At 37.3% G+C, this 127082-nt stretch overlaps 7 protein-coding genes and 1 long non-coding RNA gene across 13 annotated transcripts; 4 read left to right on the top strand and 4 right to left on the bottom strand.

Annotated features, from left to right (window-relative positions):
• The first annotated feature begins 29541 nt into the window (after window positions 1-29541).
• Window positions 29542-32746, top strand: LOC130727682 (E3 ubiquitin-protein ligase WAV3). Of its 2 annotated transcripts, XM_057578885.1 has the most exons (3): window positions 29544-29706; window positions 29840-30345; window positions 30423-32746. In XM_057578885.1, the coding sequence occupies exons 2-3, from the start codon at window positions 29980-29982 to the stop codon at window positions 32367-32369; spliced, it is 2313 nt and encodes a 770-aa protein (XP_057434868.1). In that variant the 5' UTR covers window positions 29544-29706; window positions 29840-29979; the 3' UTR covers window positions 32370-32746. The 2 variants fall into 2 exon arrangements, with proteins under 2 accessions (XP_057434867.1, XP_057434868.1); XM_057578884.1 differs by having other exon boundaries at window positions 29542-30345.
• Window positions 32747-41422: 8676 nt separating this feature from the next.
• On the bottom strand, window positions 41423-44596 carry LOC130727681 (glutamyl-tRNA reductase 1, chloroplastic-like). Its single transcript, XM_057578883.1, has 3 exons — window positions 44127-44596; window positions 43015-43256; window positions 41423-42935 (listed from the first exon to the last, which is right to left on the bottom strand). The coding sequence occupies exons 1-3, from the start codon at window positions 44377-44379 to the stop codon at window positions 41808-41810; spliced, it is 1623 nt and encodes a 540-aa protein (XP_057434866.1). The 5' UTR covers window positions 44380-44596; the 3' UTR covers window positions 41423-41807.
• Window positions 44597-47321: 2725 nt separating this feature from the next.
• LOC130711619 (uncharacterized) lies at window positions 47322-51200 on the top strand. The gene has a single exon (XM_057561318.1). The coding sequence runs from the start codon at window positions 47322-47324 to the stop codon at window positions 51198-51200; it is 3879 nt and encodes a 1292-aa protein (XP_057417301.1).
• A 13277-nt stretch (window positions 51201-64477) lies between these two features.
• On the top strand, window positions 64478-70624 carry LOC130727679 (phosphoenolpyruvate carboxykinase (ATP) 1-like). Its single transcript, XM_057578882.1, has 12 exons — window positions 64478-64879; window positions 64980-65161; window positions 65700-65853; window positions 66025-66109; window positions 67729-67829; window positions 68018-68316; window positions 68402-68575; window positions 68659-68724; window positions 69126-69304; window positions 69424-69593; window positions 69847-70015; window positions 70117-70624. The coding sequence occupies exons 1-12, from the start codon at window positions 64554-64556 to the stop codon at window positions 70258-70260; spliced, it is 2049 nt and encodes a 682-aa protein (XP_057434865.1). The 5' UTR covers window positions 64478-64553; the 3' UTR covers window positions 70261-70624.
• Window positions 70625-75866: 5242 nt separating this feature from the next.
• On the bottom strand, window positions 75867-77717 carry LOC130727678 (ubiquitin-fold modifier-conjugating enzyme 1). Its single transcript, XM_057578881.1, has 3 exons — window positions 77299-77717; window positions 77157-77218; window positions 75867-76164 (listed from the first exon to the last, which is right to left on the bottom strand). The coding sequence occupies exons 1-3, from the start codon at window positions 77629-77631 to the stop codon at window positions 76035-76037; spliced, it is 525 nt and encodes a 174-aa protein (XP_057434864.1). The 5' UTR covers window positions 77632-77717; the 3' UTR covers window positions 75867-76034.
• A 24567-nt stretch (window positions 77718-102284) lies between these two features.
• On the bottom strand, window positions 102285-103787 carry LOC130711612 (uncharacterized). Its single transcript, XM_057561306.1, has one exon. The coding sequence runs from the start codon at window positions 103785-103787 to the stop codon at window positions 102285-102287; it is 1503 nt and encodes a 500-aa protein (XP_057417289.1).
• Window positions 103788-111653: 7866 nt separating this feature from the next.
• Window positions 111654-112464, bottom strand: LOC130732211 (uncharacterized). Its single transcript, XM_057584315.1, has 2 exons — window positions 112363-112464; window positions 111654-112174 (listed from the first exon to the last, which is right to left on the bottom strand). The coding sequence occupies exons 1-2, from the start codon at window positions 112430-112432 to the stop codon at window positions 111774-111776; spliced, it is 471 nt and encodes a 156-aa protein (XP_057440298.1). The 5' UTR covers window positions 112433-112464; the 3' UTR covers window positions 111654-111773.
• A 9051-nt stretch (window positions 112465-121515) lies between these two features.
• On the top strand, window positions 121516-126885 carry LOC130727677 (uncharacterized). 5 transcript variants are annotated; one of them, XR_009015420.1, is made up of 4 exons: window positions 121516-121987; window positions 122290-122350; window positions 122568-125454; window positions 125914-126885. It is a non-coding gene; the product is annotated as an uncharacterized LOC130727677 (long non-coding RNA). The 5 variants fall into 5 exon arrangements; XR_009015419.1 differs by having other exon boundaries at window positions 121536-121987; window positions 122568-126111; window positions 126509-126885; XR_009015418.1 differs by having other exon boundaries at window positions 121563-121987; window positions 122568-122735; window positions 125125-126885.
• The last annotated feature ends 197 nt before the right edge of the window (window positions 126886-127082 follow it).

The raw sequence follows: 127082 nt of genomic DNA, 5'->3' as shown, positions 1-127082 counted from the left end.
ATATAAATCATGAGATATTTTTGTGGGACTGAAATAGATGTGAAAAAAAATTAAGGACTAAAGCTTTTGTGTATTTTCGGGTACCATTTTATATTTATGTGTATAAGTCAGGGACCTAAATCATATTTAACCCTAAATAAATTAATAAATAAATTTTAAAAATTCAACTAATTTATCTTAAATGTGATTGGTCCACCTAGATCATGGTTTATTTAACCCAAATTTTACCATGGGTCATTTAGATAACCCCATTAAGTGATTAAACATCTTTCAACAAATCATTGTTCAATTCATTCGTTCCACTCATAACTAATGTTTAAGGAGCTTAGAGCTTGTTGAACCCATAAAGTCTTTTTTCACTAATGTTACCGTGTTATTTATAAATTTGCTCCACATAATTAACTTCATATAAAATTTAATACCTATATATATACAAGCTAAATTAACTATTCAAAATTCTTTTTTTTAAATGAACTATTCAAAATTCAGTGCACATGACAATTTGCATAAACCTTAAATAATAATTATCTCTCCTATTTGATTTGGTATTTTTTATTATACATAACTCATATTCCCAAATAAAAAATACGTGGTTGTTATGGATCCTTCGTAATTAACAAGTTCATGGCATGTGATCCAATAATGACCACATCTCAACAACTAGCCGGAAAGAAAGTTCTTCATTTTGTCCGTTTTTTTTTTCAAACATATTTTCCATTTCTCTTACAATTTTAATATATATTATCATGAATTCGACTTGACCAACCAAATAGTGTCATCAAAAACCAAATAAAATGCATGTTCGTCAAACCACCCTTTGAGCAAGTATTTTAAGAATAAGGTGAGTTAATGTGTCTTAAGGTAGATTCAACACTTCACTTTTTAAGCAAATGGTTTGGGATTTGATTTACAACTCTTAATGTGAAAGAAAAGAAGTATCAACTATGTGGGAGTACTGCTTAAAACTAATTGTTTATGCTGAGTGGTTTAACTATTGTTAAATAACAGGTAGTTAAAACATTGGATAGTTAGCTACAAATTAAGTATTAACCGAGAAAGGTTTTTTTTTTTCTCTTAGAAGGGTGTAAGCCTATTAGTGAACGTCATGGAGGACCTCAGATACTATTATATATAATATGTTATGAAATGCAAAGTACATATAGGTAGCTAACTAGTAACTAGGTGATTGTGTGTGTGAGTAAAAGTATATTATAAAATGACTAATGTAGATAGAGAAACAAATAATAATAATAAATTGTAGGTGCATTAGCTGGGGAAGAGGAATGATGCACCAGAATATTTATGCCGTACATTGGCTGGGAAGAGGAATGATGCACCAGAATATGTATGGACTCTGTAGGTGCATTTTAAGTCATTCAATTTAATTTCTTGTTATTCAGCGGTTTGTACTTGTTAGGGGGATTGATTAATGCAATTTTAGCTGGCTGTAGTGGTTTGTTATTCCATGGACTTGCTAGGTTTATACATATTAGATGCCTTTCTCTTTTCAAAAAATATATATATTAGCTCTCCTATATATTTTGGTCAAGCTTAGCCACTGGCTCGTCTCATTTTGCAAAGGCTCTTTGTTATAGATTGACATTTTCTTTAGCGCAATATTGTTTCTCTCATATCATATGTTGACGAACGATTGTCATATGGTGTTTACTCTCTAGAGAGATAGTGCCTGGAACGACTCTTTGGCATGAAGCATTATTAAGGATTGTCAAACTTTGACCTTGTTTTGTACTTTTGCGGATTTCAATTTTACTACACACAGGGGTAAAAATGCGCTTGATTTTTAGCTAAGCTGGATTTTCCTCCCCCAATTGTACTTGGGTTAAGAAAGGGCCGGTAGGACTTGATCTCATTTTGTCGTCTGATGAATTGAGCTAAGTTTTTTTTTTAAAAAAAAAATTATCTTTCATTTGAAAAAATTATGTTTGTAAAACTTTTATAAAAATCTAACTTCTACCACGATATTTTTACTTTAATATTGTCATAAAAAAATTATGTCTTATTCTTAAATAACATACATTATACATTAAATAAAATAAGGATCTATCAAATTTTATAAGCATCTATAAGTATACAAATTAATATCAAACTTTCACATAAAAATATCATAAGATTCATTTATTTTAATTATTAATAAATATTAACGAGAATTGACACTTGTTAAAGTTCGAACAATACAAAAAATAAAAATATTTAAAAAATAGAACTATTTGAGTTTTGAATATATCAAAAATAAACTTTTACATTTTTATTCTATTAACAAGATCTTATTTTTTCTTTTTTTGAAAGTATTAACAAGATCTTTATAAACCTTTAATTTCTAATTTCAGGTAAATTATTTAATAACCACCTGGCAAAAACTAAAATAAAGTGCGATCGGGAAACTTGGAATTTACAAATGGATGTGATCTCTTCCAATTTGCGTCGATGTGGATTTAAAACTTCAAATTCAGTTTGTAAACACAACTTGCTTCAAATCCAGTTTAATTTGTAGTACTTCTCTGTTAAACACCTGTAAATGGGTCCGATTTCAATAATGCAACCATTAATTATTTAATTAGGACAAACAATTTTTTATATTTAGTGTTTAACCTGCTAATCTTGACTATCGTGCCACATGTCAATGATTGGCACAGAATCACACTCTCTTTAAGTTAAGTCTTTAATTAACTCCAAGAGCATCTCTTATGATTTGGGTTGAAAAAATAATGATAATAATAATAAACTGAAGAAATGTGATTTAAAAATAAAAAACTGAAGAACTGTGTGTTTCTGATCCTATGATATCCAAAATTTAAATATAGCCTTGTGTAAGTCAAAAAGGTTCATGATGGTGATTTTACTCTATCATTTAGTATTAGTAGTTGATATCGTTAATGCCACTTAATACTCTAATAGTTTATTGTGGATTGTTGTACACTTACATGAGAAAAAGCCTTATTCAACTCTATCTTATCATTTGGTAAAGAGCTATAAACAAAAAGTATATGCGCATTTTGTCAATCAAATAATTTGTAAGAAAAATAAAGTATTCATATATACCACTAATATCTTATATATGTCTTTTAAATATGCTTCTTATGTGACTTGTTTATGGAGAAATATTTTTTATTTGTGAATTATATTTTTCTTAATCAACAATAAACAAAAGCGTAAAATAAGTTAATTTGTTCAGGAATGTGGTTAGCGAAGTAGATTGTTCCATTCTTGTGTCTGTGTTGAAGAACCCCACCGCTTGTTAGTTCCATGAACAGGCTTTATTGCTCCAGGGAATCCGTGACATCTTTGATAGGAATTGGCATGTGAAGCTGGCTTGGGTGCACAGAGATGGTAATATTGTTGCAGATTGTATGGCAAAGAAAGCGTCTTCGATGGCTATCCCTAGAGTCCAGATTGTGGAGTGTCCGACGCCGGAGTTAGAAGTCTTGCTCTTGCAAGAATATTTAGCCTTGTAGTTTGTCTTTTGTTTTGTTAATTTTTTGAAGCACCAAAAAAAAGAACCTTTTGCGAATCTTTTTTCCAATCTTTAGTGGTTTGGTGTGTGAGGTCTTCATGGTCTCATTTCCAATATATCTCTCTCTTTCACTAAATAATGTCTCAATTTCAATTTTAACTTCTGTTTACTAATGAAATCTTATCGCATCAATAGAAAAACATGAGTAAGTAGTTATAAACTTAATAACAAAAAAAACTTAATAACTTGTTAATTTTTAATTGACACGTTCATATTATATTCTCAGAAGGAGAGTGGGATATAATTTGGGAATATCAAATTTCAATCCAATGTCACACATGGTATATTTAGGCCAAAGTCGTGGATGTGCATAGCCCACATGATATAGCATAATCGTATTTTAGGGGTGCTTCAGCCAATATCTTGGTAGAAACAACTCCAAGATAAATTTTTTGTTGATTTTATGGGGTCATTATAGCTTTACTTATTCCTTTTACTACTAATTCAGGGATGCAAGAATGCTATCCAAATCTCATGCAACTTTATGCTATGTTGGGTTGGGAAAGAAAGTAAGAGAAAAGAAAAGTGGAAGAAATTAAAGAAAGAGAGGAAGGAGAGAAAATAGAAAGGGAGATAAATTTTTGGGTTGTTTGGGTTTGAGTGAATGTGGAAGGAAAAGTGAGAGGAAAGAAAATGGGTGTTATGTATAATTACTATTTTCTCCTTTTACACATAAATCTTTATAACTGATTAAAATGAATTAGAAATTGTTTTTGATCTCCAATTTTGACTTTTTTGCAACAAACCAATGTTGAGTGGCTAAAAAAGAAAAAAAAAATGAAAGTGGCAAATCCCTGGGTTCTATATAGGGAAGAACACATATATAACTACCTCGGTACTCACAATCACGTGACGTGCATGAATTAAATTTGTTGACCACTACTCCGGGCCGGGCCCCTTCATGATTTGCATATCTTTTCTTTCAATTTAATGCCACACTGTTTTTGCCAATTTGCCATCCGCCATAGTCACTCACACACACTGCTTCTATATCTGTCTCACCAAGCATATGTTCATAAAGCATTAATTACAGGATCTTGTTAGTCATGGGTGTGGATTTATTTTTTACTATAAGAGTATTATCTTCTACTACTGGCACTTATCTAAAAAAAAAATTCTACTACTAGCGCTTTTGAAAATACTAGTATTATTTTGAGGTTATTTATTCTGATTTAATATCAGCATGAATATGCCAACCTGATTAACTTATATGATGCTAAAATTGGGTCCTAAAATTGTCAATAAAACAAAAAGCAAAGCTAAATACAGAGAGTTGAGTGTTGTCTCTCCAAACAAGGGCACCAACAACAACCAAACAAATGGCTTAAAGTTTAAACATTCAGCTTAACCTACCTAACTTTATAGGTAGCCTCATATCCATCTTTTAAAAAAGCCAGGAAATCAGAAAGTAAAATTCTCATTCTGCACGGAACCGTTTACTATCTAGGAGCAATTGAATATCTGGGAAAAAAAGTTTATTCTTTATTCATGATGCTTTTGATCATATTCAGTATTCATTTCTATACTTTTGAAGTTATTTAAAATTAAAATGTGTTGTCTTCATCAAAGTATATTATGAAGAACTGATCCTTATAATTTAAGCTATCTTTTGTTCCACATGATGAAATAGAATCTTAATAGTATGAAGGCTAAAATGCACTTTTGGCCCCTGATGTTTCAAGTTTGTGCAAATTCTGCCCCTACTCTATTTTTGTCGATGTTTCTACCCCTCATGTTTTCAAACAGTGCATCGTCTACCCCTCATGTTTTCAAACAGTGCATCGTCTACCCCTCCGTCAGGGGTAGACGGTGCACTGTTTGAAAACATGAGGGGTAGAAACATCGACAAAAATAAATAGGGGCAGAATTTGCACAAACTTGAAACATCAGGGGCCAAAAATGCTTTTTAGCCTAGTATGAAATCATGTTGTAAAGATCAAAACTCAAACGAGCTATAAGTACTCAAGTCTGCCTCAAACTTTTTCTTTAAAAAAAAAAATTAAGTTGGGAAGTGTAGATGCTCATTAGTTTTCATTTTTTATGCATTGAAATGTGAAATTTGGAATTCAAAATAAGCAGCAAACATAATTTTAATTATATATTTTATGTTTTTATTATAAAATACTTGTTAAAAACTCACGGGGTGGTGTGAGTTGACAAATGACATTTGACAAATAGCAGGTGGTCTACGAGTGGTTTTGTTTTCCCTATGCATTTTGCTTTGCACGAGGAAAGAAAGAGTAGAAGTATACGAAAACGTCATCACCTTCACGGCGTTCAGACTCAGCACCACCGTGCGTGTTGAAATTATTGAGTGTGTGATAACAGACACTCGCTGTCAAATCTCTCTTTTGGGAAGGTACCAACCCTCTCCTTCCCCTTCTGTGACCTCTCCGCCTCGGTTTGCTACCTTCAAGAAATCTACTCCTAGTGGTTGAATACCAACCCTCTCCTTCCCCTTGCATTTGTCTACAATACTCTACCTAACCATTCCTTTTTTCCATATAATTTAATATAATAATAATCATCAAGTTAGATTTTTTTTATAAGCAATCATCAAGTTAGTGTGTATAGAAAATTCAAGTAGAACCACATCTATTAACGCTTTATTTGTTAGCACTTTGTTTAGTAGAGAAGAGAGAGATAGAGAAGAGAGAGTAGAGAAGAGAGAAGTTGAGTAGAGAGAAATATGTGAGAAATATAGTATATTTCATGAGTTGTTTGGTATGATAGAGATAGAGGTGAAAGAGAGAAGAGAGAGTGTCACTTTTCATATCAAAAGACATTTTTACCCATAAGTTTTTTAAATATTTACATAAAAGATCAAAATGGTAAGTGGGGCAAAATTGGAAAGTAAAAAAAATGAAGCAACATGCATCATTTCTTCTCAAAATGGAGAGATTGCTAAAAGGTGGGGTGGCCCACCATAATTCTCTCTCTGCTACAGTATTTTATGAACCAAACAAGGGTGGAAGTACAATCGCACTCTAACTCCATTTATCTTATCTCTCTCTCTCTTCAAACTCTCTCCTACCAAACAAAGTGTAGGTGAGAAATAGGCAAGAGAGAGATGTTGCAGATGGAGTTAGCAAAGAGAAAGTGATTATACCTGCGTTTGGTATCAACAAGAGAGAGTAGAGAGAGATATAAATTGTGGATCCCGCCTACTTTATTTCATCTCTCCAAATTGAGAAGATTTGGGCTGCAGACCATTAATTGCCAAATATACCATTGCATTAAACAATTACACCACTCTAGTCATTTAGTTTTTAATATTTTTAAATTCAGGATAAAATCATAAAAAAGACATTTCATACATTCCACCTTACTCTCTCTTCTCCATCTCTAATCTATTTATATCACACCAAACAACTTATAAATCCACTCTATTTCTTACATATTTCTCTCTACTCATCTTCTCTCTTCTCTACTCTCTCTTCTCTATTTCTCTCTTCTCTACCAAACAGAGCGTAAGAGTTTAGATTTAGTAAAAGCAATGAATAGTTATTTTTAGAAAGATGAATTCATAATCTACTACTTCTTATTCTTTCACTACTGTAGCTATAAAACCGCCAATTATACTTCGACACGTGTCCTTCTTTGACTCAATTCTGTTTTATATTTTTTTTTTCAATTTGCAAAAGCAAAAACGACGCCGTTTTCCTTTCACACTGTTCATCACCGTCTCTGAGTCTATCATCAACCCTAGGTCTCTAATCGCGTGTTCTCTCCCTCTTTACCTACTGATTTCGAGTTTTCGACGGTACCCATCACATCCCGCCAGACTCTTCGCTAGATACAGTTCATCCGCGTACGAGAAACTATTCACTAATCTGCTAGGTTTCCTCTTTCCCATGGTTTTCTTCTCACAAACGGCGTCGTACAACTTTCAAATCAAGAAAGGGTTATTAGGTAAGGATGCAGAAGGATAAGCGAAAATCATGGAAGGAGAAGGAGGAAGCTTGCTTTGTTTGGGTGCGTATGAGAAGGAGAAGCGAAGATCGTGGAACAACAGGTTCGTCTCCTCTATTCATTTCCTCACATCTAGATTAAAATACCATTAATTGATTGTACAAATAGTTACCTAAACCATATGCAAATGATGTGCTACCGGTAGTAGGGTAATGGGTTTCTCCTTTTTGTACTCAAGGTCCTCTATAAATATTGGCATTGTTTAGCTGTTTTACCCATTCTGTTTCTGCGTTTGTATCTATGCTCAATACACCCCCTTTATCTTTGTTGATTTCATCTCATGTCTTTTACCGCTGGACCCTTGAATCCTCTCCGCAGCTTATGATGTCCCGTGAATCCCCTCTAAAATTTACTGATTGAAACAACTGGAATAATGGATGTGTAGCTTTTTAATTTCTCTCTTCTATAGTGTCTTCATTGAGTTTTGTTTTCCATTTTCTTTAATGCTTCAACTGCAGATTCCATTTATGGTCAAGATTACAAGTTAGAGTCATGTGATCTTTAATTAACTTATAATCTTTTCTTCCTTTTCCATTTTTTGTTAGGGTACTCTTGCAGATGAGGCAGAAATTGCTTAGAAAGGCTTGCAGAAACTTGGTGTGTTGCTTTAGAGGTAATCTTTTCTTCCTTTTTCCATTCTGTGTTGTTTTTTGTAATCTTGGTGTGTTGTTAATATGAGGTATTGACATTTTTGTCTGGTGAGGTTTAAATTTTATCCCTTCTCAAGTATATATTAGGAAGTTAAAGGCATATAGAATCCTACTAGGAGCACATGTTAATCATTTATCTTTAATTTTAGGTAGATTTACTTGTTATTTGTTTGCTGTCAAACTGGTTGAAATGAATCTTCGTTCATGTTTCATCTTGATGTTATACTGCAATGAATAAGATTGCAAGAGCTTTTTGCTTATCATTTAATTGGAGAATTATTGCTCTTACATACTATATTTATGCAAACTGTAATATCTGTTGCCAGCTGTGTAATTGTTGAGGATGGGAAGGTTATAACCTAAGGCAGGAATAGAACTACTGAGACACGAAATGTAATATGATTGTAACGCCCCGATTTTCACGAGGGTCACTTTAGTAACATTTCCCAAAACGTGGGTCAATTTTACCGAAATAAAAAAAAACTGACAACTGAAGAAGTAAATGGACTGAATAATTCCATTTTATTAATAAAATCTTGATTACAAATAATTCCTTCAATTTGAAAGACATAAGGGTAAACTAATGCTCGACCACTCCTGAGCCAATACAAAAAGGTCTCTAGGTTAGGTTCGAACGCTACAAGAAAACTCGGCTCACCCCCCAAATACTAACCCAAAACCATAATATCACTAAGACACATACATAGTTCTACGTCTGACATCCGCCTGTCCCTTGAACACTTCCTCAATCATATAGTACTTTCTCAGCGTCGTCTATCATTCTCTGGCGTTAAGCGCCCATGCAGCACACAGTCAAATAAGCAAGGGTCAACTCCCAAACAACACAGATAACATGTAACAGGATTGACATAACATCACAGTAATAAGGTCATAAATTCTAATACATCATTTGCAATCTCAGATTCATGTTATATAGGTAAACAACTAGCATATAGAGTAATAAACCCAAAAGCACAAACAAGTCCACCTAGAGTCCAGTTAGACTACATGCTCATGCATATGCTAATTTTAATGCCAGTAACGACTTATGGGAAGGCGAGACAAAATACGACTCCACAATTGGGGTTAGTCTACACTAACGCACTGTCGTCGAATCACTCGCACGACTCCACAATTGGGGTTAATCGTAATAACGCACCGTCGCTTTCATTTTGCCACTTCTTCGGATATGTCGTTATGCCCTGACAGAATTTTATATCATGGTTCAACCTAACCGGTTCCGAACCACAACAAAACATGCATAATGCCATGCGGTTAGTCAGCACAACATCGAAACTGTCTCCTCACAGTCCGATCTTAAAAAAATAACTCCTTATTGAATATCTGATTGCCCACTAGCAAAGGCATCTCTTGCCAACGCTCGCATCTCAGACTTATCATAAATTACAATTATCAATTCGCCAAAGCATAATACATGATTTCAAGTTCAACACATCATATAGCAATACTTGCATCATCAAGTTTTAACCAACAAGCATTATATAAACAAGAATCATATAGCACAACCACATGCAGACAAGTCTAGACCGAGTACCCTTACCTTAGAAAATTAATTGCTTCCGAAAATACTAAGCTTCAAGATCCTATCTTCCGCTCCAAAACTCAAGAATCTCATCACACTCAAAATAAACACTCAAGATCTTTTACCAAAAGTTAACTCATCACAACTAGAAATCAAAGTTTTTCAAAGCTTTGTTTTTTTCTTTTCTTCTGCCCCCGCCACTTCAATACATGCTTCCTCCCTTTTATAGTGATCCTCTTGCCCCTGGATTGATAGCACGTCCAGCTCCTAGACTTCATACAGTTGCCAACAGAAATCTCTCCTTGCTTACACGTTTTATTTTCCAATCCTTGTCATTCTATCTTATGTTTCAGACCGCCACCTCCTGCTTATAGACTAGTAGCTTGGCCAGCTGAACCTTCTTCTATTAACACGTAAATTTAGTTCATGCTTCAATTCATTTTCTTAATCTTTCCTAGTTCGTTTCTGTTCCAAGCATGTTTTAGTCTCTTGAAACTAAATATATGTATATATATAAAAAGGGTTAGGTATAGATAGTGTAGGATTTAACTCAAAGAGTTAAGAGAAAAATATTAGGAAGATGAATCAATATCCTAAAAATTATTAGGACTCTATAATATAATTTAAGATTACTTTGAGCAAAATTAAGTGACCAAGTGTAGTAGTATTAACATAGTGATTTATATAACATGCCTAATTTTCTTTCACTTTCTTCTCCTTAATATAAAGTCACTCACGTGACTTTTTGTTTCCTTTCGAACTAAAATTTTTAAATTGTTTTCTTCTTTCTCTTTTTTTTTTAAAGAAGAGAATAATAATTTTAATAATACACTCATTTATATAACTCACAAAGTACAGAGAACACATCAACTTAAGTTTAATAGCGCTTTTCGCTCTTAAGCCGATAAGTAATTTATTTAATTAAACGCTTAATCTATCTGGGTCTTACAATGATCCATGAACTCTTTTCTGTTTTCATATAGTTATCTTCTATACTTAGTTTCTGTAAGACCCAGGATTTTAGAATTAAATAAATAATTAATTTCCAACTCACTCATAGGATTTTGTGTAAGCGTGAGGGGAACTTGACTTGTCTTTGATGTTTGGATTAGTATTATGAAGAAGAAAGTTCAGGAAATGACCAATAATAGTACTATAGTCGCTATAGGTTCTAGCACGAGCTTTATTCACTTCCGCCTTAGGGCGAAAGCGTTAGTAAAGGGCTAATCTGCTTTTAAAGCACTGTAGAAACGAAATTCAAAAATCTTCAGAGGAATGTAAGAATTTTCTCTCAGTCCTTTCCATGACAAGTGTTTCGATACGAAACCCTGGACTGTACACACGATAGATTTCATTTCTCGGAAGTTTGCCGAAACTAAGTTCCTGACAACTCAAGAACTTTAAAGTTAACCTTAGATGAAGACTTTTTCTATTCGGAGCTTCAAACGAAGATTCCACACACGTAAACCCATTTCTTTCGATGTTTCCAATTTTTCTTCAGAAGGAAGTTTTCTCATCCGATATCAATTGCAAAAAGTAAATTTTTGGGTTAAATCGATTAATACCGTTATTGGATCGTTTGTTTAAATTCTAAGAAACCTGTTCTGAGTTCTAGAATTTTGTCGCCGGATTCTATCTTACAATTCACAGAGGAATGTGCAGGAAAAATCGGAATCGCGAAATTTTCATTTTCCCGCGTTTTCCATCTCCTATAAATAGAAGAAAAAACAAAAAAAAATCACATTTTCCACCATAGATGGCCGTGGGTTTGAGAGGAAGAAGGGGAGGAGAGCTTTTCGCCATTTCTTAACGGTTCGACGTGCCGTTCGTTGCTACGCGTAGATCTCGAGGTACTGATGCTATTCCTTACCTCAGATCGTAAATTCCGTCGCTTTTTTCTATGTCTTTCTGTGGTCAAAGTTTTGAGCTTTTTGTAAAAGTGTCCAAATAACTTGATTTCTCTGCCTAAACTTATTCCCTACATGCCCAAGAGCATGAATATCCAGTAACTTTCTGCTGAATCTCGCCGAATCGCCTCAGAGATCCAATTATGTAGAAATACCCATTTTTATGAGAAAGCTTCGCTTTTAGGTTCGAAAACTCTCGGCTGAGCTTAGCGCCAGTAGTATTAGTTGTTATAAATGTCGTTAGGATCAAGCTTATCAAATTTATTTTTCGAAATTCCAACTTTGAATTTCCGAGCTAAAAACACTGACCAAAATACCCGCGTTAGTTTTCGACCCGATAATTTTTCTGAGAGTTTCCCTGGCCTAGATATCGCCTAAGAATACCTAGGAATTAAATTAGATCAAAGAAAAAGTTCGGGAAACCCTATTTTTAGAAGTGGCCGAAACTTGTAGGAATTGGACCGTGTCCAAAAATACTTTTTGGGTCTGTATGGTCTGAGCTATGGCGTAGCTCTTTCGATTGTCGAAATTATGGCTTTGGTTTCGTGTCATTTCGAGTTCTGTAGCTCGAGTTAAGCACATTTTAGCGAACAGAGGTCCTGTCGTCTATTCGTGCCTAAATGTCGAACTCCGAAGCTTCGAAAGCTTCTTTTCCGGTTTTGATTAGTGTCATTAGTTTATATTGTTCCTTAGTGACTAAGAAATGATATTTTGCTTAAGGTTTGGAACGAGTTGAGCTGAGGAAAGGGTCTTTGGAGAAAGCAGTGAGGTTTCACAACTGATGAGGACGCCCGGGGACTTTGTTGAGTTCGAAAGCTTTATTTTGGATTGGACTGCGACGTTGAGCTAGGAGGGAGAAATAAAAAGGTAAGTGTAACTCAGTTTTAGAGCGTCTTTGAGTCTTGCATGACTTATTCGCACAGCATGCGTTTGAGATGAAGGTGTTTAATTTGATTGGCTATTGATTGAAATATTGACATGTTTTGCAATGTTGTATGCTTGCTTATGTTGAATGTTTTCTGAGGCTTGTGCCAAATGTTTTCTTGAGACTTCAGCCGAATGAACTTATTGAGACGTGTGTCTCCGTTTTCTGAGAGGCTTCGGCCGTTTACTGGTTTCTTTCATTACTGCTTTCTAGTTGATATGACAGGGTTATGTTTTCCAGCACTGAATTATTGATTCATCGCTCAATAGAGCTTGATGTGTTTGTGCGGATATGGAACTGAATTGACGAATGCTTGTTGATATTAAGAGTAACATAGGGTTACTCTGTCTTGATTATTGGATTTGAAATTGTTGATATTTGTGTGTATGCGTTGTTGGATCGGACTGTGTGGCCTTCGTGGCGTTATTAAGTGGCAGATCAGTGGTTTTCGTTCCACGTGATTGTCTTGTCTTGCGAGACGCTTTTGATTTGACCGACTGTGTGGCCTACGTGGCGTACTGTGTGGCCTTCGTGGCGTTATTAAGCGGCAAATCAATGGTTTTCATTTCAGGTGACTGTCCCGTCTTGCGAGACGTTTTTTATTTGACCTGTCTTGGTAGTAGCACATAGTTGTACTACATGGCACTTATATATTGGATTTGATTTGATTTGATTTATATTGTTAAGGTTGTGGATATCTGATTTGGGGTTATATTGTTGAAGTTGTTGATATCTGAATTGATGTTGTATTGTTGAGGATTGTTTATATCTGATTTGATTTATATTGTTGAGGTTTGGATATCTGGCTTGATTTTATGTTGTTGATTTTGTTGATATCTGATTTAAATCTATGTTGTTGATATCTGAATTAAATTTAGGTTGTTGGATATATGTCGTTATCTATCTTGAATTAAGTTGCTAGCTTATGTGTCATGTTACACACTTAAATTTGAATAGCATGCTTTTCTCTTTTATACGTGGTAATTGCATGGAGTTAACCCTTTCTATTTGTTATTTGTTGTTGGACGCTTAACGCTATTAGGCGATGGAGGACTGTCGATGAAACTTGACCCTTGTACGATTCAGAGATAAGGACTTGAAGAATTGTGGACGACTTGAAGAGTGGAGTCGGGTTTAAGGCTAGAGCCTTGGGTTAGAAAGCTTACCGTTATTGGTTTAAGCTTGCCTACTGATTTTATAGGAATTTACATTTGAGTTTTCCGGTGCTTTGCTTTCCTGCAGTTCTCCGATGAGGAAATCGTAGGGAGTATGTCGGACTTAGGGCATCATTGCATAACAGATTCCTGTTGAATCTGGTACCGCTTGCTAGGTGTCGTAGGTGGTGTTTCTTATGTTCTTACCTTCGGGTATTTGCCTTGTTTAAGGCTCGATGTAGTTAGATTTACAGTTGGGAGTATCCATGACATGTTTTGGAAATACATTTGAAAAGGAAAAAAAATAATACTCGTATTTATATATTCTTTTGGAAAACATTGCATATTTATTTTATTAGGTTGTTACTGTAACCCTTGAAAATCGGGGCGTTACAATTGTGGTATCAGAGCTTTGATTGAGAAACCAGAGCTTGTTGGGGAATAAGTCTTCTGTGCTATGTTGTTTGAACTCTGTAATTGATCGGCTGGGTGTTGATCGATTGACAGAGTGTTACATTATAAATCTATATGAATAATTGTTTATTTTGTCTACTAGACGTTTCTTTCTTGTTGTTGCTGCCATGAACACTAACCACTAACTTTTGACTTGGTGGTTATTACCCCCACCAAAATACTAACTGTAATTGTTGCTTGCCTGCTTTGTTAGATGATATCCCAGGTATAGACTTTATGTGTTGATAGGGAAATGGGTATGCATTAGGCACATTCCTTCGATTGTTGTTCGTGTCTGAAGGTTGTTCGTGAATGAATAACCTTATGCTAGTTAGTATTGAATGATATTGGACTGGGCGAGCCCCTAGAGGGGCAACGCCCAACATGTATCCCGCCCTGAGGCGGGGCCCTGGACTTCAGATGGGCCTTGATCTTGGAGGCCCAATTGGCCCAATAGGTAGTACTCAAGCTCTATAAATAGGAGGTAGTTATCAATTGTAAGGGACTTTTGGCTCATTTGATAAAATAACACATGAAATTCAGCATTCTCTCTCTTACTCTCTCTCCCAAGCACAATCTCTCTACCCTTAGGTACTATACCCTCCCTCAATGTTCATTCCCAGAACATTTGGCGCCGTCTGTGGGGAATGTAAATTTTCTACTCCCATTCACGTGGATTGATTGTGCATGAAGTTACTTCTGATTGTGATTAGGCAACTCTCTGGTTTTCCGATTTTGATTCTGTGACTAGTGTTGGTTTTCCGATCGAGTTTGCATCGTTTCTGGTTTAGATGGAGACTCGACGCAGGAGGCAACATCATTCACCAATGCGACAGCGGATTTCGCCGCCTCGGCGGCCTCATCGTGTGGACCTGGATTCTCCGGTGCGAACGGCAGGAGTACAGTCGCCCTCTCATCCTCCATCACCATCACCTCCTCCATCGCCTTCACAGGTGGGATCTCGGGAGCACTCACCAGGGAATTCACCTGCTCCGGAACAACAACCGGCGGTGACGCAGGAGCAATGGCGCCATTTGATGCGCAGCATTGGCAACATCCAGCAGCGGAATGAGCATCTACAGGCTCAGTTAGATTTCTACCGTCGCGAGCAGCGAGATGATGGAAGCAGAGAAGCAGATTTCGTAGCTGAGTTCCGTCCGTTCTCGGAAGATGTCGAGAGTGTGGCGATTCCGGAGAACATGAAAACGTTAGTTCTGGATTCTTACAGCGGAGATTCCGATCCGAGAGATCATTTACTGTATTTTAATACGAAAATGGTGATAATTGCGGCGTCAGATGCGGTGAAGTGCAGGATGTTTCCATCGACGTTCAAATCGACGGCAATGGCGTGGTTCACAACTTTGCCGCGTGGATCGATTTCAAATTTCAGAGACTTCTCATCCAAGTTTCTAGTGCAATTCTCGGCAAATAAGAATCAGCCGGTGACGATCAATGACCTATACAATATTCGCCAGCAGGAAGGGGAGTCACTGAAAGAGTACATGGCAAGGTATAGCGCGGCGTCGGTAAAGGTAGAGGACGAGGAGCCTCGAGCTTGTGCTTTAGCATTTAAAAACGGTTTGCTGCCGGGAGGGTTGAACAGCAAATTGACACGTAAGCCGGCGCGCTCGATGGGAGAGATGCGTGCTCGTGCCAGCACTTATATTCTTGACGAGGAGGACGACGCTTTCAAAAGAAAGCGCGCGAAGTTGGAAAAGGGCGACACGTCGCCCAAGCGCGTGAAAAAAGATAGGAGCGGCGAAGATAAGGGGGATGGCAAACAGCAGAGGCCAGGTGAGGGGAAGTCGTTATTCAAACCGACCAAGGAACAGTTGTATCCACGGCGCGATGATTATGAACAACGTCGGCCTTGGCAATCTAAGTCTCATCGCCAGCAGGAGGAAACTGATATGGTGATGAACACAGATGTATCGGATATGCTCCGAGGGGCAAGCGACGCAAATCTAGTGGATGAGCCGGAGGCCCCAAAGTATCAGCCACGGGACGCCAATCCCAAGAAGTGGTGCGAGTTCCACCGGTCCGCCGGGCATGATACGGATGACTGTTGGACTTTGCAGCGGGAGATTGATAAGTTGATTCGGGCGGGATATCAAGGAAATCGTCAAGGCCAGTGGCGCAATGGTGGCGATCAAAACAAAGCGCACAAGCGGGAGGAGGAGCGAGAGGACACTAAGGGCAAGAAAAAGCAAGAATCAGCGGCTATCGCCACAAAAGGGGCTGATGACACGTTCGCTCAACACTCAGGACCGCCCGTCGGGACCATCAACACCATCGCCGGGGGATTTGGCGGCGGTGGCGACACTCGTGCAGCGCGTAAGCGCCATGTTCGTGCCGTTAATTCCGTTCATGAGGTCGCTTTTGGATTCGAACACCCTGACATAACAATCTCGATGGCGGACTTTGAGGGGATAAAGCCTCATAAGGACGACCCGATTGTGGTGCAGTTAAGGATGAACAGTTTTAACGTTAGAAGGGTACTCCTGGATCAGGGTAGTTCGGCTGATATTATCTATGGTGATGCATTTGACAAGTTGAGACTAACTAACAATGGTCTAACTCCATACGCGGGAACCTTGGTAGGTTTCGCGGGGGAGCAAGTAATGGTGCGGGGATACATTGATCTAGACACAATATTTGGGGAAGACGAGTGTGCTAGGGTTTTGAAGGTAAGGTATCTGGTTCTCCAGGTGGTAGCATCCTACAATGTCATCATTGGGCGAAATACATTGAATCGCCTTTGTGCTGTAATTTCGACAGCCCACTTAGCGGTCAAGTATCCGCTAAGCAGTGGAAAGGTGGGAAAGCTGAAGGTGGACCAGAAGATGGCGAGGGAGTGTTACAATAATTGCCTTAACTTGTACGGCAAGAAGAGTGCGTTGGTTGGTCATAGATGTTATGAAATCGAAGCTTCGGATGAAAATCTCGATTAGGCGGTGAGCAAATTCTGGCGAGCACGTTTGCTTTGGCGAGCTAGTGTTGTTGGCGATGGAGTTCGACAGCGAGAGAATGTCGTTGGCGTTGGAATCTAGCAAGCGCGTTTTACTCCGGCGCCTGGTGGGCACGTTTTGTTTTGGCCATGGAAGTTTGGCGAGTAAAGCGTTGCTATGGTTAAGATCGCTGGCCAACAAATTTTTCCATTTTTCCAATTCCTTCAAACTTTTCCTTCATCTTTCATTTGATTCCCTTCTCAGTTGTTGTATTTCCTAATTTTCTTATTTTGAAGTTGGTATTAGAAGTTATATTGTCTTTACTGGTTTTGATTCAGACAGAGAGGAGCAAATCGGATCAAAGAGAAAGAGTGGGTGAATTGAGGCACACCATTAAAGTTTTGTGAAACTTGGAAGACTCTTCCATAAGCGGTTTGTTATTGGGTGGGACAAGCTCCTGATGGCGCGATTTAGTTACAAAGTGAAACAAGTTTCACGATGAACTAAATTAGCCCCGGAAAAGCCCACGTAACAACCGGATTCATTGGCGATGTGTGGGGTACAAATTGCCCATTCTACTGAGCACCGTTTTGGTAATCCAACTGGCCATTGGAACCCAAAGCACTTTGAGTCCCGAAATGGGACGATCACACCAAGGGTGGCGACCTACCGCTAGGGTGGTGACCTCATGCCAAAGGGTGGCGACCAAGCGCTATGGGTGGCGACCTGTAAGACTCAGTTTAGACACACAAAAGTCGCCAAAAGGGTGGCGACCTCACGCTAAGGGTGGCGACCTACCGCAAGAGGGTCGCGACCTACCGCAAGAGGATGGCGACCTACCGCTAAAGGGTCGCGACCTACCGCCAAAAATGAGGGTAGCGACCTACCGCAAAATGGTGGCGACCTACCGCAAGAGGGTCGCGACCTACCGCAAGAGGGTTGCGACCTACCGCCAAAAATGAGGGTAGCGACCTACCGCAAAATAGTGGCGAGCAAGTCAAACTAATTTCTTATAAGGCTAAAGCAAGATGGTGATGACGATGCGGCGGCGACTAAAAAATGTATGGCGGAAGCATTCCAACATGATTTACAAAATATCCAACGGCGATATAAAAAGCTATGGCGAAGGGTTGCTTAAACATAGACGAATGGCGGAAAAGTACACTACAAGGTGACAGTAAAAGCTAAAGTAATGTTAAAATTACATTATTCATTGTTTTCTTTCTCCTGTTCTTCTTCTTCCTCTTCTTCTTCAGTCGCTGTCCAGAGGTTTTGGTCAATCAGGGGAGGATCGTCTGGACCAACCAGTCCTGCGGCGGTTATCTCTTTCATTACTCCCATGGCGCTAAAGTCAAAGTTCGGGTACAAATGTTGGGCCTGATCTTTGGCGAGGTAGAAACCGCGCTCGCGGTTGTCAAGGGCGATGTCAGCGGCTTGTTCCCTCGCCTCAATGGCTTTGGCCTTCTCCGTCGCCAGCTCGTCCTCTAGACTTTTGATCTTTGCTAGTTGGGAAGCAATCTCAGCATCTTTCGTGGCGAGGGCCTCGGCGTGGGTTTCGGTCGCTTTCTTGATCTCCTCGGACGTAGCCTGCATCACCGCCTCCATGTCAGATTTCGCCAAGGCCAAGGACTCCGCAGACTTTTTCTCTTGCTCCGCCAACGCTTTTTTCACTAACTCCAGCTCAGCGCACAGAACGGCAAGCTCTGACTCCTTAGCAATCAGCGCCTCGCCTCGGGCGATCAAGTCCTTCTCAGCTTGCTCTTTCTCCTTCTTGCAAGCTTGAAGGCTTGCATCAAGCTCATCTGCTTCTTCCTTCATCAGCGCCAGCTGATCCTCCAGCTCGCCGATTTTAATCCCCGCCGTGCCAATCATCTTGTCGGCATAGACTTTGTCTTTTCCTGCCTGCGTCGCTAGTTTGTCGAAACGCTTTTCCCAAGCAGCGGCGGCTTCTTGATGCTTAGCACTTTCGGCCTTCAACCGCTCAGCTTCAACGTTGGCGGCATTGAACTTCTCAAACGTGTGAGCAAAGATGCACCCAGCGCGTAGGAGGCAAGCAAGAGTCTCCTCCTTGGTATCATTCAGGCCCCGACTCAAAACTTCTTTTTCTATGACGTCACGGTTGAGACCAGCAAGTAAGAATTCTGAGGGTTCAATGGCGTTGGGGAGCATATTATAATAGCTTGAAGAACCGACCTCGGGAGCAGGGGCTTGTTCAATTTGAGCCGCTTCAGAGGTAGTGGCAGCGCCAGGACAGGATTTTTCCCCTTGATGAGGCGGGGAAGGCATGGAGCCCGCATCACGTGTTGGGGGCGGGCTAGGAGGCGCCTCTTGGCGAGGGGGAGACTTTGGGGTTTCATTTTCTTTTTCCTTCTCTCCAATAGGAGTGTCGGAAGACGCAGCAGCTTTTGTGGCGTTAACGCCGGCGGAGGCGGCTGTGGCGCCAACAGAGGACTCAGCGGCAACAGCAGCGGTCGCACCGGCGGAGGCAGGAGTAGAAGCTGGTACGGCGGTTGGCTCGGTAGCTGCGGCGACGGAGGCTTCAGCGACATTTTTGCCTTTAGGCGCAGCAGCAGTGGTGGGCTGAGCGCCAGGGTTGGATGTGCCGGCGCCGGAGGAGGTTTTGGCCAATCTTCTCCTCTTGGGAGCTTTGGTGCTCTCGGCTTGGTTCTCAGCACCGCACCGTTTTTTCGCGTCGCCCTCAGTGTTGAATTTTGGGGAAAAGCGAGCCATTCTCCTCTCGCGGGCCTTCAGGAGCTCGGCGTTCGTGAAATTCATATCTTCTGTAACAATAAAAAAAAACGATCAGTGACAACATAGGAGTCGAGAAAGGAAATGTCAATAATAAAAGTGAGCTATGGGCAACCTAAGTATTTGGGAGTTCTTGAGAGGTCAGCGCCCGCAAGGACTGTTGTGCAGTCAAGGATGGGAAGTGGGGCAAGGAGATCAAGAAAGGCTTTATCGTTGGCGGACAAGGATTCCTCTGAAGGATCGGTGATCCCGTTGGGCTTCTCCGTCCAATAAAGAGGAAAGAGGGCGGTCCCGTCTCTGAGGGTGAATGCCTCTGGGTAGGCGGGATGAACCGCCACACGGAAGTACTTTCGTGCGAAGGAGGACTTCGCGTTACTTTTGTGAGGATGCAAACACTTCCGGCCGGCTCGGGCCTTCAAGGAAATCCATCCTTTGTTTTTGATGGACTTGGAGTCGACGTCGTAAAGGTAGAAGAAACTGGTGGGGGATGGGGCGATGCCGACAGCGGCGCTTAGGATTTCAAAACATCGAATGAAAGCCCAGGCGTTAGGGTGGAGTTGACAGGGAGCCGCGTTGATGTCGCGGAGGACGGTTTGGACAAAGGGCGAGAAAGGAAGCCTGATTCCAAGCTCGCTAAACATGTATTCGTACGCAAAGAAGAAATGGGATCTCTTTACGTCGCCGTCTGGCTTGTGAAGCCAGGGGCGATCCCCGGGACTGCAAACCCAGATCCTGAGTTTGGCGTTAAACTCATCGTCATTGGACAAGCCACCCAGGGAGTTCACGAATTGCACAATGAGATCGCTGTCTTGGAAGATGGAAGGTTGATCTATAGCCTCGTGTTTGGGGGCTACTTGGACTGGAAGGGGCAGAGTGGCGTAGGTTTTTAGTCGGTGAGCTGGGATCTCCGGAACCTCTAAACGGAGGCCGCCGGCAGCGGTGGAGTCAGGGTCGCTTTCGGAGGAGGAAGAAGAGTGATTAGGGGAGGTAGGGTTTGAAGCCATTTTTAGAAGACAGTGAAGTGAAAGAAAGGAAAAGATCAGTATGTGTGCGATGTAAAGATAAGGACAGGGGGACTCACCGGAGTAGGATGTGAAGAGTGGGTAGCGGAAAGGGTGATAAGCGACGGCTCCGGAGCGGAAGTGGGCAGAAGGAGTTTGGTAAGCGATTAGGGAAGTGAGAGGGGTCTCGGAAAGGGATGACAGTGGGGAAGAAGGGTTTTTATAGGAGAAGGGGAGAAGCTGGAAGGGTGACGCGTGTTGGACGCGTGTGGAAGGTTGGAAGTCATGATAGTTTTGGGGAGGTGGGTCGCGTGCAAAGGGGAGTTACTGCGCACGATGGGACGGTTATGAAAGGTGAAGTGACGGTTCCGGAGAAAGAGGGAAATTGATGTAACCAACACATCACGTGGGGCAGCCACGTGAGGCAGATTGAAATTTGAAAGGGTTTTAAAATAAGGGAAAGCGCGGAAAGCCTCGCCACTATAAGGATCAAACGCCATCGCCTGACGATTGACACCAACAACGAAGTTCAGTCGCTCGCCGGGGTCACCGCCAGTCAATGCTTGAATGATCGGCACATGACCCATGCCTGCCACCTTTCCCGCCGGCGAGCGATCATACACCTGCTCCAACTTATCACCAATACAAAGTAGTCATTCTCGCCGCTTGCGGACTTGTGGACTTGCAAGCTCTGTTTGCTCGTCAAGTCAGTGGATTGGGTAACTGAAAATGCTAGTTTCCTTTTGCTCACGCCTTGTTGGCGACAATCTCAGCATCTTTTGTGGGTAGATTCCGGTGTACGATAAGACATGTAACAGCATTTAAAAGACACCCTTAGCTCTCGTACCTCGAGCTCGGTGTCTTGTGGACTAGTGGACTGGGCGAGCCCCTAGAGGGGCAACGCCCAGCATGTATCCCGCCCTGAGGCGGGGCCCTGGCCTTCAGATGGGCCTTGATCTCGGAGGCCCAATTGCATTTAAAAGACACCCTTAGCTCTCGTACCTCGAGCTCGGTGTCTTGTGGACTAGTGGACTGGGCGAGCCCCTAGAGGGGCAACGCCCAGCATGTATCCCGCCCTGAGGCGGGGCCCTGGACTTCAGATGGGCCTTGATCTTGGAGGCCCAATTGGCCCAATAGGTAGTACTCAAGCTCTATAAATAGGAGGTAGTTATCAATTGTAAGGGACTTTTGGCTCATTTGATAAAATAACACATGAAATTCAGCATTCTCTCTCTTACTCTCTCTCCCAAGCACAATCTCTCTACCCTTAGGTACTATACCCTCCCTCAATGTCAGGGTCGCTTTCGGAGGAGGAAGAAGAGTGATTAGGGGAGGTAGGGTTTGAAGCCATTTTTAGAAGACAGTGAAGTGAAAGAAAGGAAAAGATCAGTATGTGTGCGATGTAAAGATAAGGACAGGGGGACTCACCGGAGTAGGATGTGAAGAGTGGGTAGCGGAAAGGGTGATAAGCGACGGCTCCGGAGCGGAAGTGGGCAGAAGGAGTTTGGTAAGCGATTAGGGAAGTGAGAGGGGTCTCGGAAAGGGATGACAGTGGGGAAGAAGGGTTTTTATAGGAGAAGGGGAGAAGCTGGAAGGGTGACGCGTGTTGGACGCGTGTGGAAGGTTGGAAGTCATGATGGTTTTGGGGAGGTGGGTCGCGTGCAAAGGGGAGTTACTGCGCACGATGGGACGGTTATGAAAGGTGAAGTGACGGTTCCGGAGAAAGAGGGAAATTGATGTAACCAACACATCACGTGGGGCAGCCACGTGAGGCAGATTGAAATTTGAAAGGGTTTTAAAATAAGGGAAAGCGCGGAAAGCCTCGCCACTATAAGGATCAAACGCCATCGCCTGACGATTGACACCAACAACGAAGTTCAGTCGCTCGCCGGGGTCACCGCCAGTCAATGCTTGAATGATCGGCACATGACCCATGCCTGCCACCTTTCCCGCCGGCGAGCGATCATACACCTGCTCCAACTTATCACCAATACAAAGTAGTCGTTCTCGCCGCTTGCGGACTTGTGGACTTGCAAGCTCTGTTTGCTCGTCAAGTCAGTGGATTGGGTAACTGAAAATGCTAGTTTCCTTTTGCTCACGCCATGTTGGCGACAATCTCAGCATCTTTTGTGGGTAGATTCCGGTGTACGATAAGACATGTAACAGCATTTAAAAGACACCCTTAGCTCTCGTACCTCGAGCTCGGTGTCTTGTGGACTAGTGGACTGGGCGAGCCCCTAGAGGGGCAACGCCCAGCATGTATCCCGCCCTGAGGCGGGGCCCTGGCCTTCAGATGGGCCTTGATCTCGGAGGCCCAATTGCATTTAAAAGACACCCTTAGCTCTCGTACCTCGAGCTCGGTGTCTTGTGGACTAGTGGACTGGGCGAGCCCCTAGAGGGGCAACGCCCAGCATGTATCCCGCCCTGAGGCGGGGCCCTGGACTTCAGATGGGCCTTGATCTTGGAGGCCCAATTGGCCCAATAGGTAGTACTCAAGCTCTATAAATAGGAGGTAGTTATCAATTGTAAGGGACTTTTGGCTCATTTGATAAAATAACACATGAAATTCAGCATTCTCTCTCTTACTCTCTCTCCCAAGCACAATCTCTCTACCCTTAGGTACTATACCCTCCCTCAATGTTCATTCCCAGAACAGATATATATAGGTATCTATCATAGAACCTCGTGTTGTTCTGACCTGAGTGTCTGTTGTGGTCTTTGACTGTTCATGAAAATAGGAACAGGAGGCTTCCACAACTGAACGAGACTCAAGGTTTAGACAACATGAATCCGATGGAACAAGCTATTGCTAATCTGACTGCCCTTATGGCACAACAAGTTACCAACACTGCTGCAAGGGAGGGAGCTGAAGCTCAACGTGCTGTTGCTGCTGCTATTATGACTGCTCAAGACCGAGCTGAAAAGAATGTTCGCCATGTGCAGCGGGAGGAACGCGAGTTGGCTGCCGCTCAGACTAGGGGTCTGAATGATTTCAAGCGTCAGGATCCTCTGCATTGGCGTCTTGTTTTTATTGACGAAAAGACTATACAAACTCTTTTTCTTTTAAGAAATTGGCTAGGTTTTCACTGAAGATTAAATGAGAGAGATTTTAGAATAGAGTTCTTTAATCTCTGAAATCATCTTTTTCTTCTCATCTTCAAGCTCTCAAGCTTGAGGCTTAAACTCTTAATCTCCTCTGCATGTTGGAGGTATTTGGAGGCGTTCTCATAAAGGTCGCGCTCGAACTAAGGGAGGACCATTTTGTTGAATATAAGAGAAGTAGAAGCAACCCTTAAGGCATTTCCCGATTAAATCTAAAACTGTCGAGCGATTAAACATCTTCAAAGGCTTCCAAGGAAAAAATGGAGAAAAGCTTGAATATGACATTGAGGTCCATAGCTTCACTCGAGATCCCAGAATCCCATACCCTACATTTTTTATGCATGAGACCCTCAGGAGCTTTGGCCTTCTTGCTCGAAGAAGTCTTAGTGGAATCCCTCACCCTCTTCCTGCCTAAAGGAATAAAAGATGATTTTTCATGAACGGCCTTAACGAATATCTTAATGTTGTGGCCGCACTGAAATTAACCTTGCCTTGTCTTTTGTCTTATTAAGGGATGAAGGTCACATCATTCATAGGTTTTTTCTTTTCCGGTGAATGTAAAATTTGCAATAATGGTTTATGGGTTGCTTATATCTTATGTGACATTTTATAAACTCTATGTTACTAGATCATTTGAGCCCTCTCTCACTTCATAAGGGTACTTGGTAATTGGCACCAATGAAAAAGTGTTTGCAAATTGGAAATCTAATATGATTCACATGACCAAATTACAAGTATTATATATACAAAAGAAAGTTGGCAAACTTTTGCATGTTGTTTGGTGAGGGAGAGTTATAATATTGTTTCTCTTACAACCAATAAATGAATGTCAAGTAGATGTTTGCGCCATGTCATTTAAACTTCTAAAATTTTTAAATTGGTCCTCAAACTATTTATATTATAAATTTTACAATATAACAAAAATACATTTATGTTTTCATAAATTTTTTTCTGGTTGGCAAATTGATTTTACCTATATTAAAATTAACTTAAACATTTCATGTCTGATTTTCCCAAAATCTGTTAATCTACTTCTTTCGCCACTCCTCCTTCTCCGTGCTTTTACCCAAAAATCAAAATGAAATGTATATAGTATATAGCTGAGAGAGTTGAACTTGCATGGTTAAAACAACCTGGTTATTAGAAACTGGTTTGTAATACATTTAGTGTTCAGTTGTTTCCTCAGTAGACCTGCAAAAAGCACAAACAACATTCACCCCTCTTCCACCTTTGTCCTCCACTTTCCCCATCATCCATCTCCCTCACGTTCATCCCAAAAACCCAGATAGAGCACTTGCTGCAGCCTTGCACCATAGAGATCCCCGCCGAAAAACGCACCGCCGGAGAAACACGCACATGAACCTAGATCCCAAACCACCGGAAAAACGAACCCAGGTCCTTGCATCAAAACCAAGTCAATCTGCAGAGATTCGTCTGTTTTTTGGGCTCGAAGATCTTGGATCTGGACTTTCTTGCTTGCTTCGATCTTCATCTTCGGTTTGTTCTTGATGATGGTGGCTCGAAGAAGAAGAAGACATGGATTTTTAATAGTTTTCATTCCCATTTCTTCAACCTGGGTTTTGTTTTTTTGGGAACAATAAAGACTGAGGTTGAGTGGCTCTGGTTTTGGAGGAAGGGAGGGACTGAGGGAATTTCTCGGCGGCGACACTGATATTTACCGACGATGAGGGGCGGCACAAGAAGAAGATGAACAAGGGTTATGATATTTACCAGAACTTATCACCAAATGAATTTATCATCATATTATATCAAATTGACAGATTTTGTTTGAGTTTTGTAAATTGTAAAATAAAAGGGGGTATGGCGGTTGTTTAAAACACAACCAACATTTTTAAGTTTGCCAAGAAAGTTTATTTCCTATAATCTGAGTTAATTCAGTTAATTACACATTTGCAGACAATAGATAGCTATGCAATCCTTATCTAATAGTAGTATATAATAAGTATCTGTATAATAGTTGTAATAAGTAATAAAATGTCACATATTTGAACCAGATCAAATTTGTTATTTTATTAGATAGTGATTGCTTAGTTATATACTGCTTGTAAATCTATAATTAGTTGAGTTAGCTCCTAGATTATAGAAAGTAAACTTGTTTTATATCGATCTATATAATACTTGTAACCTGGTCATATGAATCATATCAGTAATTTGCGATTTTCAAAAATGATATATATACACCTTATTTTTTAACACTTCATTTTCACCTCTTTTTATTTCTATCTCTATTCCCTTATCATCAATCATATCTCATATTTTCTCGGAGGAATTTAGCATACACAAATAGAAGCTTGTGTAAGGTTACACAAGTGCCTTTTGACCTATGATAGCAGGTTTAGCAGGTTTTTAAAAAAAAACCAAAAAAACATAAATATTAGTACATTAGTTAATAAAGAATTAGGTTAATTATTCAATAGTTAAAAAAAAGGTTAATTATTCAACATGTTCTTCCTTGCTATCAACATTGCTCTACCGGATCATCCCTATCCAGAAACACAACCCAGAAACATTTAAGTTCTTCTTCCTCCTCCATCACCCCACCACCCCAACCATCACCAATCATCAACATTTTCATCAAAAAATTCATTCTTTCATAATACCCATTTCTCAATTTCTCCCATTTTCATCATAATCATGTCTTAAAATATATGCTTTTAAACAAATTGAGAACATAACAAACAACTGATGTATAAGTATAATATACCCATTTCTCAATTTCAATTGCAGAAGAGGATTGAATACGAAGAGAATTGCAGAAAAGAGAAGATTCTATTCAATTCCAATTCCATTCCTCAAACGTGTACTTCCTCAAGCTTCAATTTACCCTTGATCTCAGCCGTCCACTTGATGTTCTTCGCCGTCAGTGCCACACTCTTCAACTTGCTCCCCAGAAACCCACTCACCTCCAACTACCATCGCAACCCACCCCCACCCCCTCCCAAGAAACCCTACTGCAACCCACCCCACCCTCACCCACAACCCCACCCGGAAACCCAACCGCAACCCATCCACCCTCACCCCCAACCCAAATCAGAGATAAAGGTGGGATCTTTGAACCCCAGAACCCCAAAGCAAACCCCCGAATAAAAGTCCTTACCTTTCTTCAAGATCCATCATTTGGGGTTTAGATCTTTCCCTCTCAACTGGAAAAACCCCAACCCTGAAGATTAGATCACCTCCAACCCATTACCCAGATCTGGGCAAGAAGCATATAAACTCGTTGCTCAGCGTCGACGACGGCGAAGAGGAAGATATCGTAGGATCGGTGGCGAACTCGCCGGATCTGTCTTCTTCCCCAGATCATGAAGCAGGTGTGGCAGCCAAATTGATGAGGAGGAGGCTTCAATTTTGGTGAGGAACGAGAAAACCACAAAGAAAAAAACAATGAATGACTTATGAGAATAAAAGTCCATCTTTATTTTTTAGGATTTTTATCCCTAATAAATGTTGATTTTCACCCCATTTGTTCTTAAAAAAAATCATACCGGTCTTGGAGATTGTAATTTTGATTCTGGAGAAATAATTGACTTAGTATTTTTTAATGTAAATGTTAATTACTGTTTTAATGATTATTAATAAATATGTTTTTTTATTTTTTTTTTAAAACTTATTATAGTGGGTCAAAAGCATGGTGTGTAACTATGCACAAGTTTTTACTTGTGCATAGTAAATTTTTCCTATTTTCTTTCTTTTACTTTTTATTTTCTTTTTATCTCTCTCCTCCTTCCACCTCTCTCCACTTCAAAAAAAAGTGTGAAGATAACATTATTCTTTTTAAACCCATTTTACAAGTAACAATTACCAAGTTGATAATGGTGTATTGTACCAAAAAGAAATGGTTTGCACTTTGCAGGGAGGGGCCTTTGTGGGTAGGTCTCCAAAGAGTAATGATATATACACACCTTATTTTTAAAACACTTTATTTCCACTTCTTTTTGTTTTTATCTCTCTTCTCTTACCATCTATCACATCTCATACTTTCTCTCCCTTACTTTTTCTTTTCTTCCTATCTTTCTCATCATTCCACCTCACACACCTCAAAAGAGAGGTGTGTGAGTAACACTACTCGTCTCCAAACTACTGACAGACCCATAAAGGACGGGTCATGTGGATGTCTGATCAGTGAGTTATTTATATTTTAGTGGTAATTTCTGACTCCTTTTTAAGTATTTATGGCAATTAATACTTTCACCTTTCTGTACTCCAATCTGCGCCATTTTTAATACTGCGGCTGAGACAGCGAGACGTGCATGGAATAGCACTAGTCTAGCCCAGAGCTACGTGACTGACATCTAGTGTTTTACTGTTTATGAAAATTACCTCACTGTAATCCGAGGTTAATGTCAGGGTAAATTTTTGGGGCTGTACATGTAGTTATAGCAAAGTCCACGAGTTCACACTGCACTGCAAAGCATGTATAGTCACATTCAGTAGTGAAAAAATGGGAATTGGTCCCACTTTGTTATGGATGGAGGAAATTCATCACGATCCCGACCAAGATGTGACGAATCAAAGTGGATCAACCGTGGGACTTCAAGTACATTTGAGTGTACACTGTGTTTTCAGTTTCGCCGTGACCCTATGAAATTTTAACCGTGGGGAATGAATTGATAACTCATTTCACAGGGGAATCAAATTGAGAAATCAAACTGTGGTCACATTTCAGAACTGTGAGGCACGTGTCAAACTCAAACCACAACTGACAAAGGTGGTGTCTGGTGTGGTGTGGTGTGGGTGCATGGGGTTTGGCTGTGTGTGCAGAGCAGTCGTTACATGATCTGTTCTGTTATCAAGTTGCAGAATAAGGTCGGTGATGAATGATGAATGATGATCATTGATCAATGTATGGTTAGGGTTAGGGAATAGAAAATTGAGATAGATCAATTAATCATCAGAGGGTGGGCGTTGACCGGTATATTAGAAAAAAGCAACCAACACGTGGCGGTCACCACGGTAATTGGAAAATTTTGATTAGTTTAGACTTTAGGTGAATAATCATTCTGTTACATGTAAATCATTGGTTTAATGCATTAGATAATGTTATCAAGACTCTCTTACCAAAGACTTTTTATAAGTGAGCTTATTATTATTAACAACAATGACTAATTTTTTTACTACAAATGGTTGTATAAGAATAGATGACCGCGACAATGAAATTTACTGCATTTCTATAAAAAGGATCGAACCTACTCCCGCTGTTCCTATTTATAAGTCACAAAAAACTAATTCTCTTAGATTAAGAAAAGTAGTTAGTAATAATAAATTTGTAAAGGAAATGATTAGCTTTCCTAGACTACCCTTATTTACTTTCCTATGATTTTCTCTCTCCAAGTTAATATTCCAAAAGTTCATCATCTCTTTCATATTAAATATGAGGGTGAATTTGGAAAAAATTATTTAATGCTTCATAGATATTAGAAAGTGACTTATATTTAGGAACAAATTTTTTTCAAAAAATGTGACTTATAATAAGGAACGGAAGGAGTAACTTTTTTTTTTGTGAAATATTGAAGTGAACTAACTATTACGCAACTGGTCAATACTATTTCATCAAATATAAGTATATAAATATGCACACTACAAATGCATTCTCTTTTTGTGCATTGTGCAAATTACACAAATAGAGACAGCCAGATAGAGAGAGAGAGAGAGTAAGGTTAGATCTCTCTCAAGGTGTTTAATTGCGTTGATCCATTTGAGTTTCTCAATATAAGAGAGGAAAGAACAAACGAACCTTGCTTGGTATGAAGGTGATGATGATGAATCCCTATCTTTTTATCTGAATAGCTTCCATTGAGTTTGTCTCTTTGCTTAGTGTTTGTTTGATCCCATGCTCACCTCACTAAATTCGTTTGTCCTCTCCTCTGTGCCACCTTGTTTCAGATCCATCAAAACAAACAAAACCACTTTTTCTCACCAGCTTCTTCTTCCTTTCAGCCACAGAACATAATTAAAAAAAGGTAGCCATAGAAAGGGATTGAAAAAAGTTATCATCACTTTCTCACCTTTTGGTCAGTGAAAACATGGGTACGGGTTGGAGAAGAGCTTTTTGCACTCGAGACCCTGAATCCACCCTATCAGATAAGCAACATAGTAGCCACAGTCCAAGTCCAAGCCCACGAAGCTGCGCTCGATTGAACTTCTTCTCCGGAGGTAGCAACCCCTCCACTCCACGGTTGCAGCAGCAACAATCTCAACCGGTCAACAGTCCAAGCTTGCGTTGCAGAACACTCGCAGAAGCAGCAGCAACTGTTAATGAAAGCCCCAGATTTCAAAGCAAAACCACTCCCAGAGCCACCAAGTCCCCCAAAACTGTTGCAGCCTCAAATCCAAATTCTCCTCGCTCACCTCTCAAGTTGTCCTTGTTCAAAAACAGTTTCAAATTCAGGGTATGCATGATTCATCACGTTATGCTCTGTTTTTCATCTTATGCTCTGATTTTCATTATTTTGTTTTGTTTGAACAGAGTAGCTGTGGAATCTGCTTGAACAGCGTGAAAACTGGACAAGGCACTGCAATTTACACAGCAGAATGCTCACATGCTTTCCATTTCCCGTGTATTGCTGCACATGTACGCAAGCGTGGTAGCTTGATTTGTCCCGTCTGCAACGCTGTCTGGAAAGATGTGCCTCTGCTGGCTGCGCACAAGAATCTCGGCCCTGAATCCACCGCCCAGAACGACGTCGCCGCCGATAAGCCCAATGCCAGTGAGAAAAAGCGAGCAGAAAGCCCCTCACCGGTGTTTCAAACCAAGAATCTGGATCCACCTCAACAGCAACCGCAATCACAAGCAAAGCATTCCGATTCAGTCAGAGCCTACGACGATGATGAGCCTCTCCTTTCTCCCATCGCCGGCGGACGGATCATCCCCATTCCCGAAGCCGATGAGAATGCAGAAGATGAGGAAGATGACGACGTCGGCGAGTTCCAAGGCTTCTTCGTAACCGCAAAGCCTTCATCCTCAGTCAAATCCTACTCCGATGATGTTCAAGCCAGCGACGGTGATTCCAGAACTGTTCAGGTGAAGCTGATGCCGGAGTGTGCAGTAGTATCAGTTTCCCGGAGCCACGAGACTTACGCTTTAGTTTTAAAAGTGAAAGCTCCTCCGGCGAGGAGCGCCGCCAGCAGCGCCACCAATCTGGACTCTCCACACCGCGCACCGATAGATCTCGTAACGGTGCTCGATCTCGGTGGAAGTATGACAGGAGCAAAGCTTCACATGCTGAAGCGCGCGATGCGTTTGGTGATTTCCTCACTCGGCTCCGCTGACAGGCTCTCCATCGTGGCATTCTCCGCCACCTCCAAACGCCTCTTCCCGCTGCGGAGAATGACGGCCAACGGCCAACGCCTGGCTCGCCGCATCGTTGACCGCCTCGTTACCGGTCAAGGAACCGCCGTGAGTGATGCATTGAAGAAAGCCACGAAGGTTCTAGAGGATCGCCGGGAGAGAAACCCGGTGGCCAGCGTCATGCTCCTATCCGACGGCCAGGATGAAAGAGTTCAAAACAACAGCAACAAATCAAGTAATCAACGGAAGACATGGAGCCACGTGTCCTCCACCTCAACGCGATTCGCGCACATCGAGATTCCGGTTCACGCGTTTGGATTTGGGGCCAAAAGCGGTTACAGTAACGACCCGGGTGAAGATGCGTTTGCGAAATGCGTGGGTGGGCTTTTGAGTGTTGTGGTTCAAGACTTGAGGATTCAACTGGGCTTTCAATCTGATTCGGGCCGGGCCGAGATCAGTGCTATTTACACATGCAGTGGCAGGCCCACGCTGCTTAGTTCCGGCGCGGTGAGGCTCGGCGATTTATACGCCGAGGAAGAGAGGGAGTTGTTAGTTGAGCTGAGGGTTCCGTCGTGGGGGGTTGGGTCCCACCATGTGATGACGGTTAGGTGCCTCTACAAGGATCCTGGTAGCCAGGAGATTGTGTACGGTAAGGAACAGGGGCTTGTGGTGCCCTCTCCACAGAGCTTGCGTTCAGGCACAAGAATCGAGAGGCTGAGGAATCTTTTCATAACGACTCGAGCCGTAGCCGAGTCGAGGAGGGTGTTGGAGCAGAACGCTGACTTCACCAGCGCTCATCATTTGCTGGCTTCGGCTCGAGCTCTTTTGGTTCAGTCCGGCTCGGCTTCGGCTGCGGAGTATGTTCGTGGCTTGGAGGCTGAGCTCGCGGAGGTTCATTGGCGGAGGCAGCAAGTGGAGCAGGTTCAGGTTCAGATTCAGCAACAACAACAGCAACGGAGAAGAGGGAGCGATAGGGAGGTGATGAGCTTGGTGGATGAAAATGGTGAGCCACTGACTCCCACATCAGCTTGGAGAGCGGCGGAGAAGCTGGCTAAGATGGCGATGATTAAGAAGTCTTTGAATAGGGTCAGTGACTTACACGGCTTTGAAAATGCTAGGTTTTAATTTTATTTTTATTTTGTTTAAAACCTTTTTTTAAAATTTGAAAAAAAAAAATGTAGAGGGTGGGTGTATTGAACAAATAGTGATGGTGGCTTTATGACAATAGAAAGGAATGGGGGACAAGGTGGTATGAGACGGCGCGGCCCTTTCTGCAACCGATGATGACGACAGAAAGAAGGTGGGGACACCGTGAAATTTGAGATATTCATTGGTTGTTAGCTTGGTCATGTCTTTTTGTCTCGTGCCTTTTATATATGTAGAGTTTAATGTTTTCTGAATTTTAATCATTTGCTTTTCAAGATTATGATATGATGATATGATGCACATTGCACAGTGATAAAACACTCACTCAGCTTGTTGGGGTGGAGATTTTATGGAAATTGGATTGCCTAAAGTCTTGAATTCTCTAAATTCACATGGTCAATTGATCTTAGTTGTTCAATTAAGATCAGGTAACTTTAAATCACTATCATCTAATTTTAGTAAAAAATAATTGAGGCCACCAAACTTAATTTTATAGTTCAAATTTCATGAATGTGAATGTATGAATTTAGTGAATGCGGAACCCAAATACAGATTTTATGGTTCTTAATCTTTGAACTTATGTATTTTTGGATACACTATGTGAAACCTCACATTTTCCAAACATGCTTATTAGGAGTTGTGAGCTAATAATTAGGGATTGGACTAGGAAAAGGCTAAAATGATCCTCTGAATGAAAACCATGGCAGAGGACATAGTTTCATGATGAAGGAATTACATTCCATGGCAACAACATCATGATTCTTCTTTTCATCTATAATTGGAGTGCCTTAGCTTGACAATTTAGATTTAAAATTTGGGTTCCCACTAGGGTGGGCAAGTTTTATTTTGGTCCACCGGTGGACCAGGCCTACACACCGTTTGATTTAAGAATTTTGAAATATTCTTTATTTGAATGGCTAGGATTTGATGATGATAAAAGGGCAAAAGTGGAAATACACACCCCTCCCTTCTTCTCCATTTTTACTGGTTCTGCAACCTCCTCCGCCACAACCACCACCTTCCGCCGGAGCATACCCCTGCCCCCTCCCTCGCGAGCTCCGAGCCTGATGCAGAAGTTAAGAACCAGATGCAGAGCAGCAGAAGTTAGGAACCCCAGCCAACCCCAGAAGTCAAGAATCCAGCCCCAACAACACAAACACTGTAAGTCTTCTCCCTTGAAAAATGACGGTGGCTTCCATAATCAACACCCAGAACTTCATCTTTTTCTTCTTTCTTCCCCAGATCCGTCTCCCACCCCTCTTCCCACAATCCCACCAATAAACCACTACAACAACGAACCCTCAGCCTTTCCTTACCTCAACGACAAGCCCTCACCAGTAGGAAATCATTGAATCAGTCAAAGAAAATCCAGTAGGAAAAATGTTCTACATAACAAACTATTAACCAGAAGTGAATCAACACAGATGCATGTCCAAAAATGGCAACTCAGAAGAGGAAGCAACAAATCCCCACCCCCAAAACCCATAAAACCACCCCCACCGGCTATCCCCAGAACCCCATCAAAACCTACCCTCTCCGCATATATGTTCAGGTAGCCGTCGCGGGACTCGGCGCCCATTGCGGCGTCGTTTGCGACACCGCCGCAAAGGCGGGGTCAGAGGACGAGGTTGGAAAGAGGAGCAATTTGGAGGGTTAAAGGAGGTTGCCATGGAGGGTTAAGTAGAAGGAGGATAGGTGGTGTGATTCTGGAAACATAGCGTTTCAGGTCGGCGAGGGTTTGATCGCCGGTGACGGATTCGTGACGGAGTTGTTGGAGGTGCAACGATTGGATGAAGATTTGGAGGGGTGTGTTTTGGTCATCCACTTCAGTCCATTTCCTATCTGAATGAAGAAAGGAACGATTAGGAAGAAGTGGACAGAGATGGCTGGGGTTGGCGGTGGACCGGTGGCTGGTTAGGAAGAGGTGGGGGAAGAGGAAAAACCGAAAAGGGAAAGGGAAATAGAGCAGGAAGAGGAAAATGGTAAAAGGGAAGAGGAAATGTCAAAATTATCCCCTGGTCCACCGGTGGACCAAAATGAAATTAGCCCACCCTAGTGGGAACCTAAAATTTGAAGGGGCCCTAAAGTGTAAACGTGGATTCATGACTGATCAATACCGTGCTTTGCCATTTCTGTGTCAAAAGGAGAGGGGATCTAGGTCCTCTTTTGTGCGAAATGACATTTCAAAGTAAAACACAGGTTAGGTAAATGTAATATTCGCATGAGTCTGAGTTTAATCTTAATAATATATAAAGCCCATCCACCAAAGTGGGTCACATTGTTATTTAATTTTCACATGTTTTGATTCTATTGGTTGATAATATTGAATTTCCAAATGTCTAATTTTGATCGGTATCATATTGTTGACATAAATTATGGAGATGAAAACAAGGTGGCAGTTCCATAAATAAGTAGAGTTTTAAGTGAAACAAGTTCTAAACTTATAACATGAGTCCATGATCGTGAGTTCGAATATGACTGAGATACAAAAATAAGAATTTTGACATTTGGTCCATTTACACTTTGCAGTCTACATCAATAAAAATATTATTTTATACATTTTTTTTGACAGCATGTATTTTTTTATATTGTTTTTCATGCGGTCATCGATAAAAGTAATGTGATTAGAGGACTATTTATACTGTTTTTGGTATTGTCAATATATTAAATATGTATTATAAGTAGTATATTAATAAATGTATAGTACACAACGGTATTAACAATATATGTATTTGACCATCAAAAAACAATATACATATTTACTTTTAAAAAACAAGATACATATTTGCTCCATAGAAAATAAATATACGTTTTTCCAAAAAAATAGACCTAAACCTTTGATAGAAAAATATATTTATATGTATATATTAATAGAAACACAAAAATAGTTAATATCATTAAATACATATTGTAAAAAATCATTTACAAATTGTTCAATAATGAATAGACAAAAATATTATCCTAAAAAAATATACAAAAAAATTATCATTATCCAAAAAAATTGAAATTTATATAAATTATTCATTATTTATTATATTCATTATCTTTTGCTAATATAATTTCATAAGAAACTGACATTAGTAGGTACATACCAGTATGTGCTTGAAGAAGTAACAATATAATAAAATGAGGCCCCCATTTGAGTTGTTGAGAAATGGAGAGAGGGTGTGACTGCCCATGTTTACTTTGTGCTTTTCACTGTGGAATTCATATATGTAACTTTTGTACAAAGAGCTATTAATTTGTTCAGATTTCAAATGATTGATTCTGAAAATATATTTAAAAGATATTTTTTTGGAAGATGTAAGATCACTTCTCTATTAGACCCTGAGAATTTGTGTTGAAGATAGTTAATTTTGGAGAGTACAATTGTTTTAGGAAACAAGGTGGTGTCTATTTAGTAGGAGCTGCTCCTGATGGTGTTTTGGGGGTTCGAAGTATTTCAGTTCCAAATTTGCTGGAAAATAGATTGATTAGAAATTCTTCCTCAAGTTGTTTAAATGAAAATGAGTTTGGGATGATTCTTTTCTATTATGATTATAATTGATGTATCAAATGATGTTTCACATTTTGTATGTTTAATATAATTTCAATATTTTTTAGAGTACAAAGACCTGGTGGAAAGGAAAATTTTAATGAAAATATTGTGATGTTAAAACTAACATGTTAAGCACATGTCATTGACTCTCGAGCTTTGCTCTTTTTTTTTTTAAAGTACCTTGACATTAGACAATTTATAAAGAGATTGGTTTTGACACCATATCGAGTAAATTCTGATGAAGAACTTGAGCTTTTCAAATCAAATTTGTTTTTCCACTACAAGCATGCTTATGTATAAATTTTACGATTTGAGAAAACTTATTATTCGTGCTAATGTACTATAGAATAGAAAAGAATTTTATTGCTTTTTATGTCAGGAAATTTTCAAATTAAATTTTGTTTTATAGGAAATCGTAATGACATTAAAGTCTCAATCAAAGAACTAGAACAAGAGAGAAATAAAGAAAGAATAAATTAAATTGAATAATCATAACATTAATTGAAATTTAATTTTGAAAATATCAACTTAACTACTTCACCGTCATATTTGTTAAAGATTCCATTTGTAACCCCAAGATAAAGGAACACTTTAGTTAGTATTAAGAACAAACTCTATAAGAAAAATAATAAATTTGGACTAACATGAGTTTAAGAAATTCAAAAGTGAAACTAAAAGCACCAGTGTATCATTTTCATTAACTAAAAGTAGGAAAAGAAATTCATCAAACAATATAATGTACTCTTATTTTTGTACAAATTACAGGGTTAAAAGTTCCAACGGGGAGGTACATTTTAAATGAAATTACTTTCATGATAAAACTAACATAAAAAAAAATTCTTATAGTTTATGTACATTCTTTATAATTTTTCAGATAGTTTTAAGAGTAAATATAGAATAAGTATGAACGCACATATTAGAAAAATCGTTAATATCATTCCAATCCCTTTTTCATTATTGTAAAATAATTTTAGAAGTAAATTTTACATGAAAATACTAGAAATGTAAATTTTAAGAAAATCTCACTGCTTTGAAATATAATTTCATGTAAATATAGTTTTCTTTTATTTTTGTACAAATTGCAGGATGAAAATATCTCACAGAAGAAACATTTTACATGAAAATCTATTCCTATTAAAACTATTAAAAATTATTTTTCATAATTATGATATAATGAAAATGTAGTAGTAAAATTATGTTATATGAGGATTAGAAAAAAATTCAATGTATATATATATATATAATTATTAAGTTTAAATTACATTGTTAAAAACTTTTACCATAAGATATATTTTCATGTCAAAAATAATTTTGATATAATTTCAATGTATTTTTTTAATTTTTCAAAATATTTATGTAAATAAAACTATAGAATATCTCCAATGCTTGAGTATAAAACTAGATATGTCAGATGAGCTCATCCCAATTAGTCTTGACTCAATAATGGAATAGATTAAATGTACATATCTTGACCTTCCGCACAGAATGAAAAACCCGCAATTCTTTCAAGATAGAGTAATATTAACCCCTACACTGGAGGCTGTTGAAATGATAAACACTTACATGCTTGGCTTGGTAGCTGCACCAGAACATGAATATCTGAGCTCCAACTCTGCCTTGCGATCTTATGAGCATTCTGAAATCCGAGGCGAGTGGTTTCCCTCATAATTTTTGAACGACACTAAAAGTTAAGGAATGTCAAACCAAAAACTATTATTAAAAGTTGGTATTCCAATCATGCTTTTGAGAAATATAGACCAAGCAGCAGGTTTATGCAATGAAACCAGATTAATTGTTGATGAACTTGGTGAACGTTATATTGGTGCAACTATTATCACTGAAACCAATGCTAATGACAAAGTGCACATTTCAATAATGGACTTGGTTCCTTCTGATCCAAATTTACAATTAAATTCAGAAGAATACAGTTTTCAATTGCAGTATACTTTGCGATGATCATAAACAAAAGCCAACGACAAACACTATCTTAGGTTGAGCTCTTCTTTCTGAGGCACGTCTTCACTCATGGTCAGTTATATGTAGCTCTCTCTAGAGTACGCTCAAGAAAAGGTCTTAAACTTTGAATACTGGATGAGTCAGGCAAACAACAGATCAGTACTATAAATGTAGTGTTTAAGGAAGTTTTTGGAAATGTTTGATGTGTACAACACAATTTCATTTATTTATTCTATTTTTCTCTTCATATATTTTTACATGATTGACTTATGTATAATTTAAAAATTACATATATCTGAAAACTAATTTATTTATTACAAAATTCTAACATAAAATTCTGTGCAGCGCACGGGTTATAGTACTAGTATATATGATATCTAACTCAAAAGGTAAACCGAATCCACTTGAGGATAATACATAATCTAAGTGAATGTATATGCTTCACGTAAGTAGCTTATGACAATGGATTGTGGAAAAGAACAGAACACCATGTTACAAATGAAGTGCAAAATCTATATGAGATATGTTGCGTACCTTTTGCATATTGAAGACTAGAACGATTTCCCTTTGAAACCCACATTGATCCTCCAGCAGTTAAGGGATTAAAAGGGCCAGGTTTTCTTTTTGTATCTCACACTTTCTTTGACAACAGGCAGTGGAGCAAGCTGTGAACCTGTTATAGATAAGTGATTACAGATGAGATTTAACTCTAGTGTCTTCCAATCATTAGCGTTAAAGCCTACACTGACACTTTAATCAACACTAATCAATATTATAGATTTCAAAGCCCAAATAAATAGATAATTTAAATAATTAAGTTGACTTATGCACCCCAATCTCTAATGAATTAGTTAGTTTTTATTGACCCAAACAAAAAACTACAAATGATTGAAACTCATAAGAATTAATAAATAATTCTAATGATACGAAATATAGATTTTAAAGAAGAATGAAGGTTAGTGTCACATGATAAAGTATCACTCTATTTTACTTTGGCTTAATTGCAACTTTGGTCCCCGACGTTTATCAATGCCACGATTTTGGTCCCCCACCTAATTTAATTACATGGATGGTCCCCGACGTTGTAGGTTGTGTGCAACGTTAGTCCTACCGTTTATTTCTTAATGGAGGAGGCTTACGTGGACGTCCCGTTGGAGAGAGAAAGGAGGTATGAGGAGAGAGGGAAGCACGTGAGTATCACGTGACCCTTATCTGAACACATTATACTAACTAAAGTGTAATGGGTTCATATAAGGTTCACGTGATACTCACGTGCTCCCCTCTCTTCTCATATCTCCTTTTTCTCTCCAACTAGACGTCCACGTAAGCCTCCTCCATTAAGAAATAAACGGTAGGACTAACGTTGCACGCAGCCTACAACGTCGGGGACCATCCATGTAATTAAATTAGGTGGGGGACCAAAATCGTGACATTGGTAAACGTCGGGGACCAAAGTTGTAATTAAGCCTTTTACTTTTAGTGTGTGCACTTAATCTTAATCTACACATTGTATAGATGAAATTTTATGATGTACATATAAAGTAGAAAGGGACATACGATCGAATACGAGATTTTTTTTGTCATCTACCTCAAGAGTGATGGTGGCAAGGTTTCAATTGTGAAGCACTCTTAGATAGATGAGAATAGAGGTTAAGCCGAGGCAAGAGATAGTTCATAAATTCTCTTATTGTAGCATTAAAAGCGTGTCTTTGTACGATCCTTATCAGCTTTGACAACAATTTCCAGCAACTTGGTGGGCACGGAACTATGTATTGGCAATGTAAAGACTGAAAGATAGACAATCATCGATCATGAATGGAGTGAAGGCAATGGAAGTTAGTTAGCAATGTATTGGCAACAAACAAAACAATGGAGAATCTTAAGCAGAGATATCAGCTGTGGAGCCCGATAATATAAGTGTATGTGTTGTCCAATCCATCTCCTTCGTGTTCTTTGGCTGGCCCTCTCTTGTTATAGAGCTTCAGTTTAGCTACAACAACGCTATTGATTGTTGGTATCATAACTTGGTCTGGGCCAGGCCTCAGTACGGAAGCGTGCTCATTATGTCAGTGAATGTTGCGCTATATATGCGCCACGAACTAGCTACAACTTGGACCCAAAAACAAATTTTCCTAGCTGGAGATGTATATATTACCAACAACAAAAAAGTTGTATATTTTTTTTCTTTACCAATGTAATCTTTCGTCGTCATACGGCTAACACACTAAATGGTTGGGGTTGATCAAGAAATTTTTTCCATTCACTAGAATTGAGATTCGAACCACTTATACTTACTTGATGTATATCATATGATTTTGTGCTAATTTAAAGATAGATTAATATAAAAATAAATTATGAAGTATGAAAAGTAGTGGTGAAATGGAGGGTGACATAAAAGGATAAAACATATAGGAGCTGAATTCACGTGATATTGTTAGGGGGACCATATATTGTCCTCTTTGTACAATACTAGTCACTAGATGGAGATTGCATATCATTGTGCAACATTTTTGTGGGGAGTCTTAAGCCCACGTTACACATTTTAAAAGGGTTTTATGCACACTAGTTTTTTGTACCATTTTATGCACATTTTGTTTGACAACAAAGAGCTAGTTTTTTTATGCCAAAATAAATAAATAAATAATTGTAATTGAATGGACCTCCCTCACTACATGTGACCTGGCCTCTTCATTGGGCCAAGCAGATTTTGATGAGAGACCTCATCACGAGAGACCTTCCCTATTATGAGCGACCTCATCTCATCTAAACGGGTAACTTTTTCGTCATATGCTACCTCCTCACCGCGGGAGACCTCTTCATCATGGATGGCCTCTTCACCTCTTTTCTAGTTTGGGCGACATATTCTATCAAGTACCTATTGAGGGTTATAGCATTTTTGTTCCGTTGTATTTTGGATACTATAAATTATTATATAGGTCAAAGGCACAACCTCCTTACATGTGGCTTCAGGTAATTAAATTGTAGATTAGGGTTTCTAATGTATAAAAAGAAAACTCACCAAAAGGAGACCTCATATTCACTTTTGAATACAAATCGACTAAGTTTTGAATTGAGTTCTTTTCTTCAGAACTCTGCTTGGTATTCCTAAGTTCACTTCGTAAACAAGGACTTAGATACAATTTCATCAGCACTGTTGTTACTTATTGTCAATAATAACAAGACAGATGTATTATACAATGGAAGTGAGTAGTTGAGTTTTCAAGATTATTACTGATAGCAACTGTATGTCATATGACTTCTAAGGCCAACTCCAGTCCCTTTTAAGATGCGATTTAGTACAGAAGCCCCTCTTGCTTGCACAGCTCAGGACTTTAGGGCTATGAGCTTTTCAAGATTTATGGGCTAACCTCACAAGTCAGTACTCTTATCAGACCCAGTTCTCATGGATTCCATCAATGAATAGATTCCAACAGAGTAACCATTACACAACAGTTATAAATTAAACACAGTCATAAGTGGCACCATATAAGAAGTTAATCAATGAGCAACCAGCCAACCCCAGCTCAGAATAAGCAAATACCGAAAACTAATAATCTAATATAGTCATTAGTATAGAAACTCAGTACTTCTTACAATTAACATTCCCGATATAGCGGACACATTTTAGGAAAAAATTATTCGTTGTAAATACAAACCTCACCAAAACACCTTCATTTTTAGTATACTACAAAGCCAGATGGCTAATTGGCTATGGAAGAACAATACATGACCCGAAAACCCAAACGAGTTAGGTCAAGCAGAATCAGAGACAACAATCAATTGAAGTTCCCCGAAGGAAACTTCTACTTTTTTCAACTATGCAACAATTACATGATTTTAATTCCTGAAAGGTTGAGGATGTTTCCCCTTATTCTAGTTGGAGGAAATAAATGGGTAACGTCAACGGGAATTGGAGTCATATCTCACTTCTGGTTTTGCTCCACCTTTGCTCGAATCTTCTGCTCCAAAACAGATATTTCAGTCTCAAGGCTGAACATTCTATTCAAAGCATGCATGTTCTCAAGAGTCTCATTTAGAGTCCGGCTGTCACTCCCATCACACCTTAAATGCTGCATTGGACCATGAAGCAACCTATTCACCATACCCCGACTAAGATCATCCACAGCTCTCCGCATCTTCTTTGAGATATCCTCACCCATCTTACCTAAGCACTTATCAAGCTCAGCAACCCTGATTCTTTCAGCATAAGCCCTCAATTTCTTGATAGTAGGAACAGTTTCCAGCGAGTCCCTCCAGGCTTCGAACTGTTTAGATTCTTCAGCAATGATTGTCTGTGCTTCCATAGCTTTTCTTAGCCTATCCTCTTTATTGGCAGCAACAACCTCTTTAAGGTCATCAACATTGTAAACTCGCACAGAATCAAGATCTGAGACACATGAATCCACATTCCGAGGAACAGAGATATCAATGAAAATACGTTGGCCGCCAACATCTTGACTTGCAGGAGGAAGGTCCTTCAAGTGATCTTTCATGAATAACGGGGTTTCTGATGCTGTACTCGTGAAAACTACATCTGCTTCACCAACACAGGTAAGCATTTCTGAAAGGGGTTTGTAAATTATCTCAACATCCTTCAGTTCTTCACGTATTGCAGCAACTCTCTCCTCAGTTCTGTTCACGACAACCATCTTTGTGCAACCTTTTGCCACCAAGTGTTTGATCACTAACTTTCCCATCTTGCCAGCACCAATAACCAACATTCTGGCATCATGGGAGGTTCCAGGTAGCTTCATAAAGGCCAATTCAACAGCAGCTGAGCTTACAGAAACTGCCCCAGCAGCAATATTAGTCTCAGCTCTAACCCTTTTCCCGACAGTAATTGCATGCTTGAATAGCCCACTAATGTTTCTCCCAAAGCCAGTAACTCCTTGTCCAACTTTAACAACTTGCTTAACCTGAGCAAGGATTTGACCTTCTCCCAATACAAGAGAGTCAAGACCTGCTGATACTTCAAAAATATGCTGTGTCGCATCTTTGTTGTAAAGTAAAAATCGGTGCTTGCAAAGCTCTGAAACAGGGACGGAACTTGTCTGAAAGAAAAGGAGTATTAACTATTTTGTAAATCGGTACATCAACAAATACCATTTGAGAAATAAATTTGATACTTACTTTAGACATCCATTCCATGACCTCTTTGACCCCGCGGTGTTGGGAAAGAGCAACAACATATATCTCCATTCGATTGCAGGTGCTAAGAACAGCTGCTTCTTCAATATGATTAAGACTGCACAGCTCTCCAATAGCTCTAGGCCATTCTGCTTCTGGAATGGCAAGTTTTTCACGCATTTCTACAGGTGCAGTGTGCACACTGAGCCCAATGACAACAATGCTGCTCCTTTCCTTTGTGTACCCTGTTAATATTTTGCAAATTATAAAACAGTTGTTACTTGCAAGTTCCAGAAAACTAAACAGTACAAATCAACCTATGAAAGGCATGTAATCATGTCTTTCTTCCTTAACTTTGGTAGGAATAACCCTCTGGACCTTGCCACAAATCCTGAAAGCTACAAGACTATAGAATACAGATGTATAATTCTAGTCATACAGCATAACAGCCCAACCACTTGATCGTTCAAACTTCAAACTTCATCTTGTATTTTTTAACAATACAAGCACAAAGGACCGGCAAATGACAACAACAACACAAAGCCTTATCCCACTAAGTATGGTCAGCTATATGGATCACTACGCCATTGAGCTCGACCAAAAACCAGATTTTGAGGGATATTACTGATAATGAGGTCATTGTAAACCAGCGTTATCAAATAGTGGCTATAGTGTAGCTGATTTTTGGCTAATCGCGACGCCGCTATTGCCCGCTATTCCCGCTTTTCCAGCTATTCGCCGCCAAATAGCGGCTGAAATAGCGGATTTTTGGCACACCGCGATGGTCCGCGATGGTGATTTGATAACACTGTTGTAAACAGAGACAAAAAGAAAGGAAATAAAAATTTAAGGTGCATAACAGCTTCATACTAAAAATACCAATGGAATAATATCTTGTACACTCAATAAAATGATTATATCTGCTCCCCGATAAATGGCGAGCTGCAATGATTCAAGTTTCAGAAACTAAATACTATCCTGCGTCCAGGTCAAACCGCAGAATCATCTAAAAAACAATATGACTAAAAACTTGAATGCAATTGTGGGAACAAAATTACTCAATTAACCATGCGATCGAAGCATTAACAGAAAATTGAGGTGAGAAGGCGACTTACTATCAGCAGCAGAAGCCTTGAGCTGCTCAAGAGCAGAGAGTGCGGTTGCATTACTCGAACCATCGGTCTTAACCACCACATCAGAAGCCTGAGCATCGCAGCGAACAACCCCTTTATGGATGAGATTCCTTCTCGGTTTTCCGCCGGGAAATGATAATTGGGTGACAGTGGAAGGTGATGCCCTTGAAGAGGAAGAGCAATTGTGCAATAGAGACTCCAATTTAGCACCTGGAAAAGTGGTTGAAACAGCCATTGTTGTGACAGATACGAGACTCTGCGTGAACCCTAACCCTAGCAAAATGGGAATTGAATTGAATGGAAAATTGAAAGAGAGAGGAAAGGGGAAATCGAGTATTGACCACCCTCTTCTTCTCTCCTCTCCTCTTCTCTCAGTTTGCGAACTCTGGTCTGGTCTTTTGTGGTGGCGTTGATACAAAGGAAAAGCAAAAGGGGTTTTGTGGTGAATTGTTTCTCTGGGTTCTGATTGGCCCGTGCAACGCACGTTTTATCCACTCCTCAATTCTTCTCATCTTTTGTGGACCTACTCCATCAAATCAAATATGTTTGTTTGAGCACTCCCCTTAATTTCAAGAAAAAAATATAAGCAACATGTTTATTTATTTTTGAATTCCTGAGTAAAAAAACAAAAACTACACAACACACTTAATAAGAGTAATGATATATACACACCTCACTTTCTCTTCCATCTCATTTCCACCTATTTTTCTTTCTATCTCTCTCTACATTTCCTGTCACATCACATATCATATCACTAATTTCTCTCTCATTCCTTCACTACCTCCCAAGGTGGAGGTGGAAATGATTGGTGAATAAAACATTATTGACTTAATAAGTGTCGGTCGTAATGGTTTAAATTGTTTGTTTATACCTCTAAGGTCGAAAGTTCGATCTTTAAGAAACATATTCTTAGGGAGACATATGGTATTTACCATATCTGAAGACTGGTGCCGAAACGAACTCTTATAAATAAAACATTAACTACGCAAACCCAAAGCGGCTAACAATTTTGATATTTTTCTAGTGTTTTATACGAATTGGATCGTGGCTAGGATCGCACCAGAGGTTGAAGTGGATTGCTACAAGATCGCAGTCCTTGAGGGTAGGGTTGTGGGATTCCGATCTAATCATCAAAATAAGGTTTGCAAGTCAGACTTCCAATAGAGATGGGTGATTGCCTACCACAATCTCCGCGGTCAACATTTGCTCAGTGATGCACACTCTTGTCGTCGATCACATGTGTATCATCTCGTGAAAGTTATGGATTGTTGTTCTCACTTCCCTGTTCTCTGACCGACATCTCTCTATATCTATGTGTTCTCTTCTCATTTTTGTTTTCAAACCCTTTACAATAAAATATTTGACTTGTCAAACACCTTTTTTCCCCGGTCCATTATGCTCTTATTTGCGACGGTCTAACACCGCCTGAAAAGTGGATCATGAATTTTCAGTTTAAGTTTATGTAGACCATGAGTTAGTTTCCTTATGTATGTTATTTTTCTATGTGTGTATTTCATTGGTGTATTTTTACATTTTTAATAGGATTTTACGATATGATCACGATTCTATGATCTACAATTTTCTACCCTCTTCTGTTCTGATTATGAGTAGGATCATCATGATCCTAGCAAAATTTGGTGTATAAGCCGTTAAAATGTGAGGGTTTAAGTATTTATATGACATTTTACATTTATATCCCTTTTCCACTATCATACATAAACCCCAAAAAGAAGCTAGGAGTGTTGGTTAAGTTCATTCTCCAACACTACTAATATAAATAAGTAATAAAAAAACTTGTGCTCATGCCAATCGAAAACCTCTTACTGAGAAGTTAATTAGCTTAATTAAGTCAGAAACTTTATGTGAAATGGACAATAACTAAAATAATTGCAAAATAAAAATTACTATAATATATCAGAATTTGAAAACTAATTGAAATATAGCTTAATCAGAAAATTGCATTACCACTTTTCTCTACTGGGGTTCTCAAATGTTTTGATGAGCCCTTTTCATAAAATCAGAAAATTAACATGAAGTAGTCCAGTTATGGTGTTATGTGTGACCACGTGACACTCTCACATAGTCACATTCATGGGATCTGCTTCACGTATATGTCTGAAAAGGAATATGAATACTCAACAAAAATCTGGGAAATGTAGTTATTGAGAGAAAAAGATAAGGCGAGGAGAGGACATGTGATCGAGATTGCTCCCTCGGATTTCAGGGACTTTTGTTTGCCACACTTCAAGATCATGGTGTTAGTGTTACCGTGTGATTCCCATTTGTTCATGCACGCAGTTAAGAACATGAAACTGCATTTTCACTCGATTAAATTACTCTTAAATTTTTTTGGCTTAAAAGCATTTCATGCCCCTGATGTATCATGATTGTGCAAAAGTCGCCCCTACTCTTTTTTCGTCTACGTTTGTACCCTTCATGTTTCTAAAGAGTGCACCGAATGCCCTTCCGTCACTCTGGAGATGGAAAAATATGGACTTTAATGTAGTTGGGGATGAAGATGATGAAGAAAATGATGAGACTATGAAGATGATGATGAATGAGTATGATATAAATAAAATTTTGGTCATGATATAACAAATTGGTTTTGTAGCTCAACTGGTAAAGTGTGTGTTTTGTTTGTTCAAGGTCTTGGGTTCGAATTCCCCACCCCATTTTCGCAAGTTCTTTTTTTATTTAATGACATGTCACACCACGTAGGACGCTGACGTGACCCATTTTTTAACGTCAAAGTGACATAGGGGCATTCGGTGCACTTTTTAGAAACATGAAGGGTACAAATGTAGATGAAAAAAGAGTAGGAGCGACTTTTGCACAATCATCATACATTGGGGGCATGAAATGCTTTTAAGCCAATTTTTTTTGAGGGGAAAATTACTCTTAAATTGATACAACGTATTTATGTTTTTATACACATATCTCTTTTTTTGGATTAGCATTGTCAAATTAAATTGTACACTATGAAGACTGAATTACCTTAATCTTTAGTTTCAAAAAGAAATACCTAATCTTAAGAATTATCTTAACAACGTTCATCTTTAAGAGTAAACTGACAAGTATGGATTATAACTTCTAATTTACTCATCTTGTTTAAACAGTTAGGAATTTATTAACTTACTTCCACTTAAGTTTAGAATGATTACGTTAATGTAGTTGGGGATGAATGAGTTAATCCGCGAGGTAGAGGCTCGAGGGCATAGTGGCGGCATATGGATTCTTGCCCCACTCAGCAGAGCCTTTGATGTGGTTTTCATGGAGGAGTGTGACCAAGCTATATCTGTTAACGTCAATATTAATGGAAAGAGATGGATGTTGTCAGCTCTGTACGCAAGCCCAAACCCTATCAAGCGGCTTGAACTCTGGTACTATCTGTCGGGCTTGAGGGGTCGTTGCACGCTCCCTTGGTTGGCGCTGGGAGATTTGAACGAGGTCTGTTCCCCTTCGGAGGTGATCGGTGGTGATTTCTCCACATCGCGAGCCACAAATATGTTGAATATGATGGAGGAATGTAACTTTATTGACTTGGGCTTCACGGGACCAAAGTTTACCTGGGAACGCCGTGTGAATGGGAGACGGATAGTTGCAAAAAGATTGGATAGGGCACTCGGGGATGTAGCTTGGCGAATGATGTATTCTGAGGCATACGTTGAACACTTGGCTAGAGTGTATTCTGATCACTCTCCCTTGATTGTCAGGCTACATACACCGAACGGGGATCGGGCCACTCGACCCTTTCGGTTCCAAGCGGCTTGGGCAACACACCCCTCATTCGAACCATTGGTGGAGCACTCTTGGCAACATCAGCAGCAAACCGTGCCTGAGAGGCTTCGTAAGGTGCAAGAAGCGGCGAGTGACTTTAACAGAACGGTGTTTGGTAATATTCACAAGCGGAAAAGAAGGGTAGAAAGGCGACTTTTGGGAATCCAGCGAGAAATGGATTGGAGAGGTTCAGAAGCTCTAGTTAGATGGGAGAGGAACCTTCAGAAAGAGTATGGGGATATTTTGTATCAGGAGGAGATGTTGTGGTACCAAAAATCCAGGGAGAACTGGGTCAGGTTTGGGGACCGTAACACTAAATTCTTTCATGCTCAGACAATAGTGCGACGCAAAAGGAATAAGATTCATGGGCTCTTTGTGGAGGATGGAAGTTGGTGCACGGACCCAGCCTTGCTCCAAGAGGAGGCGCGCAGGTTTTTTATTAACTTGTTTGCTAATGATGTGCAGGTACGAAGAAACCATATTATGGAGAACCAAACACCTACTATATCATTGGCGGCTCGTGACTTGCTAAACGCACCAGTTTCCTTGGAGGAGGTACGGAGCGCTATTATGTCCATGCATTCCTTTAAAGCGCCTGGAGTGGATGGCTTCCAAGCTTTTTTCTACAAAAAATATTGGCACATCCTGGGAGAGGATATTCATTATATGGTGGCCTCAGCGTTTCAGAATGGCGGAGCTGATCCTGAGTTACTTGAAACTCTCCTCGTTCTTATCCCGAAGGTTGATAACCCGGTACGCCTCAAGGAGATGAGACCAATCAGCTTATGTAATGTCTCCTATAAGATAATTACTAAGGTCTTGGTCAATAGAATTCGGCCTCTCCTTCATGATCTAGTGCACCCGCTGCAAGGTAGCTTCATTCCTGGCCGAGGTACAAGAGATAATATTATTCTAGCTCAAGAGGTGATGCACACCATCCACACTCAGAAGAAGGGACGTGGTCTTGTAGCCATAAAGATTGATTTGGAGAAAGCTTATGATAGAGTCAGTTGGGACTTTCTACGAGCCACACTCTATGACTTTGGATTTCCACCTCGACTTGTGGATCTAATCATGTGGGGAGTGAAATGTCCTAAACTATCTATCCTATGGAATGGCTCCAAGCTTCCCTCTTTCGCTCCTCAGAGAGGGCTTAGGCAAGGAGACCCACTTTCCCCATATTTGTTTGTCCTTTGTATGGAGAGATTAGCGATTCAGATTCAGAAGTTGGTAACACAGGGTACTTGGAAACCGGTGCGGATAACCAAGGATGGCGTGGGCATCTCTCACCTATTCTTTGCGGATGATGTATTGTTGTTTTGCCAAGCCTCCAAGGAGCAACTACAACTGGTTAATAACACCTTGAAGGAGTTTTGTGAAGCATCAGGAATGAAGGTAAATCTTGATAAGTCAAGAATGCTTTTTTCGAAAGCTGTGGACCATCGGAGGCAAATAAATCTCTCTCATATTGCTGGTATCTCTAGAGCTAGTGATCTGGGGAAGTATCTTGGAATCCCTCTACTCAAGGGTCGAGTAACAAAAGCGCACTTTGCTTTTCTAATTGGTAAGATGAGTTCAAGAATGACATCTTGGAAGAATAACCTTCTTAATCGAGCAGGACGGGTATGTCTAGCAAAATCAGTCCTCACCTCTATACCTGTACATGCTATGCAGTCCCTTTGGTTACCTGATTCAGTTTGTGATCATTTGGACAAACTGGTCCGCAAGTGTGTGTGGGGGAGAGGGGATAATGCTAGAAGTTGGAATTTAGTGTCTTGGACAGAATTAACCAAGCCAAAGGGCAGAGGAGGGCTAGGAATCAGAGGTGCGAGAGCGAACAATGAGGCTTTATTGGGGAAGCTAGTTCATAGCATGCTGAATGAGCGTGACAAACTCTGGGTACAATGTTTAAGCACGAAATACTTGCACTCTGGCTCAATTCTAGCAGAACCGCAAAGACTAGGCACATCATATGTCTGGCGTGGCATCCTGAAGGCTCGAGACGCCGTAGCTCAAGGGTTTGGTGTGAAATTGGGAGCTGGAACTTCATCCTTGTGGTACTCAAACTGGCTGGGCACAGGGACACTTGCAAGCAGGTTACCGTTCGTTCACATTACGGATACACCACTTACGGTAGCAGATGTGTGGCGTGAGGGACAGTGGAATCTTGATGTTCTTTACACAATGATACCTGATGCCATCAAGGAGGAAATTCATGGGATTCCTATACCTACCACAAGAACAGGAGACGAAAACATACTTTGGCGCGAGGCACCAGATGGTCGTTACACCACTAGCTCAGCATATAACTGGTTAATTGATGATGATAGTCATGACTCTCGGTTCTGGAAAATCCTTTGGCGGGCGCATGCCCCAGAGCGGGTACGGTTCTTTCTATGGCTCGCAGGAAAAGAAGCTCTACCTACAAACAGTAAGCGCTTTCGCTGCCACCTTGCGCCCTCGGCAACGTGTATGAGATGTGGAGCTAGCACTGAAGACGTTGAGCATGTCCTTCGCAGATGTCCTGGTGCGGCGTGGGTTTGGAGCAGGTTTACCGGAACAATCACGGGGGTCCCAGCAGCCATGCACTTTCGGGGGTGGCTCTTTGCACACTTACAAGTGAACCAGAATGCCTTGTTTTGTGCCATAGTGTGGAACCTTTGGAAGTGGAGGAATAGTTTTGTCTTTGATCAAGCACCATGGACGCATGGAGAGGTTTTGCAACGGATACAACGTGATGTGCAAGAGTTTCACCGATGGGGAAAGACTACGACAAGAACATCTGCTTCAGCCTCAGCTGTCCTTGGGAGTGATTGTGTGCTACTCCACACTGATGGCAGCTGGCGGGGGGATATCGACAACATGGGTGGTGGCGGGGTTCTCCGAGACAGACATGGTCGATGGCTCTCAGGTTTCTCCATGGCTTTGGGGACTGGAAATGCGTTCCAGGCGGAACTCGCAGCGCTCCACCGAGGGCTAGTTCACACCTGGGAACTTGGACACCGGACGATTATTTGCCATGTGGATTGCTTGGTATTACAGCAAGTGATACTCAACAATAGTGATGTGCAAGATCACTGGCATGGCCAGGAAATCAGCATGGTTAGAGCCTTGCTTGCTAGGGATTGGGATGTCACGCTTAGTTATGTGCCCCGGGATCGGAATGTGGTTGCGGATGCACTGGCAAAGCTTGCGGTTCAGGAAGGCTGGGATTGGAAAGTTTGGAGCCTCCCCCCGACATCGGTGGTGCCTTTACTTTGCCATGATATAGTTTCTTAGTTTGTTCTTTCTTTCCTTGATGTAACCAAAAAAAAGAATGATTACGTTAGCATTAACACTTCTAGATATTGGACTGGTAAAACTAATGATTGAGGAGCATGCATTTTAGAAGCTAAAAGACATATCTCGCCTCACATAAGTCTTGTGTCTTGAGGGTTTGTGAACCCATATGATCAAGTAAAAGGTTATGCACTTATGCGTATCGGGTCATGAGTTTAGGAAATTAATTACAGTTGTTTTTTCCAACAAATGTCGCTCACAATGTTTAAACTTGTGTTCTCATTAATTCAGGAATTTAACTTACTTATTACTGGATCAACCCTTTATTGTTATTTTTTTGTAACACTATTGCTTCACATAAAATAAGGTTTAAATATTTATACTAGAGATATTTTGACAATCCCATAACTTTATTATTATCATATTTAAAAAAAAAAAGTGGGAGTATATACTATACTCCCTCCGTTCCTATTTATCTGTCCAGTTTGAGAAAAATAATTTGTTCCTATTTAACTGTCCATTTAGCATTCCAAGAGAGCATTAAATGATGTTTTTACAACTAATACTCTTATTAGAACAATAAATGAAGAAAGATAAAATGCAATCTAAAGGGTAAAAATAAAAAACAAATACTACTTTTATGAAAACCAACAAAATTAATTGCACTCCTTAATATGTGTGTTTCTTCTCTTCCCGGACAGTTAAATAGGAACTGAGGGAGTATATGCTAACTAGCTATGAGCCTATGACACCTTTAATTTTGATCTGAAGCCAACCTGCATAAGTTTGGTAAGAAGTGTTGGTGATTTTAGAATCATCAATGTATTTTAGTAGTAATGTGATCTACTATAGGCTGATGCAATTACGCGTTAGGCTCGGAATCGAGTCAGGTTAGTGCGGAGTGCACGCTCGGTGAGCCAACGCATAATTGACCGCGAATACGAACCAGGGTCCAAGGGGCGGAGCCCCTGGCTGGGGATAACTAGGGTATTCAAGTACTTGAAGGGTACTATGAATTATGGATTGTCATATGTGGGATTTCCTTCGGTATTAGAGGGTTATTCGGATGCTAGTTGGATAAATAATGTTGAAGACTCATCCTCTACAAGTGGTTGGGTGTTCTTGCTTGGGGGAGGTGCCATCTCGTGGGCTTCCAAGAAGCAAACATGTATAACTAGTTCTAAAATGGAATCAGAGTTTGTAGCATTAGCTGCTGCTGGTAAAGAAGCGGAATGGCTAAGAAACTTGGTATATGAGATTCCATTATGGCCTAAACCGATATCACCAATTTCTATCCGTTGTGATAGTGCTGCCACATTGGCCAAGGCATATAGTCAAATGTACAATGGAAAGTCTAGACACTTGGGTGTTAGACATAGTATGATTAGGGAATTAATCTTGAATGAGGTGATATCCATTGAGTTTGTTCGGTTGCAACAAAACTTAGCTGACCACTTGACGAAGGGGTTAGCTAGAGACTTAGTGAAGAAGTCGGTAATTGGAATGAGATTAAAGTCCATTTAAATCTACTACCTGTGTTATACCCAATTCCCTTCTAATACAACGTTAGAAGCTGAATTCAATGTGGAAAGATCATAGTTAGAGATTGGAGCACTTGTGTTTATCTTCCCAAGGTATGTGCTCAGACCTGCAAGTGATGGCTAGGTTGAAGTATATCTTCTTAATGGTTCTTTTGGAAAATTGTAAATGCAGGTGCAAGATTAAAAGGATCACCTATGTAAGCATGAAGTTTTGCCGCTTCAAGAAGCTTGGACTTGGCTTCCTATATGCTTATTAATGGATAAGGACACATGGCTTGTAAAGTGTCAAGTATGAATAGTAGAGTGTTGTAGAAACATATGTGTACAGCATCTTTAGATATTCAAATGGGTTGACGGGTTCAATCTTTAAGACACCCCGATTCTCGAGTATTTGGAATGTGTATTTGTACTAAAGTGGAAATTCAATCGCAAGATATTTTCATTTATGCATTTGTTTGATCGTTATATCTGTGTGTTATAAACTGAGTAGATCAAGGATTACACTAAAATGGGGGGATTTGTTGGTGATTTTAGAATCATCAATGTATTTTAGCAATAATGTGATCTACTATAGGCTGATGCAATTACGCGTTAGGCTCGGAATCGAGTCAGGTTAGTGCGGAGTGCACGCTCGGTGAGCCAACGCATAATTGACCGCGAATACGAACCGGGGTCCAAGGGGCGGAGCCCCTGGCTGGGCGGGGTGCGGGGCAGCGCCCCGTTCGAAATTTTTTCTGAACGTTGGTGACCCTAGTTTGAAATTGTTTGGAAAATTGTGACTTTTCGGAACAATCGTGATCATTCGTGCAGACACAACCTTCTATATAAGGTTGCTTGCAGCCTAAGGAAAAAGAACAGAAAACCAGAAACAGTATTCTGAAATAGAAATTCTAACAACACAACATCTCTCTACTTTCTTTATCTGTTCTCTTGTGCCAAGAAACAGATTGATTGTCAAGCATTATCCCAACAAAGATTTCGTGAACCCAGGCAATTACAGGGTCGAAATAATTTGTTCGGAAAGTAGACCCTCACGATTCTTGACTTTATCCAGGATTATCACACCCAGTTTTCTAATAAGAAGTACCAATACATTGCTTAGAGAGATAATCATGAAATAATCGACATCAAGAATCAATTTTCTTTTCTAGAAAACACACACAGAATGAAGAAATTAAATAAGAAAAAAAAAAGAAGTAGCGGATTTTAAGTACCAAACTCAAGCAAATTAAAGTAATTTCCAAAACATTAGCCCCAACGCCTGCTATAGCCTAGTAATGCCCAACATCTGTGTATAGTACCGACAGTCTTGCCTTTAACATTATGCATACAATGTTCTTATAGTTGCAGTTCCTTTTTTCTCCTTCAATCTTATAACTTAAGCATTGATCATGTCTGCTTTACATAACAGATGATGACATGCCTGAACAGATGTCTAGCTGAGGAACTGACTAGTGCTCTGTGCTTCTCAATTTTGTTTCAAAGATAATCAACAAGTTGAACCAAAATCATGGTTTCTGTTGAGAAGTCTTTAGCTTGAAATAATCTCCTTTTCATTTGTATATGTTCTTACAATAGGGTGTGTTTCAAGTTCAGCTTTTAACCATCTTCCTCGCATTACAAGAAAGGCGGGCAAATAGGCAAAAACCCACGTTATAGTATATTTAGCGTGCTTGAAACTAACACTAGCGTTTCTTACGACGGTCAACCTACGTTTAGCGACTTGAAACCGTAAATCTTATTTACCAAATTAAAAACTAAACTAGTTTTATACCCGTGCATTCACGGGTGACATTTGGTATATATTAGTATTTATTTGATATAGTTTATAAAATTATAAACGGTAGAAAACAATGTAAGTTTGACTGAAATAATAGAAAATATATTGTATATAAATTATGCTATTTGTTAACAAAATATATTAGATAAGTATAAGAAAAATTATTAATCCACGAAACTAAATACAATAACAGTGGAAATTTAATTGAAATAGATGAAAAAAATTTAAACACTTGATGCACTTTTAAATATTGAGAAGACATTAACTTATACAGATAATGAGTGTGCATGTTATATAGTGCACTTTTAACATGAAAGTATATTTATTTTTATATTAGTTTTAACATTAGAATATTTTATTGCAAAACGTCCTCCCCGTGAGGGCTTTTACCCTAGAAATTGTATAAAAATTTAAGTAATATTGTTATATAGTGCACTTTTAACATGAAAGTATATTGTAAAATAGTGCAATTTTAATTAAAATAGTGTTTTTACTAATTTGTACATGAAAGTATTTTCATGTAAAATGTTCCTTCCCGTCAGATCATTTATCATGTAAATGTTTATGCCCGTTTTAACATGAAAGCATTTACTTTTAACATGAAATTATATTGCAAAATAGTCAATTTTTTAAAAAATTGTGTTTCTATTAATTTGTAGATGAAAGTGTTTTCAAGTAAAATGTTCCTCCCGTTGGAGTTTTTTATCATGTGAATGTTCTTGTCCATTTTAACACGAAAATAATTTCAGGCACCCGTGAGTGCTTTTTACAGTACAATTTAAACATAAATAATTGTAACTAAATATTTTTGTATATTAATATTTTCTAGTATGTTTTTAAAATTATTTTAAAAAGTTAGAAAGTAAATTCAATCAAATTATTTGAAAATGACATGAAAAGGAAAGAGATCCTTAACACTGTTAAGTGTTAATATCTAAAGTTTCAATTTAGTAAAGAAAGTCCTTGGATTGGATCATATGGGTGGAGTGGTGGGCAATGATGCATACTGAAATTCTGGTTCGTGCACAGGACAGATGTCGAACGCGATGTTGGGACAATCAGTTCGACAATTGCACAACAGTACAGAAATTAAGCCACAATGTTTAATACAGTAGAAACAACACAGTAGCAACAATATAACAATAAAGAACACAGAGGATTGGTAACCCAGTTCGGTGCAACATCACCTACATCTGGAGGGCTTCCACCCAAGAGAAAGATAATCCACTATTATAGAGAATCAAGTACAAAAAGGTCTTAACAGAACTGCCCCAGTTCCCAGCCTTTCTACCTATTCCTACCCGTGGTTTATTACTTAGGTCTCCCCCTAAGTATGAGAACCCCCTCTCACTTTCTCTCACAATCACTGCCACAGTGATTGGTCTCTTACACACAAGAGTATAAACGATCTCAAGATCAAACACATATTTGAAGAGATTACAACTCAACTAAACAAACCAACTCTAAGCCATATGATTATCAATGGAGGCAGTAGAGTGGTGTACAAAATAACAGAACAAGGACTCACAAAACAAAACCCTAAAAACCCAATCCTTGGGTGCCCAAGGCACACTTTGCAACTAGGGTTAAGCCTCCTTAAATAGGCTTTCTTCTGGTCTTGATCTTCAATGGGCTTGCACGAAAATAGAGTCCATAAAACAGATCTGGAACAAATCTTTTAAACCAGTAACAAATCTTATCAAATAAGATTTGAACAAAAGATAACATCTTTCACAATTTAAACCAAATCAAATCTTCTTCAACAGATTTGATTCCACTATATTATATTCCAGATAACAAATAGAAGCTTCTTCAATAACCTTAACTTGATTATCACGAAATCCATCCAAAGCTTCTAGAAAAATCAGCCAAACACACAGCAGATCCGCAGGACAAATGTCACAGCACGATGTTACAACATCTGCTTCGACATCAGGTTGTTTTTGAAAAAATGCAGACAACCAAAAGTAACAACACATACATTTAAGAGAGAAAATAGAGTTCATAGCAACATAATAGTGAAAAGAACAATTGGGGAGTTCTCTATTCAGCGCTCACTCTAGTAATTTGGATGTATTATTGGCTACAGGATAGAATCAAGAATGGCTTCAACCTGCATTGGTTTTTGGTTCATTTTATGAACACTTCTCTTCAAGTATAAATTGTAATAACTTGAGAAGTAACAGCTTCTTACCTTTCTGGATTAAGTTGTAAAATATCCTTCAAATCATTTTAACTTGGTATCTTGTAAAAAAGAAACACTTAGAAAATCTAATTAATTGCAGTTTTTGAAAATTGTATTTAAAAGTTGTTTTTAGAAATCGTTTTTGAAAACTGTTTTTTAAGAAAAAACTTAATTTGCTTTGTTCTCGTGTTTATATTCCGGGTCCTGCAAGGCACTGGTACAAAATATTGAACCAAATCTTGTAGATATTGAAGTAAATCTCGTTACCTAAAGAATGACAATCTGAGCAACTTCCCCATTAAATTACAATTCCTTCAAAATAGGTCAACCCTTTTAATATAATCTCATTGATCTTTAAATCAATACACTAATGAATATTTGGAGGCAAAGCTCAGCTACACATTCAATCTCTCACCGATCATTTATTGGTTGGTGGGTTGATAGGAAAATCCTGCATATGCATCAGCCATATACTGCCACAAAGAAAAATTGTAGGTGATGCCCATGCCAAGGCCTTCAAACATCGAACTCTAATTGATTTGTGGATCTCCATGTTGACAAATGAACACAAAATCTGTGTAAAAAACATAACAGTTGAGCACAAAATTTAAGCAAGTTGGACTCCAAAGATTGCAAATTTAAGGGCTTTTTTCAGTTTTCATGGAGTTTTGTATCACTCCCACAATGCTCCATTTTGTAATTTGAAGTCTTTTATCATTAGATATTTTTAATAACAATGCAAGGAACAAAGCTGACTCGAATTGAAACAGCCCCATTTCGAAACATAAAAAGATGAAATTTGGATAAAAAAACCTTTCTTTTATAGGAAGACTGAGGCACAATAGTACAATGACACAAAATCTGAGCAAACAATTAGCACGCTATAGTATTTTGCTTTTTAGCTTTTTTTATTTTAAATCTTAAGAAGAGAAAGGCTAGGACAGACATGAAACAGTCCAACCTTGGAGGAAAGAGTCCCTTCCACAGAAATACTTAATGCGCAAAACATTCTTTTCCTCTTTCAATTCAAACTTGAACTCTATGCATCTTGCAAAAAGAGAATAAGTGATCTATTAGTATGAGTACCTTGGGGAAGAGTTGTAGATCTCATGAGGGACCAAGTCAAATGGCTCAAGTGGCTTGTTCTTGAAAGCAAGAACCTAAGTCCTTTTCATGTTTAAGCTTTCTGCAAGTTGTTTCCTATATGCCTCTCTAGCGGGGAGTTCACAGCTGGGTTTTCCTTACCTTTAGCCCCCTCTATAAGCATCTTGACTTGCCTTGGATATGACCTTCAGATCAGGTCGTTTGGCAGTAAAATCTACAGAAAGAGTACATTTATACATTCATGAAGTCTTGAAGCTAGTCTTAATTCACCAAACTCTGTTGGTCTTTACACCATAAGATTAAAGGTGGTGAAGGCCTTTTTTTAACACAATAAGAGAGTTTGGATTAATGTTCTAACAGAGAATAAGGGAAAAACAATATCTGAAATAGATTAAATGAATAGGAAAAACAGTACAAAACCAAAACATTAGAAGAGAAATAAGAATAAAAAACAAATGGTTGCAAAACGAAGTTTATTAGGCAAAATGAAAAATCAAACAGAAAAAATAAGAAGTAGCTTCCAACAACCCATCTAAATTAAGTTTTCACTCAGAACTACTTCCCGCAGACCCTGCACTCAAAGTCACAAAAAATCAAGAAGAGAAAGGAGGAAAGGAGATTTGATAGAAATGTTTTAGTGGGATAGATCACCAAACATAAACATATGTAGGATACTCTTCCTCTGCCTGCTTACCAAAAAAAAACTCTTCCTCTGCCTACTTCCAAAATCGTAGCTAAATATCGTGAGAATTTTAACAAAAGATTCTACAAAAACAAAAGTAAACCATTGAATATTGACTTGCCTTGGATATGACCTTCAAATCATGTCGCTTAGCAGTGATCTTTAAATCTACAGAAAGAGCACCTTTATACATTCATTAAGTATTGAAGCAAGTCTTCCTTCACCAAACTCCTTTGGAAGGCACCATAAGATTAAAGGTGGTGAAGGACATTTTTTCTCATAGCACCTGTTCTTACTCTGTTCCTTATCTTGTTCCTTCCAATTCAGCATGAGTAAATTTTGGATGTGACATAGTAGCAGTTGTAATCTGAGGCTGCAGCACCATGAAAAACCCATATAAATAATTTCGCATTCTGATAGGTTTTCTCTTATTTTTGCTTCTAAGAATGAAAGGAATTATTGGACTAAAATTAAGAAGAAAGATCAATAAAAAACAAAAATGAAGATGAAGAAAAGGGGAAAAGGACCTTGTAAGCTATAAAGATCAATTGACTCATTTCCAGTTCAAGGTCTATCATTCCTACACCTATTCTCTTTTAAAAAATTAGACAGAAGCGTGATTTTTTACGATTCTGGTTAAGGGAAATTTTCGAAGGTTTTTTTTTTTCGTGCTTAGTAGAACTTTAATACTTTATTTCAAAATTCACTAATTTTTTGATGCTTTTCAAAATTCACTAATTTGATAATACACAGCAGCTAGATAATATTTGTACAACTGTATACTAATTTTTTTTTGTCTTACCCTACGTTAAGATGACAAATCTCTGCTAATATTGATCCATTTATATGATTCTGGATATAATATATCATCAGAACTGTATCTTTCCAATTATCATAAAATTAAGTGATCACCTAAGTGCCTTTCAAAAAAATAAGTAATCACCTAAGTGATAAGAAGGTTCGTCCTAGCTTCAGAAAAGATAATAGAATGTATACTTGGATCAATATCTTAATTTATATAATAGTTAAAAAGCATAAAAAAAAAACTATGAATTGTTTTTTTGAAAATAAAATCTATGAAATTTCAATTTGCCCACAAGGAAACAAACTTATCACTCAAGTAACTACCTCTTATTTAAAATTTAAAATTGAATAGATGGTAATGGAGATGGGGTTGTTACTATATGGCCAAAATCTAAGCAGTATGCATATCACAATTAAGGGTGAATTTCCTAATTTGAAATGGAGTAATTTAAGGGCATGGTAAAACATGTGAAATTAACTGACAATTAGGTGTTGAAATGGAAGCAGTTTCGAAATTCCCTAATTTGAAGCAGTTTTGAAATTCCCTAATTTGAAGCAGTTTTGAAAATCCCTAATATGCAGTTGGAGATAATAATTTAAATTTTTGAAAATTTTCCTAATATGTACTCATTAGTCATGCATATGATTGTTAGAGAGTATATGTCAAGTAATCTCACCTTTTAATTTCAAGTATATATTTATACTTATACTGCTGAAATTTATATACAGCAAAGTCAATCAAAAGTTCAATGGGGAACAAATGAAACTTACCAAAAATAGAAGCATGATCGTAATAAAAAATCAACCCATGTATGAAGCTTCAGCATGTATATTGCCATTGTTAATCAAAAATAAAAAATCCCTAAATGCTACATGAAGAACAAAATCCCTAAATTAAGGCATGAAGAACAAAGTCCCTAAATCAAGTCTTCATACCTGAGTTTCTTCATCCAGCAGTGCATTGGTGTGAAGACTAAAATTGATGCAAGCATCTGCAGATCTGGACATCGGTGAACAAAATGAACAATTGGAAGAACATGACGCTATGCTGTCAGAAAAATCAAAATTAAACAAAAGGGGTTTTAGAGTGTATCTGCTTTAACTCTAACTTACAGCATAACCTGTAGAAAATAATCCCAAAATCAAGGGTTGAAGAACAATAATCCAATCCCAAAATCAAGGATTGAAGAACTAAAAACCCTAAAATTGCACCAGTAATGAATATACCTGAGTCGATGAGGCCGTGAGAAACAAAATCAATTTTTTGTATGATCTGAGACTCGATTGAAGTTGGACATTGTCGATCTTAGAATCCGGAACGGTGAGGGCGCGTGTGCGAAGAGGATGGTTTGCTTCATCCGGATATGAGTTTGAAGAAGGTGAGGAAGATTTTGATGTGTAGAGGAGAGCGTTTGAGGAGATGATGGGTTTGAAAATATGAGGATGAAGCGATGAAAAGTTGAGAGACACAGAGAGAACGAAAGAACGTGAACTGCAGAGGGAGAAAATTTGACAATCGAGAGAAGGAGAGGGAGAGAAAAGGAAAAATTGAAAAAAGAAAAAAGGAAAAAAAAAAAATTACTGGAATCTGCCACGTGGTATGGTGAAAATAGGTTAGTGAAATGCCACCTGGAATAGTGTGACCCTGAACTATTCCTATTTTTATATATTATGGATGTCATTAACCTGATTACAAATCTCATTAACCAAAAACTTCAATTAACATGTACTCCACTTTCTGTTTCTTCTTTAGTTAATTAATATACATATACATAATATTTAAATCTTATTCTTTCAATTAACATAATATTTTATAGGGAATTCTACACACAGGGGTTCTAACTAACAAACTAAAAGGTACATAAACTATAAAGCAACCACTCAACACAATAAAAGTTCTCCCAGCTAGTAAGCCACAATACAGCCTCACAAGTCACAACACGTAAAATATCTTATAGATTCATAAATTGTTGAAGAAAAAAGAGATGAAAATTGAATCAAGGGAAATCACTTGAAATTAAAAATTAAAATATCCCTCTCATCAACTTAACTTCTTCTTGAAAACAAGGGCTACTAACAGAAACATAATAGGTAAAACAAACTCCCAAAAATTCGAAGGCTTTTCAACGGAGGTTTGATCAACGAAACCATTGTTGCCGAAGCAGGGAACCCAGACATCATTACCATTAATCTTCACCAGTGTCAGAGAATCATCATCGTGATATTTAAATTCATCAGCGGTTTCATCAGCGGAACGGGTGGTGCCAATACGGCATGACAAACCAAGCTTCATATACTCCTTGTTATGGCGGGCGCACCATTCAAGAGTTTCCTTGAAGACACCGAACCTGAAGAATTTCTCTTCTTTGGAAGAGTATGTTTTGTTATATTTCTTGCACCAGGTTTCAAACAACTCTCTGGCTTCCCATTCAGAATAGTGATCACCATTGGGATTGAAATAGAGACGCACACCGTGAAGCCAATGCGTCCAAAGGAGGCGGAGAGTAAAAGCAGCCGCTATCAGCGTTTCTTTAAGATATGAAACGACGTTAAACATATCGGAACGTGGCTGTTGCGGCGGAGAGAGGGTAGAGGAAAGGGTTTAGGCGGCCGTCACTGCTTGACCACGATGATTTTCTATTATTCCTTCTCAGTTAAGCCCTAACTTAAATAAGACATGATGTCAAAAAAAAACTTAAATAAGACCATTAGCCCACACATCCAATCACTATTTTTTATTTTTTATTTTAATTAAATGTTTTTAATTTAAATTTAACTATGTCGTGAAAATTTTAAACCGTATCCAATCTTGTAATTAAAAGATAAATTCCTAAAATACTGAAATAAATTAAATAATAGTTCAAAATAGAAGACACTCAGGTTCAAAAAAAAAAAAAAAGAAGGCACTCAACTATATTTTTTTTGGGTCAAGAGAGACACTCAACTCATCTAACGTATATTTAAAATGGGCTGAAGCTAACGAGGGTGGATAGACCCATTCGGTCCAGCAATTTGCTTTTTTTAAACACTATACTTCTTTTGACCAAAAAAAAAACACTATACTTCTGTTTATGTTTTACCGTTTAAAAAAATAATAATTATTAGCTGATTACCACTTACAGGACATTTATTTGGGTCTTGATTCATTAACACCTAACATTTTTATAAGGGTCCCTGAATGATAGCTTAAGTGGTAAGAGTTAGGGACATAAGAGTTGGTGGAGTAAAATGTGAAGGGTCTCGGATTAACCCGAAAGAGTAATTTATTAACATTTCTAACAATTAACATTTTTCTATAAAAAAAGCTTCATACCATTTCACTCATTTGTTTTTTTACTTCTTTTTTTATTATTCTATCATAATGAAAGAAACTTTTTCAGCTAGAATGCATACAGGAACATAAATTCAGCTATGTTTGAATGATTTTAAGTTCTCGTGCATTATAGGTAGAAAAGACAAAAACAAGCCATTCACTTTTAGATGGTGTTGCAATTAAATGATTTGAAGATCTAACACAAGTTTAAAATTTTAAATTATGATGTGTTGGATTTGTATATATTATACACCGTAATTTTCACTTCTCAAACAATTTTCATTGTTCCTCAATTTGGCGGGTCAACCCACCAAATTTTCATTGTCTCTCAAATCCATATTTCGAAATAGGCATGTCCAGAAGTTTTTGGCCCGACCGGCCCGCTACAAAAAAAGACCTCCTCGGTTCGGGCAGGTCGGGTGGCGGGTTGGGGATGGGAAAAAACCGGCTCCACATGGTTTGGTTCGGTCGGTTACGGTTTGGAGCCCAGTCCGACCGAACTCAATATAAAAAAAAATCAACCGGCCCAAGTTTATAAGGCCTAAACCCCAAAGCCCCAAACCCAAATCGGCCAAACCCTATTAATTTAACCTAATATCTCTGCCTCCTCTCTCTTTCACTCTTCACTTGATCTTCTTCTCCCCAAACCCAAACCCTAGATCTCGTCGCCCCCACCCTTCTCCTCTAATCCTCTTGTTCTTCTCTCCAAAGTCCAAACCCTAGCTTCTCGCCGCCACCACCCTTCTCCAGTTCCCCTCATCCTCTGCTCCGCTCTCAAACTTCTCCTCAATCCTCATGACCTCATCCTCTGCACCGCCACCACCCTTTTCCTTCTCCTCATCCTCTGCGTCGCCATCCACTGCGCCGCCACCACGCTTCTCCTCATCCTCCCGCCACCACCCTTCTCCTCCTCCTTTCCGCCGCCACTTCAACATCTCCATCACCCATCTCAGAATATCCTCAGTCCTCACACATCTCAAAAGTCAAACCCTAGCCACTCCACCACCACAGTGCATGGCTTTTTCCTTCACACGTCTCAAACCTCCATGCTTCTCTGATCCGAAAGAGTTTGTTCATCTTCATTGCCATCGATTCTGATGTGAAATCGCAAGGATGAAGTGAACAATCTCTTTTGCATGAGGAAAGCAATGGAAAACTTGGTATCTCCGAATCTGATCTGACACTTGTTCTTGGTTTTTTTTTTATAAGCTAATTTTGTTCTTAGTTTAATGAAATTAGGGTTCTATGTTGAACCCGACCGACCCACCTCATAACCCGACCAACCTGAAACCGACCCAAACCGAAACATCTCACTGTCGGTTACGGGCCCAGTTTTGTGTCATGCGGGTTCGGCCGGTGGAGCTTTTTGGGCCCGAAACCGACCGAACCCGACCGGTGGACACCCTATTTCGAAATAAGTCAACGCAACCCACCCTTTGTTCACGAGTTCAAGGCGAGTCAGGTACCAAGTTGTTCAGCGGTGTTCGGATTTATCCAAATTGTTCACGAGTTTAAGTCTCTCTAAATTCTAGTGGTAGCTTGCAATGAGTTTTGAATTTTTTTTCCAATGTATCCTTACAACCAGCAGCCATGAGAGTGAGACTAATCCTCCAAGACTTTAGAATCACATTAAGTTTGTAAACCTCTTAAAAAATGATTTCCTGCACAATGAAATCAAATCTTAGACAGAAACTTAAATAGTTCAACTATCATCAATTGTGTTACACTTTAAGGTAAATGAATTTTGATAATAATAATAATAATAATAATAATAATAAAAATAAACCATGGTCACCTTAATCAGGGTAAGGATAACCACATAGGGTGGTAAACTAAAGCTTACTCATAAAAGCAAAGCAAATGAAATGGCAGACACGAATACGAGTTGCAATATATTGTTGAAGACTTAGCAATCAATCAATCAATCTTGTTCACCACTTAGCAATGGAAGAAAAGACGAAAACAACACAAGAGAATGGATCATCTTCAAATTTCAGTTTCACAAGCAATGGCGCAACCGCAAGCAGTGGCGCCGGTGGTGGCCGGCGTGGGCTGCCAATGATCCAAACCAGCCACAAGGACTCAGAAGAGGTGTGCCACGACGACTGCGCTACGCCGGTGAAAGCTCAAACCATCGATGAGCTCCATTCCCTGCAGAAGAAAAGATCAACCCCAAACACTCCCATCAGAGCAACAACATCAACTGATCAACCTTCCTTTGCCATCATTTCCGAAGAGGATCGCCAGAAGCAGCAACTTCAATCCATCAGGTACATTACATCAAATTAAATTAAAATGCTCTAGTTAATCACAATTAATTGATTGATCAAGAATCATAATATATATGATTCTTCTCTGTTTTTGTTATAGTGCATCGTTGGCATCGTTTTCAAGGGAGACAGGGCCTAAAGTTGTGAAAGGAGACCCTTCCACGAAAATTAAGGACGGTCACACACACGTTGATCATCATATTCCAGTAACATTTGATGATGCTAGTATCAGTGACAGTTCGCTCAAATTCACCCACATCCTCCACAACCTTTCCCCTGCTGGTAATATATATAATCTTTACTCATCAATACTAATTTGAATTTCATCTAATATAGCAATTCAATTAGAGAGACTTTTTGCATGGATCATCGTCCATGAGAGTGAAACACATTTTATAGTCAATTACTCCCTCCGTTTCTAATCTTTTGTTGTTTTAACTTTTGACCTAAATTCCAAAACTTTTGTTGTTTTACAAATCCAATGCATTTTTTCTCAATTTATTCCATGTTTACCCTCATTTAATATTATATCTCTCACCTACCACCACTTATTTTCACCAATCAAAACCATAACAAATTTTTTAACCAATAACTATCATTCTCTCTCTTCACTCTAACTCAACATTAAATAGGGGCGTTTATGTCAGCAAATATATCATTAATTGCACTCTTAAACAATGTGCATAACCTTAAACAACAAAATATCAGGAATGGAGGGAGTAGCTTATTACGAGGGAGAGAATTAATCATTGTTGTTGTCGACAATATTGTAAATTTTTTGGAATATTAAGTGCTTATAGACTTGATTATTTTGGTGCAGAGCTTTATGAGCAAGCGATAAAGTATGAGAAAGGTTCATTTGTAACGGCAACTGGTGCATTGGCCACTCTTTCTGGAGCAAAGACAGGGCGCTCTCCCCGTGACAAAAGGGTGGTGAAGGATGACACCACTGAACGTGAACTTTGGTGGGGAAAGTGAGTAGTACTGCTATTATTAATTACATAACCTTTCTTCTGCATCAAAAAAAAAGTTACATAACCTTTCTTCTTTATCATCTTACATTTTTAATATTTGATGTATTTTCTAATTCGAAAAATTATTTATAATCTTATCTTCTGATAAGTCAATTGGTTGATCCATTCCAGAGGTTCACCTAATATTGAAATGGATGAGCACACCTTCTTAGTCAACAGAGAAAGGGCTGTTGATTACTTGAATTCCCTTGAAAAGGTGAGCAAATTACTGATACAATTAATGTCAATATTCATATATTAATGTCAATTATTCATTCTATGTTCATAATATATTTTTAATTTTATTGATGGTGGTCATGGGAATTACATGCAATCCATGACTGAATATTTTGCATTAAGTTGACTTTAGTGAAGAACGTGTCAATGAGTAAGCGGAATAGCGGATAACTTGAGATAAGAAGGAAGTTATCTAAACAACCTGCATGTGCGTTTGAGTGAGCTGTCTTTGCGTAAGAACCCCATGGGATAACATGTCAGGCGCTACATTCTTTATTTGGCTTTATCTACTTTGGGGCTATCTAGTACAAAATATACAAACTCATAGTATAATAAACTCAAAATATGTAGCATCTCAAAGTATGGGTCAATTGAGAAATGAGAACAATATCAACAAACTTTCATCACCACTCATAAGATTATGAAGGCTCATTCACTATATGTTGTAAATTGCTTGCTAACATTTATTTGCAATGAGTCTGATCGGCATCTAAAGATAGCCTAAAAGGCTAAAACATTATTATACGATTTCTAAAATCTGAAAATTACAAACTTTTCCTCTTTGAAATCATAACATCATTACAAGATCATTTATATGTCAAATCTCTCAAATTTTTAAATTATAAAAAATTTGAATAAATTTCCATCAAAATTTGATTAAGAGCTTCAATTATTTGAGTCAAAAATGGGGTTTTAAGATCTTTTAGAAAATAAAATATTGTTGCAATGAATTAATTCTACAATTAGAAAAATGCATTTGTTAAGAAGATTAATATATATAGGAAGTTTTTATTGAAAAGGTAATTTTTTTTTATACTTTTATTTGTTTATATAACTAATATTTCACTTTTCAATAGTTTTTTATTTTTTATGTTTTTTTTTATGTGTAACAAAGTTATTAAAAAATTATGGGATTAAATTGGAGTAAAAATTTATCTTGCACAAATGAAGTAAGTTGGCTAAGTTTCAGTATCCAAACCATCCTTGGAGCTTGAATCTTCAACCTTCTAATTGAGAAATTTGTCTTAAGTTTCAATATCCAAAGCATCCTTTTAGATTTTCATTCACAGGAAAAGGTGATCTATAAATATAATTTTACTTCTTGAAGTTTTCAACCCTTCAAATTAGTCTTCATATGTCATATGTAGACCAAGATTTTCAATGGACTTTGAATTCGGGCACCTTGAAACACTCCCTTCAAAATGGTTCCTCAATGTGAGACTCTTTAATTATAACTCAAAATAGTTTCTTCTTGGACATGAATTTTTATTCTTCACCAACCTCTTCAAAACCTTCAATGAAATTTTGACACCAACACTCTGTTTTTTTCTTATTTCCACCATTGTTGAAAGGTGTTAGTTGATTGGACTTTTTTAAATAAAGATTTTTAGGTATAATGAGTTGTTTCATGCACACTTAGCTAGTAAGAGCTACCAAGTAGGCCATGCTGGGTTCATAGGAAAATAAGGTAACATATCAGGAAGGGATTTAATTCTCTATACAGAAATTCATTCTCAAAGATCAATACATTATACAACTAATGATTATCAATGACTAGTTCTTCTGAGTTTCTGACCTTGTAAGTTGATCTAAATTCAGGTTTATGTGAATGATCAATTTCTGAACTGGGATCCTGAAAACAGAATCAAAGTCCGAATTGTATCTGCCAGAGCTTACCATTCCCTATTTATGCACAATATGTGAGTAATGGCTGATTATCTATCTTTTGCACACACAAAAGTCTTTCCACATTACCAGATGTTTCTTTACAATCTTCAGAACTAAGTTTAGTAGGCACTGAAAATGACACAACAGACAGATACACAGCTATGTGCGTGTTTGGATAAGCGTTGTGAGAGTTGATTTTGGATAATGACACAACTGACAGGTGCATCCGACCCACTCCTAAAGAGCTAGAGGAGTTCGGCACTCCAGACTTTACTATATACAATGCAGGGATGTTCCCTTGTAATCGTTACACGCACTATATGACTTCATCAACCAGCATAGACATCAACCTAGCAAGGAAAGAAATGGTTATCCTTGGCACACAATATGCTGGGGAAATGAAGAAAGGTCTATTTAGTGTAATGCACTACCTCATGCCCAAACGCAATATTCTCTCCCTTCATTCTGGGTGCAACATGGGCAAAAATGGCGATGTCGCGTTCTTTTTTGGATTATCAGGTAAAGTAGTGAAGCCATCACTTGCATATCAATGTTGCATTCTGATGAGTTTTCATTAATCTTGTTTATATTGTGATCCTCATAGGTACTGGAAAGACTACTCTTTCCACTGATCATAATCGGTATTTGATTGGAGACGATGAGCATTGCTGGAGTGAAAATGGGGTGTCGAATATCGAAGGAGGTTGCTATGCAAAGTGTGTTGATCTTTCAAGGGATAAGGAACCAGATATCTGGAATGCCATAAAATTCGGGACAGGTAACATACAAATACACCTGACAAAAGACTTTCCTTAATCATATGCACCTGACAAACAATTATTTACCTTCCTTTGTTTGCAGTTCTTGAAAATGTTGTTTTCGATGAGCATGCCCGAGAGGTAGATTACTCAGACAAATCTGTAACTGGTAAGTGTGATAAAATAAATGTGGCAATAGTTTATGTTAAATGCAAAGCTGAATCCTATGGGAAGTGATATTTTAGATGGATTTTGTACTATTGCTTTGTAAGATCCTCACAAATATTAACATGTTTGGATCAACTTCTCTTTCATCAGAATTAATTCTGAGATTCAAAAGCTTCTTCGAATTGATTTTGACTTCAGAATCAATTGTAGAATGACAACCAATTGTGAGTGTGAATCACATTTTAACTAATCTGCTGCTGTCAGCTTAAACTTTATGCATAAACTATGGATTAAGAAATAACAACATATTCAAATCACTCTTCATATGACTAATTATATGATCAAAATTTCTAGAATTCATGTTGAAAATTGAATAATAGTTCGGAGCTTTTGGTTTCGCAGAGAACACTCGTGCAGCATATCCTATCGAGTACATACCCAATGCTAAGATACCATGTGTTGCTCCTCATGCAAAGAATGTCATCCTTCTAGCTTGTGATGCATTTGGGGTACTCCCCCCAGTAAGCAAGCTGAGCTTGGCCCAAACAATGTATCATTTCATCAGTGGCTACACAGCCCTGGTAATTCTGAAACCTTTCATTTCTTGTAACACCTTTATTGGCACCCTATAGTTTATGCAGAGGACCTGCAAAATGCTTTCCTACATGTACAAGTTGTTATAGTTACTATATGACACCAGGTTGCTGGGACAGAGGATGGTATAAAAGAGCCACAGGCCACATTTTCAGCTTGTTTCGGGGCGGCATTCATAATGATGCATCCTACTAAATATGCAGCAATGTTGGCTGAAAAGATGCAGACGCATGGGGCTACTGGATGGCTTGTCAATACTGGCTGGTCAGGAGGAAGGTGTGGACTCTATCACAATTTTCTCCAAGAGATAATAAGATCAAGACCTTTTGGCATCAAATGGTGTATAAAATTCTCATTCCACCAATGAAATCTTGTCATATCAATTAAAAAAGACGCGATTGAGACAATTACAAATTTACAAGTGAATTTTAGTGGTGGAACTGGGATAGAGAATGAGACACTGTTTGAGGTCAGAAGATTCTAATCATTCTCCTGCTCAAACTAAATTTTCTTACCTATAAATTTACAGCTATGGATTAGGAAATCGGATCAAGTTAGCTTACACCAGGAAAATCATCGATGCCATTCACTCTGGGAGCCTTTTGAATGCAGAGTACACCAAGACTGAAGTATTTGGGCTTGAGATCCCAAAAGAAATAGATGGAGTCCCTTCTGAAATCTTGGACCCCATAAACACTGTAAGTTGATACTCAGTACTCACTATTTTCCTCCTTTCAAGTATCAAAATTATGAACGTATGAACTGAACTGACTCACCTTAAATTCGACTTGAATTACAGTGGTCTGATAAGAATGCCCACAAAGATGCACTTCTGAAATTAGCCAGTCTATTCAAGAAGAATTTTGATGTATTCACGGCCTATAAGATAGGGGACGATCAAAAGTTGACTGAAGAGATCGTAGCTGCTGGTCCTATATTCTGATAGGAGCCCTTCAAGTTTAATAAAGAAACTGGACACAAATATCAGAACCCAAGGCACTGCGTGATGATTTATGCTTTCAGATCATTTAAAAAATGCGAGTTTATGTATGTTGCATGTTTAACAACAATGATTTATGATTTCAGGTCATTTGAAAAATGCAATTTCATAACATTTAGGTAATCAAAATTCAAAAGGTCTTCATTATGTGTTTGTAAGCTTGACTATAAGACGAGCCCTTCTTTATTATCTTTCTGCCGATGTATAGTGATTGAGAACTGAGGCTTCCATCAGAATAATATGAACCGTATCAATAAGTATATCAAATCTTATATGCATACATGTGTGTGTATATATATTATGTCGATGTTAGATTGTTCTTAAGATACCTTTATGCAATTTCACTTGCTTTATAAATTTCAAGCATGTGTTAAGTGTAAACAAAAAGTTGTCATCACTTCCGGGTGAAGTTTCTCATCATAATCAGCTAATAAACTCATTATCAATACAAAAGGGGATCGATTGGCAGTGGAAAAATCTAACCATGACAGTAGCTAATGGATGAAGGGAAAAGGGGCACAAAGGGAAAGGTTTCAAAAGTTTTGATTTGGTAATGCCATGGTTTCAGAGATTCACGTTGGATTGACGGAGAAGCTGGTATAGGATGCTTCAGCCAGATCCACGTTCCCTCCTAGAATCGGTTCTCAGACGCGAGTAGCAAAGCATCAATTTTGTATCAATGATCCACGTTACAGCCTCAGATCTGATTTTGAGCTTCAGATCCGCTTTTGAGACGCACAACCAAACACACTCAATCAATCAACTTTAGATTAAAACCCCTCACTAGCCATATACTAGCCATATTATATCCGTGCATTACTGCATTATATAAGAAATGTTCCAGAGAATGTAGGGTTATCAAGTCTTCTATATCAGAGGATTCATTTAGGTACTAAACAAGAAAGATCCTGCAAATTATTGATCATACAGCTCATTGTATTTCCCTGGACGAATCCGGGAAGGTTAAAACTTGAGTTCTACTTTTACAACTTTGATGAGACAGTCAGACAGAGAATAACTAAGATTCAGCTGATGTGGCTGCATTGTCTTTATGCTTGATCATACAAGAATCCACACGAATGGGAACCTCTGCCGCAAGCCATGGGGCAAGGCCTAAGCAAAGTTATGAGCTATACCAAATCTACGGCTATAAAAGAAAGCCAAGGACGAAAATATCTCATTATATATTAAGAGAAGGAGGAGGGATTGTCCTCTTCCGTGGTTAACAAGTTACAGACTCCAACCAATATCCCTCTGGTGATTTTTTATGTTTCTGGCACTATTGTAACAAGAATATGGAAGAGGGGGAAAATATTTACGTATATAAGTGGCAATCACATTTTCTTTCTTCAAAATACCTTAAAATAATCTACTATAACCTCTAGAGGGAGTAGACCGACAAGGAATTCACATTAATATTTAAAACTCAAAAAGCCAACTTTGAAGGGGAAAAAAGCTATGACTTAGTTTGAATCTTGATAAGAGTTCTTTTACACACAAAGGTACTTACAGCACAGGGTAGTACAGCAAGACATCAATCAATAACTATAACTAAATCACACTCAAAATCAACCAACCAAATCCAAGTAATACCTTCCTATTGATCTCCAATTCTACCAAATGGGTGAAAGTTAGAAAGCTAAAACTGACACTAACATTTTTAGACACATTTTCAATAACTTGTACACCAAGTTTTGCTTGCCTAATCCATCACCTGCACAATTTTGGGTTTAATATACAAGATTGCTAATTTTATTCTTTCAAAATCCCTCGCTCACTGTTATGAGAGATTACCTGCTAAACTTAAGGAAGTCCTGGGCATGAAAGGTGTTCATGGATATGGATGAGCAGTTCACTCAGGACAGAGAGGGCAGTTCTCTCAACAGTAAATTTTAATTTCATTTCACCATTAACTCACCACCATGCATCTTCCCTGCAAAACCCACCAAAACCTCAACCACAACCTTTCCTACAAATACAATCTCCACAAATACTAGACTAAAAATGACCTTAAAAGGTTGATCATTTTGCAGTAAGTATCAAATTTTCAAAGTCTCTTCTCTACTGCATCATTTTAACTATAGGTTTGTTGAAATTCAAGCACTCCCCTCATTCATTACCAATTCACATACAATTCCACACACAAGGGGTTCAAACTAACATAACAAACTGAAAGCTAGATAAAGCAACCACTATACACACAAAAAATCCTCCAAGTCAAACACAATACATGTAAAACAACATTAAAATGGGAAATAACTTGAAATCGAAAATTAAATTATCTCTTAATTAGCTTAACTCAAAATAAGATTGAGAAGAAGCTCCCAAGGCTGCTCTAGCTCTCACAGGCAACACACTCCTCAAAGGCCTCCTGCGACGAAACCCAAAAAGCTCATTCATCTCCTCCGATGTCAAATCAGCATACCCATTAGTCCCAAAGCATCGAAACTTCGTGTTAGCATGCTTCTGATTCTCACGTGTGCACCATTCAAGCCTCTCCTTAAACACACCAAACCTGTGCATTTTCTCTTCTTTGGAAGAGTATGTTTTCCCATATTCCTCACACCAGATTTCAAACAATTCCATGGCCTCCGCTTCAGAATGAAAATTCCCACCATCAGGATCAGGATCACGGGTTTCGACGACGGAGGAACAGAGACGGCCGCCGGGGGGTTTGGCAAGGTTCATCTGCTTCCATTCCTCGGAGGTAAGATCAGCGTAAACGTGCAAATCGATTTCGCAGGTGGAGTTTTTGAGCTTTTCCTTGAAGATAGAGAACCTGATGAATTTCAGTGAGAGTGAAGAGTAGGTTTTGTGATATTTTCTGCACCAGCTTTCGAATAGTTTTATGGCTTCACTGTCCTTTGTATTATAGTGATAATAATGGGGATAGCCATTGATGAGGTGGGGTGAAAAGGGGGAGGAAGAAGAGAGACGGACGCCGCCGGTAAGACAAGACGGCGGCGGAAGGTGGCGGAGACGGAGGAGAGTGGAAGCGGCTCTCAGCATTTTTTTTTTGACGTGACTCCAGCAGAATTGGTTCTCTCTTAGCCCTAAATCATTCTCAAGTGAAGCAACAATTAAGCCCAAAGTATAAGCCCATTAGCCCAACGATTGAACCCTCCTCCCCCTTTCTTGTTAATCAATCAACAATTATTTGAATAGAATAAAATGGAATTAAATAAAGAGAAAAAGTTTGATGCACCGACGATGTAATTTTTTTTTTTTTATCGTAGAAGAGGAACAAACTAAAAACCGAAATTAGCTATTCCTTTATTTGAATGTTTATGATTGGAAGGAATAAAGTTCACACTCAATTATTTGGAAAATGATGGGATGGATTTAGTTTAAACATTTTTATTTCTATATTACATTTATTTAAAATCATATTTTATTTCTTTTTTTTATACATATCTAAGTACCCGGTCACCCTTTGAATGCCACCAAATTCAGGATGTAGTCACAGTTAAGTCTCATCATCCCTCCCCCAAAGTGTGTTGCGTGGGGATTGAACCATAATATTTTTTTTCTAATTTAATTTACATGTATCACAATGATAACATCTTATATCAAAATGATTTTATTTCTAATGGTTGGTGGTTGTTTGGTTGTTGGCGGAACTTGGAGATTTCTAATCTTCTTTGCGCGAAGCTTTGGGGTATTTTTATTGTTCTTTCCCTAGCTTAGAGTAGAGACATCCCCAAGGTGATTGTTGAGAGTGATTCCAATGTAGCGGTTTGTTTCATTAATAACGATTGCGACTCGTGCCACCCCTATGTAGGCCTTGTTAACTAGATTTGAGCTTGGAAGAAGTTTAATTGGGAGTTCCTTTGCGTCCATGTTTGTCAGGAGGTCAACCAAATTGCGGATTGCTTAGCTAATGTGGCTCATGACTTAGTGCTTGAGATTCATGTTTTGGAGCGTCCTCCTCCTAATTGTTCTAGCTTACATTTGTATGATGCTTCGGGGTCTCATTCCCTCGGGCTATCCGCTTGTAGTTTTCTTTTTCGGGCCTAGGCCCTCCTTTCAACAAAAACAAAAAGTATATATATGCATTCTATTATTTAGAGATAATATTGATTTTCAATCAAACCATCGTATATAAAAATAATTTTTGCCAAAAAAAAATCGTATATTAAAATCATATTGATCAGATTAATGACTCAATAACTATATCTGTTAAGTTAAATAATTAATTTTGTAAGTTTATTTTTTTATCACATAATGCCAAATCCAATGGTAGCATTGATAGAAAAATTAATAAAAGTATGTTTTTTAGACTAAGGTATCTAACACGCTAGAAAATGTCGGTTGTGGGATACCTTTGATACAACTAAGGATGACAGTACACGACCTTTTAGTCCAAATCCATAAGAACTTGGAAAATATGTGCCACACTGGTAAGGTCAAACCATTCTGACGAGGAAAATATGTGCCACACCGGTAAAGCTTAAACCATTCTCACAAGCTCCGTTCTCTGCAGATGAAAAGGTCAACCCCAAACACTCTCATTGGCAATGTTTCTGAAGAGTATCGCCAGAGGCAGCAACTTCAATCCATCAGGTATATTACATACCACTTTAATTATGATATCAAAATGCTCTTCACAATTAGTCAATCAAGCTATGTATGTGTCCTTAAAGAATAATTCAAGTGGTAAAAGTTCAAAGACATGTAGGTGCAGAAAAAGGGCTTTGATCCTGCGCAGGATTAAAAAAAAATAAACCCTCCCAAAAAAATATAATTTATGTTTTATGATTTTGTTTTATTTTAGTTTTAGTGCATGGTTGGCATCGTTTTTCAATGGAGAGGGGAGACAAGGCCTAAAGTTTTAAAAGACTAAAAGGAGACACTGCCACCAAAATTAAGGACACACTCACACACATGTTGATCATCATATTCCATTTTCCAACAACGTTTGATGCTAGTATCAGTGACAGTGTGCTCAAATTCACCCACATCCTCCACAACCTATGGCACCTTCATTCTGCAGAAATGGGTTTCCCCTAACTCCCTTAGTTTTTGGTAGAGGCAAAGAGAAGAGATGAGGGGGAACAAAGCTCCTATTGATGTTCTTATTGTACGTGTTTCATCGGAACAATATGGGGCTTACTAATAATAAGCATATGAAAGGAGTACATGAAACCTGATAACACTTTAACAAATCTTATGCTGTTCTTAAGATACCATCATACAATTTCATTGCCAAATCAAAATCTGTTTAAGTAAACCAGTACAAATACTAGATAGTAAAGATTTTTTTTTTCCCGAATGATATAATGGCAAGCTTAAATTATAAGGAAAATGAAATAGTGCATGGCAGACAAGACAACCATAAAACTTTTCCAAGAAAGATAGATGCAAGAAGAACATTCCAAGAGTAAAAAAGTTGGAAAGTAAATATCAGCCTTAAAAGTGACATAGGCGAGACTTGGACCAAATTGACCCAAGCTTCATTTGCTTTAGAAATTGCCGACATAATTAGCTAACGAGCAACCTTTTCAATCAATTATTTGACTGAAAATCGTGATTAGATGAAAACCACTAACTATTAGTCATGTCATATCTGCATTATATAATAATTTTGCCAGAGTAAGTACTTAACCAGAAAGGTCCTGTAAATTATTGATCATACAGCTCATTTTATTTCCCTGGACGAATCCGGTAATGTAAAGACTTGAGTTCTACTTTTACAGCTTTAATGAGACAGAGAATAACTAAGATTCAGCTGATGTGGCTGCATCGTCTTTATGCTTGATCATACCAGAATCCACAAGAATGGGAACCTCTGCCGCAAGCCATGGTGCAAGGCCTAAGCAAAGTGCATGAGCTATACCAAATCTAGGGCTGTAAAAGAAAGGCAAGGACAGAAATATCTCATTATTTATAATTCAGTTAAACAGTGAGAGAAGGACTAAATAAAATCTTCTATCAGAAAAGTAAGGCCATTTGATCACCAAAAGCAAGTCATTTTATTCTTCTGCAGTTTTAAATCTTTGCTATTCTGATATATAAAATCAAAGAAATTGCAGCAGCAAATGGAGCAGTTTCAAATCACTAAGGAACATCGCTCTTGAAATTGAAACGGTAACTTGCGGTCATGTGGTGCAAATATCACATGCCATCATATCAAGGTATCTTATTGTGACCTAGTCTTAGAGTTCAGGGTAGGCTTAACGCTACCCCAAAAGCTCAGAGGTGAGGATTGATCTACCTTTTATAAGGACATATTTGATAATATCTTTGATCAATGTAACTAGGTCATTTGAAGGTAGGACTTAGAATTAGGTAAGCCTTCTCAACAGACACTCCTCACGCTCGTGGCTGTACATCTGAAGCGTGAAATTTGCAGAAATGAACATCCTCGGGCAGGGTAACTCATATATGGGTGGCCCAATAAACGGATCCATGATAGGCTCTCATATTATCTTAGAATTCAAATTAGGTCTAACTCTACCCCAAAAGCTAGCTCAGGGGTGAGGATCACTCTACCATTTATAAGGACTTATTTGACCGTATATCTAATCAAAATAGGACTTCTCAACACCTAGCAATAAGGACCCCTCGAGATGTTCAGGTTAATGATGCAGAACGCTTACCTTCTAGTCCAAGTGCCTATATCAAGTTATTCAGCTTTAAACATGGATTGATTAATAAGTAACTTGAGAATTCTGTTTGATTCTAGTTAGAAAATGTACAATTCTACTCATTAAAATCCTGACCAATTTCATATTCAAGACCCAGCCAAATCCTAATCAAAATCCCTAGAATGACCAAACAATAGCATATCAATAAAAACAATCTAATCAAAAGAGTGTCAAAAGGGGGAGAAACAGTACCAATTTTTGGCCCAAAGAGGCTTGAAGTGCACGGTCAAGCATATCTTCCCTCCCCTGTACATCTGAAAAATGACCAAATTGATTGTTAATACTGAAATTGAACAAGAAAATGACCAAATGTAGAGGAATTGAACATGCGAACCTTCTGGGTCTTGCCATCCAATTGAGGAAGCTCGAGCTCCGGCGCGGTGGAAGGGTACGTAACAGGGATATCAAATTGGAGGTCGAATTCATACTTGAGAAGGTTGTACACATACCAGCATTTCCCAGTCCAGCGGGTACCTTCAGGGTTGGCGGCGGAGATCCGGAACCAATCGTTGTCGTTGGATTTGTTCATCTGGGTGTAGGCGATGAGAGACTTGTACTCCTCCTTCAGCCGCTGCGTCCATGCTGTTCCGTCGCGAGGACCCGCCTTTGTTGTCAGCAAAGGGATTTGTGTCAGCGTCGACTTCGTGTTCGGGTCCCAACCTTCCATCTTCTCTGTTCGAATCGATCCCTTTGCGCTTAGACCCTGACCAGCCACCGCAAATGCTGGCTGGTTTTTAACGCAACGCACTCTTCAAAAACAAGCCAAAAAGTTGTCCCAAAAGAAAAAAAATATTCGAAAATTAAAATATTTTTCTAATTTTAATATTTTATTCATATAACTTTTTCATTTTTTTTAAGACTTTGTCTCGATGCAAATTAAGGAGTACTAATTGGAGTTAAAGTAGTGCGTTTTTCAAATAGAGAAACTTCAATAAGTGATATTTCATTCATATCTAAACATGTCATCAGTCTTTCCATCCATGAAAAACGTTTTTTTACTTGTGATGACCGATTATAGTGATTACAAGTTTCTCTCACTTGGAAAAATGGTCACCTAGTTTATAAGTTCTTTCCGAGCTTTTACCTCATACTCACTTTTAACTCCATCCTCACTTACTCAAGCTCACCTATCCTTAGACAACCGTCCTCAAACAGACCATTGGAGCTCGTCGCCAAGGTCAAGCGTAACCTCACGTCCTCATCCGTTGGAGAGTTGAACCTTTATGAACGACACACTCTCTATGTCTTCGTCGTCGAGCGCCAACCTAGCCAACACAACTTGACCTCTACATCCCTCGTTCGATCCCCACTCTTAGTCAGTCACATACATCAGGATTTAGGGTCTTTATCGATTGATGATTGGGAACATGAGATTTTGAGACATGGCAGAGCACCACGAGACAAGTGGATGAGACTTTTATGTCTTTGTTCTCGTTTTGTTCTCCAATCGCTTCTTTTCATGTTCTTTTCTTTTATTTATGGGTCTCAACTTCCAACAACACACAAAAGAGGGAGAAAGAGGAGGAGAACACAAAGAGAGAGACGTTCTTGTGGAGGTGGTAGTTGTTGCTCTCGCTAAGTTTTTCCACTAGTTTACTGAGCAAGTTAGCGGTGATGGTGGTGGTGGTGACGACGATATTGGTGATGGAAGTTGGCGGTAGAGCAAAAACTATGTGGGACGAAAATTTTGTCCTCACGGATGCTAAAATGTTATTTGAGTGAGTTGAAAATACAAATACAATATTACCACACCACCAAGTTGCTCGTTCAAAATCTAAACCATCAATATAGATTTAACGATTCAAAGGAAGTCCTTCACTAGTGAAAGATATAATTCCTAGTTCATCCTAGATGTATCCAATATTAAAGGTTAATATAAAAAAATGTTTTGGGTCCCTGGCCCTAGATAATAAGTGATAATTAAAAAAAACGGGTTAAATATGTTTTGATTGCTACACTATAGGGTATTGAACTCTCGTGTTGACATGTGAGGTTTTAGTCCCTCTAGGCCATTTGAGAATTGATGAATCATGCTTGTTGATTTTTTTTTGGGGGGAGGGGTAGCTTACTTGGTTGAGTTAAGGGTAGAAGTAGGTGTTGGAAATGGAGGTCCAGGGTTCGAACCCTGAGGAGGAACATTTGTAATTGCTAACAACTAACCACTAACATTTGTCTATAAAAAAAAAAAATTGTTGATTTTTAATGACGTATAATTTTTTAAAAGCTAACATGAAATATATTTAGAGACCAAAATAATAAATATATTTTCTATCAATATTCTTTTTTGGTACATCAGAAAATTAAAAAAGAAATAAAAAAGCTACAAGACTAACAAATTTCTTGTCAGGATAGGATTAAGCTCAGGAGGAGGATCCTCTAAGCAAAGACAAGCACACTGACGATCAGTGACGGATCCAGGAATTTTATGTTGTGGGGGCAATATATAATTTTTTTTTATCACAGCACAAGAAAATATAAATTATAAAATATCACCACCACCAAATAGTATATAAGTTTTACCAACATAATATATTAGTTTGAGGTTTTTGGTTGAGCTTTTCTTTGTGGGTTTTTTTCGAGGTTTTTGGATAGTTTGCGTTGTAGTGGTTGGGTTTTTATCAACTTTTTGTTGGCTTGGTCACTGTACTCATCGTTGAAAATTGATATTTTTCAACTTTTTGTGTATTAATATATACTAGTGTTTTTTTACCCGCGCGTTGCACGGGGAATACGTCTATTGTATTTGATACGTCAATTAATACCTTGATTATTAAAAATATATTAAACAATGGATGAAATAGAAGACTCAGAAATGCTAAGCAAAGTTGACATAAAGACTTCTGTTATAAGCCTGGTTGAGATCAACAGGAACTCGTTTTACATTCTTCGTGAATATGAAGACAATAACACAAATCATAGATATAAGAAATTAGCAACAAATTAATCTTAAAAAAAATGAATGTGATAGTAGCACAAATTAGGATTGTGTAAGATAAATCATAAAGTATGACATTATTGTGTTTATTCCAACTAAGTAGGGATGACAATGGGTAGGGTACTATAGAACCATCCTCATACCTGCGTTTTAAAAAATTACCTGTTCCCGTCCCCATACTCGCGTGGGTAGCAACTCGATGCTCTCCACCTTTAGACAATTCAATGTCATTACAGGAAGCTCTTCATCTTTGTCAAAATCTAAATGTAGGGATGGCAGTGGGTCTCGGACCCATAGGGTTTCGGACCCATATGGTACCCGCAAAAAATACCAACTATGGGTATGGTAAAAAACCGCTAAATGGGTATGAGGTTGGGTATAGGTAATTACCCGCAAAAAGTAGTGGGTATGAGTGCGGGTATGAACATTATAGTACCCAACCGGCTCATACCCGCACACATATGTTATTATTATTATTATTATTATTATTATTATTATTATTATTATTTGGTAATATATTAACAAATTAACTTAAGCTATAGCTTTCAAACTCACTCTTTTAAAAAAAAGTTAGGGACATTAATTCTTAGTGACGTGTCATTCTTACGTTAATTCTCATAAAAAAATTCAACGTGTCATTCTCAGGTTAATTCTCATAAAAAAATACATTTTTAAATTTTAGATTTGATTAGGATTTAGGTTGTTTTTTTCTTGATTTTATCTTGATTTATTTTTAGAGTATTCATTAATTTTATGGTATTTTTATTGAATTTTTTTAAATAGAGATAATATCTATTTAAATAGAGATAGGTTTAGATATATTTAGTTTCTTTTTATCTCTTTGTTAGATTAATAATAAACTAAATCTTAACAGATATTCAACAGAGTCCTTATATATCTTTGGCTTCTATGCATTTTCAGGGGTTAAATAACATGTGTGATTTTTTCTCCTTGATTTGTAGGTTGAAGAAAGTATTCGTAATGACAGTGTTAATCCCATGGCAGAGCGGTGTGATTACCTTTGAGACTCACGATATGGCTCAGGTTGGTGCTACGATCTATGATGGAAAATTTGATGTATGTATTCTCATCATTTATTACTTTTTCCCTTTTTTTTAGATTTATGGTTCTGGAAAGTGATATCATTTTCTCTTCTTATTTTCATTTTTTTTTTTATGGCTCAAAGACATGTCAAGGTTGATAACCAAAACACAGGTTCTTGCTGAAATGCTTTACTACTATTGCTATTTTATTTTGTTAAGCCAGAGATACAGATTGGAATTGATATATCATTCATCTTTTGAAAACCATCACCAAAATAAAATTTCAGTTTCCCTTCTACTAAGCATTTCATCAGACACAAAAAATAAAGGGGAAAAAAATTAAGTTACCTCTTTGCCATTGTCGTTGAGGAGGATTGTGGGAAAGCGAGAGGTAGAGGTCCTTCTTCAGAGAAGGAGATTATGCTGTTGAGCCTCCTCTGGCGGTAATCATCTTCCCTGTCGATGATCCTATGCAACTTGCGAAAACCCAAATCGGCGTTGGTTTCAGGGGCGGAGGGCATGTCCTTGAGGAGGCTTTTGGGGGCGGGGTTGAAGACTTGAAGTGTGGTATGCGTCCCTGTCGCTTGCGCCATAGAGATCTTGTGATTGTCTACTTATTTCTTTTTCTTCTCTATATATGTTACCATACTTGTCTTCCCCTTATTGCATTATGTTTTGGTTACTTTTTCTTAATCGTAAGTTAAATGAGTAAAAATTGTACTTTACCCGTTTAAATCAAATTATCATTTTTCTCATACCATCTCATGGCCTTAATCAGTGTAATATTTGTAGTTTAGTTTCATAGCCCTAATTTAGATTTAGCACTGTTCTATAGCCCTTTACTTCTTCATAGGTGGTAATGGACAGTTAAAATTACTTAAAACAAAAGACCTAGGAAGGAAATCTAACTTAATTCTTAAGGTTGCACCCCAACAAAATCCAGCAATGACCACATCAACTTAAATAGTAATTGGACTTTGAAGAGAAAAATATCTGTTCAGATAACTTTTGAGATCTAGGAAAATAAAGTTTTTAACTTTTGATTGTATTTCAAACTGATAATGCCCATCAAGCAATCAGGAGAAGCCTTTCAAGCAAACATCCTGTTATTAGAAAACCATGCTCCCTCATGTTTACAATGGTGTCATCATGTAGCAGGCTGACATAGATAAAACATAAGTATCTAGTGCAGTTATCTTGGTAATGAAGGAATATGTATAATTGGCTGACTGACCATTCCTGTTTCATGAGGATTATATTAGAGTGATAGATAATTCCTTCTTTTAGAATTAGGACTTGGGGTTGTGTCTTAACTTAGTAGACAGAATCATAGAATTTATTTCTCATTGTATTTTTCTTAAAAATATATTCTAATTTTTTTATCGTAATTAAAGTCTAAGGATACTTGAAAACACCAACAAAAAATCAAGAAATAAATCACCTTAATCCTAATCAAATCTAAAATTAAAAAAGATACTAACTAAAGATAGATAAAAACTACCAAAATCTAGCAAATCACAATAAAAACTCATAAAATCATGAATTAAATAAAAATCCGAAAATTCAATAAAATACCATAAAAATTAATTAATACTCTAAAAATAAATCAAAAATAAAATAAAAGACCAACAGATAAAATCAAGAAATAAACAACTTAAATCAATAATAAGATAAATTAAGATAAAATAATGAAATAAACAACCTAAATCCTAATCAAATCTAAAATTTAAAAATGTACTAAATAAATATAGATAAAAACTATCAAAATCTTGCAAATCACAATAAAAACTCATAAAATCCTAAATTAATTAAAAATCCGAAAATTCAATAAAAATACCATAAAAATTAATTAATACTCTATAAATAAATAAAAAATAAATTAAGATAAAATCAAGGAATACACAACCTAAATCCTAATCAAATCTAAAATTTAAAAATATATATTTTTTTATGAGAAATAACCTGAGAATGACACGTGGAATTTTTTTTATGAGAATTAACGTGGGAATGACACGTCATTAAGAATTAACGTGAGAACGACACGTTACTAAATCAGCCTGATAGCAATAGGATTTGGCAATTCCAAATTTACACTAACCTATAGGTATTCAGTTGTAGAAGAATCCCACCCAAACTATGAAAAAATCTAAATTGCAAGGTGAAATGAATCACACTACTTTTCCATATACCTCGATTAATTAAAAAATATATATTTTCTATTGTTTTATATGCACAATATTTTTTTTATTGATCTCAAGTTAATTATATTCTCATAAAAAATACCTTTTTAAATTTTAGATTTGATTAGGATTTAGATTGTTTATTTCTTGATTTTATCTTAATTTATTTTTGATTTATTTCTAGAGTATTAATTAAATTTTATGGTATTTTTAGTGAATTTTTCTGATTTTTATTTTATATGCACAATATTTTTTTTATTGATCTCACCTCGCTTATGTTAGTCACTAAGACTATGTTTGTATAAATGTTCACATACATTCAAATGCACCTATATCTCAATCTTTGTTAGTAGTACATGCCTCAAATTAAAGTACGTACTTATGGCCATTAACCTTAAGATTTGGATAACACACTGCAGTAAGATCTGGTTAGCCTAATTCATAAGCTTACAACATCAAAGAAACTTTTAATCCCCCCTTAAAAAGTGAGAACAGATGGAAAACAATTCACCTTTCATGACCAGTGAGAACAGATAAATGTTATAATAACATACATAACAATGAAAATAAAATAAATGGGATGTTCATCTATCAATGTTAATTTTTTTTTATCAACAAACACATTAATACATGAACATTACAAAACAATAATAATGAAACATAGAATGGGTTAAAACATGCTTTGGCGAACAAAAGACACTTCTAGAACTACATGAAAGAATCATTAAAATTGAAGAAGAAGGACTACCAGAGATATGAGGAAAATGATATGCCTTTGACTTTTGAGTGATAACAATTCTTAGTCTACAAAGCCACAAAGCATTGTTTTTTACATACCTGGAACAAAGAGGCTGAAGCAAGAAGTGAGAAACTCGTTTTTGAGTTTGAAGAACATGCACTCTCAAATCTCAATTGTGATTTCCCTTGGTAACCATAAAAAAAAATTCTCAATTGTGATGGGGATAAATTTATAATGAAAAATTTAATTGAAGTGAGTGAAGGTCCATGTTGTTTTTGAAGCATATATGATTTGAGGTTTGCCATGGTTGAGATGAAGAAGGGAGAAATAGAGAAAATTGTGTGAGTATTTAGAGATAGAGAACGTATGAAGGTTTTTTTGCTCTACTAACCCTTTTTATTTTCTAATATAGATTGATATTGATACTCTATATAAAAAACAATATTTTTAGGAAGATTTTTTTAACAGAAACTATCTAATAAAGATACATAAAAACAAACAGCCTAAATCCTAATCAAATCTAAAATTTAAAAAGGTACTAAATAAATATAGATAAAAACTATCAAAATTTAGCAAATCACAATAAAAACTCATAAAATTCTGAATTAATTAAAAATCCGAAAATTCAATAAAAATACCATAAAAATTAATTAATGCTCTAAAAATAAATTAAAAATAAATTAAGATTAAATCAAGAAATAAACAACCTAAATCCTAATCAAATCTAAAATTTAATGTGGCAAATAGGGCCAAGGTGGAAAAGCTGATGTGTAAATTATTAAATGAGAATTAATAGGTGGAAAAGCTGACGTGTAAATAATTAAGTGAGAATTAATCTGGGAGCGACACGTCACTTACTTGACCTGTGAGAGCGGCACGTCATGCTAGAAGTTGTTCTTTTCTAAATTGTGATGGGGATAAATTTATAATGAAAAATTTAATTGAAGTGAGTGAAGGTCCATGTTGTTTTTGAAGCATATATGATTTGAGGTTTGCCATGGTTGAGATGAAGAAGGGAGAAATAGAGAAAATTGTGTGAGTATTTAGAGATAGAGAACGTATGAAGGTTTTTTTGCTCTACTAACCCTTTTTATTTTCTAATATAGATTGATATTGATACTCTATATAAAAAACAATTTTTTTTAGGAAGATTTTTTTAACAGAAACTATCTAACAAAGATACATAAAAACAAACAACCTAAATCCTAATCAAATCTAAAATTTAAAAAGGTACTAAATAAATATAAATAAAAACTATCAAAATTTAGCAAATCACAATAAAAACTCATAAAATTCTGAATTAATTAAAAATCCGAAAATTCAATAAAAATACCATAAAAATTAATTAATGCTCTAAAAATAAATTAAAAATAAATTAAGATTAAATCAAGAAATAAACAACCTAAATCCTAATCAAATCTAAAATTTAATGTGGCAAATAGGGCCAAGGTGGAAAAGCTGATGTGTAAATTATTAAATGAGAATTAATAGGTGGAAAAGCTGACGTGTAAATAATTAAGTGAGAATTAATCTGGGAGCGACACGTCACTAACTTGGCCTGTGAGAGCGACACGTCATGCTAGAAGTTGTTGAAGGTATGAAAAACGGTAGAAAGGGGGGGTTTGAATAACGTTTTCACGATAAAGCTTCCGCCTTAAAGATTTTGACAAATCTTTCAAGAACTTAAGTGCTAAAGATAAGAGATAGAAAAGCACACAAGGATTTTATCCTGGTTCACTTGATAAATCACTCAAGCTACTCCAGTCCACCCGTTAAGGTGATTTCTTCCTTCTTAGAATGAAGGCAATCCACTAATCAGGTAAGAGTTACAACTGCACTTGAAACCTACAAGTGACTAACAATTACACTGACTTAGCTCACACTAAGATTCACTCTCTTAGTCTTCTCTAGGATCCGATCAACCTTGATCTCCTAAAGGAACTAAACAAACTGTTTATCAAAGAATTGTTTACAAGAGATTTGCTTCTAAAAAGCTAATAGTAAACTCAATAAATTTCAGATGAAAGAAAGCTTAGAAGAATTTGAAGTTATCTTGCGCGTATGTGAATGCTTCTAGCCGCTTCTTTCAGTCTTCAGCCTCTTTATATACTCCAAGGATTAGGGTTGAGCGTTGCATGGAAAATGCTACCGTTGGAGGGCAGTTCTGGAAAATCCAGCTTCTGCTATGTCTGAGACTGTTAGGTAGGTCGTCAGGAAGGTACAGTTGCTTTTGTACTTGGATAGCGACTTGAACTTTAAACCTAGGAGACTTCTGATCAGGGGAATGCTTCATATTGGAACTTGTGAAGCCGGTTGATCAGAGTCAGAGGGAAAGCCCAGATCCTCTGACCATTGTTTCTTCTGATTCTGAACTCAGAGGGAAGTACATGGTCTTCAGAGTATCTTGCTTCTGGACATCAGAACTTCACTAATCAGCTTCTGGATCTTCAGAGTCTTCTACACCATCAGAATATCTGAGCCTTCAGTGTTTCTTGGTTATCAGACTTTCTGGATCTTCAGAACTTCTAGTGACTGAGTCCACATCAGAGTTTGTATAACTTCAGAACTTCTGAAGCTTTTCCACTGTTCATACTGAACATGGTGAATGCGAAAGCGTTGCTTGGGTCGCTCTTTATACACAGTGCTTCTGATTTGTGTGAGATTGAGTTGAGGTCAGAGCCTGTAAATAGCACACTCAGAAAAACACGTTAGAGTACCACAATTGTTCATATCAAAAGGTTAACTTGTAATCATCAAAACATAGAGTTGTACTACTAGATCAAAACTTGATCTTACAATCTCCCCCTTTTTGATGATGACAAAACTGAGATTTTTGATGAACAATTCTTAAACATTAAACTAAATTCACTCAGAGTTTAGAGATATAGAATAAGACTTATCCTGATGTGAATAGTTTATCTTGCTCATTCTGAATTCAAGTCACTGCTTGATTCTGAGCTTAGCTCCCCCTGAATCTAATACTTGATGAAAACATTAGTAAAGTCTAGATTCTGAGCTAAATGATATAAGAGTTCAGAGTGAAAAACTTATGACATAGATGAAAATAGAGTAATCAGAGCGCATAAGTAATCAGAGTCACGGACAAGGTATCAGAGTCTTGGGTATCAGAGTCAAATTAGAGTCACTTCAGAAGAAGTGAAATGTATTCCTTGTATTTGCCCAGTGACACATCTATGGTCATAAAGGTGGAACTCTTAAATTCTCCAAAAGAAAAATAAATCACACTAACACATCTTACACATCAAAAACTGGGTTTACTCCCCCTTTTTGTCATAAGCAAAAAGCTTGGGGTGTGAAAAACTTAGCTTGAAGTACAAGGTACTCCCCCTTAGAGAAGGTCTAAGTTTAAAGAAAATGAAAACGAAGTAAGAATCAGAGTTAGGCGAAATAAATAGAAGAGTTAATGCAAGAGAAGAACGTTTACCACCGGTCAAGGGAGTAAAGAGGAAGGTCAGTTACCAAGAACTTAACCTCGAGAAACTGTAGGAGCATTAACTTTCAGAGAGAAAGTGAAGCCTATATAAAGTGTTGGAGAGAAAGGTAAGCTTCACAACTCGAACAATTTTCAGTAAAAAAAAAAATGGCATCATACATCGTAGCATTAGAAGAGCTAAGAAAGAAAGCCGTTGAGGAGGACTTGTTCCTGAACATCAGGCATCCAGAGGGTACAAAGACCATCTCGGAGCTAACACGGACACTGCTGGAGGAGGACCTACGTCCAGAGTTGAAGAGAGACCTGAGGGAATTTCTTGCCTTCGTGGAGGAGGGGCAAGAACTCAGCCAGCTTGAACTCAAGCTGCTGGAAGAAAAACAGATTTTTGAAGAGAAGCTCAAGACTGCAGAAGAGATTCTGGAGAGGGATGAGCTAAAAGACAGGCTCAACAACATCTAGTATGCACTGGAGCGTCTGGAGAAGGATAGGTCAGAGCAGCGCCAGGAGTGCAGAAGAATGAGGAAGGATCCTCCATTCTAGATTTTAGGAAAAGAATGTATGATGTAAACATAAAGAGATTATGAATAAAAAGATTTTTGCAAGCATATGTGACAAAAATATATATAGATATGCATAGATAATCACAAACGAACAAAGTAGAATAAATAAAGAAAAAGAAACAGAAGTTAACAAAATAAAACAAGGTTAAAGAAGAGGAAAAGCGAAGAGATCCTAAAACTAGGGTTTATCAGATCGACGCAGAAGTTCCATCATCATGTGCTTCATTTCAATTAGCATGGATTCATGAGTGTCAAGACGCTGTTCCATGATGTCGAGTCTGGACGAGCTTGACTGAGTAGAACTGGAAGGAACATTCTGAGCAGCTTGAGGAGCTGGAATGGAAGCAGAAGCAGCAGGAGTAAACACTACTGGTGCAAGTGCTTGGCATCTAAGGGCTTCAGCCTCAGCTTCAAGTCGTTCTGCCTCTAATCTGGCTTGTTCAGCTTGAGCTGCTGCTTGACGTGCAGCTTCTTCTGCTTGTTCTTTCTTTCTTTTGGCTTCTTCAATAGCTTCAAGTAGCTTATGTCTCTGTTCTTGTTCATGAAGAGCCACCCTTCTAGCAAACCTTTGCTTTGCAGCCTCGATCCTCTGACTTCCTTCTGCATGCAGGAGCTGCATCATAACTGGAACTTGAGCCACTAGCCAAGTGCCCAGATTGTTCCACTCTTCAGCCACATGTTCAGCATTCTCGCTTAGGTCAGTCTGACCTTGCACATTGCGTAGCATCAAAGAGGCTTCATGATAGAAAATATTGATGCACTCAGAGAGAGATGTGGGTCGGAGATGAGTGTAAGGAATTATAGAGAGGTTGGTTTCAGGAGAGGCTGGGTGATTGCTGCTGTGAGCTTCAGAGGCACCTTGTGGAGAGCCAATGTTAAACATTTGAGCATTTGGTTCAGAGGTTCCAAGGTGAGGTTCTGAAGTTTCAACCAGAGGATGGGGTGATCTAACTGAGGATTGGTTAGACACGGATTGTTCTGGTTCATGTTCTGGTTGAATAGGCTCTTGTTGGTCAGGGGCAGGGTGAGCTTGTTGAGCCAAAGGGTCTGCCTCATGTAAAGGATTGGCCAAGATAGGTTCATCTGGGTCAACTAGACGTTCAGGTCTAGGGCCAGGATATCTCCTAGGGCTTGGACAAGTGAGATAATATTCTTCTAAGGTAGACACCTTTTCTTTCCTAACTTCCCTGAATTTTCGAAGGGATTCAGAGTTGTTGGAAGGAGAAGAATCAGCAACATTTGTTGGGAAGGATACAGGTGTAAGGGCTGTGGAAGAGTCGGTATCCGTGGTTCTGAGAGCCAGACGTTTTGATGCTCTTGGGACAGAGTGATCAGAGGTTCTGGGTCCAGGTTCTGTTTGGGTAGGCTCTGGTTTCTCATGAATGATAGGTTCAGAAGTTAATGGGTTGTACGAGATGGTAATGGGAGAGGTTGGTTCTTCTGGCCTAGAGGGTTGGTTCTGGAGCAAATTCCAGAGAGGTGCTTCAGTAGGAGAAGGTTGAAAAAAATGAAGACCTTGGGGAATGTGGTGGAGAGGTGGTCTGTGCAGCTAGTTTGGCGTCACTCTGGCAGGAGTTTCAATCCTTCTGATCACTTCAGCAGCTGGTTCCACCCGAGTAGGCTTCACCACAATTCTGACCTGCTTCTTCTTCTTCTTAGGAGGACCATCCTCATTATCACCATCATCACCATCATCGGGCTTGCTGGTTTCATCATGCTTTCTCTTGGATTGACCAGCCTTCTTCTTTTTTATCAGAGGGACATCTGATTCCTCAGAAGATTCTTCTAGGATCATCTTCCTCTGAGCTTTCTTCTTGATAGGAGAAGGAAACTCTAGAGCTGGCGGCAGTCTGCTGAAGAATTCATCGAGATCAATTTCAAATCCTTGAGCCCTTAGGTCTTCAACATAGCACCTAATGGCTTCAGGATTGTCTGCCTGTGTCCACAGAGGGTAGTCATTCAGAGGCACCCTTCTACTTCTGATTTCAGAAGATGTGTCTTCATGGGCAGGAGCAATCTTCTTCTTGACTAGGCCCATTTTCTTTAGAGAATTTGCAGTGAAGACATCACTGACAATGGTGGTCAGATCCTCTGTGCATCCAGCATTTACCAGATCTTGAATGAGGCCACTCTCAATGAAGAGATCAGACAACAGTCTCCCGAAGGGAATATACTTGATTGCTGACTTGATGGAGGCAGTGGTACGAGACTTCCGGATACACTCCTTCAAGTAGGAGAACAGGAAGTAGGGAAGGCAGATCTTCTTCTTGTCTTGGATGAAGAACAACATCGCCTTCTGGTTGAAGTTGATGTAGTCTGGGGAACTGCCCTTTGGTCTCTGGTTTATGCAGTGGAGCAAAATCTTGTGCCAGATCCTGAGCTTGGGATGAAGGTCCATCACTTTGTAATTCGTCTTGCCCGGTTTGTAATTGGTGTACAGGGCCTTGTTGGTCTCATCCTTCGTCTTGGGTTTCAGCTTCGATTCAGTGAATTGGAAACGATACCCAAAAGCAGTTTCTGCACCCAGCAGGTTCACGAAGGACTTTTCTGTAATGATGATCTTTCTTCCAAGAATGTGAGATACCACCTGAGTATCATCGCAGTCGGCGTGCTTCCAGAATTCCTTGATCAGTTTATCATACACCGGTCCTCGAAGCCTGTTGAAGTAATTTCTCCAACCTTGAACTTGGACTTCAGGACGAAGATCATACCCATTTGTAGCAAGGTTGTCGAGGTCGAATCTCCATTCTGCCAGTACTTGAAGTTCCTCAGAAGCATATACGCAGTGAACGGCACAGCCCCGTTCTGCAATCGGAATAATCTGCTCTTGAGCTTGACCTTGATCTTGTGTCGGATTCTCAGGACCCCTTTGACCTGTTGCTAGACCAACTACCATATGAGGGAACTGGGTTGCATCTGCAGTAGCTCTTCTGGTTTGACTCACCATTTTTGGAGCGGTTGAAGGTTTAGGTAGAAGATGAAGGTTGAAAGATGAAGAGAGATCGAGAGAGAAATCGAGGATAAGCGGTTTTGAAATAGCAAGAGAGAGAGAGTAAAAACCGAAGGTGAAGGAGATCGTGTGTGTATAGTGGGTTTTGACAAATAACCGTTGTTGATTCAAAAAGCAATTTAAAATCAACGGTTGAAAATTAAAGATAGATAGTAACAGTAAATACACATATCACACACAGGAGAGAAGCACATCTACACGCAATCATGACAGACTGTCACACGGGCACAAGGAACTATGCATCAGAAATACTGACACACGTGTTGCTGTCTCAGCTTCAGAGTCAGTACCAATGGGTACACACACTCTGATTGAGTTACCTTCTGGACTAGACATCTTCTGATCAAGAAGTATCATAGTCAGAGGTTCTGATCCATCTTCACTCTGGACAAAAGTCCATGTTCAGATTTTTCAGAATAAAATTAAATCTATCCTCTGCTAAGGGCTTTGTAAAGATATCTGCCCATTGATGGTCAGTATCAACAAACTTCAGAAGAAGTACGCCCTTCTGTACATAATCTCTAATAAAGTGATACTTTACCTCAATGTGCTTTGCCCTTGAGTGCAAGATAGGATTCTTACTCAATGAGATTGCAGCAGTGTTATCACAATAGATTGGGATATTGCTCTCAAGGATCTGATAATCCTCCAGCTGATGTTTCATCCAGAGCATCTGAGTGCTGCATATTGCTGCTGAGATATATTCTGCCTCTGCAGTTGATAGTGCAATGGTTGATTGCCTCTTGCTTGCCCATGAAACTAGATTGCTTCCCAGAAATTGACAATTTCCAGAAGTACTTTTTCTCTCTGTTCTATCTCCAGCATAATCAGCATCACAATAACCTGAAAGCTTATACTCTGATGTTTTCTTATACATCAAGCCAAGGTTAGTGGTGCCTTTCAGATACCTTAGGATCCTCTTAACAGCAGTTAAGTGGGTTTCCCTTGGATCTGATTGGAAACGAGCACATAAATGAACACTAAATAGTATGTCTGGCCTAGATGCAGTTAAGTATAGAAGTGAACCTATCATGCCACGATAGAGCTTCTGACATACTTTACCACTTTTATCTTCTTTCTCCAGAATGCATGTAGGATGCATTGGAGTCTTGGCCACTGTTGATTTCAGCATATTGAACTTCTTCAGAAGTTCTTTAGTGTACTTGCTCTGATGGATATATGTTCCTTCTGGTGTTTGATCAACTTGTATTCCCAGAAAGTACTTTAATTCTCCCATCATACTCATCTCAAATTCAGCCTGCATCATCTCAGAAAATTCTTTGCATAGAGATTGATTAGCAGAACCAAATATAATATCATCAACATAAATTTGCACAATTAAGATATCATCTTTATAAGTCTTGCAAAAGAGAGTTGTATCTACTTTACCCCTTACAAACTCATTCTCCAGAAGAAATGAGCTGAGTCTCTCATACCATGCTCTGGGAGCTTGCTTCAGACCATAGAGTGATTTCTTCAATTTGAACACATGGTCTGGCTTCTTCTCATCTTCAAAACCTGGGGGTTGATGAACATAGACTTCCTCTGAAATATAACCATTTAGGAAGGCACTTTTCACGTCCATCTGATGTAGAACTATGTTGTGATTCACTGAAAAAGAGATCAACAGTCTGATTGCCTCCAGTCTTGCTACTGGAGCAAATGTTTCAGTGTAGTCTATTCCTTCCTGCTGGCTGTAGCCTTGAGCAACTAGCCTTGCCTTGTTTCTGACTACATCTCCTTTCTCATTCAGCTTGTTTCTGAATACCCATTTTGTTCCAATTACATGGACACTCTCAGGCTTCTTCACTAAGCTCCAAACATCGTTCTTGGAGAATTGATTCAATTCTTCTTCCATAGCCAGAATCCAATCCTTGTCCTGAAGAGCTTCATATATGGACTTGGGTTCAATTAAGGACACCAATCCTTTCAGACTGAGCAAGGTCTCTTCAGAGGGTCTGAAGGCAGATCTGGTTCTGACTGGTTCGTCTTTGTTGCCCAGAATCAATTCCTTAGGGTGAGCTGCAGTGATTCTGCTCTTCTTCAGAGTTTGTGAGTTAGAGGGACCAGCTTCTTCCTCTGGTTCATCTTCCTCTGGCTCAGCTTCCTCTGGAGCTTTGCCTTTGTCAGAAACATTAATGCTTAAATCTGCAAACTTCTCAACTAGCTTTGACTGGTCAGAGTCAAGCTTATCGTCAAATCTAACATGAATAGATTCTTCAATAGTCTTAGCATCAGTATTATAAAATCTAAAACCTTTAGATCTCTCAGAATAACCAAGTAATAGACATTTAGAAGATTTAGCATCAAATTTATGCAATCTATCCTTAGTATTGAGAACATAACAAACACAACCAAAAGGATGAAAATAAGAAATGTTGGGTTTTATGTTCTTCCACAATTCATAGGGAGTCTTATTCAGAATTGGTCTCACAGAGATTCTGTTATGAATGTAACATGCTGTATTTACTGCCTCTGCCCAAAAGTGCTTAGCCATGCCAGTTTCTTGGAGCATGGTTCTAGCCATCTCCTGAAGAGTTCTGTTCTTCCTCTCAACAACACCATTTTGTTGAGGAGTTATGGGACAAGAGAAATCATGTGCAATTCCATAGGAATCAAACAGACTCTCAAACTTGTCATTCTCAAACTCTCCACCATGGTCACTTCTGACACGCACAATCCTACAAGCCTTCTCGTTTTGCACTTGGGCAATGAAGGTAGAGAACACAGCATGAGACTCATCCTTGCGGGTTAGAAACTTTACCCATGTCCAGCGGCTATAGTCATCAACGATAACCATCCCATATCTCTTGCCACCTATAGACTCAGTTTTCACTGGTCCAAAAAGGTCGATATGCAGAAGTTCCAACGGCCTTGAGGTTGAGACAACATTCTTTGCCTTGAAAGGGACTTTTGTGAATTTGCCTTTCTGACATGCTTCACAGAGAGCGTCTGAAGCGAACTTCAGATTGGGTAAGCCCCTGACAAGGTTTAGCTTGCTCAGCTGAGAAATCTTTCTCATACTGGCATGCCCTAACCGTCTATGTCATACCCACTGCTCTTCATTAACAGACAGAAGGCACTTCACATTCTGAGCCTCCAACTCAGATAATCTGATCTTATAAATGTTGTTCTTCCTCTTGCTGTTAAACAGAACAGAGCCATCGATTTGACTTACAGCCCGGCAGGACTTTTGATTGAATATAACATCATAACCCTTGTCAGCTAATTGACTTATAGACAATAAGTTATGTGTTAAGCCGTCTACCAATAACACATTATCAATGCATGGACTACTATCTACACAAATAGTACCAGTACCAACAATTTTACCCTTTTCGTTTCCTCCAAAGCCAACTTCGCCTCCAGGCTTAAGTTTCAGCTCTTGGAACATACGCCTTTCTCCCGTCATGTGACGCGAGCATCCACTGTCCAGATACCATGATTGGTGTTTCAGTGGAGCTATCAAGGATATCTGCAACATAGATAATCTTGTCCTTAGGTACCCACTTTCTGGGTCCTCTCTTGTTAGTTACCCCAGAGGTTCTGATCACCTTGGGTGTCTCAACATGATATTTTAAAGGAATATTTGCATGATATTTAGTCATAGAGAAGGATCCCTTTTTAAGAGGGTTTTTAGCAACTTTAGCAGGTAAAGGATCAGGCAATATGGTACCAGAGGGAACAAAGCATTCATACAAGGATTTAGCTTTAGACACAGAGGGCTCATTTCTAATTGGTTTAGAATAGCCAATGCCATGCATTCCATTTCTGCTTACGCCATAGATCATTGAAGCCATTAAGCTTCTATCCACGCTTTTAGCTAGGAATCTTTGAAAAGACTTTTCATACTTAGACTCATTTCTACAATCAGAGGCATCACATGCAACAATTTCTTCTAACTTAGCAATCTGGTTCTTAAGCACAGAGTTAGAATTGATCAAAGCATGATTATCATTTTTCAAATCAGAAATAATTTTCTCATGTTCAGAAGGAGTCTTGGAAACAGCAGATAAGTCCTTTTTCAGCTTCTTATGCTTAGACAATAAGGAGTTATATTTATCCATGATATCAGACAATGCATGTTTCAGTTCAGAGGTAGAGAAAGAAGCGAATACCTCATTTTCATCGTCTGAGTTAGGATCTCCTTCTGATTCTGAGTCAGAGTCAACAGCTCCCTTTGACTCTGCTTCCTTGTCTTTGACAATAGCCATGAGTCCTTGGACTTCACCATCAGAGTCAACATCCTCTGACTCTGATTCATCAAATGTCACCATCAGACTCTTCTTTGTCTTGAAGTGCTTCTTGTCCTTCTTCAACTTTGGACAGTCACTTTTGTAGTGCCCTGATTCTTTGCACTCAAAGCATGTGACTTCCTTAAGTGAGGACTTCTTCTGACCTGAGGATTCAGACTTTCCTTTTGCCTTTCTAGAGCCTTTGTATTTGCTCTGCCTGTGCTTCCAGATGCGATTGAGTCTCTTGGAGATCAGAGTCAGCTCATCTTTATCAGAATCTTCTGATGCTTCTTCAGATTCCTCTTCTTCAGCTTGAAGAGCTTTTGACTTCTCAGCCTTAGCCTTTTCAGATTTAGATTTCAAGGCTATGGACTTTTTCCTCAGATCTTGCATCTCTGAGCGCTTCAGCTCATGACATTTCAAAATGCTGATGAGTTCTTCTAAACTCATATTCTCAACATCTCTCGTGAGCTCTATTGAAGTCACTAGAGGCATCCAACTTTCAGGAAGGCACCTGATGACCCTTATGACATGATCTTTTGTTGTGTAGCTCTTGTTGAGAGGTCGTATGCCAGCTACAAGCAACTGAAATCTGGAGAACATTTCTTCAATGGACTCATTTGGCTCCATGATGAAGGATTCATACTTTTGGATCAAAGACAAGCCTTTGATTCTTTGACTTTCTTGTTTCCTTCATGAGACATCTTCAGAGATTCGAAAATGCCTTTCGCAAACTCACGATCTGTAATCTTCTGGTACTCTTCATAGGAAATAGCACTTAGAAGAATTGCTCTTGCTTTGTGATGTTGTGAGTACAGCTTCTTTTGATCTGCAGTCATCTCTGACCTTGGGATCTTCTTGCCATATGCATCAACGGGACGCTCGTAGCCATCCACAATAATATCCCAAAGATCTGCATCGAAACCCAGAAAGAAACTTTCCAGTCTATCTTTCCAATATTCGAACCTTTGACCGTCGAACATAGGAGGCTTTGCATTGTAACCATCTCTTTGAGTTTCACTGGTGGTGGCAGCCATTGTTTTTCACACCGGCCCGGATCACTGAACACTGTTAGGTGTGGTAATCAGAACTTGCGCTCTGATACCAATTGAAGGTATGAAAAACGGTAGAAAGGGGGGGTTTGAATAACGTTTTCACGATAAAGCTTCCGCCTTAAAGATTTTGACAAATCTTTCAAGAACTTAAGTGCTAAAGATAAGAGATAGAAAAGCACACAAGGATTTTATCCTGGTTCACTTGATAAATCACTCAAGCTACTCCAGTCCACCCGTTAAGGTGATTTCTTCCTTCTTAGAATGAAGGCAATCCACTAATCAGGTAAGAGTTACAACTGCACTTGAAACCTACAAGTGACTAACAATTACACTGACTTAGCTCACACTAAGATTCACTCTCTTAGTCTTCTCTAGGATCCGATCAACCTTGATCTCCTAAAGGAACTAAACAAACTGTTTATCAAAGAATTGTTTACAAGAGATTTGCTTCTAAAAAGCTAATAGTAAACTCAATAAATTTCAGATGAAAGAAAGCTTAGAAGAATTTGAAGTTATCTTGCGCGTATGTGAATGCTTCTAGCCGCTTCTTTCAGTCTTCAGCCTCTTTATATACTCCAAGGATTAGGGTTGAGCGTTGCATGGAAAATGCTACCGTTGGAGGGCAGTTCTGGAAAATCCAGCTTCTGCTATGTCTGAGACTGTTAGGTAGGTCGTCAGGAAGGTACAATTGCTTTTGTACTTGGATAGCGACTTGACCTTTAAACCTAGGAGACTTCTGATCAGGGGAATGCTTCATATTGGAACTTGTGAAGCCGGTTGATCAGAGTCAGAGGGAAAGCCCAGATCCTCTGACCATTGTTTCTTCTGATTCTGAACTCAGAGGGAAGTACATGGTCTTCAGAGTATCTTGCTTCTGGACATCAGAACTTCACTAATCAGCTTCTGGATCTTCAGAGTCTTCTACACCATCAGAATATCTGAGCCTTCAGTGTTTCTTGGTTATCAGACTTTCTGGATCTTCAGAACTTCTAGTGACTGAGTCCACATCAGAGTTTGTATAACTTCAGAACTTCTGAAGCTTTTCCACTGTTCATACTGAACATGGTGAATGCGAAAGCGTTGCTTGGGTCGCTCTTTATACACAGTGCTTCTGATTTGTGTGAGATTGAGTTGAGGTCAGAGCCTGTAAATAGCACACTCAGAAAAACACGTTAGAGTACCACAATTGTTCATATCAAAAGGTTAACTTGTAATCATCAAAACATAGAGTTGTACTACTAGAACTTGATCTTACAGTTGTTCTTTTCTAATATATATAGATTTTGTTATTGAAAAAAATATATCACTATCAAAATTTACTCAAACGATCCTACACTAATTATTATATATGATACTCTATCAACTATAAAATTCTAATTCAATATATTACATTAGTTGTAAAATATCATGCATATATATGTCGCGTCGTACACAGCACAAATTAATAGAAAATCAGAATTTGAGTGCGTGGGGCACTTACTGTAAGCTTAAAGTTTAAACTTATGACCGGTGCAATATGAGTGCATGGGGGCATTTGTAATTATTTACTGGGGGCAATACATCTGAATACTAATATCATTAGTGCTTTTTATGAAAATCAGGTGGGGGCATTTGCCCCACCCTTGGCCAATGTACATCCGTCCCTGCTGACGATCGAACTCAACCCAACAAGACAATCTGCCGCATCATTCGCGGTCTTAGAAACATGCACAAGATGAATACTCCACTCATGCATCATTTGAGAATGTAACATTGTAGTTCTAGTTTACTCAAAATTAATCAAATCATATCCAAAAAAAATCACCATTGTTTTCCTATCCAAACAAAACTAAAATTGTCAGTGATTGTAAAAAGACTGCCACTAAACGTAATTTTTCCTTAGATGAACTAAAATTAAACTCGCTTACAAGTTTATGGACTAATTTGATCATTAACCAAAAAAATTATTAAATTTCAGTAATATCAATTATTTACATAAAGAGAACTCTAATACGAGCAATTTAATGCTTAAAAAAATCTTATACTCTCTATTTAGATGTCTAAGCACAATAATTTTTTCTATTATATTTATATTGAAGAAATATTTTAATATTTATTATTTATATAATTACTCTATAGTAATTTTCATATAATGTTAAAAAATATTGTAAATAAACCCGTGTAACGCAGGGGTATAATATCCAGTTATATCTATTTCGCGGTCCCTAAACGTAGCAAACACCATTCATATTGGTTCTTCGTTAAAAAAATCTTATCGGACGTTAACAATTTCCTTTTTTATAAGCTGAAAAATCATTACATTAAATTAAATGAACAAATTAGCTAAAAAAAATTGACAACAAAAAATATTTTATTGAATGAGAAAGACTACATGAGAACACCCCTCTCATGAAATATTGGAGCACCACAACAGACCTTTGAATGCCAAACCCGCCCCTTGGAAGGCAAACTTAGAGAAAGTGTTTCATTAAAACTTTTATAACTTTTATAGGAATATCTCATTTGGGATAAAAACATCTTGATGAGAAAGGGAAATTACGAACCCTTGTTATTCAACCCTTTGATTCAGTGTTTTAAGACTCGGCTCGGACCGGCCGGTCCGACCGGTTGGACCGGGACTCAGTGACCTGACCGGTCCGAGCCTCACCTTAGATCGGTTGTGCATACCACTCAGCTGGAACCGGTTTGAACCGGCCGGTTTAATGATTAAACCGGTGACTCGGCCGGTTTTTTATTAAACCGGCGAGTCACCCCTTTCATGTTTTTTTTTTTATTAATTTGTTGATGGTGGGCCATATATACAAGCCCATTTTTCGGTTGACTATTAACTATTTAACAAATTGGGCCCTTCAAATCGTTTTTTTTATCCAGTTGGAAATATTTGGGATAAAGTTGAACAAAAAACGTGATATTGTGTTTAAAAGTGCAGCCAGCCAGGGGGGTTCGAAGACAGGTCACATAGGATATATGGAGAGTAACTTACCAGTGCACCATCTGACTGTTATTGATTGGAGACGCATTTTAGAATTTATATATTAACTTTATATTGCATTGGACATTTTTTATAATTTTTTAATATACACCGAGTCGAGCAATCGAGCCGAGTTTTAAAACGGAGCTGTGACTCAGTGACTCAGTACCCCGACCGAGTCGATGACCGAGCCGAGTTTTAAAACACTGCTTTGATTGACAGAATATAACGGTATGTTTGGAAAAATCCATCCTTTAGGGTATGTTTGGATTGACAGAATATAACGGAACGGAGTGGAATAAAATATAATGGAATGGAATGGGACAGAGTGGAATGGAATAAAAATCTCATTCTACTGTTTAGATATTCTATGATGGAACGGAACAAAGTTACCATTTCATTGTTTGGACTTTGGATAATGGACAGAGCGGAATGAATTATAACATTTTTATTCCTATAATACCATTTCTTTGGGTATATGAATATAATTTGTTAAATATAATTCTCAAATCAAATCTCAATTCATCCTAATTCTTTCCTTTCTCAAATATGATTTCTCATAATAGATTTGTATCAACCGATAGTATAGACATATACACAAGGACATGGACTTGGTGCTAATCTTCATAGTACCCCATTAGGTCAATTAGCTAGAAAAAGCTAGGGGCTTCAATTCAATTAATACCATCACAGTACTGTCGAATCCCAAGCCTAGTATTTTCAGATCCAAATTCAAAATTTCCCCCTTTTCTAATATAGATTAATTCTTTATGTACAATCAGAATGGAAAAGATGGTGCAGCTCACGAAATCTTGTAGCCGAAAAACCATCTCCGCTTACATAATTAAGGTCGCGCACACTGCACCCTTTCAATCCCACATGACATAGCGATGGTGAATGGTGATTGAGGATAAGTTTGGGGAAAAGGGGTGATCACACAGAGAAGAGTGGAGTTGCAGAGCCATGGAGGAGTGCAATTAAGGAGAAGTTTGAGGAAAAGGTGGATAACAGACATGACATTCATGGGCAAAACTGTAAATTTATATTTTTTTTAAAGGTTTAAATACTTTGCAGGTCCTTGAAATTGCCTGTGCCGTATGAAAATAAGTCCCTGAATTTTTTTTTCCGATTCCGAATCCCTGGAAATTTATTTTTAATCAGAATAAGTCTCTACTCGTGTTTCCAGCTTATGTGCCTCAATTTTTGCTAAATCATTAATTCCACGTGGCTTTTCTATTTTTTTAAATACACATGGATTAAAAAAATAAAATTAAAAAATAAAATTTCAAATTAAAATCTTATTAACCTAATTAACCCTAAATCTAATTAACCCTAAATCCCTAAAAAAATTAAATTTAAATTTAAATGTTTAAATTTAAAATTAAAATTAAAATTAAAATCTTATTAACCAAATTAACCCTAAATCTCTAAAAAGATTTTAATTTTAATTTTAAATGTTTAATTTTATTTTTTTAATTCATGTGGATTTAAAAAAAAATAGAAAAGACATGTGGAATAAATGACTCAACAAAAATTGTGTCACATAGGCTGGAAACACAAGTAGGGACTTTTTTTTTTTTTTTGAAAGCTTAAGATGAAAATATTATTGAAAGATATAAAGGACTTATGAGGACAGTCCCCTCATGAGCATGAAGAATGAAAAATGTCAAAAGACCCCAGTATGAACATCATTATCCCCAAAACCATAGCACCCAACACACCAGGCGACCTAAACCCCAGGCATCACTGATTGGCATAAAAAACGACTCATAGGAATGCCTCATTAAAACCTTGCAAGGAAAAACCCAGTGGGAAAAAACCAAGCAAGGAAAAAGAGCACAACCCTATGAGAAGCCAATATTATTGTTCGCGGCCAACACCTCATCACCATTAGATCATGAATGGTACCCAAAGACTATATTAATTAACACCTCCTTCGCAAAGTACAAACTCATTTCCAGCCAATCCTCATAGCACCTCCAATCTGCGAGGCTTCCTCCCTGTAGACATGGTTAACCTCTCTACAAAAAACAACCAAGTAAACACTAACAGCAAAACAACATCAAAATAACATCAACACTCCTCCTCCGAAAGAGAACCATATTAGTTGAGATGGGGATGGTTTTGACGAATTTGAGCCTCTAAACCACGAAGCATCAACGCTTCCGACCCTCGCGGTTTCAACCCCAATTGTTTACCAAGTAGCCAAGTTCTCTGAGCCCTAGTTGACACTCCATCTTCCCCCTGTAACGGCTCTAAAAAATCGACTGGGAGAGGTTGAGGCTTATTTTTACTTCCCTTGGGTCGCCCTCGCTGAGAACTCTTCGTGGTGGACTTTGTGTTTTGAGAGTTCTTTACTGCCGGAGTCACCAGATCAACAGAAGCATGAGGGTCAGGGGAACACGTGAGAGGGAAACACGTTGGGGATGGCGACGCCGGAGAAGAAGCGAGACGCACAGTAGCAGAAGGAGATGCGCGTTGTCGAATTATTTGGTGCGGAGACGTGTGAACAAAAACGTCTGTAATGCCACGCATCTCAGAAGCTGGCAACGATGCTGAAGTTTTCTCAATATCCAAAAACCCTTTTTGTTGAGTTGTGATGCTAGGCAAACAGACCCCAACCCCAGTTAACTGAGCTAATTTCTGCGGGCCCCAGTTTGGTGTTTTGAAAGGCCAACAAATATTTGATTTCGGAATCAGATCCTGAGCATTAAAAGAATAACCAGTAACTGCAAATCCTTTATCTTGATTTTGAATATATTTATCCAAGATTTGATTTCCATTAAAACAAATATCTTCAGCTTTTAACTTATTCCTCCACTCCTTAATCTCCTCTAACGTATAACCAGAGTCAATGAGTACCTGTAAACGTTCCTTCTGTTCCTCCCCTGACTTGATGGCTTCCAAGGTTTGAATATTTCTTGAATCATTTGAATTCGAATTCTTCTCAACTCCCTCACCCATAACTGACGCCTTGATCATCTCCGCAACTGCCGCTGGCATCTCCTCATTCGCCGGAAAGTTTTCCCCCTCCGGCAGCACCACGCACACAGCCGCCATCCCTCCCTCCGACGCTGAAACGCCACAAAATTTTAAGCCTTCCATCACGCCGTCCCTGTAAACCTCGTCTTCGTCATCTTAATCATGAACTGCAGATTCGTAATCTTTTTCATAAGGGTTTTGCACATCCAACAAACCCGCACCATCCTCTCTACCGACATCCCCCAAACTCCCGTCATCATAGCTCTCATCATCCTCTGAGTTGTAGATTTTGACTGGCGTCGACGGCATGACCTCTACTGTCCCATAGTCGTACGCTACCAGATCCTTCTCAACCAAAATTATGCACGACGTTCCGCTAACATCAACCGACATGGTAAAACTGTGTAGAATTGGATGATGCATACGTACCAAAATGCGAGCAAAATCAGGTCTATGGCGCAAAGAAGTAGCTGAATCAGACATAACATAGGTCCCTAGCCTATTTCCAACAGAAGAGAAAAACGATTCAGTCCATAAACCCAACGGAACCTGCCACAGACGTATCCAGACATGTTGTACGATGCCAAAAGAAAAGACATTGCAAGGCTTAATATCGTACAACTTTTGCTCTAAGAAAAAACCGCACTCTGCAATTGTCTCTTCCATTTCTTCCTTCTTTTCGAATTCCAAAAGCACTTCATCTGCACCAAGCGGGATTAAGCGAAAGTTAAACAAGCCAATCTGACTGAATTGTTCCTGTAAGTCTTCCACAGGCATAGACAGCAGTGTGCGTGCCCTAGCACATCTCTGGACCCATTTGTCATCCACATCAGACGCTGCGAAACGTAGCTGGCACCCGTCAGACTGGAAAGCAACACCTTGTGCCTGAAACGAAGTAACCTTATTCTCTGCTGGCAAACCTTGTTCATTCTTTTGCTGCTGAGTTTTTGGTCTCCACACCTTCCGTTTGGCTTCAAAATTATGTGTCCCTGATGAAGGAACCGCAGGGGAGGAAAATGGTCGTTGAATCTTCGCTTTCTGAACCACAAGATAGTTACCGTCTAATCGCATGCCATGGAACATGCGAATCGCCTTCCATGCCTCAACATCACTGTAATAGCGCAAGAATCCAAAGCGAAAGCGCCGTTGATATTTCTTCTTCTGTTGAATAAACACATGCCGAAGCCTCCCTGCCTTCTCAAAGATTGCTCTTAATTTCTGTAATGTCATCCTCTCTCCCAAACCATCCACAAAAACCGAGAAGGACTCCTTTAACTGATTGGATCTCTGAGTCCCATTGCTTCTTGTCTGAAGACGGGTACCTTGCTGTTGCCTGGATTTTGTAGCACCCCCTTGATAATTTGGTGATGGCTGCCAATGCGATTGAAACCTCCCTGATCTATCTCTCCGGATCCCTCTTTCTGAATAATTCCTAAAAGCTCCATTTTGTTGCCATTGTCCAGCACGAGCACCTCCATAACGTTGCTGTCCCAAATTCTGGTTTGAAGGTCGTTTGGAACCCCAGAAAGAATTTCCACGTCGTCGCCCTGTTTGCTCCTCTTCCCTACGCCGTGCGAAATTCCTTTTCGGGTGACTCCATGGTCGCTGCCACCACGACGGAGCCTCCCTGCCATAGCCCCCATTTCTGCCTTCTCTCATCCCAAATTCTTCTATTATTACAACATACACGAGTAGGGACTTATTCTGATTAAAAAAAAATTTCAGGAATTCGGAATCGGAAAAAAAATTTCAAGGACTTATTTTCGTACGACAGACAATTGCAGGGACCTATAGAGTATTTAAGCCTTTTTTAAATGGTGAAATTCTAGTTCCATCCCATACCTCCCAATTTGGGGGGAAAGCAAAATGATGGAAACCAAAGGAATTGGGTGGTACACATCCCACTCATTTCCATCCCATCCCACCCTTCACTAACATACCCAAACAATGGAATATAAAAATATTTCATCTCATCCCCTTCCCATCCCACTCCATACCATCAATCCAAACATACCCTTAATTTGAAAGTTGATTGGAAAATAAACGGTTCAGAATATTGGCCTCGAATCTTTCATCCTTTGATGTTTTCATAAGAGAACCTCAATCATCAAAGCTTCTAAGTTCTAGCAGATGAGGTGGATGTAAACAGGAAGAAAATTGGGTTGTGGTGAGGTTTGATGGTGATGGAAGGATTGATGAAGAAGATGAAGAAGTAAGAAGAAGATGATGAGAATAAGGAGACTAGGACTTTGTGTTTTTAATTTTTCATTGAGTTTTTTTAATTGTAATCAATTTTTTAGTTAATTTGTTTTTTTTAATTTAAATTAATGATTTCCACGTAGGTAAAAAAATGTATACGTTAACGTCCGTTAAGCTATTTTTGACATTTAGTTTTTTGTTCAGATGCAGAATGGCTATCCCAAGATTGTGGTACTCTTTTTCCTTAGTTGGTTTTTATCGCATTGAGTTTTTTCAAGTAAGGTTTTAATGAGGTTCTTTCTTGAGATTTTGTCTAAGTCATTTTGTGGGTTGGTGGTGGGTTCTTCTCAAAGCTCTGTCTGTATCCGATGTTTATGCCTTTTGTCAGTTCAAATTGTACTTGCTACTTGCCTTGAGTTGTTTTATACTCAGGCTATTATTATATATTCATTCATCTTTCGAAAAAAATGAATGAAGTTTGTCACATTTAGGGACCGTGAGATGGATAAAAGTAGTTTAGGGACGAATGTGACAGCGTCTGACACTTTCAGTAACCAAAGTAAGTATTTATCCAATCATTGACACTTGAAAGTGGTTTGCGTGATGTTAAGTGGCTCCTTCCTTCATATCCTCACGTAGTGGTACTGGTAGCAAACTATTTAGCCCATGTTGGACACAAATTACCATTTGGTTTAGAGTTTAGTTTCTATGCACTAACGATTTATTTACACAGTCAACCAAGATGTGAGAAAACATGTTTTTTTTATTTAATTTCATTTATTAACGTGATACATCCTTACAAGCTGATTGATTGAAGATATAAAAAAACTTTACACTACCAATACATCATCTTTTTTCTCATTTATTAATTTGAATTCAATTTAAAAATAAATAAAATTTATTCATAAAGCATTTTATATAATTAATTTATCGGTTCAATAATAAATTTTGATTAATACATGATAATGTGAGTATTAACTTTGATATCAAATTATAATCATGGAATGAATCACCAAATTGTCATGAATCAAAATGAGTCACTCAATTCTGTTTGGAATGTATAAACATAAGTACACTTATTTTTTACCTTAATTTTATCTATTTCTCTCTTCTTTCTCAATCAAATCATCTATCACATTTTTACTTTCTCTCTCATATCTTCATATCTCTCTCCCTCTTTATCCACCTCTTCACATTGAAAATGAGGTGTGAAGAAATGGTTATTCTTAATGGAATCCGCCGAAGGTCGGCCCAACCCTAAATAAGGTCTAAAACAAATTTTAAAGTGAGATCTTTTTGACTAATGCTTGGTGTTTCGGGGTTTTCTCAGTTAATAAAAAAAATTGGAGTATTTTTTACTTAATAAAAAAATAAAAATTTGGGTGGTTTTATTCTTAAGCCGGCCCTAAATCAGCTAAGTCCTAGGGAGCCTAATGTACAACAAGTTCAACTTGAAATCTATATATATTAGAAAAGAACAACTTCTAGCATGACGTGTCGCTCTCACAGGCCAAGTTAGTGACGTGTCGCTCCCAGATTAATTCTCACATAATATTTTACATGTAAGCTCTTTCTCCTTGGCCCCACTTGCCACATGTGCCCTGATTTTTACTTACCTTATTTCTCCTTAATAAAAAAATACATTTTTAAATTTTAGATTTGATTAGGATTTAGGTTTTTTATTTCTTGATTTTATCTTAATTTAGTTTTGATTTATTTTTAGAGTATTAATTAATTTTTATGGTATTTTTATTGAATTTTTGGATTTTTAATTAATTCCGGATTTTATGAGTTTTTATTGTGATTTGCTAGATTTTGATAGTTTTTATCTATTTTTATTTAGTACATTTTTAAATTTTAGATTTGATTAGGGTTTATGTTGTTTATTTTTGTATTTTATCTTAATTTATATTATTATTTATTTTTAGAGTATTAATTATTTTTTATGGTATTTTTATTGAATTTTCGGATTTTTAATTAATTTCGGATTTTATGAGTTTTTATTGTGATTTGCTAGATTTTGATAGTTTTTATCTATATTTATTTAGAACATTTTTAAATTTTATATATATTAGAAAAGAACAACTTCTAGCATGACGTGTCGCTCTCACATACCAAGTTAGTGACGTGTCGCTCCCAGATTAATTCTCACCTAATATTTTACATGTAAGCTCTTTCTCCTTGACCCTATTTGCCACATGTGCCCTGATTTTTACTTACCTTATTTCTCCTTAATAAAAAAATAAATTTTTTAAATTTTAGATTTGATTAGGATTTAGGTTTTTTATTTCTTGATTTTATCTTAATTTATTTTTGATTTATTTTTGATTTATTTTTAGAGTATTAATTAATTTTTATGGTATTTTTATTGAATTTTCGGATTTTTAATTAATTCCGGATTTTATGAGTTTTTATTGTGATTTGCTAGATTTTGATAGTTTTTATCTTTTTTTATTTAGTGCATTTTTAAATTTTAGATTTGATTAGGATTTATGTTGTTTATTTCTGTATTTTATCTTAATTTATATTATTATTTATTTTTTTATGGTATTTTTATTGAATTTTCGGATTTTTAATTAATTCCTGATTTTATGAGTTTTTATTGTGATTTGCTAGATTTTGATAGTTTATATCTATATTTATTTGGTACATTTTTTAATTTTAGATTTGATTAGGATTTATGTTGTTTATTTCATGATTTTATCTTAATATAAAATCTGTGATAAGTGATTTAAATCAATAATACATCCCATCAGCAAAAACCCTCTTAAAACCCTGCCTACCTCCACTATCTCCTCCATGAAATTCATCTCCTCCTTGCAATTTTCATCTCATCTCTCAACTGAACGGAACCACCCCCACAAAATCGTCTCATCTCTCAACGGAACCACTTTGCCATCGACTTGCAATCGCATCCCTCCGATTTGCTGCCTTGGACTGATTGGGAAGGTTGCAGATGGAGGTTTCAAATTATTTTCTTCATTTGCTTGCATAATATGTTATGGTTTTTTCAAATTTATTTTACTTTACCTTTAACTTTCATTCACTCATGTTTGACTTCAAGGTCAATTTCGTTCATCACTTGCCATACTAATTTTAAATTCTTTTCTTCAGGTTTTTTTTTATAGATATTCCACCAAAAGAGATTCTATGGAAGCCATGGATGGTGAGTCCATTTTATATTCTATATGGAATTTTGCAATATTTTGATTTGTTTTTTATGTTTTTTTATTCTCCTTTGTATGTGATTCTACAGGAAATATTTTATTATATTTTAGAGTTATTTTTAGAGTATAAATCAATTAGGATTTAGGTGGTTTATTTTTATCTTAAATTAATTAATACTCTAAAAAAATCCGAATTTTTATCTTATTTTTATTAAATATTTTTTAAAGATTTTGTTTTGTTTTTATTGTCAATTTGTTAGATAGCCTCTCTTATGTTGTGCTATTTTATCTTGAAACCTGAATTTTAAAAGATTTTCCCTAATTATCTAAGATTTAAATAAATTATATTTTGAAAGAAGATTTACTACTACTCCTTACTAAATTTATAATGATGGCTTCGACTCCCCTCTTTGTCACGTTCCATGACTCAATTGGAGAGCTGGCCGGAAAAAGTGGTGAGCATTCTCCCTTTTCCTCTTCAAATTCCTTCTTTGCATAGTTTTGTTTATGTCTAATCTTATTTTGACTCGGGTTATAGGTGACGGTTCCGCCAATCTACCTACGCGTGTTGCTCCAAAATTAGTTTCTTGATATAATATTGTAGGTTGAAATGATTTTCTTGATCTAAGACATATTATGATTTGTTTTTTCAGACTATGCTAAGGAATGAAGAATGCAGGAGATTTCAAAAAAAAATTAGAGAAGAATTGTTGAAGTACACTAAAGGCTCGAGATAGAGTTTGGGAAGGAAAAGCATGTGGCTTAATGCTTTTAATTTCTGAGGTAGGAGAATGAATCCTTTTAGTTAAAAGTTCTTTATGTCTAGCATTTGATTCATAAGATTAATGTATTGGTTTGAAGCTACTTATGTGTCTGTTTTTAATTTTATTCTTTATGTGTTTTGGTTGGTTCAATTAGGCTAATTTGAATCAAATGCCTTAAAGAAATCAAGGCACTACTTGAAATAAGGTATGAGAAGCTAGAAGAAGGAAATGAGTTGTAGACAGGAGAATAGAGAGACAGAGAGAGAGAGGAGGGTGATTGCACACAAAGAATGCTAATGAAGTGGATATGTTACTTTCAAACAAAAGCTATATTGGATAAGATTTGAAAAATAATTTAAAGAAATTTTAAAATTATTTTCCAAGAACTCCTATGCCATTTTGTTATAGCCTTGCTAAACTATTCAACTAGGTTCTCTAATGCTTTGTTTGATATGGTAGTGAAAGAGAAGAGAGAAATAGAGGAGAGAGAGAGATAAGAGTTAGTGTGTTTGATTGGCAAGGGATGAGAGATAAAGTGGCAGATTTTGTGGGTCCAATGTATTTTTTCAATCTTCTCATTTTGAGTAGACATAGAACAAAGTTTGATCAATTTTTTTAGCTTTCCAATTGTAATCTTATTAATTTTTTTGGTTATTGGGAGGGAGTAATCTTATTAATTTATTAAGCCTATCATTATTTTTATATTTTGATATTTTTATTTTTATTTAAATGTCGATTCATGGCAAACTAATTCCCTCTCTTATTCTCTATTTAACCCAACGATGGGAGAGAATCTACGTCATTCTTTCTCTACTATCACAGCTCTCATACAAACAACTTATATAATTTACTCTATACCACACGTATTTCTCTATACTCATCACATTTTGTTATATTTTTTATTAATGTCAACTCCAACAATCAATTTGCCGTGCAACGCACGGGTAAAAAACACTAGGGGATAAACAAGGGGTAGTTTCAAACTCCAAGCGCAATGTTGTCTACCAAGAAGTTTTTTAGAACATATGAGTGGTTAGTTTAATTTTTTATCTTAATAGTTTTTTTAATACAAACTGACTTCTAAGTGACCTAACTTTATTTCATAGTTAACATGATGTCTATGACATCTTATAAGTTGATGAACATCTGATGCAAAAATATTATTGTCGGTTTAAGGTTCGTTCTATTTTCCCTTACAATGAAATAATTCTTTATTGATTAAAACAAGTATGTACAAAGTCTGATATATATCTTAAATTTTGTAGGCACCCTGCAATATTGGCTCAAACATGGATGACTTGAAATAAAAAAAATGAGGTCATACTTTATGATTTATCTTTCACAATTCAGATTTGTGCTACTATCACGTTCTTTTTTTTTCCATGATTAATATGTATTTATCATCTACTTTATTGGTGATTCTTTTTTGTCCACTTTCCTTAGCATTTCAGACTCTTCTATTTCATCTATTGTTTAATAATCACTTTTTTTTTTAAATTAAATATGTAACAGAATCACAGTTGTTATCTAATGTATTGACACGTTGAATTTTTTGAAAAAGAATCACGTGCTATTTCTTCCATTTTCAAAAAAAGAATAATTTTTTAATGAATGTACTAAGGGTGGAATCACGTTGTGGTAATAGGACAGTCGTCACCCTTAGACACAAAATTGTTACTTGATATACTATAAAAGATCATAAACTCCCTATATATTTCGGCTCTTCTCCTTTAGAAGACAAATTTCAAGTAGACGAATCAATATATATTTCTTACACATTTTATTATTATATGCAACTAAAGTAGTGTTGACAAACTACTAATAAAAAAGTCAAACTTTTTTTTTGAAAGATATATATATATTTATCTTTCAAAAAAAAAAGTTTGACTTTTTTATTAGTAGTTTGTCAACACTACTTTAGTTGCATATAATCAAAAGGCTTGAGAGCAAACTCTTAAGTAGGAAATACAAACCAACCAACACCGGCGGAAAAAACCCGAAAGTACACCCAAAGATCGAGCCAGACAAAAACCAAACAGAAGAAACCCAAAGACAGAAAGATAGGAAAACCTAGAAAGTGCCGGAAAGAAAACAGGACAGAGCAAACAAACCAAAAAAAAATTCCGATATATTTCATAAATTTTGTAGGTACCTTGCAATATTAACTCAAACTTGGATGACTTGGTATAAACACAAAATGATGTCATACTTTATGATTTATCTTTTACAATCCTGATTAGTGTTACTATCACATCCTTTTTTTTCCATAATATGTGTTTATCGTTTGCTTTATTGGTGATTCCTTATATCTATTATTTGTGTCATTGTTTTCATGTTCATGAAGAATGTGAAACGATTTCATCTTGATCTCAATCAGGCTTAGATGACAAGTCTTTTGATCCACTTTGCTTAGCATTTGAGACCCTTCTATTTCATATGTTGTTTAATATATTTTAAATAATCAAATAATTGATTGATGTATCAAATACGATAGACATATTCCCCGTGCAACGCGCGGGTAAAAAAACACTAGAATTTCCCCTTCTATATTGATTTATGAAATTTATAAGATTTTGTTTCTCTGATAAATGAGAATCCATTGAGTAAGATGATTTGCATTTAAGTCTGCTCTGAAACCTAAAAGTGGTTGTTGTTTGTATTTGCGTATAATTTTCAATTGTATGTTTTAATTTTAAAGTACTATAATGCTATCTACGTGAGATTTTGTTTTATATAAAAAGTATCATTATACTTTTTTTATACAATCATTATATTCTAAACTAATTAATTGATATTATTTTAATAGAATAAATTTAATATAATTAACTTTAGTATTATTTTCAAAATTTTAAGAGTGTATATTTATATAAGTATATAACTATAATAATTTGTTAATAAGAAAAGTAAGAGGAATACAAAATATTAATACATATGTACTATAAAATTATGACATGAATTTATTAGTGCTAACAAATTAGAGTTACGAGATTTCACGGGGAGAAACATTTTACATGAAAATGAAAATTTGTACGAGTTAAAAAAAATAAAATTCATTTTCTATAACTTAAGTGTATCTTTAATAATTTAAAAAATAATTATATATTTATGTATTGTTATATATCTAAAACAAAAAAGCATTACCCTTTATGCAACACGAGTATACATCTTCACAAACAAAATTCAGTTATACCTCACATATGCAAAAATTAAAGCTTTTGGTTTATTAACTTCTGTGTTTTTGTGCTCTTTAAATATCTACATCTTTATTATGATTATTCTTACATTCTTAGCATCTTAAATATTTATAATTTAAAATATGAATCGATGTATCAAATACAATAGACATATTCCCCGTGCAACGCGCGGGTAAAAAAGCACTAGTTAAAAATTAAAATAAGAACTACTAACAATAAACCCAAACGTGATCAAAGGCAATCCATTTCATCAAGGTAAAGCCAGGTTTCTTTTGCGCAGCCTTTTAAAAAGTTTCTGATATGTATTAACAGATAGAATTCTTAATCACTATCAGAAGAATCGGCATAACCGCCTGAAGGTAAAAGGTAATCCAATTCTTCAGCGGTTCGATCAGCGAAACCGTTGGTGCCGGATGAGGAATTTGACGTGGTCAGGGTGCGGCGGGTGGTCCGTTCAAGAGTTTGGTTGAAGATGTCGAACCTGTAGAGTTTCTCATCTTTTGTAGGGTATGTTTTGCTATATTCCTTGCACCAGCTATGGAAAAGTAATCTGGCTTCCCATTGAGAATAGAGATTGCCATTGGGATTCAAATAGAAACGGAGATTGATAGGGTCGATCAAGGGCGCCAAAATGTAGCTGAGAGTGAAAACCAACACTTTTCTGAGATATGAAACAACAGCGTGAATGACACCACCACTCTTCTCTTCTAATTCCTTGTCAACTAAACCAGCAATTAACCAGAAACAAAAACAAGTCACACAAGATAAGAAACTAAAAGAAATAATCCATTGACGCTGACCGAAAGAGAGAGATTCATAGCAATTTTGTAAGATTCAACCATCAATGTTAATGGAAGATTGCGGGTTTAATAATGAAGAAAAAATAAACTGAGTGGTTGAGGGCTTTAACCTTTAGGGTCGGACTCCGAAGGGAGCGCGAGGGATGTGACCTTGGAGAGACGGAGGTGAAGCGAACACATCGATCGGAAAGTGGCTGTTGCGGCGGTTGAGATTGCAGAGAGGAGAGGAGAGGGTGAAATCAGTGTTTTTTTTTATTTAAAAAATCAAATTTTAAAAATGCCTCCTTGAGATTATTTAATTGATTTTTCCACATGAGTAACTATATTTTTATTTTAATTAAAATTAAAATGGAAGGTAATCATTGGTACTTATTTGAGTTTAAGTGTTCGGAGTTCAGACAAAATCTAGCACAACTGATAGATAGCTGAACTACTTAAGTATTTAGTTCAAAATTTGATCCCTAAACAGTGCGTATGAAAAATGATTTATTGAAAGAGATCCACCCATTTAACATAATCTCAGGACCTTAGGGATACCTTGAGAAAAAGTTGAGTGTCAGTGTAAAACATTTTTACACTATAAAAATTAAACTATTTAATCAATTATTCATTAAACAAAAAATTAGTATTCAAATATGTTCAATATTTTACGTTATAATTATTTAAATTACTAAAAAGAAATAGCACTGAGAGAAGGAAAGAGTGACATTTGATTTTTTTTAACTAAAACATTCAAGGGGCAAGTTTGGTAAAAAAAAACAATCAAAAAGAAATTAATTGATATTAGGTTGTATCTTGAACCAAGAATTCTACAAGGCTCATTGATGCTTTTTCGGAGGATTATACGACTCATTGTTTTGGAGGATATAGAAATTCTCTTTTTTTCCTCTCATTCACGATTTCAAATTGCATTGTGAGGAGAGGGGGTTATGACTCTGTTCATTTGACTTTTCTTCAACTTTTCCAATTATTAGAATATGAGATAATTCGGTGCCTTTCATTAATCAGTAACAAGAGTCTTGAATTATGCCCTTCTTTTCTACTCATGAGATCTTAGAATAATCTTTTTACTAAAAAAATTCTACTGTAAGACCACTATGAGAGAGTACGAATTTAAAAATAATTGAAAGAGAGACAAGGAATATTTTTTTAGGGTAGACAGACAAGGAATTTGGTGTGTCGTTTAATGGAACGTACATATCTTTTTTTTTCATTTAAAAGATAGTAAGTCAAGCATTATTCTCATATTGTTATGCAGTTTTTACTTATTTTTTCAAACTACGATCAAATAGAGATTTGGTTATATAACTAATTGGTTTGAATCTGAAGGACCGGAAGCTCCTCTATTCGGTATGGTTTCAGTCTTTGATTCATGAATTTGCTTATGAGAACCATCCAGGAAAAGCACCAAGACTCTTAAACCTTCTTTAATTTGTAGAAATAAGATTATGCATCAGGCTTCTCTCAAACATTGAGTTTCTTGATTTCAGCCTCTCAACAATCCAATTCTTAAACCGTGGTTTCTGAATTTCATCCTCATATAAAGTATTTTTATTAATTTGATGCAGATTATCAAAGAAGAAGGAAAACATATAAATGTTTGATGGATTCAGATGACATTGATATGAATTTTGAGGAAGCTTTTTGCTTAATTATTTCTTCTTGGTATCTTCGTCATTTTAACTCTAATAACTAGGCTATCCTCATGAAGTCTAGGGACATTTTTAGTATTGGTTAACTCTAATATTTAAACCATGTTTTTTATTTATATTGCTCGCTTAATTTTATTATGTATATATCAATCTAATATTCGCAGGTTATGTGATTTAATAAATAGTAATCAATACTTTTTCTTTACACCATCTAATACAACTATGCGCAAGGGAGAGATAATAATATAATAGTGAGAAACAAAGATATAACATGGGATAGTGATAGCAAAATAAGAAAGAGATGGAGAGAAAAAATAGGTGATTTTTTTTTGCAAGGAGGTGAAAATTAAATTAAAGAAAAATGAGTATACGTATATTATAGTTAAACTTTATTCTAACTAAGTTTCTATATGTTGAAAAATATTTTAGAATAGCTTTAATATTATCTTTACTTACAAAAAAAAATAATCAATATTATCTTTAATTTTTAAAATTATGAATTAAATTGTGATTGATTAAAAAATATCAAATTATGAAACTCATTGACTCAATCATATGGATAAAGAAATCAAGAGTTATACGAACTTGAATACTTAATGCCTGTGCTATGGTGAGATATTTTCAAGTAGTGTTAAAATCAAGAATTTAAGCATATTCTTTGTACTAAAAATATATTTAAAAATATAATAAAAACACTAAAAATAATTAAATATATTTAAATTTTAAAAACACCCATGCATTGCACGAGCTATTTGCTGGGAACAACATTGGCAAAGTCATATCTGCAGAACTTCCTGATCCACTGTTATATCTCAAGTTGCACGCTATAGTTTCTAACTTCATGATACATGGACCGTGTGGTAGTGCAAAAAAAAATCACCATGCATGGAGAATGGTAGGTGCGCACTAAGTTCTTTCTGAATAAATTTTAAAACACCACCACTATTGACCAAAAAGACTACCTGCAGTATAGAAGAAGGCAAACAAGGATTGTAATTATGAGAAAAGACATTGAAATTGATAACATGTATGTTACTTATTACAGTTGTAATATGCATTGCGAATACAGTAAACTGATACCAATTTGGAAAAACATAACTTCGTGAAAAAATGAAAGATAACTCAGATATGTTATTTATTACAATTGTAATATGCATGTAACATATTTTACATTGCAGGTGTGTTGTGCCTTACAATTTCACTCTTCTTATGAAGTATCAAGCTCACATTAATGTAGAGTATTGTAACAAGTCCAATGCTATAAAATATTTGTTCAAATATATCAACAAAGACACAGACCGAGCAATGCTTGAAATTTCAAATAAGGACAACGATGCTCAAGCGAAAGAGCCAGTGGACAAGGTAAAGAAATATTATGATTGTCGTTATTTTTCTCCGTGTGAGGCAGCTTGGAGAACATTTGACTTTACCATACACAAACGATAGTCGTCGTTGTAAAAACTAAATTTTCATCTTCCAAATGAATGTTTGGTATACTATAATGATGATGAAGACGTTGGAGATGTTCTTGAAAAGAGTGGTACAAAATCCACAATGTTTATGGCTTGGTTTGCAGCTAATGAGAAATACCGGTCTGGGCGGAATCTAACATATGTTGAATTTCCCAGTAGATTTGTTTATCATAAAAAAGATAGAATCTGAAAACCAAGAAAAATATGTTTTAAAATTGGCAGACTACAGTATATCCCCCCAGGAATCGGAGAGTTATGTTACATGAGAATCCTAGCTACTAACTATGTAATAAGGTTGTATATCATACAGAAGTATAAGAACGGTGAAGGGAATAACATATGGTACTTTTAAGGAAGCATGCGATCAATTGAGGTTGCTAATAGATGACAAAGAATATATAGATGCAATTAAAGAAGTCTCTTATTTAGCTTCCGGAGAACTAATGCGGAAACTTTTGTAAGAATGTTAATGATGAATTCAATCTCAAAATCTAATGATGTTTGAGATGCATGATGGCTTCTCTTATCAGAAGGCATTCTACACCCTAGAAGAAAAACATTTCAAAATCCAGGTATGTATGTTTTCAAGTTATATTATTAATATTTGAAATGTTTCTATAAATAACATAATTATTTCTTGAATTTAATTTAAATGAAATTCAAAAGTTTATAAAATCACGTTGCGCATGATAGTTATGCAAAGTGTGTGAACAACATTAGTTATATTTGATACAGTTAAAAATCATTAGTCAATCTTCATTCTCGCCTGCATGACTACGAATCGCGATGCTGATTTTAAAAATTTATGTATCATTGAAATTGAGAAGTTTCTCCAAAGGAATGGTAGGTCATTATATGATTACCCATCTTTGTCATCTCTAGAATATGATGAAGTCCTACAATTTGATAATAGATCTATTGTCCATGAACTAAACTATAACAAAGATGTATTAAAGATACAATATGAAGAGTTGCTTAGTATGCTTACACCTGAGCAAAAGTCTGTATATGAGAGGGTTGTCACATCTGTGTTTTCAAACTCAAGAGGCTTCTACTTTTTATATTGCTATGGTGAAACCGGAAATACTTTTGTTTGAACACTTTATCCACGTCACTTAGATCAAGAGGACTAATTGTGCTTAATGTTGCTTCCAGTGGCATAGCATCATTACTCTTGCTTGGAGGCAGAACATCTCATTCAATTCTAAATTTTGCATTCCATCTGATGCTACAAAGACCTAACATGTAATATAAAGTAGGGAAGTCTACGAGCAAAGCTTCTGCTTGAAACAAGCCTTATTATATGGGATGAAACTCCAATATTGATTTTTTTTTTGTTTCGAAACTCTAAACGTTATAGTCCGAGATTTAATGAGGTTGAAAAATGAAGACAACGTACATAAACCTTTTAAAGGAAAAGTAGTAATACTTGGAAGTGATTTTAGACAAATACTACATGTAATAACTAGAGAAAGCAGAGGAAGCTACTGTAAACTCTTCATCATTGTGGAAGCATTGCAAAGCGGGTCATATTGTCTAAGAACATGAAGCTAACCGCAGCTAAGACGACTGATAAAACAAAAGAAATCAAAAAGTTTGCATATTGGATTCTTAAAATTGAAAATGGCGATAATCCTGATTTCGGAGCAAGAGAGTATGATGTTCAAATCCCGCCAGATCTGCTCATCCCAATTAGCCCTGACCCATTAATTGAATTAATTAAATATGCATATCCTGATCTTTCACACAAAATGAAAGACTTGCAATTCTTTCAAGATAGAGCAATATTTGCCCCCTACACTGGAGATTGTTAAAATGATAAACACTTACATGTTTAGCATGATAGCTGCACCAGAACATGAATATTTGAGCTCTAACTCTGCCTTGCGATCTTGAAATCTGAGGTGAGTGGTTTACCACAAAATTTTGAACGACACTAAAAGTTCAGGAATCCCAAACCACAAACTATTATTGAAAGTTGGTACTTGAATCATGCTTTTGAGAAATATAGACCAAACAACATGTTTATGCAATGGAACCAGGTTAATTGTGGATGACCTTAGTGAACGTGTTATTGGTGCAACTGTTATCACGGGAAAAAATGCTAATGACAGAGTGCACATTTTAAGAATAGACTTGGTTCTTTTTTATTCCAAATTTCCAATTAAATTCAAAAGAAGACAGTTTCCAACTGAGTATGTTTTGCGATGACCACAAACAAAAGCCAACGACAAACACTATCTCAGATTGGGCTCTTTCTTCTGAGGCCCGCCTTCAGTCATGGTCAGTTATATGCAGCTCTCTCTAGAATACGTTCAAGAAAGGGTCTTAAACTTTGCATACTGGATGAGTCGGGCAAACAACAAACTAGTGTTTAAGGAAATTTTTGGAAATGTTTAATGTAAACAACACAATTTCATTTATTTATTCAATTTTTCTCTTCATATATTATAACAGTGTTGACTTATATACGATTGACTTATTTATAATTTAAAAATACATATATATATATATACATATAACTAATTTATTTATTAAAAAATTCCAACACAAAATTCCGTGCAATGCACGGGTTATCGCACTAGTAACATAATAGAATTAGAATTAGAATAAAATCAAATCATTCTTCCTATGTAAAAAAAAAAAGTCAAATCAAATCAATTTTTTGGACATAGTAGTAATAATATTTTATGCATAAAATGCTCTTCACATTACTATTTTTAATGGTTTTATATTATATTCTAATACGTTTTATAATGAACATGAGCATGTTCTTCTTATTTCTTACGGTGTGATAGTGCGATTTAACATTGTAATTGTGAGCAAAAGCCTTGGATGTAGGGAAACCGATGTTGATGTCGTTGTTGTAGTGGTTCTCGGTGGTGGTGGTGGTGGTCTTCCTTTGCGGCTGCACCGGAAGGAATCTGTTGGCAGTGGCGGCGCTGTTGTGATTCGGTGAGTCAATTTTGGTGAAGTTGAGGTCGTCTGTGTCAAGTTCGGAGAAGGAGTAGTGAGGCAGTAGCTGGTGAAATGGAGTACAACAAGAAGTGTTTGCATCTAAATGAAATTTAGATCTCTCTCTGTTTGGATTCAGTGTTGAATCTCTTGATATGTTAGTTTCATCTAGGTAGCAGTGATAGATGTTGTTATATTATCTGAGTCATATGGTTTGATGGGCTTCCACTTCTAGCCGCACCATCGTTGCTGCCATCTTCTTGGAGTCTTTGCTTACCAACTCTGTCCCTTATCAGCATAGTCATATGCATTGTGTATTTTGTTATGGCCTTGATTCTGCATTACAAATTCTTAGATCAATGATCCATATATTGCTTCCTAACACCGTACAGTTATATGTGGTTGTTTTGACTTAATAGACATAATTCAATATGCTTTGATGGCTTTTCATTATTTTTAGAGATCTAGTAATGTGAGCTCAGATAATTTCTTTTTAGGGTTAACTATCAGATTGGTCCTTGTGTTTGAGTCGCCGTCTGAGGTGAGTCCCTCCCCGGAAAATATATGGTTTAAAGTCCTCGTGTTTGAAAAACATATGGAGCAGGTCTTCGCCGGAGGGCGGAGCTCCGATAAGCGCTGATTTGGATCGGTGACGAGGATAAAAATGCTTACGTGGATTTAAAAAAATAAATAACACATCATAAAATTAAATTAAGAAAATAAAAATAAAATAAAAATTAATTCTCCAAAAAAAAATTATTTAATTAACAAAAATAAAACTAATAATTAACAAATCTAACCCAAATATTAATTAACAAAATCAATTTCCCCCAAATCATCTTCATCTTCATCAAAACTAAACCCATGTTCATCTCCATCTGAATCAAATAAACAATCTTCATCTGCTTCCTCTCTCTAAAAAAAACCATAATCTTCCATCCCCTCTCTAAAATCCTTCCCTCTACCTTGCTTGCTTGGTACCAGAGAAACCAAAACCGTGTTCTTTCTTAGTAAAATAGGAAACAAAAGCTTCAACCAAAACCGTGTTCTTCTTCATCCTCAGTCTAAGCATTAAAAACCCCTAAATCTGTTCTTGATGCTAGATCTGGAAGCACCACTCACGGCCTCACCCCAAACCTCCTCCACCTACAACCAGAGATCTGTGAGCCCCAACCCCACCCCCACGCCCACCTGCAACCAGAACTGTGAGGAAGAGGAATCAGACATCAAGTGCAAAGTCGATGAAGGATGTGACATGAGAGGTGCCGTTTTCGAGCGAAAGGAGAGGATGAGGAGAGAGAGAGGAAGAGGACTGTAACAGGGCGAGTTCGATGGAGCCTCATGCATGAAATGGCGACGGTGGTGGTCAAGCTCCGCCACTGAGAGAGGCGACGCGGAGCCGCTAGGAGAGGCGGCGCAGAGGTGGCTGAAGAGACGATATCCAACGACAATGGAGATGTGATTTAGGAGGTTACAAGGAGGAGTACTGAGGATGGAGATGAAGATGCGATTTAGGAGATCCAGTGGTGGTTTGGAGATGCGATCCAGCGGTGGTTTGAATGGGTCTGGCTCTGGAGATGCGGCGATGGAGATGCGATTTAGGAGATCCAGTGGTGGTTTGAATGGGTCTGAATCTATATTTTTGTTGATTTGGAGGCTGAGAAGGGGATTCTGGTACTGATTTTGGTGGGTTGCAGGTAGGTATGATTTGCTATGTGGAAGGAGATTAAGGAGGAAGATGAGGAAGAAGTTGAAGTTTCTGGGTTTCTAGGTTGGAATTGTGTTTGATTTAGGGTTTGCTTTGTCCTTTATTTTGCTGATCTGGTATTTTGATTGGAAGCAACCCAAGTTTGTGCTTTTGGTTGCAGGAAACTGACTTATGAATAAGGATGATGATGATGATGATTTTTTATTTTTCCCCTGTTAATAGGATTAAATTGTAAACCCTTAATTTTTTTAATTTTGGTAATCTAGATTTTAATTTTATTAATTTAATTTAATTTTCTGATTGTAATTTTTTTATTTTTTATTTTAATTTTTATAATCCACGTAAGCATTTTTATCCTCGTCACCGATCCAAATCAGCGCTCGCCGGAGCTCCGCCCTCCGGCGAGGACCTGCTCCATATGTTTTTCAAACACAAGGACTTTAAACCATATATTTTCCGGGGAGGGACTCACCTCAGACGGCGACACAAACACAGGGACCAATATGATAGTTAACCCTTCTTTTTAAGTGATAACTTGAACTCAGTGATATGGTATTTGTTAAGGAGCCGCACTAAGAATTAGTTTCCTGAGGGGGGAAGTATGATTTGTAGTGATCTTAGGTTACACAAGTTCAGCTTTGATATTTTATGATTGATCATTTTCCTGTTTCTTCATGACTGAGCGGGTGATCCAGTGAATAATCCGACAGTGTTTCTCCTATGTGACTGATATTTTCTTCCACAGGAAAAGAAACTTCTTTTGGAACAGACTGGGCCTCATGTTGCAAGAATTTGTGTTTGAGGTGGCCGGATCAAGTTAGCTTACACAAGGAAAATCATCAAGTCCATTCAGTCTGGGAGCCTTTTGAGTGCAGAGTACACAAAGACTGGAGTGTTTGGGAGTCCCTTCTGAAATCTTGGACCCTATAAACACAGTAAGTTGATACTCAGTACTCGCTGTTTTTCTCTAAGTGACAAAATTGTAAAGGTATGGACAGACTCAACTTAAATTCGACTTAAAATGCAGTGGTCAGACAAGAATGCCCACAAAGATACACTTCTGAAATTAGCCAGTCTATTCAAGAAGAAGAATTTTGACGGATTCATGAGCTATAAGATAGGGGAAGAGGAAAAAGTTGACTGAAGACATCGTTGCTGCTGCTCCTATACCCTTCAAGTTTAACTAAAATTTTGGACACAAATATCAGAACCAAAACCTGCTCATTTTCTAGAGAGTATCAAATTTCCCAAGTGCGTTATTTGAACTATGGGTTTGTTAAGGAGTATCAGCTGTTCTTTTCTTGAAGCACTCCCCTCATCCATGATGAATTTCTAATTCCACACACAAGGTTGAAACTGAAACTATTGACAGTTAGGCACAATTAGTTTAATATACATACAAATCTTATTCATTCAAAAAGCCAAATCTACTACTTCTTATTCATGAGTTTGGATTTCACTATTCCTACAAAAACAACCAATCACATTACGCCATCTGTCCTTCTTTTTGTTACCTTTTCAAATTTTGTTTTTCATCTCCACCGTTCATCTTATCTTCTTCTTTTTACTGATTTCCTGGTTTTTCACCTACTGATTTCCCGTCTTCTTCTACGTCGCATGAGTGTACTCTCACCCATCCATCACAGCTCAGAGTTTTCTCTCCAATGTCGTCATCGTCCGCTGGATCCTTCTATTGCTTGCTCATCCATGTCTACAACTCAGTTTCTCATCTGCTCCCGTCAAATCGCTTCTCTGCTTCATTCAATTGCATCATCGTCGACGCTTGCCTTCTCTTCCGTGTTCAAGGAGGTTTCGCTCGCCGGAAATGGGGGAACCAGCCATATTTCGACAGCTACCTCCATTCACTGTTAATTGATCATCCTTCTTTCTAAATTCCAGTTCTGAGTGCATTCCCAAGGAGCAAATCGTGGGTGAGCAAAATCCTTGGGTCAGTAAGAAGTCTAAATCGCCTTAAATGATACTGATTTTCTTGGATTTTTTCCAACTTTTGATTAATCTTTCATATATTTCTCTTCTTTTTGTTTCTTCAGATTAAGTTGGCTATAAATATTCCCACAACCCTCCTCGATTTTCAAACCTTCATATTCTTCATGTTCAATCTCCATGTTTGCTTGTATGAATATTGAACAATAAGTTTCATGAGTTAATGATTTGAGCTCTAATTCTTTTACTTCTACATGAATTAGCTGGTATCGGAAACTGATAATGTAGCTAAAATTATTTTTGCAGGAATCACAACATTGAGAACTCACATAGCTACTATCGAGAAGCTTTTGATGTTGTTGTACTGGTAAGTGGATTGGGTGGATGGATAGATACATTTTACTCTTAGAATGTAATTTGATTTTAGATGACTAATGTTTACTCTTACAATGGTGTTTGATTTTCTTTGTTGATAGTATATAAATGACTTTGTATTTCTAATAAATAATGTTGAATTGAAGTAAAAATACCAGAAGAATGGATGGCAAGCTAGCTAATTCTAACTTGCAAATTATTTCCTGCAGAATGATGCACCCATCTGGGGAGTTATCAAACTGGCCTCTCTTCTGTGTTCAAGTGGGAGGTGATTATTTTGCAGAAATCATGTATTCTTAGCAGTCTCATTGTTTTCTTGTCTTGCACATCCCAGGCCACTCATTATTTTCCCTCATATTCAGATTCAAGTGGCCCATGTGAGTTTCTATCATACTTTTTCCCATATTTTTATCTGATTGTCTCACCCTCTCTCTCTCTCCACGAGAATTTTTTTAGCTTTATTATACATACCTCACATTATATAGTCTGTTTTGTGAAATAATGCGACTAATAAGTTATTTGGAAACACTTATACAGTTCATTCTAAGGCAAATGATGAGACTAATAGTATGTTCAAAATTTTGTCTACAATTAATTTTAAAGTTCGAATCAATTCCGGAGAGAAGCTTATATGAAGAGCTTCTAGAATAAAATTGATTGATTATGAATTGATCCAAATATGCTATAACTCTGTTTGCACTTGCTCTATGTTCCATTCTTTATGATACTACTAAGCGAAAGTAAGTTTAACAAGCATAAAAGTGCAAGTCTGGTGATATAAAGCTACAATTACAGACAAGGTTCGGGGAATCAAATCCATTTTGTGAATTTAATGTAGGTTGTCTTTACCTGAAATCAAATATGCATAGTTGAATTCTTATACCAGGTTGATTACACAACTTGAACTTATGAACAGAAAGTCACATTGGAGCAGATAACAACGATGCCTCATAAAAATGCTTATTTCTAAGAAGTTAATTACAATTGTCTTTCTTTTTCATTATTTAGGCTATTTTGTTTCCAAAATTTTTTATTGTTTCAAATATGATTTTCTTTTTTATTAGTAAGAGGTGTTTGGCCAGTTTGTGCTTTTTGCTTTTGCTGTCAAGGTTCAAAGAAAGGTGCAGTAGGATGCCAACAGTATTGTTATAAGGATGTAAGATAGAGAAGAGAAAACAGGATGAGGTTAGAAAAAAAAACCAACCGGGGTTTCTTTTTTTTTATCCTGTTTTTCTGTGTTCCTCTTTCTTCCTTTTTCTCACATAAACTGGTTCATAAGTTAACTTAAGTTTAAAGGTGCTGTAACAGTTTGAACCAAAAAAACTTTTCCTTTATTTCTCACTTGCTTCAGTTAAAGCAAAGTGAATTTTGGTGTTTTTTCCAACCTTCTATTACACTTCCCTCTTTTCTTCATCCTCCTTCACCTGCTTCTTGCTCCTCTCTTCTTATCCTTCTACAACACTTTTCATTTTCCTGCATATTCTCATCCTTATTCTGCAGAATTTTCATTACCTTAGATTTGATTCATTCTCTAAAACAGCCACATGTATGGTAAAGACTTATTCTCTAGAGCACGAACACTTGATAACCTGCACTTGATAGCACCTAGAGCACGAACACTTGATAACCTGCACTTGATAGCACCTAGAGCACTAACACTTGATAAAATCTTATAACTTTTAATTCTTAGATGGCTTCCTTTTCTATTTTTGTAAAGTCTTATTTTCTCTGGTCAATAAACATATTTGAAGGTATGCTTTTTACCCTTTAATTTCATCGTGCATATAATTTCGGTGGTTAAACATATGTTATTGTTCTCAGCTAATTTTGAAATTAGTGTGCACAAGTATAATTACTATATTTTGAGACTAAACCCATTTTTCTGCAGCAAAGTTTTTTCAAATTTACAAAATTAGAATGATACCATTTTTACTTTAAAATGATTAAAAAGATTACTTTGACATAAAGACATTGATCTCTTGCATTACATGTGAACTTCTCAACATGATAAAGTGATTGAAGTGGCCAGTCCTCCTTTGTAGCAGTGCCTCACCTACAATTTACTTTGATATGAGCCAAACTGACAGGCTTGATACAAGTCTAATCTTTAGTAGCAACCTATGTTGTCATTATTTTAAAACTAAACCAAGCTATATCAGTCATGAAGCATATATACTGGCTTTGACGATAAATTATGATGATTTTAGATTTCTGGTTTTGGAGGTGTCATACTTATTTTTCTGTGTTGCCGTTTTTCTGCGATAGTTTGAGGGGTTGATTACAGGAGTCATTTTCAATGTCGTTTTGTTGGTCCTCATACTCAAGCGCCTCCTTTGTTTGATATTTGTACTCGAGATTTCTCAATTTGCTATTTTTTTCATCAGTTTTACAAGCTATGTATCTTTTTGATTTTGACATTCCCTTTTTTTAAAATAACAAGCGTCTATTGTTCTTTTTATATCACGGAGGCCATCTAGATGATGTTAGAAGAGAAAAAATTTAAGGAATGATTTCATGTTCTATTTGTAGATTTTATACTATGAGTAAGCTCTACCACTTCTTTCTTTCTCAGTATGTGTACAACTATTGATTGTATACATATATTGCATAGTCTCCAATCTGTTCTTCGTTTATGGACTGCAATGAAAAATAGCTCTATTGATATGGTTGTTCTGGTACAACAAAAAGTTGGTGAAAATATTTTAAATCTGGCTGCAGACCACAAGGTTTGTGTAACCTGTTTCTTTGCCTTTGTTATTATGCAAGGTCTCACTGTGAACATGAGAATAACAGCTAAAAGGAAAGTGGAGAACAAAAACTGGAACACATTGGTTGTGAACTTGTGAAACATAATTGATTGTGAAACAAAAACTAGAATTGGATATTTAACCGCTATAACGAAAATTAAATGTTCTGAAACCACATTGAAGGTGATGGAGACTCTGAATTATGTACATGATGGATGCCTTACATGAGGATTGAAGATTGTGACTTCGAGAGTTTGAATGCTACACCAAACACAGATCATTAAAGAGCGCAAGAGAAATGATGATACTTCTCAATCCTTCACATTTTTATCTGAATTAAATATTATAGGTATTGATTGCTTATATTGCCCTACATATTCCATAGTGCCTGAGAAAAAACTGTAAATTGTGGTGATTTTATTTTGTAAATCTTTATTTGATCATACTTCAAAGTATAAGGAAACAATGTAACTTGAGTAAAATCTAAGCCACATTGTTTCTCTACACTTGACATATATTACACAAAAATTCTTTGATGTATGTAATTTGGGTGAGATCACATTGCCAAACTTTTTTTTTTGAGACCTCTATTGGTTGGCTTGCTAATGTGCCTTCTTATTGTGTTCATGATCCTTGCACTATTTTGAATATGGAGGCTGATTTGATATGACTTTATGATGCCCTTTGTTACACTAATGCAGTGTAACTTTTATTATCTAGAATCACTTTAAGATTATGTGAACTTGCTTTTCATTCTACTAATAGTAATTTATTTATTTAATGCTTTTGTCTATTGTTTTCTCATAAGAGCAATAAAATAGCTCAAAGAATATGTAAGGAAATTGGTTGACCTGGAGTAGTTCCCGCTATTGAGGAGAGGGTATTGGTGAATTTAAACGGTGATTCCACATACAGGACTCAGTATTTGTTCTCCCTTCACAATTGATGATTTGGTATTAGAGGGTTCCATTTCAACAATTGGTCTGTATGCCAATCCTTTTTTCAGGTACCATTACTGCTTGATTTGGCGATATAATTATACTATGCAACATATTGTAGTACACAACTATAAAGTGATCTAACTATTCAAGTTTTTTTTTTCTTTTGTTATGGCTCTGCAAGGAATTTGCTTTAATTATGTACTTCATGTTTTGCACACGGCTGGTAAAAATTAGTTTGAGTATATGCATTTTTTTTAATATGAACTTTATTTACATGTTTTAATTACTGAATTTTCCTATATGCACGAACTAACGTGATTGAATCTGATTTTTTGGCTCCTTGCAAATGTTCTGTCTCATAAGTTTAACCTCATTGCTTTTGGCTATTTAAACACTCACCTACTCTAATTAATACCTTTTTTGTGCTCTAATTTGTGAATAATTTATATATGGTATTTGTAGCATGGCATAGATGCCATTGATGATGTTTTATACCATGTTGAAACATATGATGTGACAACAATTAGAGCAAGCATGCCCAAATTTCTAATGTCTATGAAGATTAAATCACTTTATGCCATATGGATAATCTCTGGAGAAGAATCTGATGAGGTTTTTTTGTCGGTATCTGTACTTCCACAAGTCACCTTACAAGGAAGAGTTTCACACAGAAGTATGCCACAAGGTCATGGACTTAACATGTTATTAAAATTTCGTGCAACACATTTTGTATTGGCAGAAAGAATAATTCAGTGATTATATACTTTTGAAGGTTACTTTGGTAGTGAATGTATACTTTGGACATGGCACATGTTTTTTCAATGAAAGGAATTGTATAATTTTTTTGGGTGGAACTTAGAAGTATGTAGAGAATATGCAGTGATGTCTATTTCTTATTTTAAATGCAAAATTGGTTTATTTAAAAGGATTACATTCAGAGCAATAGTGAAATCAAATTTCCTCTTCGTTGTTACAGCTTTTATGTTGTTCCTTTACCACCAAATTGTTTGTCCCACTTTTTAATAAAATAATAAAA

This window comes from Lotus japonicus, chromosome 1 (genome assembly GCF_012489685.1).
Source record: "Lotus japonicus ecotype B-129 chromosome 1, LjGifu_v1.2".
Lineage (NCBI taxonomy): Eukaryota > Viridiplantae > Streptophyta > Magnoliopsida > Fabales > Fabaceae > Lotus > Lotus japonicus.
Note: the sequence above shows the minus strand (reverse complement) of the source record. Positions and strands in the feature narration are given on the sequence as shown.

Bases quoted from the DNA above. Each gene is read 5' to 3' on its own strand.
- LOC130727682 (XM_057578884.1), top strand. From the start codon at position 29,980: ATGGGTACGGGTTGGAGAAGAGCTTTTTGCACTCGAGACCCTGAATCC. The intron at 30,346-30,422 runs GTATGCATGATT...TTGTTTGAACAG, and splicing joins AAAACAGTTTCAAATTCAGG to AGTAGCTGTGGAATCTGCTT.
- LOC130727681 (XM_057578883.1), bottom strand. From the start codon at position 44,379: ATGGCTGTTTCAACCACTTTTCCAGGTGCTAAATTGGAGTCTCTATTG. The intron at 43,257-44,126 runs GTAAGTCGCCTT...AAATATTAACAG, and splicing joins CAAGGCTTCTGCTGCTGATA to GGTACACAAAGGAAAGGAGC. The intron at 42,936-43,014 runs GTAAGTATCAAA...CTTTTCTTTCAG, and splicing joins TCATGGAATGGATGTCTAAA to ACAAGTTCCGTCCCTGTTTC.
- LOC130711619 (XM_057561318.1), top strand. From the start codon at position 47,322: ATGAATGAGTTAATCCGCGAGGTAGAGGCTCGAGGGCATAGTGGCGGC.
- LOC130727679 (XM_057578882.1), top strand. From the start codon at position 64,554: ATGGAAGAAAAGACGAAAACAACACAAGAGAATGGATCATCTTCAAAT. The intron at 67,830-68,017 runs GTGAGTAATGGC...CACAACTGACAG, and splicing joins TCCCTATTTATGCACAATAT to GTGCATCCGACCCACTCCTA. The intron at 68,317-68,401 runs GTAAAGTAGTGA...TGATCCTCATAG, and splicing joins GTTCTTTTTTGGATTATCAG to GTACTGGAAAGACTACTCTT.
- LOC130727678 (XM_057578881.1), bottom strand. From the start codon at position 77,631: ATGGAAGGTTGGGACCCGAACACGAAGTCGACGCTGACACAAATCCCT. The intron at 77,219-77,298 runs GTTCGCATGTTC...GTCATTTTTCAG, and splicing joins TGGATGGCAAGACCCAGAAG to ATGTACAGGGGAGGGAAGAT. The intron at 76,165-77,156 runs GTACTGTTTCTC...TTTCTTTTACAG, and splicing joins CCTCTTTGGGCCAAAAATTG to CCCTAGATTTGGTATAGCTC.
- LOC130711612 (XM_057561306.1), bottom strand. From the start codon at position 103,787: ATGAGAGAAGGCAGAAATGGGGGCTATGGCAGGGAGGCTCCGTCGTGG.
- LOC130732211 (XM_057584315.1), bottom strand. From the start codon at position 112,432: ATGTGTTCGCTTCACCTCCGTCTCTCCAAGGTCACATCCCTCGCGCTC. The intron at 112,175-112,362 runs GTTAAAGCCCTC...TTGCTGGTTTAG, and splicing joins TTCGGAGTCCGACCCTAAAG to TTGACAAGGAATTAGAAGAG.